Consider the following 144,179-nt stretch of genomic DNA (forward strand, 5'->3'; position numbering starts at 1 on the left):
GTGATATTGGACGTATATTTTTTCTATATAAAGCGCTTAAGTGTAAGTGCTATATAATAACACATTATTATCGTTTGGCCTTGGACGTCTGCTTGCATTCATAGTAATTTGGTAATATGGGCCTATACACACTGATCTTAATGATACATATCGCGATCCATTCTTGTATGAAATGTACATCACATTATAGTGATATCGTAACCATATTTTTCGTAGTGTACAATGCTATGTGATGCCACTTCCTGTTTTGTCAATGGGTGAAAGGTCGTGTTCCATCGCTTTCCGCGATATCACTTCAGGGTGGGGACAAAGGACATCACTTCCTGTGATGTCATCAGGGGGGTCAAGGGTCGTGTGATGTCACTTCCGCTACCCCAGGCATTTTGGTGAAATGACGTCCCTGAGAAATAGGTGCATTCTTTTCAGAAAATACACAAACAGCACCAGTTAGCGACCTACATCTTTTTCCATATGCTTTTAAAAAAAACATATATAACCATAATTACAAACAGGAACAAGAAAATGGTGCACAACAGCGTGACACTACCGCCCTCTGCACACTTTAGTGCTATAAATACAGCTAAATACACCATTTTAAAGACAGTTATATACAAAACATAGACTCTATAGTTCATAAACAAACGATGGAGGACCAACACCCTAGTTCAGAATATAAACTTCGCTATATAGTAATCGCTAAGGGGTGCACGGGACGGAAGTGTCCTGTTCTAGGACACCATTTGCTTGTTCTAGTATTTACGCGACTCCGTTTCAGGGTTGTGGTACATCACACACACCCAAGCTTCCGTATGATCTTTAAGAAAGATTTTTGGATTTACTGTGTGAATATTTGGGGTGTACTGTTACATATAATCATAATTACAAACAGGCCCGCACTCCATCTGACAGCGGAGTCGTTGGGCGCAATGCTCTGTGACTGGGTTTCCTGCGTCACTGGCACAGATACACTCTAACATTTTCTAACCGGAAGCCCGCCCTGAGCTCCAGCACATTCCCAAATACAGCGCCACAGCGCCTCAGAACAAAGAGACGGTCCGGGGACGCTGCTCTTGTCTAGCAGCACTAAGAAAACAATCCTTTTTTGGACTCCGAGCGCTCTTTTTGGCTCACGCTGTTGCTGCCTTTGCCACTTGACATACTTTTATGAAATCCAGTCGCAGGGGATACGGAATATGAGCCAGATACGATTTGGAACTCCGCTCTGAGAGCCTACTTTATTTAGCTCTGCCGTCTGAGTTACAACATGAATCTCAAGGCTGTTCTCGTGCTTTTTGCCCTGGCTTTGGCCACAATCATAGCTCTGGTCTGCGTGCTTTTGTCTGGGGCGGCCAAGGCTAAAAACTGCAGTGCGCAAAGCCAGGATAACTTGGAGAAAGACCCTACTGGCCAACCGCAAAGTCATGTGTTCTCTGACCTCAGCCCTATGGAATTATCTCAGGTGGTGCAGTACCTAAAGGAGAACCTTGGCGTGGACTTGGTTGATGCGGCCGAAGCAAGCCCTTCCGATAATTGTATTTACTTCTTGGATGTCCAGTATCCCAAAAAGCAAGAAGCCCTGAATTACTTGGACAAAAGTGGACCCAGGCCAAAGAGGGAGGCACTAGCAGTGGTTTTTTTCGGCAACCAGCAAGTGCCCAATATCACAGAGTACGTAGTAGGACCTCTGCCTGCCCCAACGTACCACTTGGATATCACGCTGCAGAAGCACAAAAGTCAGCACGCCTACTCCCGCAGATCGGTGATCGGGAATGAGTACATTGAGATGTACTCATTCGTCTACCAAAAAGAGTTTAGGAAGGCGCCAACTTTCATGACAGAGACTTTTGGCTATGACGGTACAAACTTTGGCGCCCTGGCCATAGTCTCCCCAGGTTTACAGTCTGGGGACCGCAGCACGTGGTTAGTCCTGTTCCAGAATGTGAGCGGCAGTGCGTTTTTCCTGCATCCCGTGGGTTTGGAAGTCCTGGTGGACCACAAGAGTCTAGATATCTCCAAGTGGAGGGTGTTGAAAGTATTTTACAGGGGTGAGTACTTCAATGATATGCATCAGCTAGAGGAGGAGTACAAGGCGGGCAAAGTAAGCGTGGTAAGAATGCGGCATCTACCTGCAGAGGACATTGCTTCCATGAAGCCAAGGAGACTTGGCACAGCCAACACACCCTTCCAGTATGAACCTACAGGCCCCCGCTACAGTGTCAAAGACAACCAAGTGACCTTCATGTCATGGAGATTCGCATTTGGGAAAAGTGTCAACTCAGGATTGCGGCTTTTCGATGTAAGGTTTAATGGGGATAGGATTGCCTATGAACTGAGCTCTCAGGAGGCCATTTCAATATATGGTTCCAACGCGCCTGGCGGCATGGCAACCAGGTACATAGACAGCAGTTATGGCATTGGAAGAACGTCTCATGAGCTGGTCAGGGGGGTGGACTGCCCCTATTTTGCTACCTACGTCGACACACACCATTTGATTGATTCCCAGACTCCCGAAACGGTCAAAAACTCAATATGCATTTTTGAGCAAAACTCTGGTAGTCCTTTGAGACGGCACTATTCCAACTTGCACTCCATGTACTACGGTGGACTACCTAGTACCATTCTCGTCATCAGGGCCATCTCCACACTCATTAACTATGACTACGTTTGGGACTTCATCTTTTACCAAAATGGAGCGATCGAAGCCAAAATCTCTGCCACAGGCTACATCAGTTCTTCCTTCCTCTACGGCGATGGTCTAGATTTTGGATCTAGAGTCGGAGAACACACCTTGGGAACACTCCACAGCCATTTTATCAACTATAAAGTAGATTTGGATGTTGGAGGTATGTTCATATCTGGTTTAACATGTTCTCTTTTCTTCTGGTTGCAAATGACGACGAGTTTCAGTTTTGATCTGGAAATTTGGCCGTGGGAAATGCTGTGGGCTATGACATTGTTTGAACAATTCAATTTCACGGTACAGTCATGATTTGAAAGTATTCTGCAAGTTCTGATCATTTCCCTTTCTGGTCTACTCAGAGTACATCAGGTGATGAATGGTCCGTCCAATGTTCGGCTTTTGTCAGCATTGCGTATCCTCTTGTAACACCATTCTGCAGAGTGTTCACCATGATCCACTGATTTGACCCGGGTTTGATTTAATTCCCAGAGGTTTGATCATTGATGGTGTACCACCTACTGAACCCACTGAACCGTTTGGGATAGTTCCAGATGATCCAAAATGAGACTCTGTTCATGTTTTGACCTCCCCCACTTCTGTGGTATATTGCAGCAGGCCGGTTTTACCAAAGCCAAGTTTCCCAGCCTGGCTTTGTCACTGTGGGAATACCTCATTGTCTCCTGCCTCCCCCTTCGCTCCCCCTCTTGTATCCAAGAGATCAGGGCACCCCCCAACCCCCCAGCTCCAAGGTACTCCTGTCCAACATGTTGCCCGCTCCAAATAGGATACAGGGAACACCTCTGCAACCCTCAGTCCACCCCGACATGTACCCTGCCATGTCCCACCCCTTCCTTCAAACCTGGTCCCCCTGATCACCTCTTCCTGTTCCGTGCTGCAGCCAATTCCTTTTCCTGCACAGTGCATGCACGATTGGTGCATGCTGTAATCCTGCCATGCCACCATTCGGCAAAGGCGGCCTGCTGTGGATGTGTTTATGCCAAAGTGGTGCTATCTGCATAGTCAATCATTATTTCTACTCTGCTAGTCATCTCCACTGGCGTCGCCAGGAATCAAATTTAGGAGGGGCACAGAGGGGGCCAAAGACAAAAGTAGGGGGGGCACAGACAAATGTAGGGGGAGAACATGGTCACTGCTCATCTTAGGTGGGGGGGCACAAGGGGGGGGACAGGGTTTCACAGGGGGGGCCCTGCCCCCCCCAGCCCCCCTCCTAGCGACGCCACTGGTCATCTCTATGGTATACACTGAACCTGTGCTCTGTGGCTGCAGAGTTGATCACACTGTTCAAATATCTAAGAGCAGGTTGAGGCGTTGCTAAATGGTGGCGCAGGGAGGGCTTTAGCCTCTGGTCTTTTGGTTGTAGCCCCAGATAGAAGCTCAGGAGCTTAAATCAAAAGGCTAGCTAGCCCCGAGTCCCGACGTCCTGGCATTAGCGTAGCCGCAGATCATTTCCAGACCTAGCAACACCCCTGACTGAGCAGGGCAGGCTTTGCCAACTTGGTTACCTTTTCACCCGGGTTCTGCTTACATTGTGGTAACATTATCAAAGGGTTATTTTTATTGTCCAGCTTTCGGCGCAGAGTTGATGCTACTTGCAGAATTTGCAAAGAGGTTCATGCCATTAACACAACTAATGATGTTTTGTGCCATTCTGAGCAGATCATTAACAGTGCTTTGCATGTTTATGGGGGCCATTTGTGGAAATGGGCAGACTGTATAGGTGCGGCCGGACTATGTAGGACTCCCTTGGCCCCTGATACGGAAGCAGGGCCCAAACTCTAGTTTGTGTGTGAGTGTGGATAACTTACCTGTGTGGTCAGATTACCAGACTTACATCAAGAAAAAACAATGACTTGTCTTTGGTGTTGGAGTGGAGAGCAGCAGGAAGCAGGTCAACACTGTGTTGGATGGCAGATCCAACACAAAGTGTTGGATTAGCCAAGGGTGGTAAATGAGGAAAAGCCAGGATATTCACAATTGTTCCTTCACACAAATTCCCATCACAAAGTACCATCATATCCCACCACCTTCTCCAAGCCGTACAGGGGTCGCCCATCATGAAAATGGCAAGAAAAACAAGGGTTGGCTCTGCCAACAGGTTGGGCATTTGTGTGAGCAAGGGAAAGGGACTTGCCAGGCACAGCCGTTGTGGTATTAACAGGCCATTGATGGTAGCAGGTGAGAAAATGGCGCAAGTACCTGTGCATTTAATAGCAGTGCCTGGCAAATTCCCAATAGATACACACAAGCCAAAACTGTTGGCCTTGTTAATGCTTGTTTTTAACAGGACTTCAGTGAAGAATGTGTATGGTGCTACAGCACGAGTGAATGAAGGCAGACCTGGTTAAGACATTTTTCTTACACAAGTAGTGGGTTTACAACTCCAATTTAGTCATTAGCTCTTAGAAGACTGCTTTGAAGAAACACTGGCCGGCAGTTCAAGGGCAACGTTGTATGGTAATTCTTGATTAAAGCGAGCTCAAAGAGTGCCCATGAGGAGGTGTTTTGGGCAGGGAGTGGCGGGAACTGGGTGGGATAGTGCATAGGGAATATTGTGGCCATGGGCAATCAGTGGGTGGGCAAATAACCAAACCACACCTACAAGCTGTGTGTCCCGCCTCATATGCCATCTCTCCCGATCCGTACTGTAATGCAATAGTTTCAAACTAAAGAGGGTAGGTAGCAATGTGTGGAACTGATGGCCTGAATTGATCTGCCAGTATCTATGAAGAGACGGATAGGCAGTAGGAAGCGTTACTGAGAATAGGGTTGCAGGGGGCTGCTGAGTACATGAGTCCCTGTTGGTGGTATGATGGGCTGCTGGTTGGGAGGGAGTGCTTCTGGCACCAGGTGTGTGGAGGGCTGTCTGGAAGGGAGTATTATTGGCAGCAGGTATATCGGTGCCGCTGTGTGGAATCATGTGTCACTATCAATGGGTACGTTGGGGGCTTCTTGGTGGAAGGATGTATTTCAGTCACTAAGCATGGAGGCAGCTTATGGTTGTGTGGGAGTGCTGCTGGGACTGAGTGTGTGGAGGCCTGAGTCGGAGTGGGAGTGCCGTTGGCAGTAGGTTTGGAGTGATGGAAAGGAATGATGCAGGCAGTTGGCACATAGGAGGCAGCCGGGAGGAAAACACTATAGTTTGTTTTTTTATTTGTAGTGCGCACCAGACCCAAGGGTATCAGGGCATTGGGTACGAAGGGATCAGAGTGATTATGATTATAATTGTTCTTTTATGACGTGCTTAATACCAGAGATTGGTGTCTAAACGCGGGATCGAGATTTGAAACTGTGCTGTGCTGCATTGTCTTGCTTCCAAGACAAATGCGTTGCCCCAGAGCTATCCCCCTAAGCATTATTGCTCAGAGTAGCCTTTTGCATACCTGTCAACTCACCCGCTTTCCGCTGGTGGCACACTGCGATAGAGTTAGTTGTCTCACCCGCCAATCCCCTTGCCAGCCAGTACGTGTCAATGGAGGGGACACCCGCAAAATGAAATCATCTGGTTTCACCTGCATTTTCCTTCCTTCTTTTTATTCCTTATTTTCATTTTCATAAACATACAGCAAATAATCCTTTATTAATTAATTCCTATGTAATTACAATATCTTAAATTCTATCTAATGCCTAAATCAATAAAAAACATTCTTCAACAAACAAGTTATTCCTCCAGCCTATCTTACCACAATTATTATAACCAAAAATCCCCCCCTCCCCCGAATCACCTTACCCACCCTAAATCTTTAGTAGCAGAATGAACAGGGCTAATAAAAATCCAGGAATTTCCCCCCAAATCTTTAAAAATTAAACTAGCTTTTTTTTCTCGACCATCTATTACTTTTTCCATCTCTGCCAATTTCAACATTTCATCTGTCCAAACCCCCACCTCTGGTGACAACCTTGTCTTCCAATGTCTCTGTATCAGTTTCTTTGCAACAAAAGCCCCTCTAAATAACCATTTCTGTTGTGAAGTACATAGATCCTCCAGGAGTTCATCATCCCCTAAAATCAAGGTACTGAAATTATAATCTAAGACTTGACCTAACACATTCCCAAAGATTTCACTGATTTTCCTCAGAGAAATCACTCACTCGCACACACTCCCAAAGCATGCGTTCCAATGTTCCACTCCTATGAACACATCCCCAACAGTCATTCATATCCAACAGTCCTTTCTTTTGTAGTCGTTCAGGAGTCCAATACACTCTATGCAGAATTTTTATCTGACGTGATCTCTCACCCAAACTGATTGAACACAGGCAAACAATCTTGCACATAGTCTCCCATCGCTCTCTCGTAATCTCACACTGTAATCTCCTGCTTCAATCATCCAACAATGATCCGCTGCTCTTCGATCTAGAAACAATCAGCTTATAATATCTACTTGCAAATCCACCTCCACCTTGCTTATTACTAATGAATAAGGCTACGAAATCCGTACCCTTCTCAGAATCTACTTCACCAATAACTTTTTTTAATATCCTGTAATCAATCGTAATGAAATTTTGTATTTCCCACCTGTCCTTCACTTCATTTACGGTTAGCCAATTTCCATCCTGTCTCAGATCCCCAACCCAATTAATTCCACCCAAAAACCAATCCGGCCAAAAACTGTTTTTCCTTTTTCCTTTGTTTTTGGGTTGTACCATATAGAGGTGTCCAGGCTCTTAAATGCGTTCTCCCCTAATAGATTCAGCAGCTCCTTCCATGAATTCCTCAGAAATTGAGTGGTGGGGTTTACCTTACTTCCAGGTCTGGATGTAGTAGACAGAATTGCCCTTGGCGTCAGCGGTCCTAGTAGACAAGCTTCTGCCTTGGCCCACTCATTCGGTTCCTTCTGCATTTTCCCTCCTAGAGGTTGACAGGCATGCATTTGGCTGCAGCCAGTTGTCAGGGAGATGTGCTGGTTATAGGAGTAGGTAAAAGCAGTCTGTATGGCTGTCAGAAACTGTTGCTGCTAGTAAGAAAGGGAGTAGCCTAAGGGAGAAATCTGGCGGGGACCAAGCAGGAATGCTGTAGTGTGTGGAAAAGCCGGGCAAACAAATAGATGGTTCAAAAACCTATGTTCAACAGGTAGAGACTCTTTCCTGAGAGCCTACCCGGCTACTGTTCTAAGGGCATAGGTGTGTCCAGGGAGTGGCCTGGGCTGGCACGTGCTACACCTAGAATCTGATTGGCCACCCCAGGTGCCACCCCATTATCCTAGACTATGATCATGAAACTTTAAACACAGGAATTTAAGACACCAAAGCTATTAATTAAAGTAGATATGGGTAGTGGAGTAAAAGAATGCTAATCAGAGGTGTGTGTGTGCGAGTGTGTGCGCTCGTACTTCATGCCACCCCTGCATAACTCAGTGCCCCCCTTGGGCCACCCCAGTCAAAAGAGTCTAGGCATGCCATTGGCTAAGGATCTTCTGAATCTCTGGGCAAATCCGCCGAGCTTCCTTTGGTGGTTTCCTTTTCAAAACACTAGCCGCCCCCAGAAGTCAACTCCCCTCCCTACCACGCAGAGTTGATTTAGAACTCCTCCCATTCCCATAGGCTGGACAGTCATCTTCGCAAACCCACATCACAGGCTTGTCCCAAAACCTGGTGCCCTTGCAGCTTTCATCGTGCTTCGCTAACCTTTTCATCAATGCCTGTCACCGCTAGTGTGAAGCAAACCATCCAAAATGAATATCACAGTACATGGTCACCATGCTTTGACAGCCCTTCAACTACACATCCTGGTCTCTTGACCCTAACGATGTCACTACATGTGATATCTGGCACACGTTCTTAGTCCTACCTCTCATAATAATCCTTGGCTTTGACTTTTTTCACATCTACCCTCATTCTTAAGGCATCTCTCTCCAGTGGCAGGTACCCAATCCCTTTGCCTTCTTCTAGCAGTTACTTTTGCCTTGCTTTACCACCTATGCTACTCAAAAAGGGAAAACAAGGAAATACTCTGGTGCACCCAAAGAACGTTTTTTACAGAAACACAGTCCTTCAGAATTCTACTGAGCCATTGGCCAGCCATTGATATACCATTACAGGGAAGTGTTTGAGATCATCCTCTTTCAAAATCCTGCACTTTGTTTTGGTCAAACCATCATAGCTCCATTATATGCTATCACATTTTCTGGAATCCTTTTCCTGGAGAATGTGTCTTTCATGTATGTTATCATCTTTAACATGCAAAAATCTAACTTGGAGCCAATAAAAGATTTCCTCTATCATAAAAACAGCAAACCGTGTTTTGCAAATTCCAAAATTTTACATTTGCTTTTTTGTTTAGTCAATGTTGCTACCTGTTTCTAGGCACAGCAGGTGGGTTACTACCTGAAACCCTGAGTTATCTCTTCGATCCCAGTTAATACTATCTCCTCAACTTGGCAGTGGGGGCCAGCATGTATGGGCTCTTGGGCGCCGCTCTCTTGTCTGAGTTGCAGGCAGCACAGTCATATTATTTGCATGGGGGTCTGTGCTGCCTGCCACTAAGCATGGGCACGTACCCCTGCGTCATTTTTAAAGATATATTCACATGGGCTCCACAAAATGCACCAAGCCCAATAATGAGAGGCCAGTGGGTTGTAGAAAGGTCTACCCCACCACCTTTCTTAATTGCACTACTAGAATAGGAATGCGTTGACTGACAAGAAAGGAGTCCTCCTCTCCACTCACATCCACGTGTTCTGCGAGTGGCAGGCCTCCGGCCGGTGTCATGGACAGTGGCATTGTGTTGAAGGTGCGAGGCAAGTGAAAATGTGTTGTGTATGTTGTGTAATTTGTCCGTATGTATGCGTGCATGCAAGTGGCATGTCTGAGTGCGTGTGTGGAAATGTGTGAATGTTTGTTTTTATGTATGGGTGAATAATTGCTGTATGAATGCGCGGGTGAATTAGACAGTTCTGTGAAAGTGTGAATGTGCGGGTAAATGAGACTGTATGTTGTGTAATGATTGAATGCCTATGTGAATAAGTATGTGTTGTGTGAATGATTGAATGCCGGGTGAATCAGAGACTTTATGTTATGTAAATGTGTGAATGCCTGGGTCAATGAGAGAGTATATATTGTATGAATGATTGAATGCCGGGTGAATGAGAGACTGTATGTTGTGTGAATGTATGAATCCCTGGGTGAACGAGACAGTGTATGTTGTGTGAATGTATGAATGCCTGGGTCAATGGGAGAGTGTATGTTGTGTGAATGTATGAATGCATGGGCGAATGAGAGAGTGTTTGTTATGTGAATGAGAGCATGTGTGTGCCTGCCCTGTACAGAGTGTATGAAGGGGAGTGGGCCTCTATTGGGGGTGGGTGGTTGCTACTGGCAGCTTTGACATTAATACTGGGCATCAACGGTACAACGAACATGATGAGTGCTATAACATAGCTAGGCTATTGAGGCGTTCACACAATCCGTTTGGCTGTGGGTGATAAGCACAGAAGAATTTGTGTTGGATGCCCAGCAACGTTGTGATATGCTTGAATATCTTGTTGGCGAAGTGAGGGCAATTGTCAGCCTGCAGAACCTCAGACACTCCCCATTGTGGGAACACTTCCCAGACCAGACATTTTGCTGCTTGGAGGGCTTGAGGATAAGAACAGGGACCTGCCCCAATCCACCAAGAGAATGGGCATGCAACCACTATCATGTAGCGGTATCCTTGCCATACTTGGATCATGTCAACATAGTCAACATGGAGGTGTTGAAATGGACCAACTGGGTCCATCCTCCCTGAGTCTCATCACTGCCGTCCCTGTATGTCTGACCTCATATGTCTGGTCAATTGTTGATGAACCTTCAAAGTAAACCACGTCTCCCCCCTCAAGTGCATCCTCCTGTACCTTGTGAGTGTTACTAAATCCCTGTATGTTCTCAGTGCAGTAATGTGCATAGTCACCTTCTTGTAAGACGTCAGCGATAAAGGTCATCGTACTGACAAGTCTGCACCTCACTAACTTGAGTCAACGGTTTGATAGTAGCACCCCGTACTCTGATGCTCTTGTCAGTGTGCTCTTAGGTCTTTCCAGTATTGCAAAGAGGGCATGCTCCATGTAAAGAGTGGTGCTGCACCTCATTGTAATACTCGCTAACTTGTCCACTGCGAATGCGGCTGCAGCTAAAGCTTGTTCGCACAGATAATGTCCTCTCATTACAGGGTCTAACTTCCCACTGTAGTATGCTAGTGGCTTGGGCCCCAAGCTTGTCTTCTGGGTCAGTACTGCTGTCATCAATACCCCATCGGAGTGTGAGAACAAAAATAATTCCTTTATATAGTCTGGGATCCCTAACAGTGGAGCTGTGCACATCGCTTCCTTCAGCTCATTGAATGCCTCTGTCATTTCTGTTGTCATTCGTATTATATCAGCCCCTTTTTGTGCTTCCTTCAGAGCACTCATCAGAGGCCCGGTGTAAGTGCTGTAGTCAAAGACCCATGCCCTACAGTAATTGAATAACCCTAAAAACTGTCCATCTCTCTGGCTGTTATGGATTTTGCTGTCCTATATATTGCCTCCGCCCTTTCTGGAGTCACCTGTTGACCATTTTGGGAGATCATATGTCCAATGTATAGCACTTCCTATTGACAGTACTGTAGTTTGGCCTTTTCCACCACCTTGTATTCCTTGTCAGCTAACACTGTCAGCATGTGCACTGAGCCTTTTCTACATTGTTCTTCAGTTGTGCTACAAATCAATATGTCATCTACGTACTGTATGACCGTGCTCACCACCTGTATGTTGCCTAGATCCACCTGGAGGACCCTATTGAATATGGAGGGTGACTCACAGTACCCTTGAGGAAGTCTTGTATGTTTCTATACAGAAAGGAAGTCAAGTCTTGAGTCTGGGTGTAGTGGTATAGAGAAGAACGCATTCTTCAAGTCTATGACCTGAAACAGGCAGCTTATGCTGGAATGTTGCACAAAATTGTCACAGGATTTGGAACTAAAGGATATTCTGCTTCTACAATATGATTAAGAGGGTGCAAGATGTGAGCTTAACGGCACCCTTGTTTCCGGACCGGCAAAGCTCTAATGAGGCCCATTGATCGGGTAGAAGTGCCTCGCAACTCTTCTGTTTTCCGGTAATGCCGTTTTCCTGCCAAATTTCCCTTAAACCTCTTGCTGTAGAAATGTTCCAGTGCCAGAACCGCCCAGAGTGGTTGGTGAAGTAGGTTATACCTCAGAGCTTCTCCCCCGTTAGAGACTTTCCCCTATCACTTCTCTGCCCTACCCTGTATTCCTGGCGGCGAGACAGCATGGATCAGGAAAAGGAGTCCCCTTTTATCCAGCAAGCATGGAAGGCGGTAAACCATTAAGTCTACACTGTGACAGGTTGCAATACCAATAACTCTTGGTCCAAGGGAGGGACTAGTTTCAAGTCCAGAAACAAAATTTAAAGCATAGAAAAATCAATTTAACAGCCTCGCTTGAAGCGTTAGGCGAGCATGTGCATTGATTCACTGAGTCGCCTGCATTCTGGGTGTTTTTTTGTTGCCCTGAACTACTTACATATTTGGGGAGATTCAATCGGAAAAGTTCTTGGTCACCCAATGGTAGAAATTAGAGCACTGCAAATGAGGGCAGGGTCCTTCTATCTCTCATAGGGCTTGATAACATGCTCCACTTTTCTACTTGTGCTTAGCCGGCCCCTGCTGGGTAGTGGGAGATCTGAACTATAATAATAATAATAATAATTCTTCTTATTATTTTTCTATTTAAAGGTAGTTTAAACTATTATTTAAATGCTGGGTGGGGGGGAGTGGCTTGTGGGAGAAGAGGGGAATATAGTGGTGATTTTAGGAGCTACAGGGGGCTATGTTTCTCCCCCCAAAAAAGATCCACAAATATTCGTGGGAAGCAGTACTTTTAGCTCTGTGTCCCGCACATATTTGTGGGGCACGTTTGTGGAAGATCGTCTGCCTTTACTTGCTTGTGATGTACCTGAGTGTGGGGGCTGTCCTGGTGTTATATTCTTGGGGGCAAGGGGGGCAAGCAGGGCAAAATAATTTTTGGTTGCTTTCTTAGTCCAGTTTCCTTTTCAACCACATCTTTCCCTTTTCAACCCCTCTAAGATAGGTTGTGTGATTGGGAGCATAGCATGGGCCAGACTATCCTTGGCTGTCCCCTTCACTCTAGCTGGACATCCAATTATGCGTATGAACCCCATCTTCTTGGTGTTTTTTCACCAGGTGTTAGATGTCTGGGTGAGGAACCTCTGCACTAGAGGCCTTAGTTACTGGCAGCGGGGCTCAGTGGATTTTGTGTCCTTCATCACTGGGTTTAGACCTCTGGCTGGGGGACAAGGGCAAAAGGCATATATGTTTATTAGAAGAGTCTTAAAGGATGACATGACAGATGATCTGCATTGAGTGGATCATACCCCAGATTGCAAGGGTTGGCACACTGCAGACTGTATATCCTATGCAGGGACGTAGGCAGGAAGGGCAGAAAAGGGAGAGCTTGGGAAGATCATTTTACCCCACTGTTGTTGTGAGGAAACCAGATTTAGGAGGACTGCCCATGTTGGCTGAGGGTGAAGAACCCATGCTGTCTGTTGGGAACTGCTGGTAAGGAGAGGGGGTGTTGTGAGTGTCTAGGCTTCGGTTTATCTCGCATTAATCGAGCACATTTGGTGAAGGAATATCTCCTGCACCCTGCCCAACCACCACAACATCTGCATGCCTTACGACATAGGAGGGGATCGGTGGCGACATGTGGCGTCTTTGGTGCAAACAGACAAAATGTTCTAGTTCAGTTGGTGGAGGTTTCTTGATCATATTTAAAATCATGCTTGCACTTTTAGTTTTTTTGGAAAGATTTGGAAGGCGTCAGCCCTGTTGGATATTGAGGCGTCGGGTGTGTACAAAGACCTATACTGTGCCAAGGAATGTGCGGTTCTAATTAAATGTAAGTCAGACCTGGATATGGTTCATATGCTGCATAGAAGGTCGTCTGTGCCATAAGGGTCAGAGCGGTGCAACGGGTACATCATAAAAAGGCTCTCTTAATTCATTTGATTGCATTTCTCAGTTATCCCTACATTTTTGGGGTTTTGTGTCTGGAGAGACAGAATTTGGACCTCTCGTTAGTAATTATGGGTCAGTTTTTTAGGGCAATTTCTTTCCTTAGGTGGATATAAAACTCCGTGGATTTTGGGAATCGAAAACAAGACTAGTTGTGTGGCTTCAGCTACACCCTTATTCAGAGGCTATTGCAAGCCAGTATAATTGGTACGTGGATATTATTTCAGGAACCCATTCTGTCTCTCCTAATTGGGAGTTGGATGGGGGAGTTGGATGGTGCAATTAAGTCTTGGGCCGTATTTATCCAGTTGACCTCCTATCAATAATTTCTACTGGATCCAGTTGGAAGCATATGGGCTTTTGGCCATCTCTAGGATTGCAAGGGAGATATCCTAATTGAGTCTAGTGGCATCTTCGAGCTGGTTGTGTCTTTATGTGTCTACTTGTTCCAGTTTGCATTGTTATCAAACAGGTATGAATCCATATGCTGTAACTGGATCCAGTACAGATTATCTTTCACTGGTCAACTGAAATCTCCCAAATATTGTATTGGCTTCCATACCAGCTTGGACTGCTGATTCTCCCAGTCACATTATAAATTGATGTGATAGCCTGAGCTGTATCCCACCAATGGATGTGCTCTGGCTGTTTGGACATTAAGACATCCTCCCCCCACTCATAAATCACATCCATCAATTTGAACCGTGAAGAAAAAATCAATTGCCCTGTGCTTCAGTGGAGAGGGTACTGAATACTATAGTATTTTTTGTGTTTGTTATACTTATTGAACTGGAAAGCAAGCACTTCCATCACAAACACCGCACCCGAGGACGACAAAAGAGCTGTCCGTTTCCTGGGTGCTTTACATCAGGTCACATTAATAATTGAGCAGGTTAGGTAGTGGTCTACGTGGTGGAGGGGGACAAGCCCATTGATAATATACACTGACAACATACCTTTTGTAGATTATATGGATCCAGATTTTATTTGCAATGTACACACTTATTTGCATTTGAGTGCAATGCAGGGGGAGGGGCGGGCAGATCGATTTGAATACCCCTCCACCCACTCCCGCGATATAACAGTGTTCCTCTGTTCCGTTGATGTAGAAAAGGAAGTTTTGTAAGTGGGAGGCTAGCAGCCGGGCTGTGGAAAGAAAGCACTAAAGTCACTGTCTCAGATGATGTGGTCCCCACTCCTCACTATCCTGCCTCTTCTGAAGTGCACACAAAACATCTCATATACTTAAATGCTAAGGATCTCTGTATGATGGGGGCATGGCATGCATATGCGAGTGTTATCACACAGCTCTAAAGACCTTGACGAATATGGTTCCACAAGGAAATAGCCCTTATGGAGAGGGAGTGAGAGCACCAAGATAGACATAGGACTACAGTTTCAGGGGACATAAGCACAAAAGAAGGACTTAACATACGAATAAGACTCCATCGAAACCATGGTCCTACTTGTACATTTGTGGCTTTTCCCGGCGCAATGCGCGGGGTGTATTGCAGGCACAGAGCTCTCATTGAAATAGAATCCATGAATAAAGGGGAGGATATGAGCGAGGCACAGTGGGAGAACGGTGGTGGTGCGATTTTGGGATTTGTTAATCGGTTCCTGGCAAAAACTGGGACGGTAGCCACCACCCCTCAAATCCTGGGATGAGTTTTTAAACAAATACCCAGATATTCCTGGCAAAACCATGATGTCTGGTCACCCTAGAGAGAGGGAGAGAGAAAGAGCAAGAGACAGAGCACACACTTGAGAGGGAGAAAGAAAGAAAAGGGAGACGGTGGACAGAGTGATGGAGCACCCACACAGACAGATCAGGCAGAGAGCACAGGGAGGCAGAAGCACAATCTCAACAAACAGAGCGGACAGATTTTATAGGGAGCAACAGTACAGCGAGACAGAGTACATGTAAGGCCAGAGCACACATTAAGGCAAAGAGCATAGACAGACATAGCACACCGAGACACAAAGCGCACGGAGAGATGGCACAAAGAGAGACAGAGCGCACCGAGAGGCAAAGAAGACAGCGAGAGGCGGAATGCAAAGAGTCAGAGCACACTAAAATAGCACTAGTTTAGCATGTGTTAATTTGAAAAGCAACTATACTGCGTTTATCACCACCATAGAGGTCTTACACTGCTGAAGATTGTCCGTAAAGGTGGCATATTGTGCCCACACTGGGGTGAACCAGACCCTTGGTCTGTGGAAGAAATAGAAAGAATGAGCAGAAGTGCGAGAAAAGGAGAGGACAGAGAAGGACAGCGGCGGACAAATGATAAGAGACAATCGAGTTGTAAGAGAGGGGGTATGGCTTTAACAGTGGGGGAATGCGTGTGTAATCATTGCTGATGGATCACCGCAGAGGCTCGGGAGGATAGCTCAGGGGCAACATGCTCGCCTTGGAAGCAAGACAACGTGGAGCAACACAGGTTCGATCCCTGGGTACGTGCTTAGAAACCTCTGGGTATTAAGCGCTTTATAAATAACCAATCATAAGAGAGACAGGCGATAAAACCACGTATTCAGAGTATTCAGGTGGTGGATACTAGTGCACTGTTCAGTGCTGCGAGGGATTGTGTGATGGACGCTGGATGTGCTCAAGCGTGTCCTTGAAGTAAGGAGGCAGATACGGGTTAGGACATATCCCCCTTTTCTCCCCAGCCACAACTAGTATAGAACTTAAATACAGGGGGCCTGATTACTCAAAAAGTACTGCCTGTGGGCAATTGCCACCACACTAGCTACCCACGGGTTTTCGGGCGCCCTATAAATAAACAAACAAACAAACTAAGGTTACCGCTCCACAGGCCATTACTGACAGCCGTAATGAAATCACACATGACCGCTGATGATATGACATTACCATTGGGTATAAATACCAATCCGGGAATATAGTGCAGTGTTCAATGCAGTTGATGGAACACATATTTCAATGCTTTTCCATCAGCTACACAAATACCTCTGAGTGGTAAAAACTTCTGGTGGTAATTAATCCCGTTCCTAAAAGTAAAGGCAGTAATTTCAGGGGCTGGCTTGTGATCCCTTATGGGCAAACCACACCTACATCATTGCGCGTGTGTACTGCTGACACGTGACATTCTTCAGGCGTCAACAGCTATTTTTGAAATCTTCCCTTTTTAAAATCAGCTAAGATCTAGTCTTGTTTTGGGCAGCATTTTTTGTTCCATAATGGGGATTGCTAGTGGTGACACAATTGAGCTGGCTTTATTTTTACTGCTGGTCGTTACTTCCTTCTTCTGATATTTACCACCAGTGGTAACCCGGCAGTATCAGTTTATCCAGGCAGAACGTATTTTGCCCCTTTTGTAATGGGAATTTCATTATAGCCTCCCAGCGACAGTGGTATTCCTACCACCCCTCATGTATATGGGTCAGAAACTCTTTAAAAGGACCATTTCACACTGATACCTTACATTCTGTGCTTCTACCAGTGCAGCAGGCAGGTGACATGCTGCACACACATTGGTTTGTCCCTCGACACTGAACCCACATCCCAGGCCATTGCATGACTGCGATTTGAAGAAGATAGGACTGCGAACTGCCCTCTTCAAGCCCAGGGCTGAGTCCAATCCCTCAGGATCAGTAGTGTTGTAGATGTGACATCACAGGAAGTATTATTAGATGACCTTCATGTGGAGCAGCATCATAAACAGGAAGTGGATACAGCACCTTAAACCGTTCAACATGTGTGTGGAGTCAATACTTAATCCCAAACGCAGGCGAAGGTCAGCCTTTGGAGTCACAAATTGAGCAGACGGTCACTGCAGTACCCCCACGTGAACTCTTAGGGATGCCCAGTGAATGTCCTTGCCCCTGTCATGAGGATCCGCTTGAAGCCCAAATCCAAGTGCAACTCTTGGTATGATTCCAACATCGCCGCCCTTAAACGTGAGTGTAGCGTGGCATAGAGGAAAGTGGAGGGCCTTGGGCGCACCACCTGAGAAACTGGCCTGCCGCCTTCTCCAAAGGCAGTACAGACTCTCTTTCCTCTCTAAGAAGAGAGCCTACATCCAAGCCTGCATCTCTGTGGCATCTAACAACGCGGCTGAACTTGTCAAATCTGCTAAGAGATGGCCAATCCTGCTGCAGTCTCTACCTCTCCTGTTCCCTCCCAGGCCTTCTGCATGGCCTTGGCGTCTCATTTCACTACTAAGCCTCTTTCTAAATCTTCCTGCCTCTACTCTACAACCTTTACAACTTATCCAGAAAAGGACTGCAGGACTTGTCCTTGGCCTCAAGGCCAGAGATCGTATCTCTCCAGCTCTGAAATCTCTTCTCTGGCTCCCTGTGGCTGGAAGGATCAAGTTCAAGACCCTTTGCATCAACCACAAGGCTTTCTGGGGCCTGGGACCGCTCTGCCTCCAACGTTCTCTTTGAAAACATCTTCCTTCTCGAGCTCTACGCTCATCCACCATCAACTCTCTGAGGGTCAGACGCTTCTCCAAGCAGAGAGTTGGGGGCAAATCTATCTCCTCGGCTGGGGCCTCCCTCTGGAACAGCCTCCCTGCCCCTCTCAAACTTGAGCAGAACCACCTCCGGTTCTGGAAGCAACTCAAGACCTTCCTTTTTGCTTCTGCTTTCTCACTTCCTCTCCCCTGCTGATGCACCTGACTGCTCCACGCTCTGGTCACATGGTCACCATCTGAACTCTGGCCCAGGCTCCTGCATGTCCAGTTGCCCTTGCACTGCCTCCGGGCTCCCCAGCACTTCAGGGTCTGTATCTGCAACCCTACAGTCCCTTCTCTCTGCACTTATGAGCCACCCGCTGGCCGCACTCTTGAGTTAACTGCACTTTCCCCTTCCCTCTTCCGAGCACTTGGGAGATGATGACACAAGACCTAGCAAGATCGTTATTTTGTCCTCCCTTGTTTCCCCCTCCGTGTCTTGTCGTGCCTAGAAACACTTGTGTACACGCACGTTATAAATGCCACATCATATCAGTGCAGGGAATGAGCCACAAACATTTTGAGTTTACTGGCTCTAGGGTAGCAAAATCATTCAGTTTATACAGTATTTCAGAAAGTTTGCTTGAGGTAAATACCTAAATACATAAATGTGTATGGTCGGTAAAAACATGCCACATGCTTTTGAAAATATTGCCATGGTCATAATGGGCCTCTTACCCCTAATCAGTGAGGAATAAAGTGATTTGCTCAAGGGTCACACCAGCGGTAACACAATCTTTTCAAAATGGCACCCTGTGTGATGTAAGAATGCTGGTACTAGAAATCAAGACATCTGGCTCCATGGTAAATGGCATGAAGAGGGACCCTTCCCCCCACACCATTACTCCTAGATGTGGTTCTACAGACCCTCAGCATTGAGCAGCTTTTAAAACAATGGCATGCCCTTAAGATGTGACCAACCCCTAGAAAAGAGCTTGTAAACTTTTGTGTGTGGCTTTCATCTTCTTAAGTGGAGAGACTTGTTATTAAATTTTACTTTCTGAGTTGCAACCCTATCCACTGGAGGGCCTGACTGTGGATCTATGTATTTTGGGTAATTTCCAAAGACTGATGTTCCTGCTCCCCAATGCCCATCCACCAAATCTTTCCCTCCGCTCCTCACTTCTAATGGCGCTTTGTCTGATTCTGCACTGCCACGTCGACTCTTTCGCCGGCAGCTACCGCCGGCAGCTACCGTCCCATAATACTCATATACTCATTCCTTTCCCCAATAATGCAGGGGCCATCCCCATAATCACTGGCACCCCTAGACACCATACTGCCTCTTGCCCCTGACCCATCTCATCATGGGTTCTGTCTTTGAACCCCCATACCATCCATTCAGCTTCTGAGCAAATCTCTGCCTACTTCCTGTTTTCTGTTCCAGCTCCTTGCACACCTGGACATACCGGGCCTGCCATTCTGGCCTGGACTAGAAAGACAGTCCAGCCACATGTGCTACCGTCCTAGAGAGGGATAATGAATAGCCCTGGTGCACATTTTCGGCATCACTGTACACCGCTGCTCATGTCATGGCATTGGGCACTTTCTTGTTCGTACTGCCTGTCATTCTCTGTTCTAAAATCGTACATCAGTCATTCAGTGAGTGAGGATTTGTTTTTTTTTCTTTTATTATTTATAATGCGCGCTAGACCTGGGGGTATCAGGGCACGGAAAGGTAGCAAGGAAATTTGCAGCTTAGGTTACACAGCTGTACAATATGCAATATATACAGAAGAAAGACATTACCGTTTAGGAAGAAATAATGTTGTTGAAAGGTGGTGTACAGAGGAGCAGGGTTTCACTGATGGGCCCATAGATCAGTGCGCACCCTCTAGTACTTATAAAACACGATAGCTGCACCATGTGAGGACTGGGGGTGCAGGATTCACTTACTCCAACACGACTCAATAATTGGACTCAGTAGTTTGGCAAAGGGAAAACTGTTTAATGACAGGTTCATCAAACAGAGAAACAAATGGAAATCAGCAGCATTGCGATCACCTGTCTCGCTCCAACTTCCTCGAACTTCAGTTGAACAGCAATTCTTATAGGCAATGTTCGTCATCATTGACGTCTTATTCTACAAAACTCGACATGCAATATAATTGGTTAGGAAAGGTAACTTAAGTAAAGGTGCTATATCTGTATATGATAATATAGCATGCGGATTGGATAATTCTTATCGGGTGGGCGTCTACACCCTTCCCACTACATCACACGTGATTGACGTCACTACAAGTACGACGTCCTATTGGTTCTACTTTCTATAGGACTCCAGATAACTTGGTCCTTTGTGATTAGGCAGGTTACACCCCTAGACATAAATCCCCATTTTAATTAGCAGCATGCAGCATGGACACCAATGTGCCTGGTGTCCCAAGTTTCACCCTGCCTCCCTTCCATCGATCAGTATTTTAGGGCTATGTGCTAATTAGTTGGCTGGGTATGGCCTCAAAACTGTAGCCTCTTATCAGGAAATGTTATGGCATACTCGTGTGCTGGATGACATCAGGTGGTGGTACCTCTTCGTGCCTGGCTGGTCACATGTCTGTTCAGCATGAATCTGCTTCAGTTTCCAGCTTTTAGGGTATTTAATTCTGTTTTGGCCTCGCAGCCTGCATGGGCCCCCCTTATCTTGACCTTCATGGGGCAGGCTGATATGCTCTGAAGTTTGAGTCTTGTTAGCTGACACTCTCCTCTCTTTCTCTGGTTGACCTCGATTTCCCCGGCATGAGCCGCTCTTTCTTGAGTTTCGATTCCGCTGTCACGACCCTCGCCCAAAACCCCCTTTGGCAAACCCATTGGCCAGGTGGAGTCAGGACTCGGGCCTCTAGAGCCTGGCATCCTCTTCAAAAGCCCTCATGGGGCCAGTCCTGGCGCCTATGGTGCCAGGCTCATACACCATGAATAAACAATGTGCTTGGGAACTACTTTATTATTGTCAGCCAACATGGAGGCATCCACAGAGCTTGGTTCCTAAGAACCAAGCTATGCGGTCTAGTGTTTTGGGTGTGGTAGCCTAGGGACTACTTTTCCTGGACTATTTTATTGGGGCTATTTAAACCACACCGAGCAAGACAACACGCTTCGCGTTACTTTGCAGCTTGCAACGTGACGCTCACCGTGTCCAGCTATTCCCTCGAACCTCGGAGAAGCAGAACCTGCAAGGAGACAAAAGGAACATCATTAGCAGCAGCATCTCACCTGCAGTCTTCATCTTTAAACACTCGCAGCTACTGAGAACAGCTTCCTGGAATCTGCACGCCTCCCGGACAGAACGACCTGAAAGAGGAAGATAGAGGCAACATTAAAGAAAGGAGTAGAGACATTTACAAATTATGAACTGCTCAAAAGGCTTACCTGGCTGGTCGCCTCTCGGCTGGCACCACTCCGGACATTCCACTCACGCTGAAGAACACCGTGACCTACAAGGAAGGAAAACACAGGTTAGCAAAGGCAAGACTTTGCAGCGCTGCGCATAGCGCTTACTTACCACATCATAGTGCTCTTAATGCGCCAACATTTACCATCGGGGCTCAACCAAGCCAGTTCACCGCGCTGAACCTCTGCATACCTAAGGGAGAAAAAAGAGACATTTTATACACAGAAAGGCATGAAGGATAGCAACAAAACTAAAGAACAGCAATAAGACCTACCTGAACAATATCAAACGGGCCGGCGTCAGCGAAGTAACTGGACCGCACTCGCCCATGAAAGACAACGCGCCCCTGCAAAGAAGGCAGGACGGAGAGTTCGCCTAATTCTACCACAAGGTGAGGAGAGGGCGCCAGAGGAACTGAAATCATACGGGGGTGGAGGGAGGATACTTACCCCAGTCGGTCAGTCTTGAACACAGTCCTCCTGTATTTTCAGGCAGAACCTTCCCCGCAGACCACATCAGGGCAAAGCTGAGAAGCATACCAGCGAGTAACCCGGCTGGGTGGCGTCCCTGTGGATACCAGGTGAGCGTAACATCCGCTCCTTCTCTTGACTCTGGCTGGGTTCTGAAACTCGGCCTGTCAGGCCCCTGGTAATCTGGGTACATTTCTGCTTTTACTAAATGGAGTCGCACTTGTATAATGTGCCTTATTGAGGTAGATATATGGTTGGTGCTTGCCGCTCTAATCTTCTACTAAGCATTGCAAGCAGCATCGATATCTTTAGCTTCTTGCGTTCCAAGCCTATTTACACACGTTTAACTGGTTGGTTGCTTCCATTTTGTCTCATAGCAACGTTTCCTCACGTTTTAACATCGTCTCTTTCCTGAGTCCATTACATATATTTTCACAACTGCTTGCATTGGTGTGCTATCTTCGATAGCCATTTTTTTTTTAATTCGCGAGTCTGTTCAGGCTCTTATGTCATTTCCACTGGCCTTCCATTAAGGCTCTTTGGGTCTCTTCATGGACCGTCTGTAGGTACTCTTCATTTCGTCTCAGCGGCTGGTATGGCTGTCTGATAGGGTACCGTGCTGCCCAGGCTTGTCTGATTATGGGTGCTTCAACAGGTATGGATCTTCTGATGTATACTGGGCAGAGTCCCAGTGCAGCTCTTTGTTGGTTCATTTGCTCCTCATACGCCACATACCATGGTGAGTACACTCCTGGTACCCCGAAATGAGGGGATGCAGTGCAGGCCATGTCTGGGACCTCCTCTGCACTCCCCCCTCTGGTCGGTTCACCGACCACTTCTGCAACCTCTTTTGCATTTATTTCTTTTGATTCTTCGGTGTCATGTTCATCGTCTTCAGGGTTTGTACATGATGGTGTGAATGTGTGAGCCTTTGGAGTCCATATTGTTATCACTCCTTTCAAACTCCCTGCTGTTTTCACATGTTCGTCTTTGTTCCATGTCATTAGCTGGCATTGTCCATTTGGGCTGCAGTAGATCCATTTTCCTTCATACTTTCTTCGTTTTTTAGGATATGTGAACTTTGTTCCTTCTGGCGCAAATTTGCTGGCCCTCACAAAGTCTCTTATTTCTTCATCAGTCAGGTCTCTGGGCTTCCACCCTTGCTCAACATCAACCATTATTTTCATCCCTATGGCTTTCTTCGCAGTTTTCTGGCACTATGCGATGATTATCTTGATAACACAGACTCCTAGCAGTACCATTGCTAATAGGTCTCCCAGAAAATTGAATATATCTGCCATCCATTGTGGGACCCACAAGAATAGGTCTCCAAACCAGCTGTCATCGTCCACTTCATCACTTTCATCGATCATCTGTTTTTTTAGGTTTGTCAACATACTTATGGCCTCTGTTAAGGTTCAGTTTTCTTCATCGTGTGATGGTACAACTGTGCAACATGATTCTCTGATTTTTGCACAAACACCTCCATCCATTGCTGTGATCATGTTAAGCACATATCTGTTTTGGAGGGTCATCAGTCTGATTGCTCTCACCTCTTCTTTGATCGTGTTGAATCCTTTTATAGTGGTATTGGTGGTCTGCAATAACTCCCATCTGGTTATCTGCAACCATTTAGCATTCACTCCAATTTTGATGTGTGGCAAGAGCATCGTGGTGAACACTGTTGAGGTGAGGCTGAACAGCCTGTGTTGGTATGGGATTGCCTGGAATGCCTCTTCTGATTTGGTAGAAAAGTAATTTTCTCTCTTCATTCTGGACATCAGTTCCACAGACCTCCTTCTCCTTAGATGAGCATCTGCTTTCGGGAAACTGTCCAACTTCAGGTCATTCTTAGGGATCACCAGCGCGGGAACATGGACGTTCACTATCGTGCATATACCTCCCCAGTTTTTCTGCAGTCTTATGTATGCCTTGGATCCACATGCCCAGTAATGGTCCATTATGACTGTATTTCCTTGTGTCATTCCTGGGGCTTCAAAGATTCGTCCGCAGTTTACATTCTCTCCCTTCTTCCTCGTGCCATTACTTCTGAAGCTTAGTTTTGGGGGCTTTCCAGTGGTACTATCTGCAGGGGTCCTCCTCTGTCTTCGACCCATGTTAGCAGCTTTACCAGTTTTGGCCATAGAGGTTTGCATAACCTCTGCAAATTCTCTACTGCTTCTCTGTAGGCTCCAAGGGCCATTCAATCTCGGCAGATGACTACTCCTTCTTCCCATCCATCTGGGGAAACCACTGTTCCCCAAATCTGTATTTGGCCTCTGTTTTATAGATTTGAGCCTCTTCTACAGTTTTTCCTTGAACGTTCAATCTTGGCTTTATTTCCCATTTTATCTCTGATCCTTTGACGCTAGGGTTCTCGTACCTGATCACGTGATTCCTTGTGTGCGCCCTGTTTCTTGTTTTAATGTCCTGGACATAGCCATCTTCGTCCGGGTAATCATTTTCATTGGCCCATATCAGCGAGGCGTCTCTTCCCATAAATTGTCCTCTGGTGTTGCACATTGCTACGTGTGACATACAGTGTGCTGAAAGGACATCAATTTCTACAGCTACAAAGATCTTTGATTTTCCCATGCTGTAAGGTAGAAGCGCACAGACGAAGCATTCTCCTTCTGACTTGCTTCGTCCTACTTCCTTCATGTGCTGGTACCATATGTTGTTTCCGAGATGGGCTGTGCTGTCCAGGTAATCGTTAAGTTCATTGTTATCTTCATATGGGCTTCTCTTTATTCTCCGTGTTTTTCTGTAAATTGCTATGACTATATCCTTAAAAGCGTCTGTGCTGCTTTTCCACCTTGGCATCTTGGTGGAGCAGGGTCCTTTGGCTGCATCGCTGTGGTAGGAAAAGGTTTTCCGTTTCTCTTCCTATCCTCTTGTAATTTTTCATTGAGGTTCTCTGGCCGCCATTGGCTCACCAACTCCTCAACGTGGGGCTGTGTCGTAGATCTGGTGCTTTTTAGCAGTGTTCGAGCTGGCGTGCTTGTCGTTATAGTCTCTGCAGTTCTATTCTTTAGCTCCTTGTGTAGTTTCTTTGCTCTGACTATAAATGGGAACAAATAATCTATCAGCATTTGTGTTTTCTCTGTGAGTTCCTTTGTGGCTACATCTGTTCTTTCGAGGGATTTTGCTAAGCTCTCTCTCTTGGGTTTCTCACTTGACTTTTCTTGGTTACTTCCACTATTTTCTGGAACTGTTTGTTCGGCAGGCTGTCTCCCATTCTCTGCTGCCTTCGTTGGAGGCCCTGTAGCCATTGACATTTGCCCTTGTCTGTGTGCATCCTGTGTGTGGGTGCGTGCAGTGGTCAGTGCTGCGTTTTCATTCATTACGTGCTGACCCTGCCTCCAGCTTTTCTCTTCATTTGTTACCTCAAATGTGTCTAAATCACTGCTAATTACATTTAATTTTAGTTCGTCAATTTTACCATTAGGTTTTCTTGGGACTCGAATGACTATATAGGGTCTGGGTGCTTTTGTGGGCCCCAGATGTTCATTATCTGGTGGGTGCACTGAGATTGGGACACTTTGTGCACCAATAAGGAACGCAGTTCTGATTGTTAACGAAAGAAAAACAATAATAATAACTATACATATGCACATTATCGTTTGGAAAGACAATTTGCAGCATTTTCTTCCAGGAAAGTGGGGGCGCCCTTCTGTTGGGCGTAAAACTAAGTTACTGTTCTGGGCCCTCATTTCTAATGGGTTAATAGTCTGTTATTTATTCCTTCTCTTGTTCTGATCTCGTAGTTCGAGAGTTCATTACAATTAAAGTGACGTGTGCTTTCCAAATGTCCCCCCTCTTGTGGGTGATGACGGTAGTCTCAGGATATGCAGTACAGTTCCTGTGCTAGACTATGGAAAAGGGTTAGGCTAGCAACTTTGGTACATCACATTCATAATGCATATCTATAGTAGGTGAGGTCCCAGTGCACTCCTCGAATTTGCTTTGGTCCTGAGGACATGCTGGAACCTGTCCAATGTGAAGGAATGAAAAGATGGAACTGCTAAAAATCACACAAAAATAAAATGTTGTAACAATCAAAATAAAAATAAAAATAAAAATAAAAGCGAACATGAAAAATAAAAAAATAAAAATTAAAAAAGTAAAAATAAAAATAAAAATAAAAATAAGGAAAAGTAGGGGAAAAAGTACAAAGAAAAATAGGATGGTGTAGTTCTTGTCTTTGCTCTCCTCGATCTGTCCTGTGACTGAAAATTGAAGACCTGTGTCTCTGTCCTCAGTTTGTTCCACTGAGGAAAGTCTTACTGGAATCTCCTAAGGTATTCTCGCTGGAAATTAGAGAGCTCCACCTGGAGCATTATGCCGTGGAGGAGTGTGCCCATGTGTGGGGCGTTGGCCGGATCTCTAAGGAAGGTGATGACGTCAACATCTGCAGACCTCCCCACCATCTCCGGATAGTCTGTGACCAGTCTAAGTAGGACATTGTGTGCCAGCCGGGTGTCCTCGGGAGATAGGGACATTTGTCCTGTTTTGCTGTGTCCTGGTCATGGGATATTCTTTTGATTTGCACAGTCTCTGCACCTTCCTGTTGCGTAGACTACCACAAGGTGATTTAGTTTAGTCCACAGCTGATTCAATTTAGCTAGATTTCTTGGGTCTCCGATGAAAGTGTGTGTGTCGGTTGTTCTCCCGACAAGTCCTGGGTATTTCTCAATTACTTGAAATACCAAATTAAATGTGAGTTCATCAATGTCTACTGGCATTGGAAGCATTTGTGTCCTCCTCGCTGTGCTCGGGTAGCTCGGCAAAGGCTTCTGTGATGACAGTCAGCAGTCGCCTCATTTTGTTTTTGTTAGCTGGATCTTGAATAAAGTCTGTGACACTGGCTTCTCTCCCTATGAGTGACAGATAAGATACCACCACATGTTGAAAATATGTGAGTACATCCCACTTGAGACTTCTGCGAACAAAGTCTCAATACTGGTTGCTGCAGGGTACTGTTTTACACTTTCAGAAAATATTTTGTTTGCAGTCTATCAGAGCCTTGATTCTTTGTACTACTTGGGCCTGATGTGCTTCTCCAAAAGTTCATTTTATCAATGTTGTTGTGGCTTTGGATGTGCTTTTCTTTACCCTACAACTGGGATGCACAGAGTGTTCATTTTCTGTCCTTTATTATCTTTCACTGGTTTGAGAAAATGTCTTGTTTATAAGCCATAATTTAAATCAGTGTTCCTTTTGCCTTTATTATGCTGCTCATGCCTACTTCTTCCTTGCCATGGATCTTGTCTGCATGTGCTGAGGTTCTTCCCCGTTGTCTGTGGTTTCTTCGCAGTTGGATGCAGTAGGAGGGCTCTCCCCTATATAAGGTTTAATATAATTTATGAAGATCCATGCCCTTCTGCCCTGGAGCTTGATGGCGGAAGGGGTGCAGTCCTCTATGATGAAAGGGCCATTGAATCGTAGCTCATCCCACCTCTTCCTGGTAAAGTTCCTGACGAGCACATTGTCACCAGGGAAGACGAGGGGCACATGTAGACTTTGCGCGGAGTCTGCTTCAGCACTTCCTGATGTGTTTTGTGCTGCACTGTCCCCTTTTTGCCGTCGCTGCAGCTGGCCTGAAATGACAGAGCGCTGGATGTCATACATTTAAGGTACTCCTGCATCTCTGTTCCCAGAACCTCTCTAGTCGGCTGGGTATCACATTTAGCTCTATCTCGGGCGGTGAGAGGGGTCCTCATCCTTCTGCCTGTAACTATCTCGTGCGGCGTCAGATGGTCGGTGCCAGATTGGTTCCGAAGTGGTAGACAGTGCAACCATCCCTTTCTTAATGTGAGCTTCAATTGGCTATCCTCTCCTTTAACAGGCCGTTGAGCCGCTCACATATCCCATTCCCCTCCGGGTGTTACGCCGATGAGAACTTGTGCTTTATACCAAGCAATAAGCTGATATGTTCGAAGACTGCATCAACAAAGTGAGCCCCGTTGTCTGATCTCATTACCTCACACACCCCCATCTAGGGAACACTTCCCTCACTAGAAATTTGGCAGCATAGGTAGCATCTGGGTGTGTACAGGGACCTGATTCTATCCATCTAGAGAATGGACACACCACCACAATTAAATACCTGTACCTGTTACACACTTGAATCATGTCGATGTAGTTGATATGCAAGTGCTGGAATGGGCCATTTGGCTAGGGGATAACTCCTCTCATTACTTTTAATGTGTGCCCAGTGGTGAATTGCTGGCAGATTATGCAGTTCACCATGAAGAATGCAACATGCTCTGCTAAATTCGGTGTAAACCAGTCTTCTGCAAGCTTTGCAGTGATATTTTCTTTAGACATGTGTATAGGGTAGTGTAGTTGTTCCAATGCTACCTTCAGCAGGGACACAGGCATTACTAATTTACCAGTGCTGTCTTGCCTCCACAACCCGTCAGAGGGGTTTAAGGAACACCCTTGATGCTTCCACAAATTTTTCTCCTCCTGAGGTGCATCCCCTTGGAGTTCCATTAGCTGAGTCTGGCCCATGTTACTATAGGCCTCAGGTGTGGCTCGCGCTACCATCATCCTATCATGGGTACGTGCCACCTCCGCGTCCATGATTGTTTCATTTTTGGACGCCATGCTCTTGGCTTCCGTGTCCGCTTCATGGTTTCCACGTGACATGAAATCTGTCCCCTTGGTGTGGGCGGCGCATTTCACGACTGCTATGACCACTGGGAGCTGTAGTGTTTTCATCAACTTGTCCAATAAGGCTGCTTGTTGCACTGGTGTGCCGTCTGCTCGGAGGTAGGCCTTCCTTTTCCAGCGTGCTAAGCCTGCGTGCATGGTAGATGTCACATAGGCAGAGTCACTGTACAACGTTACTTCCTGGTCTGCATGATTCTCAATGGCGAGTATCAGTGCCACTAGTTCTGCAGCTTGAGCTGAATAGTGAGATGGTATTCGCGCACTGACGAGTACCTGAAACTCCCCATTCGCCAGGTGTTTCACTATGGCCACGCCCGTGTACCTTTGTCCGTCCTCTTAGTCGATTCTTGATGAACTTTCAATGAACACGATTTCACCACCCGCCAAGGCGTTTCCTTTACCCTGGGGATTTCATCATAGAATTCCTCATAAATCGCACAGTCATGTATAGGTTCTCCTTCTGTGACTGGCTCAGCTATGAACGCAGCAGGGTTTACAGTTTTACATCCAACTATTTTGATCAATGGGTTGGAGATAATCACCTCATAGGCAGATGCTCTCTGTGATGTCAGCGTGTCCTTTGGCTTCTCTAGTATGGCGAATAACGAGTGCTCGACGTACAATGTCATGGAGCACCCCATCACAAAAGATGGAGCTTTTTCAATGGCGAACGCGGCAGCAGCAAGATTTTGTTCGCATGGGAAGTGGCCCTTCATGACCGGGTCCAGACTCCCGCTGTAATATTACAAGGGGCTTGTAACCCAGCAAGGTTCGCTGCGCGAGCACTGGCGTCATAAAATTGCCATCAGAGTGTGAGAACAGGTACAATTCCTCTGCATAATTAGGAATCCCGAGAGCTGGGGCTTTACAAATTGCCCCCTTAAGTTCTGCAAACCCCTTTTCCATTGCCTCAGTCCATTCGATTTTTTCCCTTGTCGCCTGGGCCTTCCTTAGGGCCTGAAGCAAGGGCTTGGTGTATGAGCTGTAGTCGAAGACCCATGCTCTGACATAGTGGCAAAGGCCTAAGAAGCTTTGCATTTGTTTTATTGTGAGTGGTTTAGCCGTGTTCATGATAGCTTCATGCCCTTTCTGTGGTTACCTTTTTCCCTTTGTGTGAGATTAGCTGGCCTATGTACAGCACCTCTCGCTGACAGTATTGTAACTTTTCCTTATCAACTTTATATCCTTTCTCAGCCAGGATTGTCAGTAGCTGGACAGAGTCGCACCTGCATTGTTCCTCAGTGATGCTGCAGATCAGAATGTCATCCACATACTGGAAAACAACACTGTCTACTGCAATATTGTTTAGGTCCATCTGCAGGACTCTGTTGAAAATGGATGGAGACTCACAGTACCCCTGTGGCAACCTTGTACTTTTCAGGCGCATTTGTCTGAAAGTAAATGAAGTCAGGTCTTGAGAGTCACGGTGCAAGGGGATTGAGAAAAACGCATTTTTCAAGTCTATCACCTTGAAATATTTCGCTTCAGTGGGTATGTATGTTGTATAGAATGGTGGATGGATTAGGGACTAGAGGGAACTTGGCTTCGACTATATCGTTTAATGCTCTTAAATCTTGGATTAAACACCAAGACCCTCCCTTTGATTTCTTGACAGGGTAAATCACTGTGTTGCAAGGTGATTCTGATGTCACTAGAATTCCCTGCTCCATCATGGCGGAAATTGTCTTCGCGATTCCTTCATCTGCCTCTCTGGACATGGGATATTGTCGTGCTCATGGTAGAATTGCTCCTGGTTTCAGTTTAATTTTTACTTCACCTGCCCCCCTTAGGAGGCCTATGTCATAGGGCCCTGTAGTCCATACCGCGGCAGGCACTTGGGACATGTCGTCATCAAAGTATTCTGGATGTATCAGCACCAACATCATTCTCTGTGGCACCTCCCGTCTGATCATTTTGACCCAAAATGTGAGGCTTACTTCCACCCTCATCTCTTCTAGGTCAGGGTGATCTTCGAACAGATCATCATCGGTGACGTCAGTCACTCGATATCCTTCTTCAATGGCGATAATCGCACACCATTGTCTGCCTTCGTCATCATATCCTTCGACCAATACCACTTTCCCTTGCACTGTGGCATATTTTATCATTAAGGGAAATACTTGTCCCTCCTCTTCGTGAATAGGTATTCTGGGTCTGAATAGAAACTCACCAGGTGTCCTCATAGTTCTATCTGTGAGGCCTGGCAATCCCGCCATGAGTACTCGCACCCCATATGCGAAGACTTCTGACTCTAACGGTATAGCTCTCATCGCTATGCACCCTGAGTGTGCTCTGATCATTTCGCACACGTTCGAATAATGCATTCCTGTAGTGGAGCACACTATACTGTTCTCGGTAAATGAGATTGTCATATTCGACTTAGCTATTAAGTCCCGACCCAGGATGTTTACTGGGGTCTGACATGAATATAATAAGGGTACATTAATTTTGCGCTCTCCCACAGAGACTGGGAGTGCGTCTGTAAAGGGAACTCTACTGTGAGCTCCTGTGAAACTCTGAGTATCTATGGCCTCGCCGGACAAGGAAAACTTGCCTTCTCATATGCAAGAGCGTGTCGCACCCATGTCAACTAAGAAGGAATATTATTTACCCCCTATGACGGCATCCACCCTAGGTTCCCTATTAGGGTCTGGTGTCACTGATAGGATAGAACACAGAGTGTCCCATGAGCTGTCCTATTTCATATATAAGTTCGGCCAACTGTATACTTGTTGATTTCCCCCAGCCCCAGGGTTGATTCCCCCTCCGGCGCTAGTGCCCTGTGACATTTGCGGTGGTGCCGGATGGGATTGTCCCTGCGGTACATTCCCCATGTGCTGGGGTTGAACCACTTGCTGTGCACCTTGCTGCAAGCCTGGCGCCTGCTGCTGCAATGTGTGATTTTGTGCACTGCCCTGCTGCGGGACGGCAGGCTGATTCACCATGCCTGCCCCCATCCCTTGGCTATTTTGCCACATGCTTTGGCTTCTGCACACGTGCGCCACATGTCCTGTCATTCCACACAGCCAACACACTGGCGGTGGTCGGGCCATCTGTCCATCTGGCGTAGCTGGACTGCCCATCTGCGCGTTCTGAAAGCCACTTTGATTATTTTGAAAACCTCCCTGGTTACCTCGAAACCCACCCTGATTACTCTGCCATCCTCTTCCCCCAAAACCCCTTCCCCGCGGGTAAAATCCTGCGCTACCTTGGTTATCCTGCACTGGGTTAATCGCCTGCTGTGCGCCTGGTTCAGCTGGGCTTGTCAGCATGGCTCCCTCGAGAGCAGAGAGTTTCTTTTGCACCAGCTTCGCCTCCTCACCCTTACGGGTTGCTTCCTTTTTCCGATTCTTTTCTTGCAGCAATCTACAGTAATGTGCAATTGTCAACTGTATTTCAGCCCATGGTTTAGCTTTCTTGAGCTGTTTTTGCACTGGCTCAGGCAACCCTTGGCATAATATATGGTAGAATACAGGGATAGATTTCGTCCAAGACTCATGCGTTTCGAGCACCCACGCGTCTTGAAAATTCCGGTTATAAATCAACGGATCCTCTGACTCTTTCATTTTCCGAGTTATTATAGCCCCCATATCAGATGTGTCTGGATATAACGTTCGCAGCGCTTTCCAGACTGCTGCTCTACAGTTATTAAATGGTGCTCCGTCATGGGAGGTGTTAGTTCTTGGGTAGCTTGCCCGTTTCCATACATCATCTGCCCTTTCACCAAGTATGGCAATTAAGAGGCCCTTAATGTCCCCTATAGCTAAGGTGACACCCCCCGTCATTTTCTCTAACTCATGTATCCACTTCCCGGCTCCCGATGTCAGCATTGGAAGCTTATTTTTTAAGTTCTCTCGGTCCATGTGTGGCCATGGACTATATTGTGGTCTTGCTCCCCCCTTTTCTAATAGCGGGAATTGGAATATGTAGTCTTCCTTTTCTTTCCCCATAGCTCTCCGGTCTGTCACTGGAGTGGCATTTCCGCATTGCTGTCTCCCTGGCAATGCCCTTAATCTATCAGCATAGGCAGGTGCCGACACCCCCCTCTGACCGTGGGGTGTTTCTTCTTGTCGGCCGGACTGCGTGGCAGCCTTCGGTGTTTTACTTGTGGACCCGCTAGCGTCTGACCATCGTACCCCTCGGCCCCCTGGGAACCGTTTTTCGCACCGTCTCCCTTCCTCTTGTGCCTTATCCTCCATTTCCCCTCCGGAGTCAGACTCCGAATACTCCCAGTTCACACAACTCCTTGCATCTTCTTCATTCTGCCCAATCTCCAGCCTGTCTAGGGATAGTCCCCTGCTCCCACTACTCCGAGTGACCTCCTCATATAGCTGAGTGCTCTCCAAGTGCTCATCTTCCCTTCCCCCATTGGATATCTGTTCTAGCCCCATCTCATTGTACATTTTATCAATCGTTTCCCCGATGCTTCTGGTGTCAAAGTCATCTTCAATATTTGTCCCACTTATACCTTGCACCGAGGTGCTCTCAGGAAAGAATTCTTCTATATCTTCCCATTCTACAACAGGATTGGGTTTTTTAACTTCCCGCTCCAAATATTCAAGATCTCGTGCCCTCTGTCTGCGCTTACATTCTGCTTCTTCATCTATTTCCTTAAGCTTCCTCGCTTCTTCTCTAGCCTTGTCTACTTCCCTCATACTTTATTTTCTACATTCCTTTGCCTTTCTAATTTTCTCCTCTTCTCGTCTCTTCGCTCGCTTCTTACGCACCCTTTGCTCTTCTTCCATCCTTTGCTTAGTCTGTCTGTACTTGTTGTAGGCTGCCTCTTGTTTGCAATCGAGCTGCTTCTCTTGCTCTTCGCGATATAGTTGTTCTCGTTTTAGCCTATCCTTCCATCTTGTCCTTTCATCCCTTACTTTCATCTCTTTCTCTCTCTCTCTCTCCTTTGTGTCTCATCAGACCTCTCTCTTGGCCTTATGTCATCACTTCCTTTTCCATCCAACTTCAGTAATATCTGACCTCCCATCCATTCGTACTTCGCAAATGCTATCTCATCAACTCTACCTTCATTTCCCTTTCATTTATTTCCCTCTTTCTCCTTATCAGGAGGTGCACAACTCCGTGCCCGATCTCTTCCTTCATCTTCGCGTCTCTCCTTGTCCCTTGAGACCGTGGAGGCGGTATTGTTTTCCTGTTCCTTTCCCATATTGTCGTCACTACTGTACGTAGGCGACTCATATGCGGGGTTGCTATACCCCGTGGCTGCCTTAAGTTCTCTTAGCGGGTAAAGCCCCTCTGATTTACTCCCTTCAATGACTGGCTCAGGTGGGGCTGGTGGTGCGGTAGGCGTCTCACCCCCCTCCGTACATACATTTAGTATCCAGTCTGTGGGTGGTTCTTCCACCTTCGTTTCTTCAAACATTTTCCATAATTCTAGAACAGCAAGACGTTTCTCTAGCTTCTTGCATGTATATGTGGCGTGTAGGAAAGTCGTCATATGCTGTAAAACAGCCTTAGAAAGGGACCCATTCTGTGGCCAAGGCATAAACATCTTGTGGGCGGTACCCTTAACCCACTCTGTGCTATACCTTTTGAGTTTTGGTGCATGCTTGGGTAGCTGCTTGCACAAATGTGCAAGTGGAGTAACTTCCTCCATTCTTGATTTTGGCACCAACAATATGTACACAGTTTTTTATCCTCCCAATAGTATGAGTAAGCACCAACTACGCAAGCTCCAATCCAATCTTTCCCCACCAAAATTTTATAATATCAATTTGCTCAGAAAACTATCAATTTGTTGGCGATTCCCTTTTAGTTACAGAATCGCGTAAAGCCAAATTACATTTCACACAATCAATAATACAATTATTTTACATTTGACCTACAACAGACACCAGCTGGTTATACAGATACCTGCCTTCTAATCAATACCCTGTCATGGAGTTTAAACAAACTCCTTTGATGCGTCTTTAACCCTCAACGTAGTCTAATTGTCCCTTATTATATGGGCTATGAGTTCACGTTTCTTCTGACCGCTGTATTAAAGTGCAGGAACAAGGCGAATCCTTAAATTTTTATCTCAGGTGCCCCCAGGTAATCCTTCATTTTTATCTCAGGTGTCCCCCTGGTAATCCTTCGTTTTTATCTCAGGTGTCCCCCTGGCAATCCTTTGTTTTTATCTCAGGTGTCCCCCTGGTACCCCTTGTTTTTCTCTCGGGTGTCCCCCCGGTATCCACTCGTTATCTCTTATGCTCGGGTCGTTACCCCCTATATATATATACAGTCTTCTCTACAGTCTTGACTATTTTAATTTTTTCTCCGCCACCCACCGTTACCTTTCCCTTACTGGCTCTAATGCCTACACGACATTTGCCAAAGTAACAAGTTTGTTGTTTCACTCACCGATCACATCTTTTCCTCTCTGGAGCTTCGGGATCACCCCCCCTTCCTCTTCCAGCCTTTTAAGGGTTTTTTGTCCAATTGGCTGCCCGTGGGAATGAGAAGGGTTATGCTTGGTAAGCAGGTTCCATCAGACCCACTGCAGTTTTTCGAAGTTTTACTCTATCATTGTCCACAGGAAGCTTCTCAGTCTACTCAGCCGGAATGGCGAAAGGACTTGTGATATTGCCGAAGGCCCAGAGTTACTTTGTGCCGTCGGTCTAAAGGTGTCTTGGTATTATATAATCAATAATTAATGGCCAAAACCATCCTCATGCTATCAAGTGTACAGAGGAGCAGGGTTTCACTGACAGGCCCATAGATCAGTGCGCACCCTCTAGTACTTATAAAACAAGATAGCTGCTTATAAAACAAGATAGCTGCACCATGTGAGGACTGGGGGTGCAGGATTCACTTACTCCAACACGACTCAATAATGAGGACTCAGTAGTTTGGCAAAGGGAAGTCCATTTAATGACAGGTTAATCAAACTGAAAACAATTGGAAATCAGCAGCATTGCGATCACCTGTCGCGCTCCAACTTCCTCGAACTTCAGTTGAACAGCAATTCTTATAGGCAATATTCGTCATCATTGATGTCTAATTCTACAAAACTCAACATGCTATATAATTGGTTAGGAAAGGTAACTTAAGTATAGGTGCTATATATGTATTTGATATACAAGTACGACGTCCTATTGGTTCTACTTTCTATAGGACTCCAGATAACTCGGTCCTTTGTGATTGGGTAGGTTACACCCCTAGACATAAATCCCCATTTTAATTAGCAGCATGCAGCATGGACATCCATGTGCCTGGTGTCCCAAGTTTCACCCTGCCTCCCTTCCATCAATCAATATCTTAGGGCTATGTGTCAATTAGTTGGCTGGGTTTGGCCTCGAAACTGTAGCCTCTTATCAGGAAAAGTTATGGCATCCTCGGTTCCTGGATGACATCAGGTGGTGGTACCTCTTCGTGCCTGGCTGGTCACATGTCTGTTCACCGTGAATCTGCTTCAGTATCCAGCTTTTAGTGTATTTAATTCTGTTTCGGCCTCGTTGCCTGCATGGGTCCCCCTTATCTTGACCTTCATGGGGCAGGCTGGTATGCTCTGAAGTTTTAGTCTTCTTTGCTGACACTCTCCTCCCTTTCTCTGGTTGACCTCGATTTCCCTGGCATGAGCCGCTCTTTGTTGAGTTTCGATTCCGCTCCTTCTCTTGACTCTGGCTGGGTTCTGAAACTCGGCCTGTCAGGCCCCTGGCAACCTGGGTACATTTCTGCTTTTACAAAATGGAGTCGCACTTGTATAATGTGCCTTATTGAGGTAGATATATGGTTGGCGCTTGCCGCTCTAATCTTCTACTAAGCATTACAAGCATTATCGATATCTTTAGCTTCTTGCGTTCCAAGCCTATTTACACACGTTTAACTGGTTGGTTGCTTCCATTTTGTCTCGTAGCAACGTTTCCTCACATTTTGACATTGTCTCTTTCCTGCGTCCATTACATATATTTTCATACCTGCTCGCATTGGCGTGCTATCTTCGATAGCCATTTTTGTTCATGCGCGAGTCTGTTCAGGCTCTTATGTCATTTCCCCTGGCCTTCCACTAAGGCTCTTTGGGTCTCTTCATGGACCGTCTGTAGGTACTCTTCATTTCGTCTCAGCGGCTGGTATGGCTGTCTGATAGGGTACCGTGCTGCCCAGGGTTGTCTGGTTATGGGCGCTTCAACAGGTATGGATCTTTTGATGTATACTGGGCAGAGTCCCGGTGCAGCTCTTTGTTGGTTCATTTGCTCCTCATACGTCACATACCTTGGCGAGTACACTCCTGGTACCCCGAAATGAGGGGTTGGGGTGCAGGCCATGTCTGGGACCTCCTCTACAGTGGCAAAAGTCTACCTGCAGCTAATCGCTTTCAGGCACAAATCAGTTTATGATAGTAAAGATCAGTGGTGGCTGGTGAATTGACTTTTATTGGTTGGGTGTAAACATTTCCCAGGTATAGTCATACATGTCCGTGAGTGGTGAAGGAGCCTGAACCAACCAAGGAGGCATCGGAGCTCACTCCCTGAGAAAATATTTAAAATAATGGTTAAAAGGATGCATTTTAAAGCACACTTTCCGTGAAATAAGGGGTGACAACCTATAAAATGTACATTCGGTTTTGTAAGGTAACATTTGAAAAAATGTCCAACGAATGCCAAAATACCAACCGCACAAAGAGGCTTTTTTTTCGGGAGCATTGTCCAACATATTTTCATGATGCTTTTGCTCACAATAAATGGCAGAATGTTTTCAGTGTAAACAAATATTTTCATGCTGGCTGCACCAATATATGCCAGCATTCCCATATAAGAACACATTCGTATTTCCTTTGCCAATAATGCCAATAATACTGTAAATAACATATCCATGCCGTCTCTGCCAATATATGCCAGTATCCCCACATATGAGCATACTCATTTTGGCTCTGCCAATTATGCAGTAGAAAATGCCATGCCACTGAAAGAAAACCTGTCCACACTGGCTGCATCAATGTAGGCCAGTATGGGTATGCAAGAACACTCACTGTGTTGACCTTTCCCCACAATACCAGTAAAAAATGGTATACCCACTGTAAGAAGGCTTGTGCACACTACCAGCACCAATGAACCTGCCCCTACATAAGAATACTCATCATCATATTGGCTTTGCCATTAATACTAGTATAAACACTATGCCCAACGTAAGAAATGAACCCCTCCTCCACCTAAGACCACTCATCATCATCTTGACTTTTCACTGCACATAAGAATATTCATCATGGTGGTTTTGCATAAAATACTAGTAAAAAAAGAGGCCCTGCAACTATCAGAAAACATGTTGATATTGGCCGCACCAATGTAGGCCATTATGGCCACATGAGAACATACTCCTGCTGGCTTTGCTCATAATGCCAGTATAAAATGCCTTGCCACTGTAAGAAAGCATGGTCGTACTGGCTGAATCAATGAAGACTCTTCTGGCCATGTAAGAACACTGATAATGGTGGCTTGTTAAAAAAATGTCATGGCACAGTAAGAAAACTTGTAATTGTAGTGCACCAGTGACCCTAGTTCCCCTAGCACAGGCCTACTCCGGCTGCATGCATGCACATACGTTCATACAAATGTTCATACAACATAAACACGATCTCATTCACACATGCTCTCATACAGTATACTCACACTATGTCCTTCACACTCGCTCCGTGAAACATACACAACAGCTGATTCACACACGCACCCATAAAACATATACTTAATTCCCATTTCACATTTTATGCTCATCTTTAAACACACTCGCATTCATACATACCCCGCCATACATAACTGCATGTCTTTTGAGAGAGCTATGGAGAAACTCCATAATGCTCCATGGTAATGCTTCTTGAAGTCGCGTGTATTGAGGTGTCTGAATCAGACTCATGATGGATGCTGAAAGTGGTGCCAGCGTCCTGGAGGATCACCGGTTCTGGTGACCACATCTGATTTATGCTCTTGTGTCTTAGAATGACCGGCATCAGGACACAATCATCTAGATCCAAGATTTTCTTTAACAAACCATTACAATCTGGCACGTTATTAATTTGGTTTACTTGAAGTAAACCATCATTGGAGCTCTCAGAATGCATGTGACTGGAAGCATGATGTTCGGGTGTCATGGCGTCATCTGGATAGCCTAGGGTGAAGGGTACATTCAATAGCCCTGGAGCCTGGAGTTATTAGATGCCCACATGCCAGGAGGATCAGCATGCCCCCGTACTGTGCTTTCACATCTCCATCAATTGCCTGGTGGAACTTGCCCTGTTGGGTCATTTCAATTGAACAAAATGGAAACAAGTAAAACTATGGTAAATACAAAGCTCAGGAGTGGAGTAGCTATCCCCCAGGACATGAATCTGCTGAAAACCCTACATGGAGTGCTGCTGGGGCCTTGGCCATAAGTAATTGGTTCCCACGTATATTAACGTATTAGTAATCTGAGGCATTTATCATGTGAGAGGGGAGGGACAAGCAATGGTGCGAAAAGCAAAGGAGATTACTGACGCGTAGGGAAAGTGACTAGCTTTAAGGAGAAACGAAGCAGATGTTCGGTGCTGGATTAGGCAGATAGAATTTCCAGGCCCTCCTCGCAAATTATCTCCTAATATGTTTTTAATTTTCTGCACTGTTTTGGTATCTCTTCTTTTCATGCGCTGACATTATGGATCTACAAAAGAGCGACAACAAGCAATATTTATGCTTTGTTCAAGTCTCAGCCAAAAATGAGTAAAAGTGCCTGAACAAGATAGATTCATTTTGTTATGCTCGAAATTAGACGGTGAAGTTAATCAAACTTCTTTATAACTCAGAAAAGCTAACTTAGTAATGCAGACATCGGGTATATACTCATCGGTGTTCTAAAAGCTTCTACTCACGAATATTCTACCAGGGTCTGGGGTCGGTGGAAACTCACGACACACTAACTCGCAGAAAGCTTTGTTTCTGGAGGTTTCTCGTGCGTGACTGTGCACTGCATGCTTTAGTGAGATAACACTGAACTAAGCAGTGTGCACGTCGGCTGCTAGATGGAGATGACCATCACGGTATTCAGTGTTTATAATGAGAAAATAAAATAACGACACACTTTTTAAGCGACACCTAAATAACGACAAAAGTAGAATTTTAAAGTCAATTTATATATGGGGGTGGGCTAAGGTATTAAAAGAGGTGGGGGTAGTTGGGGGAGGGTAAAAAGGTAGGTTTTTGGGAACCCCCCAAATTAAAAACAAAAACAAAATTGTTTTGTTATTCAGTTGTCGCTTTAAAAGTATGTTGTTATTTAGGGTGTCATTGTAAAGACATGGGGCCTCATTACGACCCTGGCGGTAAGGGGTTTACGCCATCGTTAGCTGCGCCGACCCCTTACCGCCAATTACGAGGTCCCTAAGCGCCATGGAGGTCTTAACACCCGCTTTCAGCGGGTGTTAAAATCCATGGCGCTAAGGGACCATGGAGTTAATTACGCCACCGTAATTTACGGTGGCGCAATTAACGCCTTCTCCACTCCCATTATGCCCTATGGGGCAAAAATGGGAATGGGGAAGGGTAAATGGGGATTGGGGACTTACCGCCCCGCCAAGGTCGGAATGGGGCGGTAAGTCCGCCAACCACCATGGCGTAAACGTAGTTTACGCCATGGTGGTAAAGTCACGGCCCAGGCGGTAACTTACCGCCTGGGTCGTAATGAGGCCCATGGAACCAAAAATCACTACTGTACATTACTACATAGTTTGCACCAGATTTTTTAACAAACTGACAGCTGCCAGAAGATGAGCTTTTAAGAGACTAACTGTTATGTGAATCTGATGTCTCTCGTTTATGTACATTAAGTTGTTCATGGGTACATTACATGAATACAGTATTTTCTCTTTAGTCTATGGTCCTTAATGTCACGTTTTCATTCGTTTCTTTGAGTTGATTCCTTTTTGGCTATCTTTTGGAAACAATTTAAGAAAGCTTGATTGTAATTTTCTTTCAAGATCAAATCAATATTATTTTGATCCGTTGTTGCAGGTTCCCTAAAAGGAATGGGGCCCATAGGCCGGTGCCTACTTTGCCTATCTGGTAATCAAGCACTGCAGATGTTTACAGTTACCAAATGTCGCCATTTCACATCCGACACCTTGAGACAGTCCTTGCTTTTCAGCCAATAGCACTTTGCATTGTGGTACTTACAGTTTTGCGTTCCCACTGTAAGCGCAGGTCCACAAGTCCCAGTATGCAAAATGCTTTTGTGTAAGATGCAAATATGTGTTAAAAGTGTCCCACACAAACAAAACGGCAAGGGCTGGGAGTTGTTGGATGGGTCATAACCTCTGGCATTGCTCTCTGCAAAACCCTCCGGATCATGGTTTTTAGCCTGTCGTGCCATTATGGACGGAGAAAGACCATATGCAAATCAGGCTTGGTCCCACCCCATTATAGAGAGTCCAGAAAACGGATGGGTAGCATCCATTCTGCATGAAACCACAAGCCTCTCTAGACATGTTTCAGGTTCATTGGCCATAGCCATAGGGTGAGAGGTTCCCTGTAGATATGCCTCTGCACCTTTCTAAACCTATGCCTGTAAGACGTTCCCTCAACTCTTCTACTCCCTGAAGCTCCTTGACCATTTTTAACCTCTCGTGCAGTTAGCGCCATGAGACCTTCGGGTGAATGCACTCTCCAAAAATAAATTGACGTAATGAAAGACATATTTACCACAGATTTCTCAAGCGCACTGGTGAAAGCTTATAGACTAGAAACCCTTCACATTCCTATGGACCACACGAAATTGATCTGCCAATACTCGTTCTCTGCTCTTCTCTGATTGGACAAGAGTTCATGAGTAGGTCATGCTGGCACAGTTTAACCCTTTTTTATTGACTCTAGACACTGCTTGTATCTTGTAACAAGACACGTGTTACGGGTCACACGCACCTGAAGATCAGCTTCCATCCTCGGCCACCATACATATTATCAGCCATGCTTGGAGCTTTACTCAAAGTGCTTCATCTAAGCCTCCTAAGTGCAACAGTGCTTGCACTTGACACACAGGGCCGGTAAGGGCCCTCTAGGTGCCACACAGTCAGTGCCGGATTATCCAATGGGCCAAGTAGGTACCATCCTATGGGGCCCACTCCTTTTAGGGGCCCTGTGACAACGGATAAAAATAAAGCAGTGCAGAAAATTAAAAACGTATCAGGAGATAATTTAGAAGGGGGCCCCTGACATTTCGACTGCCTTGTGGCTTACCCAGGGTTTAATCTGGCACTGCACACAGTGTGTGGGCACACCCCTTTCATTCATTCTTCACTACAAAAAGGCATTAAGTACATGGGTACAGAACCCAGGGTAATCCAGACATGGACCCCTTGCTTACTGTGTCTTAGAGAGGCTCAGCTTCACCTCACCGATGAGGCCAGACTAGGTCGAAACACGTGTCTGGGGTGGCTGTTGGTACTCTTGTTCAGAGGAAATTTGCCTAGCATTTCAGTGCTGGACTGCCCATGTGGGTGGGACCAGACTCATATGCAAATGAGTATTTCTTCTCTGTGATGGGAAAAGTGAGCTAAAACCTGGTTGCAAACCCTCCTGCTAGAAGAAATTACATAGGACAGGGTATCTGGCCCATGTTCGTTCTCAGTAGATGACTCCCACACTCCTTTGTAATTTTCCTTTCAATAGTACACACCCCCTGACATGCGTGCATGACAGAGAGCGTGTGCAATGGCTCCCTATAGAGTCCGCCTGCTTTATGCTGTTGCATGAAGCAGCCGGACCGCGTAGGGATTTTCAGCATTTGCGCCAGCATAAAAATTCATGCCGGTGCAGCTGCTGGAGCATTTGTATGATGGAGAGGAAGGAGGTGGCCGAAGCGCAAGTTATGTGCAGGCCCTCCTCTCCGCCATACAAATGAATGAAAATGTGCCATGGTGTGAATATAAAGCATTAAAGCCTTTCTTAAGGCTTTTACACCTTTCAATCACGTTATGCCACTGACAAACATAAGCCCCCTAGACTTGTCAGCACTATGAATGTTTCAGGCAACATAACTATTTCTACATGTGAACCTGTCAGCTGGAAAAGTGATGAAGTTTGCAATGTGGACTAATAGTATTAGTGATTACATCACCATCAGTAAGGAAATTATAGAAGCTTTTTGTTTATATAAAAATTGGCTTCTATTTATGAAATGAATTCTAGAGGTTCGTGGTATGAATTGAGTATGAATGAATGAAAGAGAATATATAATAATGTTTTAACAAACTGTTTTTGTATTGTTTTTTATTAAATAAGAATACAAATAAAATAATGTTTGACTAAGATTGCAGTTTTAGTCTCTTCTCCTAGTTATCTCCTCGAATCCACTGGACATCATTTCTGTTTAATGTATAGTCATTTCGTTAGTACCACTTTTCCCGCACTGCCAAACTACAGGTTTGTCGATGGGGGATGCCTGATTTACCTCCCGCCAAGAGCTGGAGGTAAATCAGGCCCCCACCGGCAAAAAACAGATGGTATTACCAGCAACGTAAACCCCCAAGGAATCCACCCACTGGATCTCGAGACGCTGACCCCCTTAGTCAACACTTTCACCCAACAGAGATGATCTCTGAAGTGTGGTGAAAGGGCCGCCTGAGGAGTTTGGCGTTTCTGATTGTGAAACAAAGGAAGACCCAGGTGTAGCAAAAGATATCGCAGTGCACCCGGCTCTCCCAGCTCTCCTTTTGTTTATTAATCAGGGGCGCTTACATCCAGAGGCAGCCCTTTGACCATACTGCACTTTTGGAGTGAAAAGTCTGCCAGTAGGGTTGGCGTCTATGATTTAAGAAACAAAAGGAGAGGCGTAAGGAGCAAAACAACTGATAGAAATGCACCCGCTTCTCCAGACTCGCTCCCAGTGCACATGGGAGCAATATCCAGCGCCCTCCCTCCCATATTTAGGCCACACCATCTTCTTAGGGTCCCCACCTGGATTCCTCATCCAAGTGGGGACACTATAAACATAACTTTTATGCATTTTGTGGCAAACCTCCAGTTGTTCTTTTCCTGACAGTCCAGAGCAGTGGCTCTGAATGCGGTCAAAGATGCACAAGCCCAGCCAGGATGCCATTTGCTTGTTTAGCTCTGGGCAGCTTCCATAACGATTGTTGAACTGATATATTGATTGGACACTTAGACCTTTCTTCTTCACAGCTGTGAAACACAATTGGGGTCATTCCGAGTATGGCAGTAGCCATGGAGCAATTAGCTCCATGGCTGCCTCCCATACCGTGACCGTGTACGGTGTTGTGCAATGGGGACTTACTGGTCTAGTCCAACCCTGGCGGGACCGGTAAGTCCCCATTGCACAAACCATTCCCCATTCCCATTTGAGCCACCATAGGGCTCAATGGGAATGGGGAGGGCGCAAATAACGGGCTTGCGAATGGCAAGCCCGTTATTTGCGCCCTGGTCCCTTTGCGGGACACATAAGGGACATGTGGTCAGACCCCCCGCCGGCGGTAATAGCGCGAATTTTCAGTGGATTTCCCCCCAGCCAAGAGCTGGGGCAAAATCCGCCGAAGCCCTGATTTGGCAGACCCTTAAATCTGGCGGTAATAACGCGACCGCCGGATTTAAGGGTTACCGCCAAACTCGTGATGAGGCCCAGAACCTCAAATCACGTAGTTGCCTAAAATCTACCTATTCTTGGCCCCGTGCACTAGGACCATGTGCAATGCAGAGGGAGGAGTGGAGCGGAACGGGGAAGCCCTGGGGCTGCCACGCTTTACCGTCGCTTGATTGGCGCTTAGCCAGCACCCTGGCAGATCAAATTATCACAGCCACTGGATCAGCTTCCTGGAAGGCAACTACTTCTTAACCCATCCACTGTGCCAACCGTGGCATGTGACACGCGGAGCTGTTGTGTGTCATCCACCCAGAACCTGGGGAAACCCTGAGGGAGGCTTGGGGCAATGGGGAGGCAACCAGGAGAGGAATTCTTCAACGCCCATCTTGAATTGTATATCCTATTTGAATGTCTTAGGAGCAGAGACAGGATATTGTCGTACATGGTAGCTACCACCTCACAGTCAGCAGGACTTTGCTAACATTTTTGTTGCTCTTTGGCAGGGTGTCCAGTTAAAGGCTCGAAAGCAAAAGGGTCGAATGCAAAAGGCAGCTTCTTCGAGTGCATTCGACCGAAAACCAAAGGATCGAAAACATTTTTAAAATATATATATATTTTTTTTCTCTAGTGTAGCTTTAAAAGGGTTTTTTTTATCCCAAATACAGGGGTTTGAGGGAACCCCCCAAAATAAATAAATAATACAATCCTTTTTTGGTCGAATTGACTCGACCCTTTTGTCATTCAGCCCTTTTTTTTCGAGCCTTTGACCTATAACCCTTTGGCAGCCTGATGGCAGCCTCACTGCTAGCCTGCTTATTACATACTTGGAGTTGAAGAGTGAAGAGTAGAGGTGTGCAGGGGGATAACGAGGAAGGGAGGTAGGTTGTGTGATGGTGTGCCCTTCCTTTATCACCCCATATCCCACACCCTCTGACGACCTGGAGTGACACAGGTGCGCCAAGAGCAGCCCACTTCCACCCGCAGAGTTCTCAGGACACCAGTGACTCACATGCTTTTAGGGTTTCATTTATGCTCCGAGTATGATGTCCAAGATGGAGACTGGTGGTGGCTTGGATCAGTGTCTGTAGATGCTCCAGGCATGGACATTATTTGGCCAGAAATGTTCTCCCTCTCTGTACAAAAGCCTAGGTGAGGGTGGATTGGAGGGAATGGCAGGGCAATCAAAGCAGGGTCCACGGTTTGTAATGTAGGCAGGCTACGACCTTTGACTTGGGTTCACCTCCCAAGATGTCCAATCTACCACCATTGTTTCTGCAGCAGGCCTAGCCTCTCCCAAGAGGCCCATTGCCCTCACCAAAACTCATCATCCAGCCTGAAGCCATGGATAGTCTAGGCTCCCTAAACTCTGGGTCTACTCACTGTTTTGGTGTCTGCCCTTTTCCTCTGGACTTTCCCCCGACCCAAACCACAGAGCTGTTTCGCCACGGAACTGTTTTCACTCTTCTGCAGCTGTTGCGAGTCTGTTCCCTTCCCTGTGCTGTCAGCTTGCTGAGCCTGTGCGCTAGACTCCTTTTAGTGTGTTCTCCGTTCTCCTTCTGAGTCTGTGTGACACTCCCTACTGAACCTTTGTACTGACCTTCTCCTAAGGCTATCCTCTGCCCCTCTCTGGAGCCTGTGCTCTGTTCTCCTGAGTCCATATGCTGTCCCCCACTGAGCCTGTGGGACACCCTTCTCCTGAGCCTGTGCCTATCACCCTTTTGTGAACCTATTTAAGGAAACATGCTCTATGATAAATTGGGAACCGAATTTTGAATGTTGCAATGAGTTTTATGTACTGAAGGGGAACTTTACCTACCCGAAAACCAATGAAGTGGGATCGGCTACAAAATGGTGACGATTTATCACAGCTACATGGTTACCCACAGGTGTGTCATGTGACAGATAGATACTTGAAAACACAACGCTATCTGTCACTTTGCCCAGACTGGGAGGCCCGTAAGTTCCGACTACTGATGTGCACAAATCCACTTCCTGTGCGCTCAGTATGTGCTGCCAAATGGAATTTAACCACAGGAAGTAGGGTACTGTAGAATCTGCATGATGCCAGAAAACCTGGAAACTGTTAAACATCTGCTCAGCGAATGCCTTTGTTTAGGGTCACGCTATGTGACTACCTTGGGTAACCTTCTGTACGATTATGATACTATCAAATCGAGTGAATTTTGGACGTATTGTTCCAATACGAATCAGTGGTAACGCACTTGGCACTTTACAGGGTATGGAAAACAGTACCATTGAAATTGATACGAATCAAACATGAATTGAACTATTATGAGTCGTATGGTTGTGTGTGTTTTAAGTTGTTGCTGTATAGTAATATTTAATTTATCTATGTGAAATTTGTTGTGATTGAATTTATATGTGTATATATAAACGCAATTGTAAAAGTTCTTAATGAACTTAATACAATAATAAATAAAATTTCTAGCAAATAATCCTAATTCATGTCCTGAGTAGTGAAACAATCAATTTTAAGTCTTCCATGTCGATGATTTATAAATGTACACAGCCTGACAATATGTCTGTTTGATAAAAGTAGATAAGGTTGAAATGGTGATCCAGATTTTCAAATGTCTGAGTCGAGTTGGCTAAGTATTTTACCAGCCAGGCCCCCTATGAGCATTCACTTACAGCACCGGCTAATGGGAAGGAAAATATGCCTCAGGAGACACTGGATGCCAGAAGTTATGAAGAACTTGAAACTCCTTGACTTTGACATGCAATGAAAACATGGAGAGGAAAAAGAGGCCTATTTCATTATTTTTGGGATTGTGTAGAGCACCATACGAATCCGCTAACCACTTCAGAACGCTACAAGTGGATTGCTAAAAAGTTAAACCTTTATCATCAGATATAGTGCTGAGGATTAAGTCATCGAATTGCAGATGTAAGCATTGTAGATGGCTTACCATTCTCTTTAAAAATGTGTCAAAAGCAGCAAGGTGTCCTAAGCATTTACTGTGATTAAACCAAAGCTGAAATGTTTGAAGGTGAAAGGACAGAGAGTTATTTTAACGAAAATAACTTTCGATTTTCTCTCCCCCAAACATTTCAGACTATCCCCTTGCTCCCCACCCCCTTACTTACCTGTGGGCTTCACACCGCCTTGTGTGCCGCCATCTCCAGCATCCCTCTGCAACGCCAGTACCCTTCACTTGCATGTATGGGAACCAGCGCGGCGGTGTCCGCGTTCCTTTTTTTTGTGTAAACTTTATTGAGAAGGGAGAGGGGACACCTCTGCAACCCCGCTCACATTACAGTGAAGAAGAGTGGGGGGACACGCCTGCGTCCCTTCTTCACTGTAATGCAAATGAACGGGGGACTTGGTCGAGATTTTCAGCTGTATGTCATTTTTGTAGAGCCGAAATTTGATCAACTCTCCCATCCATTTTTTTTCCAGTCTTTTTGGGTCTTTCCATCCTAAGTACACCACAATCCGGATAGAGAAAGACCCAGCAGAATACAAATAGTTTTGAGGCACTGGAAGCAGACTGAAAAAAAAAAAGTTGAGGAGTGGGTGGATAAGGAGGGTAAATTGGTAATGCTTGAGAAAGACTAACTATAAAACTGAAAAGGGGAAATTATGAATAAAAAAAACATCTGACTTCGCGGAGCTAGCTATATGACATGTCATTTTCACAGATGACGCTTGTCAATGGGGGCTGCCACGAAGCAAACACCAGACATGATTGGAGGATGGCCAGCACAGGATAGGGCGCAACTGAAAAGCAAGAAAGAAGGGTAATTCAAATTCTCTGTCGGGCCTAAGCTAGGGAACCTAATGACCAGATCCGTGCTTTACGTTCAAGAAATCTGGTGTGTCTGCCCAGGACAGTGTACTGCAAGCCACCACAGTCACAGGGATTTAATGTATCCCATCCCATTTCTCTAAACAATGGGCCTCATTACGAGTTTGCCAGTAAATCAGCTGTATTACCAACAACTTCGATTACAGTTACTGCCACTTGGTCTGAAGTTTCCACGGAATTACAAGGCCGTGTAATTCCCCATTTTTGGATTCCATAGGTTTTTTGGCAGATTTACCACCAGCAAAATCAAAGCACAGTAAATCCATCAATTTTTAGAGGTAAAGGGGAGAACTTACCTCCAGCAACAAGCCGGGGATGAATCTGCCACTTTTCCTCCAAAATCAGTGGATTTACAATGCAGTAATTCTAAAAGTGGTAAATGCACTAAAACCTAGTCAAAAGTGGTGGCAACAGAATTACTGCCATTTTTTTCCTGCAACACCAATCTTGAAATGAGGCCCATGTATCCTTCTAATGGCTTGTGCCTTGTCCTTGGCTTGTCACACATATTGTATTTGCCTGTCCTGACTTTGGTCTTTGGCCTTTGGCCTGAACTGGAGGATAAGGCAACAGCCTTATGATGGGTGAAAGCCCTTTATCGCACTCCTCTTGCCCTTGGGATTTCTGCAGCACTGATGCTTGTCTGTATTCTCCTCCCTAGCAGGTTCTTGCGGGCAGGATTTACTTCCTCCTCCCTGGGATTCCAAAGGTCTGCAGGACTTATTAATTTAGGCTGGGGTCCTTGCAGCTCCCAACAAGGTCTCTGCTAGAGCCCACAGCTGGTCGTACCACAAATGTTTCTTTAAGTGATGGCCCCTGCCATTCTTTAAGCAAAGATTTTCAGCACGCCTCTTTATCCTAGCCTTACCGCTCAACCAGGCTTCTCTCAATCACTGCCTTAACTAGCCCAGCCTCCCTCGTCTTTCTCTCTTTGATACTGCCTGGCTCTTTGGCTTGGACAACCCAAGTCTGTTCTCCTGTGTCTCCTTCCAGCTTCCCAGCTAGTACTGGGCCTACTTGACTTGTCAAACACAGATTCTGCTTTGCTAACTCACCTTCTCTCTCTCTACTCAGTACCACATCACTCTCTCTCCATGAAATGCCATCCTAACTCCCACCAAGGTTGGAGGCGTGTGCCTCTTTTTCATACAGGTGCTGATGTAGTGACTGTCTGAAAGAGCAATCTGATTTTCTGTCTCCCTATTGTCTTTGTTTCCTTGTGACTGGCCCTGGCATACTGTTTCCAGTTCACCCCCCCTAGGTTTAGCCAGTGAATTGAATTCCTCCACCTGCAAGTGGGATCCACTTTTAGTCATCCCAGATTGGCCCTTGGTGTAGCACCTGTGGCCTGAGATCTTTGCATGGTACACCATACTGGATTCAGATTCCACTCTCATGGCATCTACCTAAATCTGTCATTGAGTTCCCAGAGTTCTTGTGTTGAAGGTGAGCGTCACTGCTGTCTTTCTGCTGCCAAGTGGGTTTCTCCTGGCTTCTGTTCTTGCCGGGACCCGTGGACCCAGCATAGGCTGCTCTGTGGCTCTCTCTCCGGGCACAGAACTGCACCTAGAGTCATAACCTCTCAGAAAAACACCTGATGTGTGTCTTGTACCTGCACAAAAGTGTTGGTGTGGTCAATGTTCTCAGACCTCTCTTCCCATTAGAGGGGCGCTGGACCCATGACATGGATTACACTTTTTCAAATTGTTTATAAAAGATATTGGGCCTCATTACAAGTTTGGTGTTTTCTGGGTGGTAAATCCACCCAGATACCACCAAACTGTATTACCGTTACTGCCACTTGGTCCAGCGATATTACCACCAGATTACAATTGCTGGTCTAAGTCCCAATTTCTTTTATTCCATAGGACTCAATGGGGCGTTTTCAGCATAAGAACTGCTGAGGTAATGCCACCGAAAATGGCCAGGAAGTCGGTGTATTTGCCTCCAGCTCATAGCAGGAGGTGAGTCCTCTAACTTTCCACCCCCCTTATAGTTGGGCGGTGCAGTAATTCGCCGATGTATGGTAATATCACTGCATTTAACCCGCACCCCCCAACTTGTAATGAGGCCCAATATGTAACGCTCACCTGACTCCCACGGGGGCGCTGGCCTGGTTCGCGCGGCTGTGACCTCGTCTAAGGTGATGCGCAGGGTTCGGAAGACGGACTGGACCGGGCCCCAGATCTGGCATGTCTGACTCGCAGAAGTATCCTTCTGTAGGTGAGAATAGGGGGTTAAATGTCTGCGGGGTAATGCAATCGGCCTCCCCCTTACCCCTCTCACCCTCCTCAAAACCCTTCTGTGCTTCCCCGTAGCGTCTCACCTTAGGGTCTGGAAGGACGAGCTCTCCACCCTGCTTCTGATGCAGGGGCGCGTTGGTATCCAGTTATGTCACTGGATTTTCGGATGGGTGAGAACCAAACTTGCTTGGCTTCCAGGTAAGTTTTTCTATAAGTGGTTCCCCTTGTGTCCATGCATTAATGTTCTAATGCTAGTGTCTTTTTCCCCCTTAGGGGCCGGGGTCCAAAAATGCCTGGATGCGGCGCGAACCCGAAATGAAAAGGGAATGACCCAACAGGTAAGTCTTGACATGGAGTTTTAGCTTCCCTTTTCCCTTCTTTCTCTCACCTTTGTTCTTGTCTTTTTCTCCCTAGGCGCAGGGGCGCGACTGCGAACCTGTATGGTCGCTGCTGAACATGGAGGCGCCCTGTAAAGGTGAGTAGAATGCGGCGCTGCAGCGATCGATGCGATGTGCTTTTAAAAATAAATGTCTTCCTTTTCAGGATTGTCGGCGAAATGTCTCTGGGATGCAGATTTAGCAGGTGAGGCCTTTTCCTTCTTCTGTTCTCTTGTTCCCTTCCTTTGCAGGTGATTCTGGATGCTGGCAGGTGTGGCAGAAGTCAAGATGCAGGAGCAGACACGGTGAGCGTCCAGCTGCTAGATGCAGAACAACGCGAAGCACGTGTGGCTGATCGGGTGTGGTTTAAATAGCCTTGGAAGAAGTTCCTAGAATGTGTCCTTCCTCCAATCAGGTATGTATCCTTCCCCGACCACGCCCGGGTGGTAAATGAGTCCCACAGGTAAAGTATTTCCTTTCAGGCCTCAAGGAGGCCGGGGTTCTGCAGCATGGTCTGCATCAGGTAAGTGCACCCAAACACTTTCATAATGAGCCTGGCGCCTATGGCGCCAGGACTGACGTTTTCTATGAGCCTGGCGGCATAGGCGCCAGGACGCTGTCCAAAGGGCCCCTATAAGGGGTTGCTGGGACCTTCCCCGGGGACTGGATGTCCGCTTTCGGGGACACAGGGCCTGAGCCGGCTCCCCGGGAGCAGGCATCGTGACACAATATTGTCCCCTAATTGGGTTTTACTCTCTTCCGGAACGACTGCACATTGGGGTCACTGAAGAAAAGACTCGGGGAGCTCTGGGGAATCATTCTTATAATTGCCTCTGCCCCTCCATTTATCCTTTGTCTTTGCTTCTGAAAAAAGAAGGAATATTTTGTTGTGAAGATTTTCTTTCATTTTCATTAATTGGTTTCCTAAATGGCATTTTTATTAAAAAAACTAAAAAAAGTTATATTTGTTGTTTGCAGGTTTAGTTCTTTCACCCTCTTAAACTGTCCCTAAGCGCTGGGCGTATACAAGAGAGGATCAAGAGAGGGAATGAGGCAACATTGGGGCTCATTATGAGGTTGACGGTAAAGCTCGCTGGTAGGCGGCGGGTTACCGGCAACCCCGTAACACTGTTACTGCTGCCTAACATCCCGGTGCTACCGGGATATCACAGGCAGCAGCGGTACGGTTATTTTCCATTCCCACAGAGTTCGGCTCCTTTGGAATGGGAAACCTGAAGCACCAGCACTGTTGTTAACGGTACCGGCGCTTCAGTGAAATACATGCCGGTAGGGGAACTGAACTCCCCGCAGGTCAGGCCTGCCGGTAGTTCAGTGCACCTATCAGCATACTTATAGTTTGGCGGTCCAGAAAGAGTGCTGGTATGTTGCTTCCGGCACCTTTATTTCCGGACCGCCAACATCGTAATAAGGCCCAATGTTTCATTTTGTTGGTCGGTGGTATAGTGCCTTCACTGCACTGAGGCCGTTTCAAGGTGCTGAGGGAGAAAATGGAGCGAGGGGAAGTAATAGAGGGCAGAGGAGGCAAAAGAGAAGGTACGCTTTCTTACAGTTTCTTCTAAATGCTTAGAGGTCAAATGCCAGAACAAAGACGGGTTCAGGCAGACGCAGGGCAGTGTGAGCCTTAGAGCTTGAAAGGGTGTGCAGAGTGGTGTATGGCCGTGAAGCCCCCAAAGTCCTATAGCTGCAATGGCTGGATAACACTGAGCACTCTAAGAGTGGGCTTCAGCTTCTAGGTTCCCTGGTGGGTTCTGTGCTGTCCCCAAGACCTGCCAGCATCATTCTGCTGTCCCCTGGGGAGGTCCCCAGATTTTGCTACCCCTTGCTACCCTGTGTCCCTCTGCATGTTAACAGCAAGCAGCGGAGTGAGTCCTAATAACACAGGGGCTTCAATCGCACTACACCTGGAGCTGCTCTTCTGCGGGGCCAACAGCGGTTCAAGACTGGTTGGATGAGAACACAATTTAGAATTGGGCAATTGTACATCATTGGTTGTATGTCTGTGCGCGGGGGGAGTGTGGAGCTGGGAGTGTACACGTGCAGGTTCCTAAGACAGCACTCACCATGGGCTCCAGGCATCTTGAGAATGCTGTAGGACAGAGGGGTTGGGGGGATGAAAAGGATGGGGAAAGAGGAGGGTGCGAGGTAGGAAGAGAAATCGGATCTGTGGTATTCCAAAGCACTGGGCATTTCTTTGCATTTTACCTTTTTTTGTGGGGGGTTGGGCGACCCCCAGTCTGCCGGCTATCACCTATTCCCCCCACCTTTCATAGCCACAATTGTAATACTCCCTGACCCGTCCCCTATGAACATACTGCAGTAAAGTTCTGTGAAATGCCCTACGAGGAAAGGGCTGCAGTGGTTTGGGGGGTACCCCGAGAAAACAGGGGGTGAGCGTGAAAAGAAAGAGGATCTGACAATGGGTTTGAGTTGAGTTGGCTGAGCTCCGAGAAAAGGGAACTAGGCCAGAGAGGTCCCCGGCGTGCAGCTGCCCCCCGCTTCTCTCCACACCATCTGCAGAAAGATCCACTCCTTCCGAGGTGATGGCTTGCACCAACAACTATGAAGTAGCAATTCTGACACGGAAATAGTTTTTGTAGCCTTGCAATTGTAGGGCGGAACATTGTGTCCTGCCATAGGCTGGTGAGCGAGAACAAAGCCTTGAAATGCAACTTTTGATTTTATTTTCTAGGAACTGCCAACTCCATCTTGACACAAGATATGAAGTATGAGACATTCAGCGTTCCTTGGCAGCCGGAGATAAAAATTCAAAGACCGAAGGTTGTCCGGGAAGTGCTGGAGAAGGAGAACCAAGCTGCTTATGGACAGAATGATAAAATGCCCAGATATGTCCATTTCGCAAGCAACAAGACCAACAAGTGGGGCCACCAAAGGTCATATAGGATCCAGATTCTCAGCTTCGCCGGGGAGAACCTACCGGAAGCAAGTCCTGTGGAGAACGCGATGAATTGGGCAAGGTACGTGTGGGCATTTTTGGCTATGATTGATAAAGGGATCCTTGTGCACGAATGGAGTTTAGTCATTTTGCCTAACAAGGCACGTCATTGCATGCAGGTCAATTTCTGGAGAAAATAAATACACTCAAACGCTCCCAGTCTCTTGCGTTATGTGGTGAAAAAGTCTCTAGGGGTTAGGAACTGAGAATTAATGAAATTTCTGCCCCATATTATTTGGTTGCCATCGCTGTTGGAGTATTCAACCTAACTAACAAGGTTTACCATAGGGCCTCATCACGAGTTGGGTGCTAACACCGGCAGTATTACCGCCGGGGCTATTAGCCTTACCATCAAACCCCCCGGCGCTATTAGCGTCGGATCATGGGTTTGGTGGAACAGTAAGTCCCCATTCCCCATTGGGCCCATTCGGGAATTTCCCATTCCCCATTGGGCCCAATGGGGAATGTTCGGTGCTATTACCGCCGAAAATCAGCAACATTGTGGCAAATTTGCCCCCAGCTGGGGGTAAATCCGCCAAGCCCACGATTTGGCGGACCCTTAAATACAGCAGTAATAGCGTTACCGCTGCTTTTAAGGGTTACCGCCAAACTCGTGATGAGGCAGAAAATGTATAGAAATTGATTCTCATTTAATGCAAAAAAAGTTTAAAATACATATACAATTAAAACCATAATTAAGTGACTTGTGCTTTATAAAGTGACCAGTGCATACCACCTTATCTGTGACTTTGTGTACAAATATAGTAAAATACTAAATTGCCAGTCAATTATACACCAAAGTTATATCGCATACTGAGAGTTGTAAAGCACTAATTCAATGTTACAGATCACCATTGTTGTTTGAATGAATAACGCAGGTTCAAGATGTCATCATGAATACCTAGAAGGGCTTGATTTCAATAAGCCTATTGGCTAATCATGCTGTACATTGGATGCACCCTACAGCCAGACTCACTCTTTTTACCCCGTATTGCAAAGAGCCATTTGCATTTCATCTAGAGGGTTTAGAAAAGGGCAGTGGGCAGTGGTTCTTGGGGGGGGGGTTGGTTTGCGGTGTCACTGGCATTTAGTGGAAGTTGGCATGCGGAAGGGGGGAGAAAGTACACTGGCTGGGTGTAATTGTTGCTGGTGGCATGGGAAAGAGAAAGGGGGATGGCAGAGAATAAGGGAAAGGGGATGGTGGCCCGTGCGGGGGACAATGCAGGTGTTTGGGGATGGCATGGGGGACTGTGGCAGGCACTTGGGGGGTGGTGAGGTGCTTGTGTTTTTGGGATGAGGAGGGGCTCAGGTACAGGGAAAAAGAGAATGGTCGCACTTGAGGGGCGGGACGAAGGCAGGGACAGCTCCAGTGTTTTTTGAATGGGGAGAGGAGGGGGCATGGTTGATGGCAAGTGGAGCGGGCGATGGAGAACAAAAAGGTGGTAGGCACTACCTACCACCTCTTTGTGCTCACTTATCTTTAAGTTCGCTGCCAGCTGCTGCACACAGTCACACCAGGCAGTGTTCATGCCATTTAATAAGTGGCTGGGGGACAGGAAGTCAGGCAGCCAGTACAGGAAGTCAGGCAAATGCGCCCCTGAAAGAGCCGCTGGCACGTCAATAGCCTGTTTTTTAAAAAACATATTTGTTTCATTAGGAGAGGTAGGCTGCAGGTAGGGCTCATGGCTGCATCCTGCTTCGGGCAGCCACTGGCCCAAGTGGAGGGTCAGGCAAGAGCCTTAGCTTTGACCCGGACTGGCCCAATCCCTGCCGGGCTCGCCCAGCTCTAACAAATAGTACTAAATCTGCATCCAATTAGATTCAGATTTAACATGCCAAGATTATAGCTATCATCCCACATTTGGGGATGGACATGGCTGGTATAACACTGCCAACCCAAGTCTGATGAACGCCTGAGTGTAGGAAGGGCAAAGCGAGGACTGAGGACTGTTAAGGGCACTGTCTGCCCAGAACAAGGGGGTGATAGCTATATGCACCCTGGGCCTTTGCCTGGGTTGCTAATAACATTTTTGGAAGGGGGATGGAGGGTAAATCATGGCCACGAAAAACGCACATCCCCAATTTACACAAGAAAAGAAAACAAAGATGGCTGGGCAAGGAAATAGTAAAGGGACATAGTTGCACTGCTCCAAAGCTGGCTACTAAGTGCGCTGGAGTGGGGTGACAATGCAGCAAGGTAATTATGGGTGAGGAGGAATGGGTGTTGTTGCGGGTGGGCAGTACTGACGTGCCAGACAGTGGTGGGCACATGAATGGGATGGAGGCTGCAGAGAAAGCGGGGGCTGGTTGTCACATTCAACCCGTACTGTGCACCTTCCGATCGGGGTGCTGATAAAGGATCAGAAACACTAATTTCAATATGGAGATATAACGCAAGGCGGCAAGCCCATGGGCCGAGCCAATGGCCCGCCACCCAATTTAAGGGCCTGAGTGAATCACATGTGCCGTTATGGTGTGGTCGGCCCGTCGCAGAGTTGTATATCACCATTAGTACCCACAAGTAACCACACACAGGTGCTAAACCCAAAGTAAAAATAACAAAATAAAAAATCATAAATTTCTTTAGTCCTGTGACGCCATTTTGGTAACCAGGGTTGGTTTTCAGTGTTGATTATGAATCAACAATGGAAACGGATTCTTGCTTCAGACGTGGCTCGCAGTACTGAAGAAAGGTACATTTATTTATTTTTTATTTGTTATTTCACCTTTAACACAGCCTGAGTTTACTCGCAGGTGCTAAAGCTGGGGGAGAGGGATGGGAGGGAAACAGAGGCACAGGACGAGGGACCACACAGCTGTGCGGGCGCTGGGAATGCGGGCTTATACTAGAGTATACACCCTGTGTTCCGAGCTCCTTGATTGGCTAGCGTCCCAATCCCAGGAGGTAATTTGAAGAAATATCCCCAAAAAGGGGGCTCAGCTTCACTGCTCTGAGGAGGCCCGTCAAGGCCCAAACACGTGTCTGGGCTTGCTGGTGGTACTCTTGTTCAGAGGAGAACTATCTAGCATTTTGGGGCTGGACTGCACATGTCGGTGGGACCAGACTGATGTGCAAATGGATATCCATTGTGTGAAGAGTGCAGTGAGCTAAAACCTGGTTGCAGACCCTCTGGAGTGGAAGAAATTCCATAGATCTGGGTACTTGATAAGGGTATTTGACCCATGTTCGTTCTCACTAGAGGGGCCCCCACACCCTTCTACAGTACTGTTGCTGACTGCTCTCAATAATAAACTTTGATAAAGTCAATATGTGTGCCATTGTATCCTGTGGGTTATCTTGTGTAAATGATTGTGAGGGGGATTGTATTTTGTTATTATTTTTATATGTAAAAGTTAAAGACTCGTAGTAACATATTATTGGGTTTCATAAAAAAAGGTAAATGCTATTGTTAGCATATTGTATTTGTATTTGTATTTATTAATTTGTATAGTGCTACCAAAACCCTGGGGCATCTGGGCGCTGAAACTTACATGAGAATGCATACATAAAAGTACAAAATAGTAGCAGTATACTTAGCTGCTCCATCAAAAATATACAAAGAAGTGGCAGATAATATACAGTAGTGACAAAAAAGCATATTACTCAATCAAAATATATACAAAACGTGGCAGATGATATACAGTAATGACATTAAGGGACATAAACACAAACAATCTAGTGTAGAGTTGGATTCTATGATAAGTTTATGAGGTTGGTCAGATCTGGTCCTGATCCGTGAACCAGGCTTTGATCTTAGTACGGCAGATCGGAAAGGATGGTTCTTCTCTTATGGAAATTGGGAGGGCATTCCATTTTTTTGCAGCAAGGACTGGGAAGCTAATTCCACCCGCTCGTTGTTGGTTGAATCGTGGGATGGCAACTCAATGCGATTGTGCTGTTCTAGTAGGCTGCAGAGATGTATGTCGTGAGTGTCGGGGTCTGCAACCTTTGGATCTCCAGATGGTTTGGACTACAACCTCCATCGATCATTGACAGCAGAATCAATGAGGAGGGATCACGGGAGTTGTAGTTCAAAACACCCAGAGAAGCACAGGGCGCAACCCCCTGCACTAGGATGCTGGATTTGAAATCTCTTTAGCCTTACATTGGAAACCTGGAATTGGATGCTGGGTGGCAACAGCTGTTATCAATGCTGCGAGAAAAATGCTTTTAGAAGACTTGTTTTTATCAGACTATCATGAATGGTGTGCTCTTGTTTATCAGGAGAGCTGCCTTATTAAGTAGCCCCTGTTTGTTCTTTTTAGTTACATTCGAAAAAGTTGGCGGACGCCGTCCAGCCGCGCGGACCCTCGACTTGAGCCCCGCCTATCCCAATATGTCAGTGCCAAGGAAGCAGGTTTGAGTCTGGGAATGGGCGCCTTTTGCCACATGGGGTTTCTTTGGTGCTGGTGCTGCAACGACCTCTGCAGGTCATTATACAACAGCAGGCCCTGGAGATCGAAATTGGCAATTAATAGAGGCTGCATGGTTTTGCAATCTGCTGGGTCCACCTGGGACTTCATTTACATCACCTGCAGCCTTTACCTCCAGCTCGAAGCTGGAGGTAAATGCACACTTTTTAAATATGCATTAGCGCCTTTTTTTGACGGTATTTTACTGGTTTTCCTACATGCAACATGGTGGAATTACCATGCATAATTCCTCAATCAGTAAATCCTTCAGTGGAATTAGCGATGGAGGAATTAACATCACTTTTTTATACACCTAATTTGGCGGAGCAATTAAAGTGACAGTAATTCCATTTCAGGCATTTTTTCCGGTTACCTCAATACTCCTAACAAGGGATGCATGTGATTATTTCGATTACAAAAATTACAAATTAGAAATGTCCGAAATCGCAATAATCTCGAACATCACCACGCAGCAAAATACCATGCTTTTAACCTGCTCCCCCTCGATCTCCCTTACTTACATTTTGGCGGCACACTTCGATGTGTGCTGCCGACTCCTCTTCTCCCTGCAATGCCAGTTCCCTTCACTTACTTGGACGCCATTTTCGTTGACTCTTTTTTTCCCGAAATTTTATACAGCTACCTGTAACGAGTCCCTTGGCGTATGTCATTTTCAAAATGTTCACAATTATGTGCTAATAATAGCTTCTCAAATCATAAGAAGGGTCCATAGGAGAGGCCTTTATCGCCTGAGATAGTTGACCTTCTACAAGTTATGGCCCTCTGTTTCGCCTTACACTATAACTTGGGAGCATGCGATTATACTTTAATAATTGCCCCTACCATGATCCACATCCCTTAAAATACTTCGGGCCTCATTACACGGACAGCGGTAACCATGGCGCTAATAGGGCCATGGTTGCCACCGGTATTTTACTGATTCCGTCTTGGTGAATTTGGGAATTACCGCCCCATTCCAAGGTTGGCGGGGTGGTAATTCCCCATTCACCAAGGCCCTTCCCCATTCCCATTTGATCCCCCATAGGGCTCAATGGGAATGGGGAAGGCAGCAATTGCGGTACCGTAATTGCCCCCAAGGTCCCTTTGCGGGCCCGTTCCTTAACGGCTGGTAAAACCAGCCGTTGAGGTCGGGTCCCGCAAAGGGACCTCGTAGTAAGGCGGTAAGGGTTTACCGGTACCGGTACCCTTACCGGTAACGGTAAACCCTTACTGCATTCCGTGTAATGAGGCCCTGATTCTTTTCATAATGTTATCATTCATCAGGGGCCAGATTATCAGAGCTTTGCACTAGTAACCCACCGGTGACACTGGTGGGTTGCCGCTGACCCGGAAACACAGAATCCGCCACACGGACATTACAAGTGCCAGCTGCGTGGGAAGTCAGGCGGCAGATTTGGTAACTCCCTTTTCCCATTCAGTCCCATAGGACTCCATGGGAGTGGGGAGACGGAAGCACTGGCACCGTTGCTAACGGTGTCAGTGCTTCCGTGAAAAGTCTGCCTACAGGGGCCGTTGTGTAGGCTGGTCTGACCTTACCGGGCGCTACGGCCCCTGCAGGCAGACTCGTAGTGTGGTGGTCCGGAAACAAGGATGCCGATAAGCTTACTGGCACCCTTTTTTCCGGACCGCCACACTCGTAATGAGGCCCAGAATGTTTTCTTTACGTTTGATGAGTAACATGAAAAGAAATGTAGCAAACAGATTCCTTGTTGTTATGCAGCAAACATAGCACAAAAAACAGTATGATTCATTTTATGCCCCAGTTCAATTTCTTTTCAGCTAATACCGGCTGTGGCAAAACGTTTGCTCCATGCTATATTATCAAAGCACTTGCTCACTGTTTAGAACAGGTGCAAAAGTTTGAGAATCTGGTCCTGCAATATCCAAGAGATGCAATATAAAATGTTGCTATCACCCACCTCTTGTACTCATTTTAACAACATCAGAAGCATGAAAGGCTGAGTTTGCCCAGTAGATTAAAACGTGTGCTGTGAATGATACACTGTAAACAGTAAAAGGGTCATGTTTGATAGCCAAAGTATAACATGCGGGTGCCAGTCTGGCCTTATCTCTGGATAGGGGAGCAGAGAAAGTTTAATGTGGAGGCATGGGGTGCAGTCATGGGGCCAGCCTTGTTTTTTGGCCCGTCTCCATCGGTTAAAACAGATTTGATGGAACAATATCTTTATTTGGGCACATACAGTTACAACCCCGGCGTTAAGGGTTAACGACGGCGTTAACCCTCAACGCCGGATTCCCACTTTAACGCCTGCTTTTGGCAGGCGTTAAAGTCCATGGCGCTAACCCGCCATGGTGCTAATTACGCCGCCGTAATTTACGGCGGCGTAATTAGCGCCTTCCGCACTCCCATTATGCCCTATGGGGCAAAAATGGGAATGGGGAAGGGAAAATGGGAAATGGGGATTTACCGCCCCACTCACCTTGGAATGGGGTGGTAAATCCGCCATCCACCATGGTGTAAACGTAGTTTACACCATGGTGGTAAAGTTGGTGCACTTAGCACCAAGGTTGTAATGACCTCCAGGGGCCTCATTATGACCCAGGCTCTAAGTGTTTAACGGCGCCGTAAATGGCTGCGGCGCCGTTAAACACTTAGCACCTAATTACGATGTCCCTTTGCGGGACCCGACCTTAACAGCTGGTTTTACCAGCCGTTAAAGTAGGGACCCGCAAAGGGACCTTGGTGCTAATTACGGTACCGCAATTTGCGGTACCGTAATTAGCGCCTTCCCCATTCCCATTCAGCCCTATGGGGCAAAAATGGGAATGGGGAAGGGCCATGGCGGCATGGGGAATTACCGCCCCACCAACCTCGGAATGGGGTGGTAATTCCCCATTCCGCCATGGGGGACTCCGGCATGGACCATGGTGCTAATAGCACCATGGTTTAGTGCTGGAGTCCTAGGACTCCAGCCCCGGGGATAGGCAGCTGTTGACACTGCATCGCACGAATGGGGGAGGGAGGAAAGAGGAGGGGTCCATTACACATCTCACACTGATCCTGCTAGAAGTCCTGAGTGGGATGCATTTCAGAACAGCCATAACACCACTGTTCAAGCTTAGGTCTGTACTGCACTTTAGTGCCACAGGAACCTTCCAGCCCACTGTCAGCATGCTGCACGGCATGTCATTACCAACATTCCCGAAAATGCTAGGGCAGTTTCTTAATGCACTCCTGGAAGCATGTGCACCAGCACATATCCCTGCCCACTGCCCCAACGGAGGTGTACACCACAAAGGCAGGGTTCTATGGCACTGCCCATTTTTGTGGCACTGGATTGTACGCAAGTACCTTGATGGCTTCAGAGCATGTGTAACACAACAGACAACAGTGCCATTCAATGAAAGTGCCGGTGGCTTGCCACACAAACCTCTGCTAGCTTTGGCCACTTACCAGGGCTAGCACATGATGTCCATGTACTAAGAAACAACACCCTTTCAGGCAACATGGAACCCCACAGAGAACAGCATATCTGGACATAAGGTACACAGGGAAAGTCACAATAAAATGTCTACATCAACTACATAAAGGGAAGAGAACACAGCTCTGCATCACACCAGTGATGAGTGCACAGCCACAGTGTATCCTGTGCATGATTCAAACGCTCACTTTGTGTCATGCTGCAAAACAAAAGAGTTGATTTAAAGATAGGTACTCTGCCTTTCCTCTCCTTCCCCCAGAAGCTCATGGTATCCCAAGCTCTGGTTCTCTCTAGGATGGACTATTGTAAGAGCCTCTTTCTAAATCTACCTGCCTTTACTCTCCTCCCACTGCATCTAATCCAGAACAGGACTGCGAGACTTGTCCTTGGCCTCAAGCCCTGGGATCATATCTCTCCAGCTCTGAAATCTCTCCATTGGCTCCCAGTGGATGCAAGGTTTAAATTCAAAACCCTCTGCATTGTCCACAAGGCTTTCTGGGGCCTGGGTCCAAATTACCTTCAGCTATCCCTCCGCAAATACCTCCCCTCTTGAGCTCTTCGCTCCTCTACCTCTAACTCCCTCAGGGTCAGTCGTTTTTCAAAGAAACGAGCTTGGGGTAGGTATCTGTCTTCGGCTGGGGCCTCCCTCTGGAACAGCCTCCTTGCCACTCTAAAACTTGAAGAGAACCATCTCCGGTTCCGGAAGCACCTCAAGACCTTCCTCTTTTCTTCTGCCTTTGCTCCCCCTCTCCCCTGCTGATCTGTTCTCTCTTGGCACCGTGCACCTGGCCACCCTCTGTCCTTCGGGCTCAGGTACCTGCTCACCCTGCCACCCTCCTGCATTGCCTCCCGACCACCCCTTGCACTGGGGTCTGTATCTGTACCCATACAGCCCCCCCTTTTTCTTCCTGGACTTATCAGACCTACCCTGTCTGCTGCCTTAAACCTAGCACTTGTAAATTGCTGGCTGCATTACCACTGTTTGCTGCCTTTATTATTTATTTGTTTATTGTTATTTATCTGTTTTTCCTCTGCTTCGCACTTTCCACTTCTCCCCCCCTTCCATGCACTTTTCCCCTCCTCCTCTCCCATGCACTTGCGCGTTCTCAATGTCACTGGGCCTAGTAAGATCTCTGTTTTGTTCTCCCTGGTTCCCCTCCCTGTGTACGAGCGCAATAGAAATAAAATATCAATATCAATATCAATGCCTGGAAGGTTTAGAATTAATCTTAAACTGCCATTGCTCTGGGCAACCCTCCAGACCATCGTTCTTCGCTTGCCAAGCCATTACAAACGGGGAAAACTATATGCAAATCAGGCTTGGTCCAACCCCGAAAGGGTCAGTCGCGCCCAAACTGCTTGGTCACATCCCGTCTGCACGAGGCGACAAGCATCCCCCTTTGTGTCATGCTGCACATCATCTCACCATCCCATAGGCCACCACAGCTGCAGTAACCCCCAGACCCATATGCACATTGTGCATGACAGATCCATAAGTACCAGAATGCATTGGGAGGCTAGTATGAAAATTGAAATAGTCCATACTCCACCGCATGTAACCTTCGTTCATGCCGCAGGCAGCTCGCCTTGAACACAGGGAAAAACAGACTCCATTAGTACCTAAGCATTGGATCTGTGTGGAAGTACAGAAGGCACAATACATATACAAGAACATAAACATCATTACACTCAATGATAATATCCTAAGTGAACCAGGTCAGCAAATAGGCAATGTCTATGTGGAATGTGGTAACTGCAACAGTGATGCTGTGCAGAAGGTTGTCCACAGATGCCATAATATAGGCCTACAGGCCACTCCCGAAATATACATACATTGATGCACCGGTGATCTGAAAGGTTCTGCCCATGTGTACATCATGATGGACTGCACATTCAAAATAAGTGGTCACCGCCCCCAGAGTTAATACAACTTCCTAAATCTGTTTTATTGCAAGAGACTAAGGGCCTCATCACGAGTTGGCGGTAACGCCGGCGCTAATAGCGCTGGCGCTATCTGCCCTACCGCTAGACCCACCGGTGCTATTAGCGCCGGATCACCGTTTTGGCGGATTTGGAAATCCCCATTCCCCATTGAGCCCATTCGGGAATGCCCCATTCCCCATTGGGCTCAATGGGGAAATTTTGCGCTCATACTGCCGGCGGATTTCCCGCCGGCGGTATGAACGCGAATTTTTGGCGGATTTCCCCCCAGCTCAGAGCTGGGGAGAAAATCCGCCGAAGCCCTGATTTGACGGACCCTTAAATCCGGCGGTAATAGTGCTACCGCTGGATTTAAAGGTTACCGCCAAACTCGTGATGAGGCCCAAAGGCTGCTCACACATTCCCTGGCTCATGCCACCAAACCGGAACCCCCAGATGCCACAGAAGGTGGCTTTCCACAAGGCACATGTCTGTACCAGGGTCTTCTTAGGATGCACGCTCAGGCTGCTGAAGGGATGCTTCAGCTGCCTCCACCAGATAAGGGTTGTGCTCACATTGTGCAATGTCACGCAACATCTGCATGCACAGTTTTGCCCCATTGCCCCCTGAGAAAGTGCTCCAGGCTCCGAGGATGAGGATGACCATGCAAGTGTGGACATCACACAACAGAATGGCCATGGTGAATGGAGGGCGGGGTGGCGGATCTACCAGCGCTATATAAGAATTACCTTCAGTGACATCCTGGCATGGGTTACACTGTACATATGTCACTAAAAGAAATACAATGACACAATCAAATGAATATGTGGCTCGTGGTATGTGCAGGTAACATCCCTCTGGTCCCCCCACTTCTGCCCTCCTAAATGCCACAAGTCCCCAACACCCCGGATCTCCGATATTCATCAAGTCACGTGGAAGTCCTACAGACTCCATAGGGCAGATTATCAAAGATATGCACTGGTGCTAAAAAGTGAGCAAATGCTTTGATAATACAAAATAGAGCAAACAGAAGTTGTCACAATCCATATTATCTAAAAAACGTTTGCACACGGGCAAAAAGGATTCAGGCTGTTTTTTGTACTATGTTTGCTGCATAACATACAACAAAAGGTGTCTACTGCATTTCTTTTTATGTCATGCGGTGCACAACATAGATAAAACAGCCTGCTCCTGTTTAGCCCCAGGTGAAATGTTTTTAGATAAAACCTTTTTGCACCATTCGCTATTAACAAATGTGATGAATACTACAGACCCCTCACTAAACTCCTGCCTAAAGTCTTCTCCCAGGTGGCCATGGGAGGGCAGACGCTGCCTGATCCTAACCTTGAGGGTGGTGTTCTGCGGGAGGATCACCTGGGAGGAGAAAAGGCCCAGGGGCGTTAGAGGACTCCCTGGGATGAGACACAGCATTTGTCTTGCTCTAGAGAGGATGTCTCCTTAATGCCAAACTATATAATGGAGTGTTGTAGTAATCGTCCTTTCGTTCCACAAGATACACATATAAATAGAGGTGAATAGAATCAACTCCTAGACCTTCTGAGAAATAAACAGTCATCCAAAATCCTAGAGACTCGTAAAGTTAATAACCTCTATAAAATCAAAGGTATAGTGAAAGGAAATTTGTGAACAGCAGCCAAAAATAACTGCCTTCCTCTTTTCAATCAGGCTTGATAACTAATCCCTGTGATATTCCTTTTAAAAGTATTGGAAAGAACAGACTGGGTCTTAAAAATAAAAATCAAACTCGGAAAACTGACTATGACATTGGGGACTTCAAGTCTCATTATTCCCTAGGTACTGGGATGAAGAAGAGGGCTGAAAAGGTACAATGTTGCAGGAGTGGCCAGTTCATTAATATAAATGACCCATACCTGAAGGAAAAAGCATAGAGGAAGCAGGAAAGCAGAGGAGCAGAGAACGCAAACTGCAGAAGCAGCGTGGTACTTTGCTTGCAGCCTAAGCAGAAGCTGGGAGCGCAAGAAGACTCTGGGATACCTGGGTGGCAGAATATGGCTGCCGGTCCTGAGAGAGGCAGGAACTCTGGAAACCTGAAGTGCAGAGGCTGCGCAGTGGGAAGCGAAGGCAAGGCAAGCTTTAGTTCCCAGGAGGCTATCTCAGATGACTGGCATGTACCGGAGGGCCTCGAGGCTCTCTATGTTGGCTGGCGTTCACAGAGGGCCTCAGAAGCAACAGGGAACATGTCTCTGGTGGATATCATGCACCAGAGGGTCTCTGGAGTGACAGGGTCTCCCGTTGCAGGTGGCGTGGGTGAAGGTGGACTCCAAGAAGCAGTTTGATGGTTAGCAAGGAGCCACAGAGGAAGAACACCTGTGAGCGACGAAGGGACAGGAGATGCAAGGCTTAGGCAATGAATCTACATGCTGCTAGTAGCTCCCGGAGCGCTCCTTACCTGTTTGTGTGTCCCAGACAGACATTCAGTTGAAGAGCAGCATTCTCGTATGAGTGAAAGACAAACTGAAGTTAATTGTTTGGTCTTTGGACAGAAGTGAGAGAGATGCAGCGAGATTGGATGTTGGCTTGGAGGCCATTAGTAGACTGACTAAATCTATGTTAAATATGCCAGCTATGGGTAGTATGCCCAAAAGAGCCTTAGTGAAAGCCCTGTCAGAAGTCCTGGGGGTGACGGATATCTCATTCAATCTGTTCCCCACTATCAGAATCCTTTCAAATTGTATGTTTTGCAAAGGGTGCAACGTTCGCTTCAGTTTTGCAAACCCTAATTTTCGGCTCTGCTTCCTGAATTTTCATGATGCACTAGCAATAAGGGGGATTGAGGTGTTCGAGAATGTTAAAGCAGAGGTTTGCCATTTGCATGACTCATGGTATCCGGGGTATGCAGATATGGCTGAGAGGTGACCATAGCTGAGGGTGGTACGTCCATGGCGGGTTGCGAGCCAAATGGAAATATGGATGCAAATGTTGACCCCAATTGTTTAATAACTGACTTGACAAGAACTGAATTAGAGTTGAGATTGAGGCCGGTTGAGCTTGGTTGTTATTGAACCCTTCAAGCAGGCATTGGAGAAAGTACTTACATGTGCCACTCAGGCATCTCCTTTGGAGCAGCTTTGAGGGGCCAATTCGAAAGGAACAAGGGGTGGGCGGCGGCCCGGCAAGATCATGTTAAAGACACCAACTCCAAATGGATTGGTGGAGGCCAATACCATTACAAGGAGGTTATCTGGTCTCCACGCCTGGGCACCAACTGATCATGGTTGTGTTGAAGAACAAAGTATCCTTCTGCCAGAGGGGAGTGGTGGGGTGTGGGGAAACACAAATCCAACTGGGTTGACGCAATATTCAACATGAGTGGAAGCGAATGCAGGAACATTAACCATGTTATCATGGAATATTGCCGGGTTTAAAACGAAAACAGCTGAACCTGCTGTTGAGGATAAGTTGAAAATGTATGACATTATTTATTTTTTTATTTATTTATTTAATGTGATACAGTCTATTTAATAAACTTTACACATATTAATAAGTAAGGACCATGTATAGATTAAACTTCCGTAAGCAGAATAATAACAATATAACAATATGATAATAATGAACTATTTACACATATAAAATCAATCTCAAAGCTCAAAGCTCAGATAGCATGTGAAATAAAAAGGTACAAAGAAGAAGAAGAAAAAAGGGCCGGGGCAGTGACTGTTTTAGGTTACGAGTACTAATTTCAGATCTGAATATTCAATATTTCTTCTATCTTAATCCAGATATTGAAGAGAGCTATCATTTCTCGCATGCTCTCAGAATTCATGCAGTGATGCCAGAATAATGACCTTCCGATTGATGCTGGATTATGGGAAAACTTCCCCAGATGACAATGGATTACGTCAATCATAGTGTCACATTCTGTCAAAACATGTCTCGCTGACTCTAATACTTTGTTTCCTTCACACAACCGACAGGTGCGTTGTTCCAATGGCAACTGCTGACTTCTGCCCGTGACCAACAGAATAGGCAGTTGGTCCATCCTTAATAAAAGGATAAATCGTCGCAGTTTTTTTGAGGGGCATAGATTGAGATACCCTTGGGGTTGCAAGAATGAGTACAACCTGTATTGTACAAATGCGTAGCTTTTCAACGCGCTAAGGTGAGCGAAATTCTCTAGCCAATCCCACATTTCTACCCTCTTATCAAGTGCATTTTGAACTTGCTTGGAATATGGGCCATCTCGCCAGGTCCATCCAATTGTAGCAAGAAGTTTTATCATCGTCACAGATGGAGACTGAGGATTTTGTTTCTTGCACAATTCTTGGAAGATGGTAAGCAGGAGAGGGTTAGCTGTTGTACTGCGCATTTTCAAAAAGTGCCCCAATCTCCTTTTCATGACGATAGCCTTCATAGAGGGTAGCCCTAATTCTAATCGAATAATTGCCATCGGGACTCCCGGGCCCAGGCCAAGTATGCGACGCCAGAACTTCCCCTCGATGATTTGGAGCCAGCTAAGATCTAAGTCTAGAAGTGAATCTAGACCATAAGTCATCATAGGGATAAATACCTGCATGTATAATTGGCGCGTACCCCAAAGCGAAAATCCTCCTTGCTGATTGGTAAAGTTGGCTATTAAAGATGTTACTTGTGCTGCTCGCATTGTACGTGAGAGCTTAAGAGCCACATAGTCCCCATTGGGCTCAAAATCAATACCTAAATAACGGTAGAGTGGGGCGTATAAAATCAAGTTGTTATTCACCGTGAGGTTCACACGGGATACTTTTTTGCTAGTAAATCTCAATACCTTAGTTTTGTCTAGGTTAATAATGAGACCGTTAGATTCGGCGTACTCCCATAATGCAGTGGCTGATCTACGTAAGCCACTAATAGTGTGGTCAAAGATGACCAAATCATCAGCATATGCCATGACGGTACAGGCGGAGTCCCCGATTTTGGGGGGGCAATTACGGGTAGAAGTTAGAGCAAGCGGGATATCATGCACATAAAGATTGTACACTAGGGGGGCAGTCACACAGCCCTGTTTGACCCCCCTATTTTGATATACCTTGCTGGTCAGATGTCCCTCCTGGTCCAATTTTAACCTGACTGAGGTATTCTGATGTAACAATCTGAGAAAATATAGTACACCAGCAGGGCAGCCTAGGGCAGCAAGTTTAGACCATAAGCGTTCTCTAGGTACCAGATCAAAAGCTGCTTTAAAGTCGATGTATAGTGCATACAGCGGCGGCTCATCTCTTTTACGGGCTCTTGCTCTTAATAGGTTCATTACCATCAAATTATACCCGGTGGAGTAGCCTTTTCTGAAACCAAATTGGAATTTAGATAATATATGGGCCCGTCTACCCATGTCTGAAGGTCCTTGAGCAACAGAGCGGCAAACAGTTTGCCTGTCGTGTCCAGCATAGAGAGGAGTCTGTAATTATTCGGGTCTAGCCGGTTTCCCTTTTTAAATACCGGGATCAACACGGCTGTTTGCCACGACTTAGGTATCACCCCTTGGCTCAAAATTTTCTCAAACATGATTGCCAACAATCCTGCCCAAAACTCAGGTTGGGCTTTGATAACTATATTGGCTAGGCCATTAGGGCCGGGAGCTCTAGAGGATTTTAGAGTTTTTATCTTACAGAGTATCGCTGTGTATGACATATCAAATGATATACTAGATCTTGGAGGAAGCGGTGGAAGACTCTCCTCTGGCTGCACGATGGCATTACGATTCAGCAGGAAATCCTCCCATTCCTTTGCACCGATAGGGTTTGCAAGTCGCCCCTTAGCAGTTTCCCTAGCTTCACCCAGAAGTGCCCAGATGCTACGAGTGTTTTTCGAGCAGGTGGTGTGTATCAATTTCTGATATGCCAGAGTTCTCTCGGTAAGCCGTAGCTTTTTGATATTGGTTCTGTATTTATTCTTACATTTCCTAACAGCCACCCTGAGATTTTCTAAAGGTTCGTATGACATTATCCTCCTCCAGGAGACATGGCTAGAGTGGGATATAGTGCTAGATGGTTATAGGGCCTATCATGTAAAGGCCAAGAGGGAATGAAGTAGTGCTGATATGTGGGGGGTAAGGGGTGGGGACGGGAACCTTAAATGGGAAACAGTCCCCCAGAGGGGTTGTATGATCGTGAAGAAGATAGATTGCAGGATATTCCTGTACCAAGGATGAAGGATCCTAGATTCTGTGCAGAGGGCTTGAAACATTGGCACTGGTTAGACAAAATGGGCATGAGATCATTAAATGGTAGGTAAGCAATGATATTCCAGGTCTAGCAACCTTTAGAAGCACTAGAGGGAGTACAGCCATTGACTAGTTTATGGTGACAGTAAATCTGTGGTAACAGAGAGTGGATTTTAGTACACAGTCAACCCTTTTTAGTGATCATTGTGGCTTGACCTTGGAGGGCCAGTTAAATGCAATAGCACCACGCAGGAATACAATTAAATAACTTGAAGGGCTTACTTGCAAGGCCATTGTTACTAAACACATGAGATGGGAGTTGGCAGGTAAGCCCTGGATAGGGGGACAAACCTTGAATTTAAATATTCAAAAATGTATGTTGTTGCTGGATGAGCTGGTGAAGCCAGAGTCAATCACTTCAAACTATGAGAACCATACAAGGGAGATCTAGGAGTTGTTCTTACTAAAAAGGACATTGGGAAGGAAGAAAGGAGCATCCAAAGGCTGGTTTGATGAGCAGTGTAGAGCAGCAAGAAGGGTGCTCTTCTCGTTACTGAAGGGCAAGTTTGCACAGAGGTGTCAAATTGTACGGGCAAGGTCCTGTTACAAAAGAGCCGTGGAAAATCGGAAGCTACAAATTGATATTAGTGCTTGGGAAGCACTGGAGGCAGCTAGTTTGATAAATAATTTGAAAACTTTTGGGCAGCAGTGAATAAGAGCCCCATACATTCAGTGCAACTCTCTGTTCTAGAGACTATGATCTCGGATAGTAGTTGGGTTGCACATTTTTCTAAGCTTTATAACAATAACGCAATGAGGGGAAGTAGGGAGGTCTTGGCTACTAAGGTCAATATGCAGAGATTATTGAGTAAAAATCCCATGAAATTTGAATATTTAAATGTAGTAAAAGCAATCAAGATGTGAAAAAGAAATTGAGCTCTAGGCTGGGACCGAATTCCTGTTGATTATTATCAAGACTTTATTGAGATTTGGGGCCATTCTAGCGGGGCTGTTCAATGCAATAATGGTGATGGCCATTGATCCGGAAGAATTGAAGAAGGCAATTATTGTCCATCTATTCAAGAAGGGGCATATAGATTCTCCTCAATCTTATTGCCCTATTTCACTTTTAAACTTGAGTTGCAAAATGTTCAGGAGATGTCTTCTGAATATAATAAGCAAATGGGCGTCAGCCAATACCATTTTATCCCCAATTCAATCTGGGTTCCATCCGCCACTGGGTTCTTTTGACCAATGCCTTAACCTCTACCTGATTATTGCACACTCACCACATAAAGAGCCAGTGTACCTTGCATTTATGGACCTCAGTACTGCTTTTGACAAGGTCAATAGAAGTAAGTTATGGCAGGTGCTGAGTTCCTATGATTTTCCATCAGGGGTCTTGGCTCTCCTTATTTCTCTACCTGAGAAGAATGTTTCATGTGTACAATCAGGGTCAGAGGATCATTGCATGTCTTGGTTTCCAATTCAGGCCAGGGTCAGGCAAGCCCTGGTCCTATTTTCCTTGTATATTGATAAGTTGTGCAAGGCTTTAGTGGATTTTCAAGTGGATGTCCCAAAGATAGGGGGATAGTATTGTGGATGACTTAGTTTATGTGGATAGCCCAGACCCCAAGAGCCTTGCAATGCTTGATTAACAGCTATGCAGCATTTATGGGAGAACTAGATCTACAGGTTCATTTAAAAAAAATCTGCAGTCATGTTCTGTGAACCAACTAGGAAGAAGGAGATGTTTAGGGCCATGGGGTTTGGGCGGATCCGATTCCACGGGTCGACTCATTCAACTATTTCTTCTTTTTTTCGGGGGCTTTTTCTCCTGAGGCTCATTTAAAAAAAAATATTATGTAAGTATGAGGCAGTCAATGGGGGGCATTTTTTATAGGTAGCAGCTGGTGACGATAGTTAGAGCGATTTATACTGCTAGGGCTAAAAGAATCGTAAAATATGGTGCTGCTGTATGGGGCTATGTGAAATAAAAGGCTTTCCAATACGAAGAAAATGCCTTTTGAATAAGCTGTTGCCTTACCACTATCAGCCCCGAACTTCGCTGTCCACAATGAGTTCGGCTTGAGTTTTATGGCGGATGAGATAGTAAAAGAACCAATCTCACTGTAGCTCAGGATCTGGGCAAATCCTAATGCTTCCTTATCTCAGCATTTAATAAGAAACATTGTAAGGCATGATGGTGCAAAACACATTAAATGGCTCTTTTATAAAACATATGTTACAGAATTTAAATTGTGAGGGGCATTTTGACCAGCCAAGCCTATTCACCAGGATGCTCTCTTTCAGGCTCCCCTCAGCCTCCTCTCCTCTCTCACTTATTCATGACTGTTTATCTGTGATTCAGGATTGGTGCGCCTCCAACGATCTCTGCCTTACTGCCAGTTTATTTTTTATTTATTTTCATTTGTATGATCGCACCAAGCATGGGGGTGTCTAGGCGCTGTAAGATGGAGATCCTTCTCATTGGTACCCCTGCTCCCGCTTTCCCTCTCTCACTCTGGCTGCCTTCCTTGGGCCCTCTTCCATTGCCTTCCAGTGAGCCAAAAAACCTTGGTGTCATCTTCGATTCCACTCTCTTCTTCTCTCCTCACATCACAGACCTTGCAGAGAAGGTCCACTATCGGCTGCACCTCCTCAAATGTATTCTTCCTTTTCTTACTTTCCTCCAGAAGCTCACTGTCTCCAGAGCACTTGTTCTCTCTAGGCCAGATTACTGCAACAGCTTCTTTCTCAATCTGCCTTCCTCTACTCTCCGCCCTCTGCAACTAATCCACAACAGGACTGTGAGATTTACCCTTGTCGTCAAGCCCAGGGACCGTAGCTCTCCAGCCATGAAATCTTTGGGTCCATTGGCTTCAAGGATCAAGTTCAAGACCCGCTGCATCGTCCACAAGGCTTTCTATGCCCAGGGCCCGCACTACATCCAACTCTCTCTTTCAAAATACCTTCCTTCTCGAGCCCTTCGCTCAACTACCTCCAACTCTCTGAGGTTCAGACACTTCTCCGGACAGAGAGTGGGAGTAGATCTCTCTCCTCGGCAGGTGCCTCCTTCTGAAAGAGTCTCCCTGCCTCTCTCAAACTTGAGTCGCATCTCCTGAAGTTCCAGAAGCTGCTCAAGATCTTTCTTTTCTCTTCTGCTTTCTCTCTCGCTCTCCCCTGCTGACCTACCTGCTTGCTGCGCTGACTGGTTGCTTGGCTATCCCCAGAGTCTCCCTGATGCGGAGGGGGATACTGGTTAAAATAGTGGCAGTGTGCATGGAATGCTGACATGGACTACCTGCACGGGAGCCTTTTCTGGGGGTGACAGAGGGGGAGATGATTATATCCAGCCCACAGATACGATGCACTGTCAGTAGGGAGTTCTGCACACTTTGCCCACCCAGACTGTTGGGTGCGGTGGCATCTAGAAGCTGTTGACTACCTCATACATTCTCCCTTGCTACTCTGTATGAGGCAGCCTGCACAGAACAGCATCCTGCTTTGTCTATGCCTGTTATAGTTGGAGGTCGCGCTCTGAGGGTGCGCTATAAATAAAATATCATATCATATATCATATCAGGTCCATTCTTTCATGCCATGTCCCGATTCTCATCATCCTCTTCCATATGGTATCCAGAGTGATTGGAGTCAGGGTGTTCTGTGATTGGGCAGGTGAGGGTGTGTTTCCCTGATGTCTCCTCCCCATGTAATGCCACCACTGATCGCAAGGCACAGGCTGCATCGCAGGAGATGCTACTGGATGTGATAGATTCAGCTACGGAAGGATGGACACTGGGTGTCTGGGGTGCTGACACTGGCACTGGGAAGGCACTGTTAGGTGGGTCAGATTTGACTACCGGCAGTGGTTGTGACTTGAGGTTCGCTAGGCAGGGCCACAGCCTGACTTACACTGGCTGTTGCCAGGTTCAATGCTGCTGTCGAGAGTGCAGGTAGGCTGGAGATGCCACTGGCTGATGGCACAATCATAAATGGCTGCCCGGCTGGAGTCTTGCAAAGGAGGTCTCCACTACCGGCTACAGGGGTCACAGTGGTACTACTTATGGTAATGGAGGGTAGAGAAGAAGTCGAGGCCCTAGCTCGCCGAGGTGCAGCTGGAATTGCATTAACATCTTCTCCCTGGCAGCCTTGTGTACCTGTTGTTAGAGAACAGACATGGTTTTATTTGCCTGCTTGTCAAATGCACGGTTTAGCTGCACACACATGCAATTTAGGGTTGCCAGAGTGTTGTTCTGGGATTGGGAGCTATGCATGTGGAACCAGTTGGGTGTCAGGTGGACATGATTGCTGCGTGTGTATACAGGTGCAGAGTTATATTTTAGGGCCCTGTAGCAAGTATGATTTGCTCAAGGTGTATACCTGCTTCTTACCTGGGCATGGATTTGGCGCGCCAAGTCTTCCTATGAAGCATGTACCACTTTTCTGGTTGCTTGTGAATGTATATGTGGATGTGCCCCCTTGTATGTGTATCGGCAATGGCAGGGTGAAAGATTTGCACTAGTCACTTGCCATTGTCTACTGATAATGGCTTACTGCCTTTATGTATAAAATGGAGTTGGCCAGTGACTTTTATGGCTGGTTAGTCGCTTGCCATTTGAATTTTTTCCCTTGCTCAGTGGGCTTCAGGATGTTCACATTGGCTTCTTGTGTTTAGGTTATTTGTGAAGAGCAGTGTAAGGCAATGTAACCGGTTCCTATGGATCTGCATGCCTGTCAATATATCCATAACATATGGCATGTCCAAATCGGCATGCCAGATGTCATGGCTGCATGGGCATGGCCATGATAGCAACTTGGCTCAGGGAATTGCATGAGGTAACTTTTAAATTGATGTTTGGAGCCATTGAATGCATACCATGGTGTCATCAGCTGCACAGCATCTGCGCCTCTTTTTCCTCTTGTTCTAGCAGGAGATTTAGCTGAATGTTTTGCAGGGTCATTGCGAGCTGCAATGCCAGCTGCGCCCTCATGAGCTGATCGGTTCCCTCTCATGCGTTGCGTTCACATGTGGTACACGCCAGGGAGCACATATACCCTGACCTGTGGAGGCTTGACTGCCTGCATTAGTCTCCGCTGATCCCACTTCCCTGATTCCTGTTATGTTTATGATGCTGCACACCTTTTCCTCCCAGGATGTGAAGCTCAGCGGCTCTACAGTGCCTCCTCCGGTGCCAGACATCTTGCAGCAGTGGATTGCAAGTAGGTTGCGTACATGCTCCTTTAAGTCGTGCCAGCACTTCTTGAAATCTTCAGCATCTCACAGCAGCATCTCCCCTGCCATGAAGTTGCCTCAGATTTCCTGTTTGTGGTGAATACCTGTCTTCCTCTAGTATCTGCCAAACAGCGCCTCAGCAATTGCAACCACGTCCTATCCCAGCACTTGGAGTTCCGTCTCAGTGGATTTTGCCGTCTGCACGCACACTTCAGGCATGTTTGTCTTTGCCTTGTCACCTGGCATCTTGTTCCAGAGCTTATGGCCCCGATGGCACATGGAATAGTACCATTTTTAAGTTACATGTTTCAAAATGTCGCCCAGCCGCTTGGTCTTTCCACAGTGATGTTATTTCCAGGTGACCTTTCATGGAATTACCGTACAGAAATACCTCCATTTTTCTGACAGTAAGGTTAATTCTGCATTAAATTGGAGGTCTTTCTGATCGGTAATGGATTTTGGTGCTAATTCCACAGGGCAGGAGTATGGGTATGCCCCACTTTTGCCGACTTACACTTTCACCAAATTACTTTTTAGAGTGTAAGGGGAGCCTCAGGGGGTTGCCTCCTCCATTTTGCTGTTACAAAAGTGGTAAAATCGATAAATAAAAATTTGGCAAATTTGTAGGCGGATAAAATTTGGCAAACCTTCATAGGACCAGAGTTAAAGGTAACCATGAGGATACATCTGCAAATTCGTGGACTTATGGAACGGGATGACGGTAACAGTAATTCTGGCCTGTGAAAAAAGCTCAATTTCTGAGGCGGTGTGTGTAATGAGGCACTGCCTGCCAATCGCATAAAGAGCAAATTCAGTTTTTATAAACCAAACGTAAATGAGTGCGGAGCAAGAGAAAAAACGTACATTTATTCATTTTTTCATTTTTGTTACACTTTTCACCATGATTATGATCCCAACTCGCTGTTGGTTGAAGGCCCCCGAAGGAACCAGAGTCCAAGAATTTGGAGGTGCTATTATGCATGTGTGCATTTCAGCCATTAAAGTTAAGTGAGGGTGACCAAGGCCCTGCTAGATACCCATGTCTGAATGGAATGTGCATGTGCACAGCTGAGGTATACTAAGAGCTAAAATGGGGGTTGTGCTTAAGGAGATAAAGAGTTATGTGGGAAGCTACAGCTTGAATTGTCATTAAAAGTACCATCATTCTTATGGCAGAGGTGTTGTGCAAAAGTGTTTGTGTTACATGTGAGTGCAGGGTGTGAGGAGTGAGCCTGTGCCTTCCGCTAAGTTGCGACGGTGCAGTGTGAGAGGGGAGAAATGAGTTAGCTGTGCAAAGAACATCTACATCTTGGGTTACCATCTATATACTTGGAGGACTGCTTCGTTTCACAGATGATCTAAGTGCTAGATGAGCACCTGAGTAACGTAGCAGTTATGATTAAGGAGTTGAGTAATGTGTGACATAAAAGGGAAAGAGTATGGGGTGGAAAATACGTTCAAAAGGGAATGTGTATGTTTAATGAGAAGAAAATAAAGTGAAAATGGACCTGGTGCACACTAGAGGTGTACCAAAATTCGGCTTCGACTAAGTATTTTGCTGAATTCCGGCAGAAAATGAGCTATTACTCGAAGCTGAATAGTTTCCCTGACAAAATACATTATGTGATGATTTGACTGTGTGCCTGGAATCATTCAGGCATGTCATGTTTATCCTTTAAAAGGCTCATAAAACAAATGCTGCTGTTACTAATTTGATTGAGTGCAGGCAGCGCAGAGGTGGGAAAGTGTAAACCAACTGGTGGTTTACTGGGGAGGGGTGAGCAGAAGCAATACTATCAATATCTTTTATGTATCTCTGGTCTGCCCTGTGTTTTGCAGTTTAAAACCATTGCGCTGGAACAATAGTTTATGAAGTCGCTATTGGGAAATGGTATTTTCTTTAGGTGCTTATCGATTTGTTAATGACCTGTGTAAAATCTGAAAGATACAGGTTGCAATCCCACCAAATACAAATAATATAATTAAGTGGATTAATATAACTGTTGCAGAGATCCCAGTAATTTCACAAATGCTTAGTAAAATAGCCCAGGAGGTAGTGTGCCTGCAGCAAATAACTGTATTCAGCCTGCAGGCCAAGACTATAAAGCAAGTAAGATGGTGCAGTGGGAAGTGTGCCTGCGGCAGAGATTTGTTTGCAATATTAAAATATAGGTTTCAATTCCCGCCCGCCAACTTTTTCATGTTGCCAAAATGAGTCCCTTTGAATTGAGTAAAAGTGACAGATGTTACTAAAGAGTGTGGCTGTATGTATGTAACCAAAATGCCCTAGTGTCATGATGCCCGCTCCCGGGGAGCCGGTTCAAGCCCTGCGTCCCCGAAAGCGGACATCCAGTCCCCAAGGAAAGACCCAGCAACCCCATGTAGGGGCCCTTTAGACAGTATCCTGGTGCCTATGGCGCCAGGCTCATAAAAGACATCAGTCCTGGTGCCATAGGCGCCAGGCTCATTATGGGAGTGCTTGGGTGCACTTACCTGATACAGACCATGCTGCAGGATCCCGGCCCCCTTGAGGCCTGAAGGGAACTACTTTACCTGTGGGACTAATTTACCATCCGGGCGTGGTCGGGGAAGGATACATACCTGATTGGAGGAAGGATACATACCTGGAACTTCTTCCAAGGCTATTTAAACCCCATCCGAACAGCCACACGTGCTTCGCGTTGTTCTGCATCTAGCAGCTGGACGCTCACCGTGTCTGCTCCTGCATCCTGACTTCTGCCACGCCTGCCAGCATCCTGGATCACCTGCAAAGGAAGAGAAGAAGAGAACAGAAGAAGGAAAAGTCCTTAGCTGCTAAATCCGCATCCCGGAGACATCTCGCCGACAATCCTGAAAAGGAAGACTTTTATTTAAAAGCTCATTACTACGATCGCTGCAGCGCCGCTTTCCACTCACCTTTACAGGGCGCCTCCATGTTCAGCAGCGACCATCCGGATTCGCAGTCACGCCCCAGCACCTAGGGAGAAAAAGGCAAGACAGAAAGGTGAGAGAGAGAAGGGAATAAGGAAAGCTAAATCTCCATGTTAAGACTTACCTGTTGATTCATTCCCTCTTCATTTCGGGTCCGCGCCGCATCCTGGCATCTCCGGACCCCGGCCCCTAAGGGGAAAAAGGAAATCGGCGTTAATGAACGAATAAAACAACATTACCAAAAAAACGCTCATTAAAGACTTACCTGATTTCTACAAGGATTTCACCTCTCATCTCGGGTCGGTGCCTGTTCCCCGGCATTCCGTACCCCGGCCCCTATGGGGAAAAAGACACTAGCATTAGTAAATTAATGCATGGACACAAGGGGAACCTCTTATCAAAAAACTTACCTGGAAGCCAAGCAAGTTTGGTTCTCACCAATCTGAAAATCCAGTGAAGTAACTGGATATCAACGCGCCCCTGCATCAGAAGCAGGATGGAGAGCTCGTCCTTCCAGACCCTAAGGTGAGACGCTACGGGGAATCACAGAAGGGTTTCGAGGAGGGTGAGAGGGGAAAGTGAGAGGCCGATTGCATTACCCCGCAGACAGTTAATCCCCTATTTTCGCCTCAGAAGGATACTTCTGCGAGCCAGACAAGCCAGATTTGGGGGCCCGGTCCAGACCGTCTTCCGAACCCTGCGCATCACCTTAGAAGAGGTCACAGCAACCCAGACTAGACCAGCGCCTCCGTGGGAGCCAGGTGAGCATTACAGAACGCGAAGCCTTCCTACAAATTCCCACCCAGGCGCTATGGAAACTTCTGAGACTGATCAGTTGGCCCAATTACTGGGGGAATTACGGGCCGAAGTACATGCCGCTCGTCAAGAGACTAATGCCCTCAGGAAGGAATTAATAATATCAAAGGAAAGAACTGATGACCTGGCCAGACAGCTTCTGCAAGGTCAAGCTGGGCAAACTCCTCTACCCGGTTCCGGAGGGAACCCCGCTCCTGTGGTTTCCAGTAACCCTGTGCAGATTAATCTACCCGGAAACATGCCGCTGGCCCCACCCGAACGCTTTGCTGGGGACCCCAAACGATTCACCGTATTCATGAATCAGTGTCGTTTGCACTTCCTATGCAGACCTGGGGCCTTCCCTAATGATCAGACCAAGGTAGCCTTTGTATTGTCATATCTCAGCGGCTGCGCTGCCGATTGGTCAGTTCCACTGGTTACTCAAGATGACCCGATTCTCCGTGATTTTCAAGGGTTTCAAGCGAGCATGGAAAGGTTATTTGCTCGACACTCTCAGGGGCAGGCTCTGGATGACGAACTTCTATCCCTGCGACAGGGCAATCAGGACCTCCTATCCTATATTGCAACCTTTAATAGACTAAGGGCCTCATTACGACCCAGGCGTTAAGGGTTAACGCCGTCGTTAACCCTTAACGCCTGATTCTGATTTTAACGGCTGCTTGTAGCAGCCGTTAAAATCCATGGCGCTAACCTGCCATGATGCTAATTACGCCACCGTAATTTACGGTGGCGTAATTAGCGCCTTCCCCACTCCCATTATGCCCTATGGGGCAAAAATGGGAATGGGGAAGGGAAAATGGGAAATGGGGATTTACCGCCCCACTCACCTTGAAATGGGGCGGTAAATCCGCCATTCACCATGGTATAAACGTAGTTTACACCATGGTGGTAATGTTGGCACAATTAGCGCCTGGGTCGTAATGACCCCCTAATTGTGGAAACGGGTTGGCCAGAGGATAAAAGAGTCACGTTGTTTTATCAAGGCCTACACGGAGAACTTAAAGATGTCTTGGCCCAAGTTGTAAATCCGCCCCAAGAATGCACAGAGTATATAGACTTAGTGGTCCAATTGGATCACAGACTTCAAAACAGAAAAGCAGATCGGTCCAGGTTTGAGACCCGGGTGTTGGTCAAGACCCATGCTAATCCCAAGGGAGTTGATGTCTCTGAGCCTATGCAAATTGGAGGGGTTAAAGGACCCTTAACTCAAAAGGAACGTGAAAGGAGACGGCAGTTAAAATTATGTCTTTATTGTGGGAATTCTGGACACTTTCTACGAGATTGCCCGGCAAAACCGCCCCGAAAGGCGGTAGGAGCCGCTGATAAAAACCATGAAGACTCTGTTTCGGGAAACGATTCCGCCCGACAAGCGTAGGGGTCTGCTTGCCAAGCTTGAAAACTAACTCTCAGACCTCGCATTTCATTGTGCCAATGGTTCTCGTAGATCCAGAACAGCCTAAGCGGTTGCATGCAATAAAGGCATACATCGATAGTGGGGCTATTGGAAACTATGTGGATCGTGAATTGGTCTCTAGGATTAACCTCCCTCTCCGTCCTAAAACCAGCAAAGATGTCATCACCACAGTCGATGGAACTGAAATTGCCTCTGGACCGGTAACACATTCCACTACTGAGGTGACTCTTATTGGTCCCGACGGCCCTCGGGAGGGTGTTGTGTTTGATGTAATCAAGGCTCCACAGTGTCAGGTTATTCTTGGAATTCCTTGGTTAGAGACACATAATCCTCACAGATCGTACGATTGCCAAATCGATCTGGTGCCCGGTGCACAACCCCCTTGTAGCAGGATTTATGCCCTTACCGAACCTGAGAACCTGCATTTGAGACAATATTTGGATCAATACCTAGCTAATGGTTTTATTCGCCCGTCAAAGTCCCCGGCATCCTCGGCTTTGTTCATCGTGCCCAAAAAAGGAGGCGACCTTAGAACTTGTATCGATTACCGCGCATTGAATCAGATAACGGTTAAAAACCGTTATCCTCTGCCTCTGATCCCTGAACTCCTTGACCAGGTGAAGGACGCTTGCATATACACCAAGTTAGATCTCCGGGGGGCTTATCATCTGGTACGAGCTAAAGAAGGCGACGAATGGAAAACTGCCTTCTGTACTAAATACGGATTATTTGAGTACCAGGTGATGCCTTTCGGATTGTGTAACGCGCCGGCTGCCTTCCAATACTTCATGAATGATGTCCTTCGGGAACTCATCGATGTTTATGTTGTCGTATATATCGATGACATTCTGGTGTACTCCTCTTCGGAATCTGATCACAGAAAACACGTCAGAGCAGTACTTGAAAAACTACGCCAACACAAACTATTTGCTAAATTGGAGAAATGTGTTTTCCATACCACAGAAGTCGAGTTTCTAGGTTTCATCCTGACACCTAAAGGAGTCCGAATGGACTCAAGAAAAGTGGATGCCATCCTCAAATGGCCATCACCTAGCTCTGTAAAAGGGGTTCAAAGTATGCTCGGCTTTGCCAATTTCTATCGCAGGTTTATCCCGGAATTTTCACGCGTGGTACAACCCATTACTGCACTCTTGAGGAAAAATAAACATTTTGAATGGTCTGAAGAAGCCGAGCAGGCCTTTCAGGATTTAAAAGCTAAGTTTACCTCCGCACATATTTTGAAACACCCGCGTCCAGATCTCCCTTATGTCGTCGAGACTGACTCATCCAGCCTAGCCATGGGAGCTGTCCTGTCCCAAAAAGATCCCAAAACCAACCAACTGCATCCCGTAGCCTTTTGGTCCAGAAAATTTTCGCCACCCGAGGTTAATTATGCAATCACTGACAAAGAACTGTTAGCCATTAAGTCCGCTTTTAAAGCCTAGCGGCATTATCTGCTTGGCGCTCGACATACCATAACAGTGATCACTGATCACCGAAATTTACAGTATTTGAAAACCGGCAAGGCTCAGTCATCACGGCAGCTCCGATGGGCTTTGTTTTTCGCTGAATTTGATTTTGTGATTACCTATCGACCTGGCTGCAAGAATGGCAAAGCAGATGCTTTATCCTGAATTGGAATGGGAGAATCTGATACAAACTCAGAACCAGTACCAATAATTCCCGAAAAGAGGATTCTAGGCATGACTTTGTTACAGACGCTAGAAGACATTCAAGCCAGAGTGAAACAACTCCTGGACCCTACAACCTTACAGGATTGGATACAAAAGGGATCAGACTTTACCATAGATAATGGTTTACCTTATTTCCGAGGACGCTTATTCCTGCCACATAAGGAATTACACGAACAAGTTATTTCCAGTTATCATGATACATTAATAGAGGGACACCCTGGTATTGCCAAGACAGAGGAAAAGGTGAAACGACAATTTTGGGGGCCCTCTTGGCGAAAAGATGTTAAATCTTTTGTGATGTCCTGTGGTGTTTGCGCCCAAAATAAAAGTCAAAAGAAAAGACCAGCCGGTCTCCTTCAACCTCTAGACATACCGCCAGCACCCTGGCACACCCTATCAATGGATTTTATTACGGACCTGCCTCCTTGTTCGTGGTACAATACTATTCTGGTAATTGTGGATTTGTTTTCCAAAATGGCCCACTTTATTCCTTTGAAAGGTTTACCTTCAGCTTCTGTCCTAGCCAAAGCATTCCTCGAAAATATTGTTCGGCTACATGGATTCCCATCTTTACTAATCTCTGACCGGGGAAGCCAATTCATTTCCCACTTCTGGCGCAAATGTTGTCAAATGGCGCAGATCGACGTAAGATTATCGACCAGTCACCACCCTCAGACCGATGGTCAGACCGAGAGGACAAATCAGACCCTTGAGCAGTACTTACGGTGTATGTTACAGCAATCTGAAAGCAACTGGAAAGACATTCTTTGGATAGCCGAATAAGCATATAATAATTCGGTACACTCTGGAACTGGCCACAGTCCTTTTTATACTTTGTTTGGGCATCACCCTCGAACCTCAAACCTTGACTCACCTCAGAACCTCGGAATGCCTGCAGTAGAACATCTGCATTCTACAATTACCCAAGCCTTCAAAGAGGCAACTACGCATTTACAACAAGCCAAGAGAAAATACAAGGAGAATGCTGATCTACATCAGAATGAAGCACCACAGTATCAGATTGGGGATCAAGTGTGGTTAGCTACCAGACATTTACCACTCAAAGGGCCTCGAACTTTTAACCCGAAATATCCTGGACCTTATTCTATTACGGCAATAATGAACCCAGTGGCTGTTAAACTTGATTTACCAGCTAGTATGCGAATTCACCCTGTTTTTCATGTGTCACTTCTGAAACCAGTGGTACCCGGAACCCGACTACTCAAACCTCCAGAACCTATTCTAATAGATGGGGAGCCCGAATTCGAAGTGAAGAACATTTTAGACTCAAAAATGTTTGGGTCAAAACTGTTCTACCTAATTGATTGGAAGGGGTACGGACCCCAGGAGAGGTCGTGGGAACCCAGCGACCATGTGCATGCACCTCGATTAGTCAGGAAATTCCACCGACTCTTCCCAGACAAACCAAAACCCCCGGAGGGAACAATCTTGGGAGGGGCCTTGGGGGGGAGTGCTGTCATGATGCCCGCTCCCGGGGAGCCGGTTCAAGTCCTGCGTCCCCGAAAGCGAACATCCAGTCCCCAAGGAAAGACCCAGCAACCCCATGTAGGGGCCCTTTGGACAGTATCCTGGCACCTATGGCGCCAGGCTCATAAAAGACATCATTCCTGGTGCCAAAGGCGCTAGGCTCATTATGGGAGTGCTTGGGTGCACTTACCTGATACAGACCATGCTGCAGGATCCCGGCCTCCTTGAGGCCTGAAGGGAACTACTTTACCTGTGGGACTAATTTACCATCCGGGCGTGGTCGGGGAAGGATACATACCTGATTGGAGGAAGGATACATACCTGGAACTTCTTCCAAGGCTATTTAAACCCCATCCGAACAGCCACACGTGCTTCGCGTTGTTCTGCATCTAGCAGCTGGACGCTCACCGTGTCTGCTCCTGCATCCTGACTTCTGCCACGCCTGCCAGCATCCCGGATCACCTGCAAAGGAAGAGAAGAAGAGAACAGAAGAAGGAAAAGTCCTTAGCTGCTAAATCCGCATCCCGGAGACATCTCGCCGACAATCCTGAAAAGGAAGACTTTTATTTAAAAGCTTATTGCGACGATCGCTGCAGCGCCGCTTTCCACTCACCTTTACAGGGCGCCTCCATGTTCAGCAGCGACCATCTGGATTCGCAGTCACGCCCCAGCACCTAGGGAGAAAAAGGCAAGAACAAAAGGTGAGAGAGAGAAGGGAATAAGGAAAGCTAAATCTCCATGTTAAGACTTACCTGTTGATTCATTCCCTCTTCATTTCGGGTCCGCGCCACATCCTGGCATTTCCGGGCCGCGGCCCCTAAGGGGAAAAAGGAAATCAGCGTTAATGAACGAATGAAAAGACATTACCAAAAAAACGCTCATTAAAGACTTACCTGATTTCTACAAGGATTTCACCTCTCATCTCGGGTCGGTGCCTGTTCCCCGGCATTCCGTACCCCGGCCCCTATGGGGAAAAAGACACTAGCATTAGTACATTAATGAATGGACACAAGGGGAACCTCTTATCAAAAAACTTATCTGGAAGCCAAGCAAGTTTGGTTCTCACCAATCCGAAAATCCAGTGAAGTAACTGGACACCAACGCGCCCCTGCATCAGAAGCAGGATGGAGAGCTCGTCCTTCCAGACCCTAAGGTGAGACGCTACGGGGAATCACAGAAGGGTTTCGAGGAGGGTGAGAGGGGAAGTGGGAGGCCGATTGCATTACCCCGCAGACAGTAAATCCCCTATTTTCACCTACAGAAGGATACTTCTGCAAGCCAGACAAGCCAGATTTGGGGGCCCGGTCCAGACCGTCTTCCGAACCCTGTGCATCACCTTAGAAGAGGTCACAGCAACCCAGACTAGACCAGCGCCTCCGTGGGAGCCAGGTGAGCGTTACACCTAGTCTGTAGCAGTAGAAATATTCCTCCCAACATTAGAGTTTGAAAGAGGGATATTTGTGTAATAAAGACCAGGAGATAAAAGTTTAAGATTTTGAAACATTGGACCAAACGGATGTACACGTGAAACAAATAAGTACAATAAACGTGCACATGCCAATTAAAGATCTGAAAATGAGCACTGTCCCTTCCCTATAGGTCAGCCGAGAACCATAGAGAACTCAGCATTCCCTATATGTTTTTGTCTGTCGTTTAGCATGGCCCAAAAGACTACCAACATACCCCACCCAAAAAAGAAAGAAAAATACTATGAGTAAAGAGACATTTGTCAAATGCCTCATTTAGCATCCCTAGGGCCTCATCACGAGTTCGGCTGTAGCCCTTAAATGCGGTCTTAACGGTATTACTGCCACATTTAAGGGCTGGCCCTATAATGAGTTGGGCGCTAAATCGGCTGTTTTACCTCCAGCTTTTTTCTGGAGGTGAGAATCCCTGTTTTCCGCTGTATTACAGCCGGCTGTATAAGCCCGCAGTATAAGCACCAAAAATTCCCCATTGGATCCAATGGACCGAATCAGGAATGGGGATTTACCGTTAAGGCCCAAACCCGTGATCCGGTGGTAATACCACCGGGCCGGTCGGTGCTAGGGCTATTACAGTCGGCAGTATTACAGCTGGGAATACAGCCCAACTCGTGAGAGGCCCAAATGTTTACTATTCGGTACACCCCTAGAACACAGAGATCATGATGTGGAAAATGTTTCTTCTTTTCCTGGCTGCTGCTGTCAGAATAATAAGAACATGGTCTAAACCAGGACTTAATGACCACATCTTAAGAGTTCTGGTTGGTAAAAAGTCACTAATTGAAATTGTGTGTCATTTATATCATCGCACCACCGCAATGTCTGATTTTCCAGGCGGATAATCGGTCCTGTTCTTTTTTTAAATTTATTTTTAGATACAAGCTGGCAGTGACAAAACATAAAGATGACGAACCGCAGAGCAGCTCCATATTTAATCAGAATGATCCTTGGTCACCAACCGTGAAGTTCACCGATTTTATAAATGACGAAAACATAAAGGATGAGGTGAGTATGGAAAAGGGGGACGTCTACGGGTGGGTGGGGACCATTAACCTATTGCAGGCCTGTTAAGGAGAGAAGCCATAACCCTCAACTCAAACTCAATTGGCAATTGCCATCCAACCTACACTCGAGAAACCCTATACTGCTCCCTAGACTTCAACGGTCTCTCACTGCCAAAAACATTGGATTTCACCTGCCTTGCAGTCACAATAGGTTGGTGGGTATGGCAAGCGGTGGGAGGACTTGGATATAGTTTTCTACATTATAGTGACAGGGCACTGCGTATAACCTGAGACACCTGGGTTCCATGTAATAATGTCCCCGCAAAAATCTCTCCTGACAAAAATGTCAATGTTTTTTGCAGACGTTATTGCATTGAACATGCGGGGGACCCCCCCGCAACCCCTGATTTTTCTTTTTTTTTTACAAGTGGAGCAGGGGACATCCTCGCAGCCATCCCCATACATAATGTCACCATATATAATGCCGCCAATGGCTTTTCCCGGCGACGTTATGTATGGGGACATTATTACCTGATACCGACACCACCGCCATAACATCTAGGAAGGACCCGTTTGCATTGAAGTGGTGCGTCTGTAATCCACAGTTTACCCCAGCCTACCACCAGCCAGGTCATACCAGCTGACTCCACTCACCCACCTTAGTTCACCCAATGTCGCTGTTAACGACAACAAAAAACCACTAGTGACATTGCGTTTCTTACTCTTTCTAAATTCAGACTGGAGATCTTTCTTAGGGAGAACCATTGAAAACAATTATGAAAAGGAGCATAATTCGGTTAACTTTAGGGAATAGCTGAAGCTGTGTCAGCCTGCTGTTTGTTTGTGTTGAGCGGGCATCCCTCTTCACATTACCTTGGCATTTCCTTTTAGCTGGCCCCTCTCAGATGTCAGCTAGTCATTACCTATGAGCAGGCCATTTCACTTTGTAGCCTCTTTTGAGAAGGCCTCTCGGCATCATCTCCACACTTACCGTGAGGCGATGACTCCCCTTTATGCATGCTTATCACTTACTGTGACCCAGTCTCTCCTCTTTGTGCCAGCTAGCCACTTCCTATGAGGATGCCATTCCCCTTCATGCCAGCGTGTCAATTCCTGTAAGGAGGTCATAGTTTTTCGTGCAAGCGGCTCATTTTCTGTGAATTGGTCTCTCCCCTTCATGCCAGACGGCCTCTTTCCGAGAGGAGGCTACTTCCCTACATGACAAGGGGGACACTCCCATTCATGTCAATTTGGCACTCCCTGTGAGCAAGCTACTCCTCTAGAATAAAGTTACAAAGGAGTGTGGGAGCCCCTCTACTGAGAATGACCATGGGCCAAATACCCTATTCTTTGAAATTTCTTCCACTCAGGAGAGTCTACAACCAGGTTTTAGCTCACTGCACCCTTCACAGAGGAGAAATATCAATTTTCATATCAGTCTTTCCCACTAGTGCAGTCCAGCACCGAAATTCTCAGCAAATCTCCTCTGAACAAGAGTACCATCAGCAACCCCAGACACGTGTTTCGGCCTAGTCGGGTCTCATCAGTGAGGTAGAGCTGAGCCTCTCTACGACACAGTGAGCAAGGGGTCCACGTCTGGATTACTCAGGGTTACTTAGGGTGAAAACCCAAGTTTTACAAAGTTAAAAAGGAGCATGGGAGCCCCTCTACTGAGAATGAACGTGGGTCAAATACCCTGTCCTATGGATTTCCTTCCACTCAGGAGGGTCTAGACCAGGTAGAGATTGCTCGCACAAGCCCTGTGCAATTCTCCAGCACACCTCGCTTTTTCCTTCATCCCTGCTCATGAAGATAACCTACTGACATTCACCAGGCAGAAACGGTAGAGTAGCTCAAGGGAGAGCTACTGCCGGAGAAGAGCACTGCACCCCCTGGCTGTAACAACACTTCTGCCTGACTTTAAAATGGTGAACCTGATTTTGAAAACCTTGGCCGCCTAAGAGAAGAGGTTTATTAAAGAGTCAAAGCCTGACTAAGAGAGACTTCAATTCAGACTCTGAGAGTAGGACACTGAGAAACTCAGATTGAGAGACCACGGCAGATAGATTTAGAGGCTGTGAGTCTCAGACTGTGAGACTGGGTGGCAGATGCTCAGTGAGACAGAGGCCCAGACACACATTTATTTATTTATTTAAATTCTTGGGAAAGCGCCAAATCGCATGCTGGCCTCACGGCACACATAAAACAAAACAGGACAGACAATCAGACAAAACAGGACAGACAATCAGACCAAGACTCAGATTCAAAGTGTGAGACTGAGAGAAGGAGGCTAAGATGACGTCGAGACTTAGACTGAGACTGTGAGAGTGAGCAGGAGATTGCGACAATGAGAATGAGACAAAGAAGGAGATTGAGACTGGGAGGCTGAGTCTCGTAGAGTGTGACTGTGAAACCAATACTTGGACTCAGTCATTTACAGTGAAACATGAGTCTTTGCGCTCTGCCCAATGAGTACCCAGGGAGTGGGAAACAGGCTCACCAGGGCATACCCTACAGTCCTCTGGCCCGTGGACAGCTTTCTTCCTTATTCGTTTCTATGGTGAAAAGCACACAAAATAACAACTGGTTCACCAGTCAATAAATGCCACACGCTTTGCCAGTTGGCATGCCAACTTAATATTTTTCTCACAACACCCCTTACTTTCTGTCTTCTTTGCAAAGTTGTTTTAGTCACAGGGTGATGCTAATGTGCCACCATGTGTGGCAAACCCAAAAAAGGCCATGTCAGTAAAGAAGCATATGACCTCTCCAGAGCAAGCTGTGCAAAGGCTGGCTGCTCAGAGCTGCATGTGAACAGGAAGGGAGAGTCATTGTAGAGCAGGAAGAGTAGCTGTGTAGGGAGAGTTACTGCATTTCTTCAATGTATGTTAGTATGTTTTGTGAAGTTTTACATTTGCCATTGGTATCCCCTCTTGGCTCTATGGCATTTCTGGCATGGTTCAATATGGTGGCTGGTTGCTCTGCTGATGATTGGATGCAATGATGCTTCAGCTGAGCAGTGAGTAGTGGACTGATTAGCAGGCCCCGGGAGCAAGGGATATGGCAGAGATGTTGTCTGAAGAGCTGCAGGCAAAGACAGAACACAATCAGAGAGGATTGTGGCTGAAGTAGGGTGACCAGATTTAAAATGTAAAAAACTGTGACAGGGCAACTAACATAAAAGTAGGACTAACTCTTGAAAGTGGCTGTCAAGGCATTGCACTTCAGTAGAGGTTGGAGGAGAAGGGGGTTACGTGTTACTGTTCAAGGAAACACATAATATAATTAATCTATCACAAACTAACTCTATCTTAGGTTGTGAAATACAGCATTTCTTCTGTGTCAGGCTGTGCATTCATGACTGTTAACTATCAAGACCGACTACCAAAAACCGGGAACAATGCAGTTTCCAATGGAAACATAATCTTGAGAAAGGGGGACAGAGCATCAAAAACCGGGACAGTCCAAGCAAAACCAGGACGTCTGGTCACCCTAGGCTGAAGGCAGTTGGGGCAGGCTTCAGCACCAGCTGGGTTTTAAAGGCTTTGGTGAAGGCCAAGGCATCTGTAATTAAATAAATGTTCCTGGGAGCACTATTCCAGAAGATGGTGGCCGTAACAGAGAGGTATCGTCCGCTTACAGACGCTTTGCAGTGATGGGAGATGAACATTATAATTATAAGTGCTTATTTGTAATGCACTAAATACTGCAGAGGTTTCTAAGCGCGGACCCAGGATTCAAACCTGTGTTCCTATGTGTCATTTTGGGTCACAGACGAGTACGTTGCCACTGAGCTACACTACCCGTGTACAGTGGGAAAAAGCTAGTGGACAGCAGAGGCGCATTGGGATAGGAAATGCCTTAAAACCCACATGTCGAAGAAGAATTATTTCTCGAGGGTGCTGTCATTTTTCCATACAAATCCCAAAGTTTTGCTATGTCATGTTGGAGGCTTTCAAATGCCCAAGAGAGAGTACACTTGGCAGCCAAAAGGATAGTTCTGGGATAACCATTTAAAAAATGCTGCACTTCCTTCAATCAATAGGGGTCCTTCACCTCTGATGAACATATGGACGCCTACACAGGGCAAATGCAGTAACACAGACATCTTTGATACATACACTATCTTGGCCATAACAACATAGTGAAGCTAGTAGATTAGCACCACTCATGGGAGTCTGATGACTACAAAGCTTTGACAAAACCTTTGACCACCTTTTCACTGCAAGGTGTTGCAAATGAAATTCCTCCTCCAAAGTATAAGAACAAACCTAGAATCCACACACCAACCGCCAACAAGCACTATTGGAGAATGAACCCATTTGGGCCATGTTCCTAAAATCTAGCGCATACCTTCTCAACATCCAACCACCCCTAATCCTCCTTCAGGATAGAGCTTATCTACTTCATGGATGAGTGGTGCCCAACACTCTTTGTTCCCCAACTACATCTACCCCTAGTACATCCACACACCCCCTCTCTCACTAACCACATCTCCTTCTAAAATCCCCCACCACCATACACTACATATAACCCCACCACCCCAACAGGGCAACTTCAGGCCCATCATCTTTATCAATTGAACTACGATGAAGCCCACCTCTCTAGCTCTATTGGACCACCCCCCCACATCAGCGACTAACCCAGACCCAGAGGGCTAGAAGTTGTAATTTGACCTTGGACTCTCCCCTCTGGATATACACTGGCGCAATCCTCATCGCCAAACCCAGGGAACCATATTGGCATCCAGGATTTGGGTACTTCTGGCCTGCACTCATCAGTGCCCCAGAGTTCGCATCTGCCCCTCCTCTATCATTCTATCTCCTCTACCCCACTGCCAGCATTCTCTGACTTTTCTTACAGGGGGGCCATGCTTAGCAGGTCCATACAAGACCACTTCATATTACATTACACATTGCATTTCTTTTTGTGCGGTATCTGTGGTGGTCCATCTAAAAAGTCAGTGTCTATGTGGTCAGGAGGGTATCAGGTAATAATGTCCCTACATAATCTCCCCACACATAATGTCGCAGGGAAAAGCCATTGGCAACATTATATATGGTGACATTATGTATGGGGATGGGTTGCGGGGATGTCCCCTGCATGTTCAATATAATAATATCTCAGCAAAAAACAGTGACTTTTTTGTCAGGGGACATTTATGCAGGGACAATATTACATGGAACCGTCAGGAGTTAGTAAGGCTCTTTAAGGGGTGTATTACAGGTAATAAAAAGGAGACAGATATTCTATATAAGGGCATCACTCTTGTGTAGAAGGCTCCCTGTTAACTGTATATAACCACAGTCCCCATAGGCCTTTGCCACTTATAATCACCACTGGTGCCCCAGCACTTAAAACTTAGGATCTGCACCCAGAAACTGCTAGACGTCTTCATCACACTCTGTGTGCACAGGCTCGGATGTCCCAAGCCTCCCAATGCACGCTCTCCTTGCTGCCTCATTTCCTGTGCCTAATGTGAGCAAGACACTGCATGTCACCAGGACCACCATTTTGCAGCCATTTTACGCTCAGGTCAATTCAACGAACACTACATATTTCGACATGCACTGTTTTGGTGAAGGGAAGCCCAGGACTGGAAACGTGTTGCCACAATGAAATGTACAAGCACCTCCCAAATGGTATCCATGAAGAGCTACAGAGAGTGCATCATAATGCGCTTGGAGGTGGTTGTCAGACCATGTAGCTGTCCAAATGATTAGAGTTGTTATGGAGCAGCAGCTTTGGCGTGAGTAGCCTGGAACCAAGCGCTACGTAAACCTAAAAGTCAGTCTTTGGAGATTCACCCCATGACATGCGCTCCATGCTCAAATATATTTTCTTAACATTTTACAGGTTTATTGACAACGTAAACTAGTAACAAGTGTCCCAATTTACATAGGCACAAAAACTTTAGGTTTTGGTGTTAGTAAGTGACTTGAGGTAAATTACATGTCATTCACTAAGTCATTCATAATTGCCATACAACTGTCGTTATTGACAGACTAGAGAAAATAAAAAAGAATTCCAACTGCATTGCCGCGCGTTTCGCCCATTTGGGCTTTATCAAGGCAACTGTTCTGAAACCTTGATGGTCGTGCAGATTATGTGATACCTCCGTCCCCAAGTACCCCACAGGCAGAATGTAATCACTGCCTGTGAAGTCTTTGCGGCCACAGGTGAGTGGTAGGTCGTCAAGGTGGAACCAGGAACTGCCGAAGAGACCCCTTGAACGCTGCAAGGCAATAGGCAAGTAATCAAGCAGTGCAAAATGGCAAACTGAATATACAGGTGATATAAACACTGCTTACCTAAGGGTGCGTATGAACTGGCAACGAAGGAGTTGGGGGGACTTGGCACCAGGTAGGAAATATGAAAGGGGTCTTAAATGACAACCAGTGGACAGGTGTTATGTTGCACTCTGGTAGAAGCCAATCGAGTGGCGAACCATGGAAACACACACACCAGGATCAACGGGAGTCAATCCTCGTGGTATGCGTTGAAGCAAAATCCGTAGGGAAAAACCATAAGCAAAGTCCGAGGTCAGCAGGGGGAAGGCAATCGAAAGGTCCAAGGCGACGTAACAGTTCAGGGGCAGAGTCCAGAAACAAATCCAAAAGAGGTCCGTAGTCGTAGGTTCCGAAAATCCAGTAGAATTCAAAGCGCCATGTAGTACTTGAATAAGCAGCTGAGAAGCACCGTTTCCGAGTTCTCAGCGGGCTTTAAGCAAAACAGCAGCAGTCCCATGACAGATCCATGAAGCCACGGTCGACGTGCAGGAGAGTCACGTGATACTGGCTGCTGATCACGTGACAACTAGTCCGTCTTGCCGTGATGATTGCGCCGATAGCAGTGCCAGAGGAAAGGGTACCTCCATTTCAGTTGCCAGAGGAGGGAGGGTCGATAAACGCCTGAACTACCAAGCGTACTGGTAGGGAACCGTTGCCTTTGCCTGTGGAATCGTGTGTGAGCATGTGAGTGTTTGAGGTTCTGTTGGGTTGCGAGTGACTGCGGGTTGTTCCTTGCATCAGTGTGAACCCTGGTGGACATGACAGAGCCCCCCCTCAAAGGCCCACGACCCCGTGGACTGGAGGGATTGTCCCTATGAAAACGGGAAATCAGCAGAGGAGCTTGGACATCACAGGAAGGGACCCAGGAGCGATCCTCAGGACCGTAACCCAACCAATCCACTAGATACATGAGCCTACCCCTGTGCAAACGGGAACCCAGAATAGCACTGATCTCGTAGACATCCGGGGAAGACACAGAGACAGGGGCAGGCGGTACAAGGAGACGGGTAGGAGCAGGGCAAGGCTTGAGTAAGGAAGTGTGGAAAACAGGGTGGATTGCGCCAGGAGGGAGGAATAGAGAGGCAATAAGCCACGGGGTTTAGAACCTTGGCGACCCGGTAAGGGCCAACAAAACGAGGCAGTAGTTTGCGACAGCCGGGAATACGAAGATGACGTGTCGACAGCCAGACACGGTCGCCCACACGGTAAGTAGGGGCTTCCGACCGTTTGTTGTCTGCCTTGGTTTTCATTGCTGTCTGGGCCTCACGTAAATGGACAAGGGTCTGGGCATGTATGGTAACTAGATCCCGGGCACATGCGTTGGCAGCAGGGGTTTGCGGAGGCAAACTCGGGAAGAGGTAATGTACGCGGATGTTGGCCGTACAATGAGTAGAATGGGGAAAAGCCAGTAGATGAATGCTGTGAATTGTTGTAGGCAAATTCTGCAAGATGGAGTAAACGAAGCCAGGAGTCCTGATATTGGAGGGTCAAGCATCGTAAATATTGTTCGAGGGCCTGGTTTACTCTTTCGGTCTGACCATCACTCTCTGGGTGGTAAGCTGAGGAGTAGTGTGAATCAATACCCAGGAGTTTAGTAAGTGCCTGCCAAAACCGGGACGTGAATTGTGTGCCGCGGTCTGAGATTATGACCTGCGGTAGGCCAAACAGACAAAAAACGGACTCAAAAAACAACAGGGCTAGGGTTGGAGCCGACGGTATCCCGGTACAGGGTATAAAACGGGCCATTTTTGTAAAGGAATCAACTACAACCCAGATTGTATCATAACCTCGTCTGCGGGGCAGGTCTGTGATGAGGTCCATCGTAACTGTATGCCAGGGCTTGGGAGGAATCGGCAAAGGGTGGTGTAAGCCTAACGGACGACCCCTACGTGATTTACTTTGTGCACATATCGAACATGTGTTTACATAGTGTTCAACGTCACGCCTCATTGACGGCCACCAACACCAACGTTGCAATAGTTCTAAGGTACGATGTTGTCCCGGGTGACCGTTGATGGCGGCGTCATGGGACCATGCAAGCGCCTGGTTTCGTACCTCCCAAGAGGGAAGAAACAGTTTCCCTTGGATGAAAGGCAATCCCGCATGCAGTACCACATCCCATTCTGTCAAAGCATTCGGGTGATCGGAAACCCATTGTTTAATGATGGAGATCATGGGAGGGGACGGGGTACACACACAAATGACATGGCCTGTGTCTAGTATGGTATCAGGAAACTGAGACAGGGAATCCCCCACAGGAGAGCGAGAGAGAGCATCCGCTTTACCATGGGTAATGCCAGGTCTGTGCTTCACCACGAAATCGTAGGCGGCAAAGAACAAGTGCCAATGGACCTGTCTACTGTTTGAACATTTTAGGCTGGCCAGATCCTGCAGGTTCTTGTGGTCCGTGTAGACCACTGTCTGATGCTTAGCCCCCATAAGATGGTGTCGCCATATTTGAAGTGCGTACTTGATGGCTAGTAATTCTTTTTCAGTGACAGTGTAATGGGACTCTGCTGATGTCCATTTTGTGAATGGTATGCCACCGGATGCAGGCGACCGGTGGTCGGGCAAGGCTGTGATAGAACGGCCCACATGGCAAAGGAGGATGCATCAGCTTCTAGGATAAACGGGAGGTCCGGATTAGGGTGTTGTAGGACAGGGGCCGTGGTGAACCTGGCTTTAAGTGTTTCAAAGGCGTGTTGTTGCTCATGCGACCAAGAAAACGGAACAAGAGGACTAGTCAAGGCTGTAAGCGGGGATACAATTGATGAAAAACGGGCGATAAATCGTCGGTAAAGGTTGGCGAAACCAAGAAAGGTTTGAAGCTGTTTTAGGGTAGATGGGACGGGCCATTCAGTGATCGCACGGACCTTGGACCGGTTCATGGACAGGCCACCAGGTGTTATGTGGAAGCCCAGAAAATCCACCTCATTGGTATGAAAGATGCATTTTTCTGGTTTGGCAAACAGGTGGTTATTTTTTAGGCGGGATAACACTTCCTTGACATGGAGTATATGGTCCTCCAGAGATGACGAAAAGACCAAGATGTCATCCAAATAGATCACTACATAAACATCAAGGAAATCTGTGAATATTTCGTTGACAAAACGCTGGAATGTCGCAGGGGCGTTACAAAGCCCGAAGGGCATTACCAGGTATTCGAATAAACCCTGTCGGGAACAGAATGCCGTCTTCCACTCGTCTCCATGACGTATACGGACCAGGTTGTAAGCACCCCGCAGATCTAGTTTGGTGAAGACGGTAGCCCGTGACAACCCGTCCAGCAGCGCGGAGATGAGTGGAATCGGATATCTGTTCTTAATGGTAATGGTATTCAATCGTCTATAATCGACACAAGGGCGTAAATCCCCTTCTCTTTTAGGCACAAAGAAGATAGGGCTAGCAGCAGGGGAACAAGAGGGTCTGATATGACCTAACTTTAGTGCTTGCTGGATGTATTCCTTCAAAACCTTCTCCTCGGACTGTGACAAGGAATAAACCCTACCCTTTGGAATCATAGCATTCGGTACCAAATCTATGGGGCAATCATAAGGTCTGTGTGGTGGCAAACCTTCGGATGTGGCTTTATCGAAGACCGTTAAGTATTCGTGATATTCGATGGGAATGCTGGTTATCACTGCCCCCACGGTGTGTGCTGTGGGGACGTCAGGTGCACTGTCAGCAATATGGGAAGCGGCCATAGCGCCGAGGAGAATGGCGGGAGAGGTGGTCGAGTCGGGTTCCGATAAACAGAAATGTTGGCAAATGTCCGATTCGAAAACCACCTGTCCTGTTCCCCAATTGATTAAAGGATTGTGTTGCCTCAACCAGGTAATCGCCAATATTATACCAAACTGTGGAGTAGTAATGAGGTCAAAGGACATGGTTTCTTTGTGGATATCTTGGATTACTACTTCTAATGGTGCGGTTTGGTGGATGATTGGACCAGAAGCAAGAGTGGTCCCATCCACCGCTTGGACGGGTTCTGGATGCGTCTTCTTAATCAGTGGTAGATTGAGCTGTTGTGCTAGTGAGATGTCAATGAAGCACCCAGAGGCTCCGGAGTCAATCACTAAATGTACTGGGTGGGTGATTTCCTTGGTGGGTTTTAGTACTGCTTGGACTACTATGGGTCTAATGGGACCAAAAGCTGGTTCAACGGGGGTTGTTGAAGTGCTCGTCCGTACCCCCGATGTTAAGGGCGAGCCTTCTGAAAACCTGTAGTTTTATTTTTAGGTCGGCGGGGGCATTCTTTCACGTAATGCCCATTTATCCCGCAGTAAAACAGGCGTTGTCCGTCCTCCTGCGTTCCCGTTCGACCTGAGTTATGGGACTCCGAATCCCGCCTATTTGCATGGGTTCTGAAGTAGTGGTTGCAGGTGCCAGGCTTAGAGAGGATTGATTGAAATGACCAGCCTCGGTCTTGCGCTCGGTCTTACGGGCGTCCACCTGAAGGGTTAGATTGACTAGGTCCGAAAAGACAGAGGGAAGGGATGGTACCACAGACAATGCGTCTTTCATTGCATTACTAAGACCTCTGTAAAACACTACCGCCTTTTTTTCTTCAGGCCATGAGGTTTCCGCGGAAAGTTGATTGAGGCGAGTGATGTATTCAATCAGTGATTGTCTACCTTGCGTAAGGTCCAGGAGTTCTAGATCTCGAGATTGGGCTTTATACTTGGTGTCGAACACCTTTGCCATCTCTGTGACTAGGAGATCGAAATCATACAAAGCAGGATGATTGTTTTCCATGAACGGGTTTGCCCAGGTCGCTGCCACACCAGACAAATGGGAGAGAAGAAAGGCGGCCTTAGTCACTGAATCAGGGAAAGCCTGAGGTTTACATAAGAAGTGTAGCTTGCACTGGTTAATGAAAGTGCAATATTTCCAGGGGTCACCCTGGTATCGTTCAGGAGCCGCAAGTGGAAATGAGGTCGAAAGGAAGACTGGGGTAGGTGTTGTGGGAGGCGTGGGTGGTGGCAGGACTTGAGGGCCAGGGTCACCTAATTCCGCATCTGCGGGTAACGGGTGGTGTGCACTTTGCAGAGTGTCAAGACGATGGTGAATCGCGGCTGTGGCTGCGGCCATGTCTGTCCTAAGAGCCGTAACCGCCTGCATTAGAGCGGTCACAGGGTCCCCGGCAGAGGGATCCATAATCTGGATGACGAAGAGGCTTCTCAGTCTGTTCTGAAACCTTTATGGTCGTGCAGATTATGTGATACCTCCGTCCCCAAGTACCCCACAGGCAGAATGTAATCACTGCCTGTGAAGTCTTTGCGGCCACATGTGAGTGGTAGGTCGTCAAGGTGGAACCAGGAACTGCCGAAGAGACCCCTTGAACGCTGCAAGGCAATAGGCAAGTAATCAAGCAGTGCAAAATGGCAAACTGAATATACAGGTGATATTTTCGCGCCTTGAAACACTTGTGTATAGGCGCGTTACAAATGCCTTATCATATCATATCATATCATATCATTATATAAACACTGCTTACCTAAGGATGCGTATGAACTGGCAACAAAGGAGTTGGGGGGACTTGGCACCAGGTAGGAAATATGAAAGGGGTCTTAAATGACAACCAGTGGACAGGTATTATGTTGCAGTCTGGTAGGAGCCAATCGAGTGGCGAACCATGGAAACACACACACCAGGATCAACGGGAGTCAATCCACGTGGTATCCGTTGAAGCAAAATACGTAGGGAAAAACCATAAGCAAAGTTTGAGGTCAGTAGGGGGAAGGCAATCGAAAGGTTCAAGGTGACGTAACAGTTCAGGGGCAGAGTCCAGAAACAAATCCAAAAGAGATCCGTAGTCGTAGGTTCCGAAAATCCAGTAGAATTCAAAGCGCCACGCAGTACTTGAATAAGCAGCTGAGAAGCACCGTTTCCGAGTTCTCAGCGGGCTTTAAGCAAAACAGCAGCAGTCACATGACAGATCTATGAAGCCACGGTCGACGTGCAGGAGAGTCACGTGATACTGGCTGCTGATCACGTGACAACTAGTACGTCTTGTCGTGACGATTGCGCCGATAGCGGCGCCAGAGGAAAGGGTACCTCCATTTCAGTTGCCAGAGGAGGGAGGGTCGATAAACGCCTGAACTACCAAGCGTACTGGTAGGGAACCGTTGCCTTTGCCTGTGGAATCGTGTGTGAGCATGTGAGTGTTTGAGGTTCTGTTGGGTTGCGAGTGACTGCGGGTTATTCCTTGCATCAGTGTGAACCGTGGTGGACATGACAGCAACACATTGAAATCAAAAATGATATTCAAAGTAGGCTGATTGTTCACACAGGTTGTAGAGTGCTATCAAGGGTCTTTTCCAATCATGTCTTTAATACAAAAGGGTCTGGTTGCTGCACAAATACGAGATTGAAGTCGTTCCATTCACGACCTATCAGGTGGGCTGGTCCCCATGAGTCCTTGATATGTATCATAATGGGCAGGCACACCAAATATAAACCACCTAATGAAAGAAAAAAACTCCTGATCCCTCCCCCCTCCGATTTTACCATAACACAATTCAGGATGGATGGGGTCCAACGGTGGTGCCTTATTGGGCATAAAGCCATCTGGTCTGTACACATTGCATGGTGGAGGGAGACAACACGTCAAGGTACCTGACTTCAAAACCTGTCAAACTCTCGTTCTCTTTTGTGTATGCTCAATGTACCACATGTCTTGTGGTTGTTATGCATTTTTTGATTAATATGTTTACCATTGCAATTACAAATGCTTGTGGAACTCCATACATGCCAAAATGGCCCATTCGGGAAATGCTGGTCCAACCCTATGTTCTTCTTTGTAATCTGTGATGTGTAGTCGAGGATTCATAGTGGGAAAAGCCATGGCTACAAGTTCCAGAATGCAAAGCAACAGCCAGGATTGGCCTTGCATCTCCTGAATGGATTGGGGCATGTTGCCCTGTTTGGACTACCCATGAGACTACATCAAGAAGAGAATTGTGTGCCTGAAAATGTAATATAGATCTGTTTTGGTCCAGGTTTATAAATCAATCAATTCTTTTGGTTTCCCTTTTCTCCAGGATCTGGTCGCCTGGATCACTACTGGTTTCCTTCACATCCCTCACGCCGAGGACATACCCAACACGGTGACAGCAGGGAACTCTGTCGGCTTCTACCTGAGACCTTACAATTATTTTGACCAGGACCCCAGCATCTTCTCTACCGATGGAGTCTACTTTCGAGGTGACCAGGACTATACCTCCTGCGAAGTCAACCAGGCTGCGTGCATGTCAAAGGAGTCCGTATGTCGCCCAGAGATCCCTAAATTCACGTACGATGGGTTCCAGCACCTTGTAACTACATGAAGGCACTTAACGGAATCAGCTGGAGAGGAGATCGAAAACACGTGTAGCAGGACTGTCTTCGAGCGGAGCAAACCATCTCTAGCCTTTCCAATGTTCATCCAAAGGGCCATCTCCCATTCTTATGCCATCAAACCCCAACGCTCCCCTTCTCTCAACTCATCAGACCCTTTACTTTGCCTTCAAACCATTGGTATTTGGACTTGGCTTAAATGTATCCCGATTGCGTTGCCATGTATGAAAGTACAAAGTTGGACTCCTGTCCCCCCAAGGGTGTTCAACCAAAAGCGCACTGGGACCATAATTATGGCGAAAGGCGCTATACAAATGACAAAATGAATGAATGAATGAAATTCTGCAAAAATTCGGCAGATCCCATTTTTTAGTCTTCAATTTTTAGCCCAGTGAATTTAAAGTTTGTGCTCTGTTCACCAAGCTAGTGAATATTCAAATCCAGTGCAGTTCTTTTTTTAGATTGCAGCAAATTAACTCCTACTAAACACATTTTATGCATTTTTTCTTGGTCTGTATATGCAACAAAAAAGAAATGTATGCTTCCACTATACAGTGAATGATTAACGAACCCAGTGCTGGTTTAAAGTCCTAGTTTAACTACAAACACAAATTAAGCCCTAACTTGAAAAATATAGAGCATGACTGCAGATAAGACTTGGCTGGCCAATGAATGATTTCAACGCACCACCTGCCCTTTACAAACAGGCGCTTTGTGGTCTCCGGCATTATCTTTGTTTAATCGATATCAATAGAAACAAATACATTTGCATCAGATATTGTCCTATGTGCTTCTTAAAAAAATGCACTTCGATTTAGTGGGCAGTAACAATGCTGCATACGCCTACAAAGCCCATCATGCAAAGCGTGGTTGACGAAAAATGCAGGATTGGGTAAAGGCAATTATGATGACCCGGGGGAAACCTGGCAGCTAAGCAATCAGAATGAATACATGGGCTATCCTAAATATGTTCTGTGATGTTGTCGTACACTAAATTGGCATACAACCTCACCATGTGGTGCCAAGTTCCTGATTGTATAATGTTCTGAAGCTTCTGTGACACCAAACCACTCCCATACGTATGACCTCCCCCTCTCCAAGTATGCGTTAATAACCGGGCCAGAAATGTTTCAGTCGCAGGATTTTATTAAACAAACAAATGCACTATGGAGTTGCAGTTTGGTTAAACTTTAGTTTGTAAATTGGACATATGCACCTGACACTGACTATTAGTAAAAGCAACACCATGCACTGGAAAATGTATAGCATGCCTTTGTGCTGCGGGTTACCTCAGAAAGCACCAATAAAATTACAAAAGTAATCCAAAAGAAAGGAGTGTACACCAGGCAAGAGGTAACGCAATTTATTGTGGGCCCATGCGCAGCTGGTAAAGAACAATTCAGACGGACAGCGGAACGGTGCTGCATGGAAGATGCTGTCAAAACACGCCCCTAAAACGAACGTTTTTATAACCATACAAACTAATTAGCATCAAAGCACATTGCAATATTGAGATAATCCTCCATGTGGAGCTGATTGGTAGAGTCACATCATTCCCTTATGGAAAAACATACATTACACCATCATGGTTGGGTCCTGCACACCTCACCACACCACCCTCGACCACCTCTGTGAGGTCACAGACCAACCACCAATTCCCACATCAATAGTGCCAAAACATTGAGACAATTGAGATGACCAGCGGATCTTTATTCATCTGCCGCCAGTCCTCTCCCTCAGTTTCTCATGAGAATATAGTGAATCATGACACTGGACGGGCCCTGAACCACTGACAAATTACCATATTGATGGTGCATCTTAAGAACTCTTTGAACCTTTTCTCAGTCTCACATGTGCCAAGGGACAGTTTGAAGCTTCTGTGGGATACTTTGAAACTGCCAGTAGACCAGTTTCATAAATTAATTTGACGAATTATGAAATGTTTGTGTGCCCACTGCCTTTCTTTGGCACCCATGAGCTTAGCTCCCTGACCTTGAAAGTATCAAGAGCTATTCCTTTCTTACTGTACGATCCTGGGAAAGTGTCATTTGCAATGTACTGTCATCCTCTACTGCTACTAAGCGCTAATTTGTTTCTAATGAAAAGCATGCTCTCAGGCCTGTTTACAGGCCTGCCTTGGTCTAATGTTAAGCCACATAAACTAACTTACAGTCTATTTGTATTGCCTATATGGCACTTGCCTTGAAACACAATAATTTAGGGCATTCTCCATCCTATTGCATGGAATAAAATGTAGTGGCTATCAATGACGCCCCCTCCCATATCAGCAGGCTACTCCCGCGGCTGGTAAGTTTGTTCCTTTTTACCGTGCTGAACTTGCATTTTTACTACACCTTCCTTAACCGTGTGCAGGACTTTCACTGCTTAGTAATTACCATTTACACCAACATACTAGTAATAACTGATCTAACGAAGATGCACAATCGTGGAGGCCATGGGCTCATTTCTGTCCAAGAAACATTTGAGCAGCATTCACGCCTTACCAGTGCGGGCCTGCAAGATTCATGCTGAATAACAGATTTTAGGTTCTACGCCTGCCTCAAAATCTCCTAAAAAGAGCACGCAAAGGTTCTGAAATATTAGAAATGCCACACATAGAGCCATACGCAGGCTTAGTGGGTGGCTGGTTCGGCATAACGGAGTAGCTTTCTCATAGACTACTTCACAGTTCCTGCATTTAGAATCAAACCCCCTTGCAAAATCTCCATGCAGCCTTTCATGCTTTCTTCACCTTCCCTCGCACCATTTTCTCCTTAGCCCGGCGCCACACTCCCCAATGAGAGGGAGGGAAATTAAGAGAAAGAGTGCAAGCAAGAGAGAAAGAGACAGAGAGTGTGTGGGTTTGGGAGAGAGAGGGACATATGAAGTGGAAAATATGGAAAATGTGTATCCTGCCTTCATTAAGTATGACAAATGCGGCTGGCAGCGGGAGATGCAGGACATTCTGTCTCCGCTCCAACGGAGACGATGGGCCTCATTACGAGTATGCCGGTCCGGAAACAACCGTATCGGTAAGCTTTCCGGTATCGTTGTTTCCGGACTGGCATACTCCGAGTTCTGCGTGCGGGTGCCCTCCCACCCACCAGGTCTAACCTGGCAGGTGGAACGGCACCCGCCCGCAGACCCTGATGGTAGCACCGGCACCATTCTGAATGGTGCCGGTGCATCTGTCCTCCCATTTGCCCATTGCCAGGTGCCGGAAAAAAAATGGCACCGCTACCGCCTAAGTCATAATGAGGCCCTACGGCTTCTTTAGTGACTGTTTTTTGTTTTTTAAGCACAGTTCAGTAACTTTGTTACATTGCAGAGGCATGTCTTTTTTCTCTTGTCAGAAAGTCCTTACTCAAAAGGCAAGAAGGGATGTTAAATGCGGAGGCTTGCTTTTCAAGGGTTCACCTTAGGTACACGTCTGTCACTCAAAATACCCAACTTTTTACCGAATGCATTTGTGACTCAATGGAGGAATCACAACATGACACACTTTTCCCCACTATCTCCCCATGAGAAATAGGGGCGTGTCGATGCCTGGATCCAAACGCGCATGCTCCCTAGACCCCGCCCACTCCTGTGATAGCTGACAATGTCATCAGCCTGATCCACTGCAGACTTTTCTGCTGGATTTCAGGGTGAGGGTTATGGCTCATACCCTCGACTCCAGGATTCCTCAGCTCACTGTCAGCTCACAGGGAACATGGACATGGCATAGAACTGGAGTGTTATAGGCTGCACAGCCAGTGTCGTCATGAGTGGGTGGGGTAGAGAGGGCAATTTGCCCCAGGCTTCACAATATAAATGCGTCAGGGAGAATTATGTTTTGTTTTCATTTGGTGCTCAGGCAGCAGGCAGGCCCTGTCTTGGTGGTTCCCCAAGCTGCCGAATCTGAAAGTACACCTGGGGCTGCTCTCCCCGCCACCACCACTGCCTTCAATGGATTGTTGATTGCTTTAAACACTTGAAGGCCCTAACACTGAGCCCTTCTGCTGACCATTCGCACCTCCTGAACATCAGCTGGGGGTGCCTAATTCAATCAGGCGAAGCTGCAAGTGCCAGCAGCTGTCTCCGGCTATCGAAGCTGAGGCCAAGCTTGTGCACGAGTGGTCTCCCTAGTAGCAGTTCATTTCCACTGCTACTATGAAGAAGTAGATTTTACTTCATCAAGTGTGTCACCTTCTCAAATCTTAACTCTCAGTGCGTTTCCTTCCTTTATTTGCCATTCCACTTTGTAGAATAACATTATTATTTTATAATTGTGTTTTATTTTATAACGCGCTCAATACCCGAGTTCGTTTTTTAAGCGCCGATCCGGGATTCGAACCTCTGTTGCTCTGCGTGGTCAGTGGTCGAAGTGTACGAAAAGAAGGAGTGGAACTGTGGTCCCTACTGGCCTGCACCGCTCCTCACAAACCCCATCGCCGTGCACCCACCCACACACAATACAAACCCCAAGACACATGCCCCTGCTGTTTACGGGAATGTTCAGTGCAGTGCACTGAAAGTGAAAGTTTCAACTGCTTCCTACACTTTTATTTTAAAAACGAAACCATTCCGGAACGGTTTCTTCTTAAAATAAAAGTATAGGAACTGTAAAACTTAATTAAAAGAAGTAGAGGAGCACCGCTCCCGACCGCTCACTTCTACTTCGACCACTGTGCGTGGTCATCCTTCCAAGACCAGCACGTTGCCCCTGTGCTATCCTCCGTTCATATTAACATTTCTAATGTATTAATCCACCTATATTGCTACATTGCATTTGCAAAATATATAGCCTCAGGTTGGAATGTTTCTCCTCTTAAAGTGAACCATGATTGTTTTGCCCACCATGTTTCTATCTAAGCAATAAACCCCAGAGGGCGGGGGTTGTACAGGGCCAGGTAATGCCAGGACCAGTTAGAAGGAAGCGAAATGGGGGCTTAGCGTTAGCCCCAGAGAAGCCGCCCGCCTGCAGGATTTTATTGCTATTAGCATTCTTGCATTTTTACCTGGACACTAATAGTTGGGTTTTTTTTGTTGACAAATGGCCGATTTGCCGTTTCTCAATGTAACAAAGACTACAATGATTGCTGCAATGGATTAGGGGTGAGTGAACTACTTGTAGTCCCTTTTCCCTTTCCATGGCAGCCGTTGTCATGTCAGATATGCACCAGTTCCTGCCGCCGATGCGAAACGAAGGACTGCAAGGTAAGTGGGGTGGGTGTGAGTGAGGAATTTTGAAATTGGGATCAGAGGCTGGGGGGGGGAGGGGTAGGAGAGCATGAGGCTGAGGGCGCACTTGCCTGATTCTCAGGAAAGATGGAAGCCTCCCACTTATGAGAAGGCTCGGAGCAGGGTCTTTACCATGAGTTTATGACCCCATTCTGAGCCTCTTGATTGGCTGGGGGGCCACAACCCTCTCCTCCCCCACGCTGGGTGCTAATACCTCTTATCTACTGTGAGGTTCACTCATTAGCTCCAGTTGTCTTACAGCATTAAGGGTCTATTCAGAGTGAAGGAATGAGGGGCAGTGAGGAGTAGGGGTAAGAGGGGGCAAGGAAAAGAGGTGTTTGAGAGAAAGAACTGTGAAGAGGAGTGAGGGGAAGTGATTAGCAAGGAAGAGTGGAGCTTTCAGGGCGCTGTCTGCAGGTGTATGGTCGTGGAGAAGAAGGGTGGTGCAGTGCACAGGATACACACACATCACCACTAAAACGTTCTTCAAAGCATTTTGCATGATGTACAAAAACCCATATGTCAACAACTGGATACAGTAAAAGCTGTTTTTAACAGAAAAGTGGAACTTCCAACAGGACACTCTGCCTTTAAATAAAAAAATAAAAAAACATAGCAGAGGCTACTTAGGGGTGGTCTGAAATACCACAAGTCTTCAATGTCATTTGCGGTTAGCGTATGCTAGCAAACTTCCAATTGCCGTCAGAGAAATCTTTCCATGCAGCCCATGGGTTGTAATAATGGAAATCACCAGATGAAATAAAATAACTCCCTTCCTACCTTCATAGCAAATCAGGAGATGCACAGGCTCCATTCTATAGGCAACTAGATCCATTACAAACCCTATAGAAATAGCTAACTGGAATTAATTTCAGGGCACCATGCATTCAGGTGAAAGGCATGAGACAGAAGAGTCCATTTCCTTCTAGGTTGGGTTAATCCTATTGGCTTCTGCGGGTTCCAGATGCTGACACATACTTTATTTGATAATCTGCTAACCTATAGAAATGGCAGAACATAAATAGGCACCTTTTTATGCACCATGACAAACTGTTTTGTGTGCAAAATGTACCATTCATACTTTGTTAATGAAACAGAGATCCGACATACGGTTATATCCATACGCTTCCACTACACAGGTTTACTTTTCCTATGCTTAATAGCCATAAGTATATGTTGAATTTCCATACACTATGAAAATGCATTTTATGAACGGCATAACATTTTACCTACGTGTTCTTTGTTATCATCTTTGCAATTGTTGTCCTATTTTAATAAATGTTTCTTGCTTGAAATCTAAAGCTTAAGTGTACACAAAAATGCAGCATGGGGGCGGGGGGCCGAGACAGACAAATCAAGGATTGTCATGTTGCCATAAAGTGTTGAATTGATATGTGTGTGCTTGTTTCAGTTTGTATCGTTTAATAAGTAGAGTTCCTCTTGATTGTTTTTTGTTTTGGTCCAATGTCAAAACTGGACATGCTGCAACAGGATCCAGTAAAAAAACGATTTGCAGTTGAGCAACTGAATCGTTCCCCAAGGTTAGTTCACATTCAGGGAGGTGTCTCTATGGAACCGTTTCTGGGCGACTGGGGTCAAAAGACAGCATTGTAGGGAAGTATGGCTACAACACTACGATCAGAGAGATTGTTAGACTATCAGGGAGCCCCCCTCGAATTATGGCAGACTTGTGTGCCCTGCACACAGCAGGTTTTCTGTTATTCATGCATTTCCAGGTCATAAACAGAAACCCGTCTTCCATTTTTCACCTATCCTCCCTAATGGTAGAACTGCCTCAGTCGCCTGGTGAATTCCTCAGACTTCTTCTACAAACCAATGTGTGGAGGGACCACCGTCGTCATTTACTTCTACAGCATGTTGTTTGAAATGCCTTTTTTCTCTGGTGTTATGCCTGAGTGGCGCACGCGCGCACACACACATAGACGCGTTTTTTCTATGACGCCTGTTTTGTATGAGATAGTTGTTTCCATTTTAAGAAATGACAGGCCTCATCTGAGGATTTAAGCCATGTCCGCGAGCTGCTCTGGCCAAAACAAGGACGACATTAATTGTGTTAAATCACAGCTTTATTTAGCACCAAAACGATCTGCCAAAGAAAAGCAGCTTCAGGATGTTAGTAGTCCAGCACTTCACAAGGTCAGAGTGCTCCCCAGGTTTCCATCCCTTTACAGAATCTGAGCGCTCCCCAGGATTCCAGTACTTCACAAGCTTAGAGTGCTCCCCAGGATTTCATCCCTTTACAGAGACTGAGCACTCCCCAGGATTCCATCATTTAATAGGGTCTGAGTGCTCCCCATGATACCAGCAATTCACAAGGTCAGAGCGCTCCCCAGGATTTCATCCCTTTACATAGTCTGAGCACTCCCCAGGATTCCAGCTTTTAATAGGGCCCGAGTGCTCCCCAGGATACCAGCACTTCACAAGGTCAGAGTGCTCCCCAGGATTACATCCCTTTACAGAGTCTGAGCACTCCCCAGTATTCCAGCATTTCATAGGGTCTGAGCACTCCTCAGAATACCAGCACTTAACAAGCTCAGAGCGCTCCCCAGGATTCCAGCATTTCAAAGGATCTGAGCGCTTGCCAGGATACTAGCACTTCACAAGGTTAGAGTGCTCCCAAGGATTTCATCCCTTTACAGAGTCTGAGCACTCCCCAGGATTCCAGCATTTAATAGGGTCTGAGCGCGCCCCAGGATACCAGCACTTCACAAGGTCAGAGTGCTCCCCAGGATTCTATCCCTTTGCAGAACCGGAGCTCTCACCAGGATTCCAGCATTTCATAGGGTCTGAGTGCTCCCCAGGATACCAGCACTTCACAAGATCAGAGCGCTCCCCAGGATTCCAGCATTTCATAGGGTCTGAGCGCTCCCCAGGAAACCAGCACTTTACAAAATCAGATTGCTCCCCGGGATTCCAGAATTTCAGAGGGTCTGAGCGCTCCCCAGGATACCAGCACTTCACAAGATCCGAGTGCTCCCCAGTATTCTAGCATTTCATAGGGTCTGAGCGTTAACCAGGATACCTGCACTTCACAAGGTCAGAGCGCTCCCCAGGATTCCAACACTTCACAAAGTCAAAGCGCTCCGAAGGATTCCAGCATTTCATAGAGTCAGAGCTCTCCCCGGTATACCATCAATTCACAAGGTCAGAGCGCTCCCCAAGATTCCAGCTTATCACAAGATCAGAGTACTCCCCAGGATTCTTAACAGTTCACAGGGTCAAAGCGCTTCCCAGGATTCCAGCAGTTCACAGGGGTAGAGATCACCCCATGATTGAAGTACATCACAGGGCCAGAGCACTCTGCAGCATTCCTGCACATTGCAGAATCAGTACGGTCCCTTAGATTAGAGCACTTTGCAGGGTCTGAGCATGCTCCAGGATTCTAGTGGTTCAAAGGGAAAGAGAGCTCCCTAGGATTCATGCACTTCACAGGGTCGGAGTGCTCTGAGGATTACAGCACATTGCTAGGTCAGAGAGCTCCCGTGAAATAGAGCACTTTGCAGCATCTGAGCGCTCCCCAGGATTATTGCATTTCACATGGTCAGAGCACTCCACAGGATACAAGCACTTCATAGGGTCAGAGCAGTCCCCAGGATGCCAGCAGTTCACAGGGTTTGAACGCTCCTCAGGATTGCTGCACCTCCTAGGATCATAGCGCTCCCTAGGAATCCAGTGGTTCATAGGGTCAGAGAACTCCCCTGGATTCTAGAACTTCACATGGTCAAACCGGTCCTTTGGATTCAAGTGGTTCACTGGATCAGAGTGCTCCCAAGGATTACACTTCACAAGTTTTGAGCGCTCCCTAGGACTCCCATTCCTCGGGTCAGAGTGCTCCCCAGGATTCCAGTGGTTTACAGGATTGGAGTGCTCCACAGGATTCTAGCACTTATTCTGGGGTTTCACAAGATCATAGGGCTCCCCAGTATTGCAGCACTTCAGAGGATCAGAGCAGTCCCCATGGTTCCAGTGGTTTACAGGATTGGAGTGCTCCACAGGATTCTAGCACTACACAGAATCACATAATTCCACAGGATTCTAGAGTTTCAGAGGGCTTCCCAGGATTGCAGCACTTCACAAGATCAGAGCAGGCCCCATGGTTCCAGTGGTTCATAGGGGCAGAGCACTCCTCAGGATTCCCGCAGTTCAAAGCAAAGATTCAGAGCACTCTTTGGGATTCGATTGGCTCACAGGGTCAAAGCACTCCACAGGATTACATCAGTTTACAGAGTCAGAAGAATTCCCAGGATTCCAGTGGTTTACAGGGTTAGAGCTCTCCCCAGGATTCCAGCACTTCACAGGATTAGCTCATGCCACAGGGTTCCACTTCTTCACATGGTCAGAGTGCTCCCCAGGATTTAAGCATTTTGCATTGTCAGAAAACTCCACAGGATTCCTGAACTTCACATAGTTAGAGCACTCACCAGGATTACAGCACTTCACAGGGACAGAGTACTCACCAGGATCCCAGTGGTTCACAGGGTCAGGAGTTTTACCAAGATTCCAACACTTGACATGGCTATCACACTTCCCATGGTTTCACTAGTTTACAGGATCAGAATACTCCCCAGGATCCCAGGACTTCGGAACCAGAGCACTCACCAGGAACTAGCAGTTCACAGGGTCAAAGTGCACTCAGAGATCCTGGGACTTGACAGGGTCAGAGCTCTCTGCAGGATTCTAGCACTTGACAGTGTCAGAGTATTGCCCAGGATTCCAACACTTCACAGGGTCAGAGCGCTAGACAAGGTTGGAGCAATTCATGGGGCAGAGGGCTCCCCAGGTTTACATGGGTTCACAGAGTCAGAGCAGTTACCAGGATTTCTGCACTTCACAGGGTCAGAGCACACCCCAGAGTTGCAGCACTTCACAGGGTCAGACCACTCTTCAGGATTCCAGTACTTCACAGGGTCAGTGCAATTGCCAGGATTCCAACAGCTCACTGGGTGTTGAGCAGAAAAGAAACAGGGGCTCATGACAAGTATGCCGGTCCATAAACAATGGTGCCGGTAAGCTTACCAGCACCGTTGTTTCCGAACTGGCATACTACAGGTCTGCCCGCGGAAGTTGCCATGCCCAACAGGTCTAACTCTGTCGGGCACAGAGTCCCCACTCACACAGTGTCCTATGGGACTTTATGGGAATGGGGACTTACAATTTACCGGCACCTGACTTTCCGGGCCGCAGTGTGGTATTTGTTAATACTGCCTGTGGTAATACCGCCTGCAGTAATGCTTTTGTGGGTAGGTAATTACCTCCTCACACAAGCAGGTGGTGATGCAGGGTTTCGGTACCAAATCCCTTAGTAACAGGGCCTTCTCTGACCATTCAAATGGATTGGTAGAATGAGTTAATCTAGTCAGAGGGACATCTATTGGTAACACAGAGTGGTAAATATGCCTGGAAAAGTTGATGTAAGCAAGATGTTATTGCAACTTTTTAAGAGAGGATGCCATGTAAGGATTGGGCCTCATTACAGGTTTGGTGGTATCCCACTGGTCAATCCAGCAGGATACCGCCAAACAGTGTTATTGTTACCGGCACTTGGTCTGACGGAATTGCCGGCAGATAGCAAGAGCTGGTAAGGGATGTCAATCCCCATTCCATGGAGTCCCATAGATCTAAATGGGGGGATTTGCCAGTATTACCGCAGTGGTAATACCGGTGCCGGTAATAATGGCAGTGTTTGTCAGTAAGGCACCTGTTTTACCTCTGCTCTTGGCTGAAGTAAAATCAGGCACCCCACCAGCAAACCTGGAGTATGCCGGTGCAGAATCATGCCGGTAAATGGGATTACTGACACATGAATTCCCAACCGGCATGCTTGTAATGAGGCCCCATCCCGAGGTGCAGCAGGCCAAAGGGCATGACCAAGTATTCGACCAATCCATAATCAGTGATGAAGGCCCTTTTCCCCTCATCACCTTCACATGTACCAACCAAACTGTACGGTCCAATTTAGTGTGAACAGCACTGCCAGTTTCAGCTGATAGAACAGTACTTATATCAGTATTATTTGATAGTGGTACTTGTTTGTGATATTAAGGACTCTGCAATCAATGCAGGCACATAGGTCCTCTTCCTTCTTTGAGACAAAGAAGAGCATGAAAGCCACAGGTGAGCAGTAGTGCCTGATAAATATGTTCCGAAGGACAAAGGTCAAATCATTTTGTAATACCATGCCTTAAAATAAAAGCCCACACGGAATGTGTACCCTATCGACTTAAGTATTTTGGGCACTCATAGGATCTGTGCAGAAGAAAATATTCAGTCTGCTTCTTGCTGAACACATCTGCGTGGTGGTACTAATTCATGAGGATAGGGGCAGTGCCTCCAACCTCATGATAACTGGAAAGAAGAGCTTGACCCGGGGCTCCAGCAATAGTTTGTCAGACCAACAATGTTTACTACAAAAGGAAGAAAATAAGCAGACCTCCTTTATTTATTAAGCAGTTTATAGCTGAATTATGCAGTTGTAATAAGGCCTCCTTGAGGATGATACCTTTATGGGGGACCACCCGATCCACTGCTTACACTGGTTCAGGTAAGGATTTCCTCACTATGGTAATACCCATAGGATATGTCCATGTAGTTACCAGTGCCACCAACGTAATAGCGAGGCCAATAGTGGATCCAGATCCAGAGCAGACAGAGACACCTGAAGATCAACACAAGTGCAGAGTCTTGGAGTACACAATATAGACCCTTCATATATCCAAATAATCCAGGTAGTCCACTCTGGACGAGATTTGGCGTTTCCCACTTTTCAGGAGGGAGATTTGGGTCATGGCCTAAAATATTCTGCCATCTTGCAGATAAGACAAAAATTGGTGGACATCCCTTGTTCTCTTTCTTCACAGTTCAAAGGACCCCAGACTCTCTTGTTTTGCCTGAACTCCGAGATATCCCTTCCCTCGGAAAGTGATTGAGTCTTAGGGCCTCATTACGAGTTTGGAGGCAGCCATGCCCTTAATAAGGGCATGGCTGCCTCAAAACTTGGGTCCGGGCCCCGGGTCCCTGAATGGGGAAATACAGGGCCATTCCGACTTTGGAGGGCCTAGTATTTCCCCATTCAGGGAACCCGGACCCAGACCATCCCCATTCCCATTGGAGCCCCCATAGGGCTCAATGGGAATGGGGAGCATGCTAACAACTGGCCCGTTAATGACGGGCCCGTTGTTAGCATGCTTGTCCCCTCGCAGGACCCTCAAAGGAAGTCTGGTAAAACCAGACGTCCAGAGCGGGTCCCCCAAGGGGACCTCGTAATGCGGCAGTATGGGTTTAACTGCACCAGCAGCTCTACCGGCGCTGTTAAACCCATACCGCCAGGCTCCTAATGAGGCCCTTAATCTTTAGAGGTGAATGTAGGTCAACACAGCAAAGCACCATCTCTGCCGCACCTTGTTTCAGACATACAGCCATTTCCTTGTAACTCCAAAAGTTCTGGATAGGAGTTGGAAATTGACAGAACCACTTTTGTAAGACATTGGGCTCATTCTAAGTTGGCTGTTGTGATAACATGCCGGTATTAACGCATACTGGTACATTACTACACCAGCCAACGACAAGTTTGCCGATGGGGCACCTGAGTTACCCCCAGCTAAGAAATTGAGGTAAGTCAGGCACCTTACTGGCAAAAATCCCCGGTATTACTGCCAACGGTATTATTGATGCCGGTAATACTGGCAAATATCCCATGAATTCCAATTGTACTCCATGATATGGGGATTTACAAGCACTGCTGGAACTCGTAATCTGGCAGTAATACTGCTGGATCCAGTACCATTAACAGTAATACAGTTTGTCTGTATCCTGGCGGTTTTACCACCTACCGGTAAACTTGTAATAAGGCCCATTTCTTAGCTCATCAGGCATCCCTATGTAAAATAAAAATTGCCCACCTTATCTTCGAGCCAGGATGACTCTTTGGCTAATGGGTTAAATGAGGCAATGCATGCCAAGCACCAAGTCATTGGCCTGTTCCTCGTATCACTGTGCTGAATGGGTGGAAATTCCCAATGGATGGCATATAATCACTGATTGATAGCAGCGTGTGCTGTGGTCCTGTTAGTACATATGGCAGCAGTATCCCGAATGAGCATGGGTATGAGACTAGCAGCTGCCTCCTTCTTGATATCTTAGTGGGGAAATGGGGCTTCGTAGCCTGCCGGGCCAGTGTTGCCAAGTGAAGAGACCACTGGGAAGGCAGCCAAACTTTCCTCCTGACAGCAGAGTACAAGACATGCAACCACTCTCACGATGAGCGATCAGGCAGAACGGCAGGAGGAATGCCGCATAGCTCTCTCTGACCCCGGCTGTAAGGAGAAAACAATAAATGAGTATGGTTCAATGAATAGCTCTTTCTCAAAATGTATGACTAGTGCCCCCTCAAAACAATGCCATACCTTTTCAGAGGGCACTAGAAAACAGTTACCCTAAGTGAGCACTTACTTGTAGGATGTTAAGCCTGAGTCGATAGGTCCAAAGGCCCCACTCACGGATAGTAGCCTAAACGGTACAACCAGAAAGCATAATGTCTGACCCATGTGGCATGAGGATGGTAGTTAAGGGAATGAAATAAAGTTCCATGGTCACCAGCTTTACCTCCAAAGGTATGAAGACACAAGAAGAAATCCCAAAAACAAATTCACTTCATCCAAGCAAAAAGCTGGGAGTCATTATGAGTTTGGTGGTAACTCGGTTGTAAATCGGCAGAATTAACCCCAAACTCGATTACCATTACTGCCACTTAGTCCCGTGGAGTTACCACAGTATTACAAGTGGTGGTAGGGTGGTGTAATTCCCTATTTTTGGACCCCATCGGACTCCATGGGAATTTTTGCCGGATTTACTGCCAAAGGAACCTATAAATTGGCGGTGTAGGAAACATAGTGGTAGTTCTGTTACCACCAAAAAATAGATTAGGAAGCAAAGTAGCAGCAGAGAAACAGGGAGAACAGGTGAGCAAAGCTGGGTGGGTGTTCTTGGTCTAAATCAGGTGTAAAGGGCCATGAACAGGACTTTAAGCCGTAGCCTACGAGACAACTATCCGGCCGGTAATTCGGGCAGGATACACCAAATGGTATTACCGTTCCCACCGCCTGATATCCCAGAATTATCGGGATATTACAGGTGGCGGGAATAGCAGTAAATCCCCATTCCATGATGTCCCATAGAACTCCATAGGGAGATGTTCAGTATTACCGGCACAGTAATTCCGGTGCGGGCAATACCGTCTGTATTTTTCTGGTGGGGGCCTGCTTTACTTCCAGTTCTTGTCTGGAGGTAAATAAGGCAACCCTACCGGCAAACTTGTAGTTTGGTGGTGTGGAAAAAGTGGTGTTAACGGAATTACCAACACTTTTCCCGTGACTTTTTCGAGCACCACCAAACTGATAATGAAGCCCAATAAACGAACAGTCAGCAAATAGCAGTAACCAAGTGGACATATATCTGAGTCAAACCCAGCAAGAGAGATTCAAACAAGATGATGTGCCAAAGGACGTCGCCTTACTAAAGCATGGGATGATAGAATTCAGCAAGCGGGTCGGTGGAAAAAGCACAGGTCAGTCTGGGAAATCAGTGGAAGAAATCAGGCCAACCAGGGATGCAATGGCAAACAGAACACGAATCGAAAACACAGCCATGGGCGTAATTTTAGGGGTGGGGGGCAGGGGTGTTTATCCCCCCCCAACTTTCATGGCATACCATTTTGTCCCCATTCATTTGGCTGGGGCACGTTTTCTTCGGATGTCATGTCACCCCCAAGGTTTTCAGCAAAGTTACTCCACTGAACACAGCTAATGGAGCACGGCTTCTCGTACTTCAATGATCATGAACTTTCTTCTTCTTCTTCTTAATTATCGGAGGCGTGGGCGGAGCCACGCAGGCGCTTCGCCAATCATGAACTTTCGTGACGATGGATGCAGGTCATTCATTGGACGTTCTTTCAGCATTGTGATGTCACAGAGCTCCGGGGAATCTGGGAGCTGGAATATGTGGCTGAACCAGAACTGTTTAGTCGCTGCGGCTGGTGCCAGGAGGAATACAAGGGATGAGGGTGCTTGCCCACAGCAAAAGGTAAGGCCATGCATGACACATACACATAGAACCAAGCCAACAGACTTCAAAAAAAGGTCTTCTGTCCACTGCAGCCGAAGAAAAAAAAACGATCTTAGAATTGTTTATTTTACGTTTTTTGGACCCTGGAAATGATTACTATGTATATAGGCCCTATATCGGTAACTATGATGGCTTGACAGGGTTTTTGAGATGTCAGTGTCAGTATCTCAAACCCAGCTGCCAAGTCTTCATAATTACTCCTCTCTCCTCGTGCCTTGCCTCCCTTCCCACACTGTTCACAAAACTGCCACTGCTCCTTCTGGCAAAGCTGAAAATTCTACGGCCCGATGATACCTGGACCTAGTGACCTAGAAATACAGTGGCTGTGAGGCCCAGAGTACCTCCTGCTTGCTTGGGGTAAATAACCCTCCTCCCCCATTCCAGGGTCGATTACGTGAACAAGGAAGGGTAAGGTGGGAGGACGGTCGGGACTCTCCTGTGTTTATGGTCATTGACACTCCCCAGTTGGCATTGGGTACTGCAGGGTAAGCCATGGATGCCCAAGCTTTCTCCGTGTCTTTCCATGGGGCACCTGCAATTGCCACCAGGATTGAGAATAGCGCACATTTCAAAGTTCGACATTAGTTTTAGATTAAGTTCATGCTACTGCATATAGCGTGTCCACAGACCGTCTTCGGGTGGCATGTGCTACCACTGGAATCTGATTGGCCACCCCAGGTGCAAACCCATTTTCCTAAACTATGATCATTACAAATTTAAACAAAGGAAAGTAAGACACTAATGTTAGTAATTAAAGTAGGTATGGGTAGTGGAGACAAATAGCAAAGTAATGCTATTCAGACGTTTGTGTGCACGCTCATTCTGCATGCCACGACTGCATAAGTCATGCCCCACTTGGACCACCCCAGTCAAAAGTGTCTGGACACGTCACTGTGCTACTGCTACATTTTGTTATGTTATGTTAGATAAGTGGGGCATATATAGCACAACCTGTGCCTTTTACATGATCTCTTGGTTCAAATATGGAAGCATAGTTGCATCATGATGCCTGCACTTCTAGAAACGCAACCAGCCAAGCTATACCATCGACTGATCCTTAATGTATTTTCAGTCGGTTTGGTCGTTTCTAGTAGGCATTTTAGATTTAAGTAGCAGGACCTTACAAGAATTACGTGTTTTGTATATTCAGCTCAATCCGCGCACCTCAGAAAGCCCGTTTTCAGACAACCAAATTGCATGTTGTGTAGTGATGTGATGTCAAATGGTCTTGTAAATTGCACCCTCTGACATTTTGGAGGCTTCATGGTGCTAGAGCGGAACAAAGAACTCCAAATCTTGACACCATAGGAATCTGTTGGGTTTACACCAGCATGAAAATGACATGCCGGCGTAAATAAAACAGGTGCTTTTTGTTGGCGGAGCAGGAATGAAAGGCAGAAATGGGACATCCGCTCCATGGGCACACTCTGTCTTCCAAAACCTTAAAAAGTCCCCAGAGCATAACACAAGGGGCTAAAACAGGTGCACCGCCTTTACGCCTGTCTTTAGCATCTTGTTATGCTCCGAGGGACTGAAAAATGAGGCCAAGAAGTTTATATAAATTACAAAGTGTTGAAAATATGTGGGACCTAGAGCATCAGAATTCATCTTAGGCCTGCTGATGACATTTATATTGTCCTACAGCATCTCCCAAAGCCCCTCCCAACATTCCCAGGGCCAGAGTGGCACTTATGCAAATCTGTCTGCTAGTTTGTCTTCCATTTTATTAGGAGACTCACTAAACAGGTGGCAGGAGAATTCAAACTTTCATCCTAACAATTATATGATAAGTTATTTATAACGCGCTTGATTGATACCCAGAGGTTTCGAACCTGTGTTGCTCCGTGTCGTCTTGCTTCCAAGGCGAGCACATTGCCCCTGAGCTATCCTCCCGAAACAATTGACTTTTTCTTCAGGTTAGATGTCTCCTTCTGAAACCTTAAGCCTGGAAGTCTATTGACTTCCAAAAACATCGGAAGACTTGTGCATTTTTAGGTTTGGAATGTTATAACTTCTTCTCGCAAAAGGTAACTAAAGCACTGTTAATGCCTGTGGTTTCAGCTATCAGCAGCCTGGCCTTTTCGTGTTGCTTTTACTAACTAGTTCTACCATTTTGAAGTTTAACAGAGGCATCTTTTGGTGAAATTGTGAGACCATTCTTAGTGCTTTCAAACGCTTTAAACTCTAAAGAGTTGAAAGAGAAAACACAGATATAAATCGTGAGGGAGGCAGTTGGAAGGCCATGCCAAATATAGTTTGCCTTGGCGGCACATCCTTTACTTCCAATTAAGCAAAACTATTGTTCGCCCCACTGCGCAATGCAGGATTGAGGACCACACTTGTGCTGCCTTTAACCATAATGACAGTAATGCAACTGTGGCAAAACATACATTTACTAGCAACTCACAATGTTCACTATTTCCATGTAAGAACAAACAAATGTAGGTTTTCCCATAATGCCACTCTAAAAACATGTCCATCCTGACTGTGCCAACATATGCCAGGATTCCCATGTGAGAATACCTGCATATTGACTTTGCCCAAAATGACAGCAATGCAACCGTAAAAAAAATGTCCAAGCCACTATGAGAAAACAGGTAAATGCTGGTTGTGCTAATATATGCCAGTATTCCCATATGAGCCAATATTTCCATACAAGAACATACTAATGTTATTTTTGCCTAGAATGGCAGTAATACAACCGCAGGGAACCACGCCCATGCTGGATATGCCCATACATGCCTGTGTCCTCATGATATAACAATCAAATTGGCTTCACCGATAATGCCAGTAGTAATGCCATGCCACTGCAAGAAAACATGCCAATGTCTGGTGAGCCCAGGACGTTCAGCATCCTTACATAAGAACACTCACTTTGACTTTCCCATAATGCCAGTGATAATGATATGCCACTGAAAGAAATCATGTCCATGCTGGTGCTTTTCCAATATAGGCCTGCATTTCCAGGTAAGACACTCACTTTGGCATTTCCCAGAATGGCAGTAAAAAATGCCATGCCACTGCAAAAAAACATGGCCATGTTGGCTGGCTATAGATGTGGGTGACTTGCTCAGTGCCCCATAGAGAACCAAGCTGCGCCCTCACTGATGAGGCCCAAAAATGCTGAAATACCTCTGAAGTTGCTTTTGTTTCAGTGCAGAGGGGACCTGCCCTAGAAGTTCAGGCTGGACTGATCCCATTGGTGGCAGTACCTGACTGATTTGCATATGGCTGGGCCCCTTTTGCAATGGCGCAGACGGGTTAACAAACGGTGGTGTACAAGGTCGTCCAGAGCAATGCCAGTGGTTCAGATTCATTAAAAACCTTCCACTCATCATTTTTTTGGGTTACAAGGCCAGATTTTAACCCATTATTTTAAAAAGATGCTTGTGGGGGGAACCCATATCTGCGTCGGTTGATGGATGCTAGCTCCCTACAACTGGTCGCTTGCAAACATTTTTGGCAGATATTTAGGCCCCTTCAATAAGAAGAAAACTCGACAATGGTACAGTGTCTGTCAGTTACAATAATAACAAGGTAAATATAAGTCAGAGCACTCAGGAAAGTTAAAACCTAAACCCATATACAATACAAAAGAGAGATGAAGCTGTAGATTCCTCTACAAACAGCATTTAGGTGGGATGCCTAATTTATTAAGATTAGTTTTTTTCCACAAAATGTATTGAAGAGGGAGCCCTAAATGTGGCCTGCGTCGCACCTATCCAACTCTCATCTTGGCGACAAAGAAACGAGAGTTGTACATCATTCTTGGGCCCTTCCTCCCCATCATCGATGTGTTGCAGGTGTGATAAACGCGACTCATTCAGAGAACCGTTCAGACCCTGTCCTGATGATGGTGTTGAAGGATTAAGACTGCAATCAATTGAACAAGTCGACTGACTGTAACCTCAAAGAAAGCTGGTGATGGCACAATTGACACTATGACATAGATGCATTAGAAATGAAGCACATAGGCATCCCTGCATGAAGCTACACAGACATTTAGATGTATTGCTGGCAGACATGAAGAACATGCTTATGACTCACAGAGAGGACTGACACGTGTACACCTTTGCAACGCAAAAGTGCAAGAAGCACAGCAATGCATATGAGCTGCTTGATAGTGCTTAAACGCAACTAAAATGGCTGGCCATGTAAAGAAAGATGGAAGCCACAAGTACATTGGAGTGAATGGATGAAGCAGAAATGACTCAAGGATACAGAGAAGAGCGGACAGGCTGAGCCTGCTGAAGCATGCAGACCAGGCTCCCAGTGCAGCCATAGTGCACAGCCTTGCCAAGGACACAGAGAGAGGGGAACGTTTCAAGTTAACAGAAGAGATAGGACACCTGCAGGGAATACAAGCTGAGAACCCTCTAATTGCAAGCAGGAAAAATCTGTTTTGAGTTCCCTACACACGTGATCTGAACTTGCAAGACAATGCCTATTAATTCGAGCCAGACTGAGGTGGCTGTTTCCATAGAACCGAAGGCAGAACTATACAAAAGTAATATCAGGTTTAAAGCTGAATGTTCTGTCTCAAGGCCTAGGAGATGGTAACTTGTTGAGAACATGCAACACCTTCGGGGATGTTCTCACTATCTTAAAGAGTGGCACTTGGCCTGGTAACCTTCCAAGGCTCCAAGGCTCAGAAGACCCTTTTCCCCAATCCCTCACCACCTACCACGTTAAGCTTACACTTTGTTGCACCGGCCAATCACAAACCTGTACATTTGTACTCACAACATTTAGAGGTAGTCTCAGGAGGAGCCACCAGATATGCTTTAACCATTTGCCACACTAACCCCTTATAGAATGTGTATATAGTTTACCTTATCAACCAACCCTGACTCTTGATAGGTTTTTTAGGATGAAACTTCATTTTGTGATGTCTAACAAAACTGGACGACAGGCTCAAAACCGATGAGAGCATGTGTGGAGAATGGTGCATTGTTCATGCTGCAATCCATGTCACTGAAACATTTTTCCATGGCTGGGTCTTCCATTTTTTGGGGCAGGGGATTTCCTCCTCGGCCGAGTTCCTCTAGCGTGTAATTGGGGAGATTGATAATAGTTGCCCTGCCCTGTAATTCATTATGTTGGTTTTTCTCTCATAGATTTACAGGTCGACAGGGCATGTTGCCACTGGAGGCGTACCTAGGCAATGTGTCAGTTTTCTACGCGTTCTCCTTGCAAAAGGCTATGCTCTCTGCTTGTATGTTTCAACCTTGCACCTGCTACTGCTGGTGACCTGGCATTACCTTGCCCAAGAACCCAACCAGGCACAACACTTTTGTGAGCAGACAGTATATGGAATGCATATGAAATGTATGTAACCCAGTGTTGGATACTCCAGCAGTCTCCCAAAGATGTGTTTGAGGCGGGGTGCTGCCGATGCAGCTGCTAGAGGCTAAGGTCTTTTTTTCTAAATCCTAAAGCTCACGTGCGAGAGCTTCTGGCTTTAGAAAAAGATACCTTTTCTTCCATAACTGTTGCGCCGGCCCTCGAGCTTCCTGGGACCAGCGCCACAATTATGGAAGAAAATGCAAGGTTGCTAGAAGACCAGCATTTTATCCTGATCCATTTGAAGCTCTCCCTCATGCACAACAGTTTCAAAGACTTCAGAAAAAAAGGGCTTGACCTCTAGTCGTTTGCCTTTTCTTCCTAATTGGTGTCACTGGCGTCTGTCAGGCAATCCCTTTTACTAAAAGATACATCGATCACTGGAGGAGAGGGCGGGGGCAGCAAGAAAGATCACTGAAACTCTTAGTTAAAGGGATGCCTGGCAGGGATCATCACCACCATTAAGGAAGAAAAGGGGTGGTGCCGACTCCCGTCAGGCGTCCCTTTCGCTTAGATATGCAGGGATCAGCTCCCCCAACCCCTGTGCAGAACTGTTCACTGTATACTCCGGGCAAACAATTGCTTACTTTTCAGGGCTGTCTCTGGCTGCTGTCTGTGTAATGTGTGAAGATGCAGAGGGGAGCTTGGCTTGGCATCCTACAACGGCAACCTTAGCATAGTGGAAATGGATGCTGTTAGATGGATTAGGTGGACTCCGGATGTTGTGAAAATCCTGGAGGCTTAAGGACCCTTCAGGCGCAACGCGTTTTAAAAGAATCTTCAAGACCAACTAGGCCTGAGAAGGTCTTGGGATGAATAAAAAACAGATGGAGGGGTAATTAAATGCGGCTCAAGAGTCTACAGAGAAAATGCTTTGGGGGCTTGAAACAGGAAGCTAATTTCCATTTTCTGGCTTTGTTTTTAATGCAATACCACTGTACCAGAGATGGTCACATTTCTGCATGCTCGCCAAGCTTCGTCCATGGAAAACACGTGTCAAGCACCAAGGCAAGCATAACTGCTTCCTTAAACTATAACAGCTGCACTGTGTGGAGGAGGCAATTATGTGCCCTTGATGTTTAAAGCAGGGAAAATGCCTGCCCATGATCCTTGATGTTGTGTTGTATTATGTTACGCTAAGACAGCTATCATACCGAAGGTGGTCGCCTCAAATCTAGGGCGCAACTAGACCCTAACTTTGGGGTGACTAGAACTACAAATAGTGAGTGGTGGTGCTCAGCTCCTAACCGTCATTGGGGGCTTCTTCCCCAAGGAGTGGTTAAATCCTCTTCACTGTCCAATCTCTTTTTGGCCCTTAGCCCATCCCGTCCCTTCTTATCCCCACTATGTGCCTCTCCAACCCACTGTTCACAGCTCACCCACTCTGTCCTCAGTGCACTGACCCCACCCTACAACTTGGTGACCTCTTCAACACCAGTCAGTGTGTGCCTGCTCACCCCCTTGGTAGCAACCACATTCATCTGTGCCTCTTAAACACTCTAACTGCCCACTTCGTCCACTGTGTCCTGTTTAGTCACTCTATGCTCCCTGCACTCACAGGCACACCCATCCTCGACTCTGTGTTCACTTCATCGCACTATCCACCTCACCCCCTCTTTGCCATCCCCTTCTTTGTGCCGCCATGCACTATATTCCGGGCACAAGTATAACTGGCCTCTTGCTAGGTTGCCTGCAACCCATATCTTTTGCTATTCCAGAGGACTTCTAACATGGTCAGGCTAGGAAATGAACAATGTGTCCAGTAGACATTGCATTGCCCTTTCCTTACAGCTGAACACCTTCTAAGAAGGGACTGAAACTGACATAAGAGCCCTCTAGATTTCCCAGCACATCAACTAATCTCCGCCATTGCTCTATATTGTTTTACCAAATAAATAGACCCAGCTTTAACCCACTTATGACCATGGCTCTTGAGGGAAACGGGTAGGGTGGTGAAGCCCTTTTAGTCCTATGGGTGTAGTGTCACTGCTGCAGCTGATATTTCCCTGTAGTGCTCTCGGCTGTTTCGATTTTGAGTGCGGCATGGTTCACGTTTACTTATTTTATTTATTGAACATTTGTATGGCGCCTATACAGCAGAAAGTGTTTCCAGGCGCAGAAGACTAAGAGGAAGTGGGGAACAGAGGAGGTTAAAAACAATGGCGGTCCTACTAGGCCTTGTGACATTCGGATCGTGCAAGTGCAGCAAACAGGAATTGCAGGTGGGGAGGGGCAGGTCAGGGCAAAGGGAAGGTAAGGGCGAAGGGAAGGATAAGTGCTAAGGGGAGCCAGGAAGGGAAGTGTGCTGGGGACGGGATAAGGATAAGCTAGTGCTAGGAGGGGGGTCAACCAGACTCAGTAGTCTAGTCAGGGAAGGGTGCCCCAAGGCATGTGCTACTAAGGAGGTGCTGAGGCAGACTGGTTGAGGGAGGACCTGGCCCCTGTATGACTCAGAGGGGACCAGGTGGCTAGCCAGTTGCAGATTCAGGGGGGTATTAGCAAGGAATGGGGAGATGGGAGGAGGGAATTTCAGCTACAAGTGGTGGACAGCCAAGATGCCAATGATTTAGAACACTGCCCAACAATCCGCTTGCTCCTGATCGGCTTGTGGGGCACCCAACTCCTTAGGGATATTTGTTGTGCCAGTACCTGTATGTAGAATTATCCCTCATACATTAAAGTATAACGTACGATGTAAGCAGTAGAACTAAATTCCTTGTTCTAACTAATCACAGTTCAATGTGAAAAAGAAAAAGAATATGTAAAATTATTGCTGTGATGCACAAGGTCTAACTGCACTGTAAATTATGGTCTAGGGCACCTAGGTTGGAAAACGGGTGTGGATGGGGTGGCAAAGTGGTTGGAGGGGCGGGGAAGGTGCCAGAGAACGGGTATGTAGTGGCCAGGAGAACATCTGGAAGGAGCGGAAGGCAGCCCAGGGACAATGCTGACTCAGGTATATGTGTTGGGGCAGGGAAGAGAAAGAACCAGACAGGGGAGTGAAGACGGGACCACTCTTCAAGAGAAGGATGCAGCGAGGCGGGCAGGGAGAAAAGGGGGCACCCCTTTGAGGTAGAGAAAGGGGGCACAGCACAGCAAATGGAAGCCGGTAAGGATCGTGAGATTTATGAAGTACACACATTGTAGTGAGCTGAAGACATGTAAAACCCTTTCTAAATAAGACACTCTGAATTTTGGCCATTTGTTTTCTAGAGTAAAGTGCCACATGGATTACTATTGATTTTGTAGGGGAACACAAATCCAATAGATGTCAAGTAACAAATAGTGCACAGTAGCATTTTTCAAAGCATTTTCATGATGCCCATGATGCCTTTTCCCACAGTATATACCAAGATGCCCCTAGTGTAAAAAACATGTTCACGCCAGCTGTGCTGATATATACTGGCTGCAACAATGCACTAATATAGGCCAGTATTCTCACATAAGAAAACAAGAACATAGTCACGCTTGCTCTGCCCATAATTCCAGTAGTGTAAGAACATGTGTCCATAATGGCCAGTCCAATGTATGCAAGAATGCCCATAATGCCAGTACATAATGCCATGCCAGAGGCACAGAACATATCCATACAGGCTGCCCCAATGTAGGCCAGCCTAGCCACATAAAAACATTGACCATGTTGGCTTTGCCCATAATGCCATTGAACAAATGCAATACCACTATGGGAGAACAAGTCCATATTGGTTGCACCAATGAAGTCCAGTATGGCCACAAAAAACACTGATTGTGTTGGCTTTGTATTCCATGTAAGAGCACTCATTAAGTTATATTCGCCCAAAATTCCAGTAAAGCAAGCCCTGCCATTATAAGAACATGTGCTTATTGGTTGCACGAATGTTGGCCAGTACTCCACATAGGAACACTCATCAAGTTGGCTTTTCCCATACAAACAGTAATACATGGCATCCCATCATGGGAAAACATCCATCTAAGCTTCTCCCATTATGCCCCGACCCATATGTAAAACACTCATCAAGTTGATCTTGCAGATAATGTCAGTAAAACAAGCCATGCCACTCTAAGAAATAATCTATACTGGTTGCTCCAGTTTAGACCAGTATTCCACGGAAGAACATTTATCAGAAGCTTTTGCTATAATTCCAGTAATATATGACAGTTACTATAAGAACATGTTCATGCTGTCTTGCAGGCCCTCCCCCCCACATAAGAGCACTCATCAAGTTGGTCCATAGTGCCAGTAATACATGCCATGCCACTGTAAGAAAAAAAATCCATACTGGCTGCTCCAATGTCCTCCGTCCCGCTACCACACAGAGCCTTGCTCCTCAGCGCGCGTGCACACACACACGCACACACACACACACACACACACACACACACACACACACACACACACACACACACACACACACACACACACACACACACACACACACACACACACACACACACACACACACACACACACACACACACACACACACACACACACACACACCCATTCAAATATGCATTAATCTAACCATACATCACAAACACCTCTTCCTCATTCAAATGCTCCCCCATTTAAAATATTCACAATGCACTCTTATTCAAACATGCAAATATTCACACCCATACTCAACATTCACACAGTATGCTCATTTGCACATGCACGCACACACATACAAAACCCCTGGCATGCATGCATACATATATACAAAAATGTATTTTTCTTACCCACACCAGCTCTGGACATGATACCACCTCCAAGCTACTCTCCAGGCCCTCCAGCTGCCATGCACCATGTGTACAGGAACCAAGAAACAGGGGAGGCACTAACTGGTTCCTGACTTGCACAGTGGAGCTGGAGCACCAGAAACCACTGCCCAGGCCTTCTAAGTGTGTGGTGATGCAGGAACACCCCATACATACACTTGGCCATGATGTTCCCCTTTCTGCTTGCCCAATGGGCCATGAAAGGAAGGGGAAGCAAAACACCCTGGCTTTGCATGACCCATTGGGCATGTATGCTGGGGAACTTCAAAACATAAAGGGAAACCACAATTTCCTTTTTTACGGCTATATGATGCTTCCATAATGTGCGGTGAGTCAGCACCCTATCATTGATTAAGGAATAGCCACCACTTGTAGTATGCCCATATATGAACACTGATCATGATAGCTTTGCCCATAATGCTGAAAGAATATGCAATACAACTTTAAGAAAACATGTCCATAATGACTGCAACAATGTAGGCTAGTATGCCCAAGTAGTAGCATTCATGTTAGTTTTGTTCAAATTGACAGTAATAAAATGCCATGCCATAGTAACAAAACATGTCCATATTGGCTGAAGCAATGTAGGCTGGTATGGCCTCATAAAATAACTCAGCATGTTGGCTTTGTCCATAATATGAGTAAAAAATGCAATACCAGTGTTCATGCCAGCTACACCAATGTAGGCCAGTATTCCACAGTAGAACTATTTGATCATGTCATTAAAACAAGCCATACCAATATTAATACGGCTGCATCCAATGTAGGCCAGTATTCCACGTAAGAACATTAATCACATTGGCTTTGTCCATAATTCTTGTAAACGATGTCATGCCACCATAAGAAACCATCCATGCTAGCTGCCCTAATCTAGCCCACCACCCCTATTAAGAACACTTGCCAGTTCGGTAATGTCCATGCTGGCTTATCCAGTGTAGGCCATTATTCCACATAACAACATTCACCATGTTGACTGTGACCATAATGCTAGAAATACTAGCAATTTATTTATTTTTATTTATTGTATAATTATTTATTGATTTATACTGCGCTGGGAACTTATCAACATCAGAGCGCCAACATAAACACAGAAGAAGAACAAAAAAGCACAGGACGTACGTGAATCATGCAAGGCTAAGCAACTGTATCACTCCAGTTGGAGGACAAAGCCTTCCTTTGAAGTGCAAGCTTTTCAGGGAGGCATGGAAAGTGTTCACATTTTTGTCCAGATGGAGGGAACTTGAAAGGGAGTTCCATACCTGCTCGACCTGCATTGGGAAGAACCTACCTAGGCCTCCGGCCCTTTTGAATCTATGAGAGCTAATTGTTCCCAGATTGACAGAATGGAGGGCACGCATGGGTATATAAAGAGAGATGAAGGTCTTCAGGTATGCCGAGGCATTTCCATAGAGATATTTATGCACTACAGTGGCTGTTTTAAAGTGAATCAGGGTAGTGATAGGGAGCCAATCTAGTTATGCCCTTCCCTATGATATATGTTCCTGCATTGGAATGCATTTGATGATACAGACTGCATCTTTTTGGAGCGTTTGAAGATGATGAAAGCATTTATTTATGGCCCCAATGAATAGTGAGTTACAATAATCAAGACATGAGAGAATAATGGCTCAACAGTAGTAGCACAATTCACCTCTGAGATGAATGGCTTGATGTTCTTAAGGAGTCTAAGTAGTAATTACAGTTTTTTGACAAATAGCCGGTCTGTCAGTACCAAGGGAGGCATTAAGAAAGACCCCCAAGGTCTTAACTTTTCCGGCCACTACAATAGGATAATCCTTAATGCAGAAGCTGTGATATTCGTTCCCCAGTTTTGCACTTGCCCTAGAGCTACCAAATAATTATAATTCGGTTTTTGTGTCGTTGAAGCAGGGCCAAATTTCCATCATCCACTGTTCAATGACCCCTTAGATTGCATTAAAATTCCTGGTATCTATTTCATGATTCCGGCAGATTTCCAAAATCAGCTGGGTGTCACCTGATTAATTTGTAAAAGAGACCCTGCAGGTATCTAACAGATGGGAAAGAGGTCAAACATACAAGTTGAAGAGCTTAGGTGAAATACAAGCTCCCTGTGGGACTCCGCAGTAAATGGGGGCCAGATTTGAGGAGGCACTTTCTACAGAGACCGAGGATTGTCTACCTGACAGAAAAGATGTAATCCAACTTGTGACATGTGGACATCCCTATGTCAGATACCGTGACAAACAGGTGATCATGGTGCAGCAGATCAAAAGCCGCAGACAATCCAGGAGGACCAGAAGTCCATTTTTTCCAGGTTCACCATCTCTAGCATATTCGTCTGTAGATCGAGAAGGACTGTCTCTATAGCATGTCCGACCTAAACTCTGATTGCTTACAGTGGAAGATAGATGATGATTCAAGATAGGCCTGCAATTGATTAGTAGCTACTTTATCCAGGATCTTCAGAAAAAGAATTGTGTTGGTGATAGGTCTTAAGTTTTTTACATCTTTAGGGTCCACACCACCTTTCTTCACCAAAGGGGTGATAGTGCCAACTTTTATAATTTCCGGAACTGAGATGTGATCAAAGGAGGGGTTAACGAGCCTAGAGAAGACAGGAGCAAAACCATTTCTGATATCCAGCGTAAGTTTCAAAGGAATTATGTTCTCTCGACAAGAAGTGGAATGCATTGAAGACATCATGGAATTAATCTCGAGGATGGTCACATGTTTAAAGACAAAATTCGATTGTCCTTCCAGTTGTTTACAAATGGAGGTCGGCCGGGCCTGGTTACCTGATCCGTATCCTAGATCTTTCTGTCATGAACCGTCGCCTGTGTCCCTTTTGGACCTCCAGGTCCCTGACCCATAGAGCTCTGAATGCAGTAACCCTCCCAACATGGCCATCGTATACGAAATGTAGCTTGCCAGCCTTTACGTTCGCTCTTCATACACTATTAAACAGACACACCTCTGCGGCGCTGCGCGTCTCAACGCTGCTGTTCGCCGTAGCTGGACGTGTGCTGCCAGAATTCATTCGGGGCTATCTTCCTGAAATTCCCCTTTCCCGGTTCCTTGATTCCTCCTCCTTTCCTTACATCCTCTAAACGTACCCAACTTCCTGGATTTTCACTGCGCTCGAGTCACGGCTTCCGTGCCTCCGTGCGCGGACTTTGTTCCTTCCTGGTTCCATACCGGACAGTCTGAACAAAGCACGCTGGAATCCGAAGACCCGCGCACAGCTCTATACAAATCTCGGACTGTGCGGAAGACGTCACGAAAGAAGGTCGCAAGCCAACAGGAAAGACAGGTGAGAAGGGGAGAGTCTTGCAACACTTTCTCAGTTTTGTCTCGGGCTATTCTGAATTTATTCACAAAGGCTTGCTGGATTTCATCACATTCTTGATTTTGTGGGATGGATCAGTTGGGCTAATACTTTAGGCTTCTCCAGAAGCTTCAAAATCTCAAAGAGCTTCTTGGAATTGTTTTTGGCTCCCAAAATGTCTTCATTGAACAAATTATTTTTTCCTGCAATGATTTTGGATTTGTAGGCTGCTTCAAGTGCCTTCCATTTTTCGCTATTCAGGTCAATGGGATGTTTTAGCCACACTTGTTCAGCACTTCTCTTCTGCTTTTTCAAGATTGAGAGGCTGGGGGTGAACTATTTTTTATGGCTGCTGTTTTCTCTCACCAGTTTTCGTCGTCATAGGGGCGACTGTATCCAGCATTTTAATCGGGGCGTTGTTGTATGTTCCAACAAGTAGCTCTGGGGTATCTGAACTGTCCGTGGAGAACATGATATCCCACAAGCAGCTCTGTAGATGATGAGGTTTCACCTTCTTAAAGTTGCAGTTATATACAGCCATGACTGGGTTAGAGGGTGCTTTGGGTATGTCTTCTAGACATATAGTAAACAGAATTATACAGTGATCGGACCATATGCATGGGGCAGTACTCTTCATAACCACATTAAGCTTTCTAGGAATCACCCAATCCAGAGATTGCTGTTGGTTAATTGTTCTCAACCTTAAAATCAATTTCAAGGAGTGCCTCTTCTAGAGTAACACCACAATAAGGTTAAGACTGCTACAAGGAGAAGCAATATGTATCATGCCACTGTAAGAGCATGTCTATGATGGCTTCCCCTGTATAGTTCCCCCTACCACACCCAATAACACCCATCAGGTTGGCTTTGCCCATAGTGATATTAAAACAAGCCTTGCCACTGTAAGAAAACAGCCATACTCTCCATACTGCTCTAATATCTTCATCCCCCATGATTCCCCTAGCCTGTGTATCTCCAGACTGTACACACACATTCATACTCATTCACATATGTGTTGGGTAGAAGTGGATCCCCAGGAAGGTTTAGGGCTTCTGGGGGCCCCTGGGACCAGAACTCCTGGGAGGCCCAACACCTCCCTTCTTTGCCAAAATGAATGCAGCAGGAGACCAGGCAAACAGCAAGTTTCAAACTGTGGTTTATTGGCTAAAAACACACAGGGATTTGCGCAGGGACAGACATCCAAGCACTCTCTCTCCCAGGGACTGGCTTGCAAGCCAGTTTTGTAACACACCGGCATCATGCTGACATCACACAATTGGGCCAGCTCCCAGAAACCTATCTCATCCTGAGATTGGCTGCTGAGTTATTGGCCACATAAAGTTCCCTTATTGAAACCCTGTTAATTGGTCCTAAATTGTCAGGGGACTGACTTGGCTGTTCTTCTCTATTAGCTAATTCTAAAAATGTCGCTTTGTGAATGTTTTCCCATCGGTTCAGTGTTACAAAAGCTAGCCACCTCGGGGGCCTCGGATGGTGATTGGCTACAGCTGAGGTCTCCAGGCTTGAGTCAAAATCTGCTCCCAGTTCGAAATTTTGTGTGTTCCCCACGTAAAAGTAGCTGTCTCTTCTTTGTCATAAGTATGTGTGAATAACCACTGCTTTTGAATGCACTTGCTTTCAAATGCAACATGCCGATATTCTTGTTACACATTGTTGCAAATCATGTCTGGATTTTGTGAGCTTGTTTTTTTATTCTCAAAGAAGAGTCCTCGGCTGGCTGATGGATCCACTGAGTCACGTGTCTTGTCTCCATACTCTGGGTTGAATTAGCTGTATTTTATAAGCATTATTGTTGCTGTCTGCACTTAGTTCACTGCCGTTCAAAGGAGAAAAATGTTATCTTGTTACAAGAAAAGAGTTTTATCTTGTTACACAACCTTGGCTGAGCTGGACTTTGCAAGATGCATTCCTGTGTCTCGCGCCGTCCCAGCGCCACTGGACTTCATCGAGACAAGTGTATTTAGTTGTAATGTCCTGAAGCCGGGCATTGCTTACACTGTGCCATTTGATAATGCATGAATTAATGAGTTATAGCGCTGTTAGGTGGTCCACATACTTTTGCTTTTCCATAGAGTTAATTCATGTGAACATCTGCAAGCCTTTAAACAGGAATTCTTGTGTTTTGTAGATTCTGCATGGTGTATTGCTGCATTGAGGCTAATGTGGCATGTCTTCTTAGCGCTTTTAGTCAGCACTGTCAATTCAATTGTATCTGCTGATACCCAGAAGCTCTTCATCCACTCTGGGCAAGGTTTGTGTTCCCTTTAGGTTGCAATGTGGTGAAGTGAATATCTTTCAGCATATTTGTCACCCATGGGCGCAGTGGGGACTGGTGCAAAATGGTGAGTGCGCTCATTATTCTTTCTGCTCTTTTTCCCAGTTCATGCATCTATGGGGAGAGGGGCAGGAGTAGATTTCGGCACTTCCTCTACACATGCAGTCATGTATCCATACAATAAAGACACTTATAATTCAATCAAACACGCACTCATTCTGAACACTCATGCTGCACTCTCATACCGCCGCACACACATTCATAACCATATGCAGCATTCACATTGCACTCTCATTCACACGCACACTTACACAGACACTAGCCCTCACATGCATGCATAATTTCATTGAAACTATCACACACACACAAACATGCACACATACATACATAAAATTATGTATTTGTAATACCTGCTCTGGAATCAATACCACCTCTAAGTTGAACTCCAGGCCCTCCAGCTGTGTGCGCCAGGCATATACAGGAACAATGAAACTAGGGGAGGCGCTGCCTGGTTTGTGACACATGTGGTGGAGCCAGAGCACCAGAAACCACTGCCTCAGGCCATCTGAATGTATGTATGTGGTGAAGAAGTGCTCCCTACACACATCTGGCTATGCAGTTCCCAGCCAGCTTGTCCAATGGGCCATGAAAGACTGAAAAGTGAGAGAAACCTGGCTTTGCATGCCCTATTGGGCAAGTGCACAGAGGAATTAAGTTTTCCTGTTTTGTCTGGCTCTGTGGCTCTTCCCTAATGGGTGGAAGATTGGTGCTCTGCTGCTCTTTATTGATGAGCAGCCATGGCTGTCAGCACCAGTGTAAGCCAGAATGGGCACGTAAGACCACTCATCATGTTGTTTTTGCTCATAATAACAAAACAAATGCCACAGCACAGTAACAACATGCCCAAACCTTGCCATCATACTTTTTCTCACCAACACATAATTTTGTACAAAGTTGGATGAGGGAGGTCTACAAGACTCTTAGCAATGCGGATATTTCCATTGAAATACTAACTACTAATCCGGACAAAGCGAAGAAAATGCTATATAGATGTGACTGGATTGAAACCCGTTCCAAAAGTCTTGAATACAAACATAATTGTGATCTCCTTTTCCAGCCCAAACATATTAGAACAATGGAACCTTACTTGTTAAGATATCCTTCACCGGCGACAGATTCTGATATATTGCGAGTGCGGTTTAATTTATGGCCCTCCAGAGAGAAACAAGCAAGGCGCAAACTAATACCCAAGGAGATGAATTTATGTTGCTTTTGCTTAAATCCAAATGTAACTGAATCATTAGAGCATTTAATATCGCTTTGTCCAAAGCTTGTGGGCCGTAGAATGATTAATTTTAATCACCAATGTAATTATTTAGGTTCTCTTGATGATACTTAGCGATGGTCGTACATTATATGTGCTACCAGCATTTCAATACTCATAGCCACTGTTAATTATTTAAACAGCCTAAAGTTAGGATTGCAAATTGATGATTTTTATTGAAGAATTTTATGGGAAACTATGAGATATTTTGAATACTATGTTTTTTTTCTTTGATTATATTTCTTTGTGTTCTAACTATGATAGTGTTACCTTTGTAAAATGGTGTTTACTGTATTAATATTGAAAAGCTGGTGTAAACCTGTTAAATCAATAAAAAATTAAAAACATGCCCATACTGGTTGCACCAATGTAGAACAGTATAGCCATGTAACCACACTCATCAAATTGGCATTGCAAACAAGTCTATATTGACTGTGCCAATGTAGGCTTGTAGGCCCATTTAAGAACACTCATGTTGGGTTTGCCCATGTGAAAAACTCAATTCCATTGTACATACACATTCATACTGGCGGTACTAATGTAGGCTACAACGGCCACGTAAAAACACTCCTTATGTTGGCTTTGCCCAGAATTCCAAAAGCCATGCCACAGAAAGAAAACCATCCCACACTGGCTGCACCAATGTAGGTCAATGTGGCCATGTAAAAAAACTCATCATGTTGGCTTTGCCCAGAATATCAGCAAAAAGTGCCATGCCACCGTAAGAAAACTTGTCCATATGGACTGCTTCATTGTAGCACAGTATGCCCATGTAAGATCACTCAAATTGGCTTTGCCCATAAGAGCAGTAAGAAATGCAATTCCATTATAGGAAAACATGTCAATGCTGGCTACACTAATGTAGCCCGATGTCCATGCTGACAGTCCTGATGTAGCCCTCTCCCAACTCCACGTATAACACTTGTCAAGTTGGTTTATCCATAATGCTAGTGAAACATGCCATACCACTGTAAGAAAACCTCCTTACTGGCTGCACTAAGTGCAGGCCAACATTCCACATAAGAACACTCTAGTTGGTTTTGCCCATAATGCCACTAAAACAAGCCATACCACGGTAAGGAAATGTTCATGCTGGCTGGCCCAATGTAGCCCCCTCCAACCTCAATGTATAGCAATCATCAAGTTGGCTTTACTCATAATGCCAGTAAAACATGGCCTGCTCCTCTGTAAGAAAACATCCTTACTGGCTGCACCAACCTAGGGCAGTATTCCATGTAAGAACCTGAATAGAAAATGTCTTTGTCTATAATAGCAGTAAAATATGAATACCACTATGCAAACATTTCCAGGCTGAGTCCACCAATGTAGTCTCCTCCCACCTCTACGTATAACACTAATCAAGTTGGTTTTGCCCATAATGCCAGCAAAACATACCATGGCACTGTAAAAAAAAATGTATGCTGCTACCACCAATGTGGCCTCCCCAACATAAGAACACTACGCAAATTGTCTTTAACCATAGTGCCAGTAAAGAAAACCATGGCACCCTAATAAATCTCTGTTCCAATGTTCTCCACTGGCCTTGCATGGGTCATTGGGCATGTGCCTGGGGGATTTCAAAACATAAAGGGAAAACACGTCCCCTGATTTTGCTGACTGGCTGCTCCTCTATAATGGTATTACCCAAATTGACCTTTTACAATTGACCTTTTGTCCTAATTGATCTGATAATAGTGGTCCTAATTGTCCTTTTGCACAATTGACCTTTACCTTTATTTTACTTTTATATATATGTGTGGGGTGGGTTTGGGGTAATAAATAATATAATGGGAATTGGTAGGGGGTTGCAAGGGTTTTTGGATTGAGTGGGGGGTTGCGCATATATGTCCTAATTGACCTTCATTTCACTATCAATTGTGAAAAGGTCAATTCTACCACGATCAATTGTGAAAAGGTCAATTCGGATACAGCCTCTATAATTGGTGACCTGTCATCCATTATGGACAATCTGCCACTGAGACACACACACACATACACACATTCATCTCATAGACACAGTGACTACATTTTAAGTAAGGTAGATATAGTTTTCACTTTGATTCACTCCATGATTAGTATTCGATTCTGGTGCAGTGACATTTGTTAGTAGTGTGCAATGGGGCACTGTGTGATAAAAAAAAAAAGTTAGTCTCTCAGCAGAGATGCTATTCACTGTCTGAAATGCATTCAAACTCTTACTTTGATATGTTTGGCAGCCCATCTCCATCTTGGAAGGACAACGTTGATTGAAGTTGGGGTGCCACTAATCCCAACTGTTGGTTAGTATTGCAGCAAGCACAGCATTCCTTCCTCCCTACTTTCCTCTCATAACCTGTGTGCTTTTTCTGCATAACATAATACATTCTACCAACATTTGGTTCAGTTAACTCCCACTCAAACAGCTGCTTAAACATTATCATCATTTATAGACCACCCTTGTAGGTCTCAGACTTTAATGATGAACTCACACTACTGCTGAATAATCTTAAATCACCCAATACAGGAACAATACTCCTTGGTGACCTAAATAAATGGCAAGGCAACACCAAAGACCCAGGAGCCATGAATCTAGAAGAGGGCTTACAGAATTGCTCTTACTCATTAATAAACAATGAGCCTACCTCTATCACAGGAAACTAACTTGACTGGATAATTAGCCACAATGTTGAGATAACAACTCCAGCAACTTATCCATGTATTTGGTCCGACCACTACAAAATTGAAGCCATACTTACACCCAAACAAAAAATTGATAAACCTAAAAACTCCCCTAATAAAATTCAAGGGAGCAACCTAAAGAAAATGACCACCGCCATACTTACTCAAGGAATTGCGCACATCATGAGCACCACGACAGATAGTGATACATGTGATAAGGTCATACAAACTTACAATAACCACTTTCAGGAACTATTAGATACTTATGCTCCTGTAAAAGACAAACAGGTTAGGCCCAACATAAACCACCAAAAATGGTTCAATGAAGAATCCACTGCGCTTAAACAAGAAAAAGAAAACTTGAAAGGAAATGGATAAAAGACCCCACTGAAGCAAATAAAACCAATTGGAAGAACGCAGACACTAAATACAAGAACAAGCTGACCATACTAAAAATAAATCACTACAACAAAAAAATCGATTCTGCCACAAATTCTACAGGAAAACGCTTTCAAATTTTAAAAACCATAGAGAAGCCTAAAGCCCTTTCTCCACCATTTCAACCCACCAAGACAGATTGCGATAAATTACAAATAGCTTTTCAAAATAAAATTCTCAAAGCTAGAGAGACTATAACAAAGTGCAAGACAATCAGCCTTCCCCACCATAACTACATTAGCAAAGAAATCCAAAAGACTCACAGTCCTAAATTTCAGTTCACACCAATAACCATGGACAGTATGAGGAAAACTCTTTCCAAAATAAATTGCACATCGTGTACAGAAAATGTACTACCACCTAAACTGATACTTGACATCCTAGAAACATTCATCCTATTCCTTAGACGAATGGTAAATGCATTCATTTAGAGACCACACTGTACCTGCAACAATAAAAACAGTTACACCTCTGCCCAAAAAAACAGAACTAAACCAACAAGATCCCTCAAATTTCTGACCCATCATCAACTGTAATTTTTTACTGAAAATACTAAATAAGATCGCTACAGAACAGCTACAAGAGTATGTAGATAGCAATAATCTCTTCCATCCACAACAGTCAGGATTTAGAAAAGCCTGCAGCACTGCATCGGCTCTGCTTGACCTACAGACAGAAATGCTGGGACTCCTAGACCAAGGCAAAGCAGGCTTACTGATTTTACTGGACCTCTCGGCAGCTTTCGATTTGTTAAATCACCGGAAGCTCCGAGAGGCACTAGACCTTGTCGGAAACTGCTCCCAGGGAGCCATTGACTGGATATCTTCTTTCCTTCAAGACAGACAAAATCTAAGATCATTTGGGGAAACCACGCATCAACAACCAAACCTGTGGATTGTGGCGTCCCACAAGGAGCCACCTTCTCTCCACAGTTGTTTAATCTATATCTGCGGTGCCTATGCACATTGTTAACCCATCTTGGCATATTTTTCATGAACTTTGCCGATGATACACAGTTGGTGTTCGAACTCAGTGGAGACTATAATCAGTACAGTAAAAAACTAACATCTATCTACAACACCATCGAAGTCTGGATGAAGGCCAACTGGATGTGCCTCAATGGCACCAAAACGGAGCTTATGATCTTTGGCTCACCCCACGCCAGAAAATAACTCAGTCCAGCTTACTCTACATTTATCATAAAACAAACACCAATTCTGGTGTCATAAAAGGGCAAAACGCTAGGAATCTACATGCAGGCATCGCTGGGAGCTGAAGCCCAGATAGCCTATTGAAAAAGAAATTGCCAATACTACCAAAAACTCCTGAGGAAAATCAAACCCCTACTAAATAAGCAAAATAGCACAACTATAGCTAGGGCCACTATACTCTCACAGTTAGATTATGGAAATGCTCTAATGCTGGAAGCCAGTAAAAACTGCCTTAAACAGTGCCAGGTGATTCAGAACAACGCGGTAAGAACCATAACCGGCAAAACAAAAAGAGAACACTTCACAGGAGAAAGGAGAGACCTACACTGGCTAGCCGTAGATGAACAAATCACATTCAAATCTTTGACCTTGGATCACCCTGTCTAAATGGAAATGCCCCAATATACCTCAAGAAACAATTCAAGAGATACAAACCAATTTGAAATCTCAGATCCACGAATAAAGGACTTTAACAGGCCACACTATCTAAAAAAAACTAACGTCCTAGGTAGGGCGTTCCCAACCAAAGCTATAGCAAAATGGACAAACTACCTGAGACCTTAAGAACTGAATTAAACTTGCTATGTTTTAAAAAAAAATGGAAAACTTTGTTATTCAAATAAACCCCTAATAAACCAAACACACGAACATCTGAACCACACACACATATTTGTTGTCCCGTTACTATGTCCCTGTCTATATGGAACGCGTTCTGATGCCTGTGGACGGCAGCGCTATACAAATAAATAAAAAACATTTTTTAAAAAAAGTTAAGGAGACGCTAATCCAGTACTGATTTTAACTTTGAATTCTGGGACCAGAGGTCCTACAACACACAATTAAAACGAGGTCTGGGCTAATATCTGCTGAATTGAATGGGGAATATTGCCAAGTATGTGATTATGAGAAGGGTTTGCTCAGCCATTTAATATGTATATTTTTACTCTACCAGAAATTCCTCTTGTAAGATGTTATAAGTTCAGAAAAAACGAACACATCAGCAGAATAAGAGCTGTCATGTCATAGACATCCATTGATTGCACCTTGTTTAGAATATGACTTCCAGTTGTGAAATTGTAATGTATTTTCAACCCCACTAATGATCAGCTCTTGTCATTGAATGTCTCCCTGAGTCTCTTCCTCCAATCCAGGGGGCAGAGTTAGATTATTACAGATCCCATTGGCTGCTCCGATTTACTTATTTTCTTAGACTTGCAAAACAGTAGTCAGGAGGGTTCTACCTTGTTCCTTGCAAAACTTACATTCCATCAATGTCATTTACAAACAAACCTTTAAACACGGAAGTGTTTTGAATGCCAAAATAAATCGATTTTCAGATTTTTAAGTCTTGCAACTGTATGACATCCTCTTCTAACCCAAAGCTATCTGAGTGCATGTTTACATGTTACACTTACAAAGTACATATTTGACAAGGTTACAGGTCAAAACTACAGGTGTATTACATAGCAGTATGAGTGGTACATCAGTTGCTATTGTATATATTTTACAGATTACAGATACAGTGTCGGTGTATTATATTACAATAAGTGAGATGCATCAGTTCACGTTATAATTAAAATGAGCATATAGACAGAGTGGTTGTATACCTAAATATCAATGCATGTTGTCAGTCATCAAGATCAGTAGTGAGTGCGTAGGCATGATGGTTATGTGGGAGTAATCGGGAAGTTATGAGCTAGTGTGATCCTGCAAAATCCTAGATTATTCTTGGGACACTAGCCAATTTTTTTTTACTGGACCTTTGGACCATCACAACAGCTTTAGAACATCACCTGTGTATGACTGTGAAGCACCACACCCTCCGAAGCTTTCAGAGTACCAGAAAAACAGTGCGACTGAATGTCGCAAACACCTAGCTAGAAAGCAATGGAGCACTGTGCAGTAGAGGGAGTGGTACTTAGGTGGGGGAGGGTGTCTCCTTGTCAGTCTATGTTGCTCATTTGTCGGTAAAGTGTTCAGTGAAGAGCATGGTCTGGTCTTCAGTTCTTGCCTGAATCATAGCAGGGAGCCAGCCAGTATGATCTTAGCAGGTAAGTTGCTCCAGAGCATGGGAGCATAGTCAGAGAATGTGTTTTTTCCGGTCTTCTGTGTCTTTCACTTCTTGGATTCCAGTCTGGTGGCATCTTGGCCCCTGGTATTGTGCTGACCTCCTGAGATGGTGGTCTTTTCAGCTAAGTTTGATGGCATCTTGGACAAAAGAGCTTTGTAGGTGATACAGGCTATCTCAAAGGTGATTCGAGCTTGAAGAGGTAGCCAGTGCGATTCCTTTAGAGGGGGGGGGGGTGCAGAGACATAACCTGGATTGTCTAACAAATGGGATCGGAAGCTAATGTAGTTGGGCCCATCAGAGTGACATTAACATCTGTACACGCCCACAGAGAACTTCTGAGTGGGCATTTACAGATTGTGGGTGGGACTTGCCCGCTCAGGCCCTACCATGTCTACGCCTCTGGGGAGATGTGGATGAATTTCTTCAGTCCTGCAATGTGGCATGCTGCAGCATGCTGGACAGCTTTTAGAGGAGCTAGAGTTGTGTTTCGGACCTGTGCCAGGAGTGCGTTACCACAATTTAGACAGGAGAGCACCAGGGCCTGGACAATGGATTGTTCACGAATAGTCATTTGTTTGTGCCAGTAATCATCCTCACCTAATAGGTCATTATTATGGTATTTATTGAGTGCAGACCTAGCTTTGGGAAGAAACAGAGCACTTTACAAATCATAGGGGGAAGGACACAGTGAGGGAAGAAGAGATACAAGGGAGCGGGTAGCTAACCATGGAGGCTGGGAGGGCAGGCAATTTGGCAGCAAGGGATCTACAAGCTACCAGTGGAGGAAACAGGGGAGCATATCACCCAGTCTTAGGTTAGGTGGGGACTGGAGGATGTATTGTATATGTATAGGCTCAGAATAGGACATCAGCATCCCTTTATTGTGTTGTACAACAAAGCAACATACATGTATTGCTATTTTGCCAGTAATCAGGCATGCAATGCAAACAATGTACCTGGAGTCAGTCTCGCAGTAAAGGCACTGTGTGAATGGCCAGCTGACTAGTGCATGTATTGTGCCAATAGGCACAATAGGCCTTACACAATAGGCCTTACAGATACTTGTACTTTCTTTTTTTAATTACATTTATACCGCGCACCATTGGCATTAGTGTCTTTCCAATGAGCCAGCTCCGGCCGGTCCCTAGATTATGTTGAGCACTCGCCTCAGGAGATTGCTTGTCAGAATTTAGACCAAATGTAGGGTCTGATACCAGGAGAGTGGAATGCGGTTTCTGGGTTTGCCTGCTAAGTTCACATTCCGGTAGGTTGACAGTATCGTTGGTGCATAGGGTTGCCCCAAAAAGACCTGAAGGATCAACCCCCGACAGTATGGATTGTGAAGCTTAGTCCGCCTTTTCCCCTTGGAAGGAGACTTGACAGGCCTGGACAATTTTTACGTGTTGATACGGTGCAGCTGGAGCAAGTTGTACATTTGTCTGGGTCGCAATATCCACTTTAGAGGGTCGCGGATCAGGAGAACCAGCATCTAGCCGGTGCACCATTAGGCGAAAATCGGAAAGAGTGTAGCATGATGGAAGCTCTTTAAGTATACACGCCTTAAAGGAAGACCACTGTGTATGAGCAGTACAATCTACTGAAGCGCTATTAGGCCCAGTACTCTGATGAAAAGCAGAAGGAGGTACAGTTTTAGAGTCAGCGTCGTTCTCTTTCACTCCCAACAGTACAATAGCTGCAGGGGAAGGACTCATTGCAGTGATATCCAGTCCATGGATGGATTTCTCTCAGACTTGAGTGGGTTTGAGGCCTATGGATCCTATGCCCCAACATTTGGAGACTGGCAATCCAGATCATTGATTGGACACTTGCGTGGGGTATCAGGTTCACTGATCTTATCCAAATCAGGGGGAGGTATCAGGTTCACTGATCTTATCCAAATCAGGGGGAGTATTTAAGCACTCTCCTAGCAACCTCTGTCTCCTGCGCACAGTCTAAGCCAGGACCTCAGGTACACGATTTCTGTTAAGAGAGGGAGACATAGCCGCCGACACAGCTTCAACTGAAATCATGTCAGCCATTATGCTTGATCCAGGCGATACGTTTTTATCATCGCAATTCCTGGGAGTAAAACACTTGGTTAAACATTATCTTCTTGCGGGCATAATGTGGAATCAATGCAATGCGGTGGAACAAATAAAACACTATATAAAGTTGTAAGCCATGGTCCGGTCAGCGTGTAATTCAGTTCTTCACCCTCCTGCCTGAAATCCTCTTACACCGACTCACTGATAGCGCAGGCGGAGCCTGTCCTTATCCCTCTGGATGGCGAATGTGCTGCCGAACAGGACCAATAATGGGGCCAAAACTTCCCCCTGTCTAGCTGATCCGCCGTACCCTGCCATGCCAAGCCTCCTACTCAGGCTCCTAAGCACACCGTCTGGAGTTCTGTAGCCATGTTTGGGCACCAGCTAAGGTCGGCCATAGTCGGCACAGTTCAAAAGTCAGTTTGAGAGCAGCTCCCGACTCAGGAAGATGCGGACTGCGAACTGCGACGGAAAGATCTGAGGAAAGGACCCGCTAAAGATTCAAGCCGCACTGCAACAGAGGTTTGCAGCTGCTTTCCACACCAGGATAGTATGCCAATCAGCATTTAGTCTTGCTAAATATTACCTAGATCATGTATAGATTTTCCACCAGTAAACTCTCATCTATTCCCCATGATAAAATTCGGTCTAGCTGCACACATAATGTTTCTCCTACATCACATACTTTTCTCAACAGCGCTGCCATTAGAATGCAGCTATCCCCATGATTAAAGTTCGGCCCAGCTGCAATATCTCTCTCGCGTGCTCTGCAGGCTACTTATATGCACCCACCCAGAAGCCTGCTCAACATGGGTGACTACCAGGGACTTGGCCACCTCTACCTATTTTCGTATTGGCTAAAATGCACACACGCATTCTATAGCTCTCTGATGAATTTCCCATACTTGGACTTCGGCCCTCAAGGGAGCGTTCAACCTACAGCGTGTTGAGACCATACCAGTGGCGAAAGACGTTATGCAAATGCCCATTGCATTACATGAGTTAGTCTCATTATGTTGTCAGTATTGAGCTGCCCCCTGTGATATTTTGTTAATACTGAAGTAATCAGCTTCATAGGTGTTGCAAAAGTGTGCAGAATAGGCATTGTGGCAGCAGTCATATTCCAATACATGTGTTGCAACCCCTGCATCTTATAATTTCTTTTTGGGCTTCTTTTCAGTCCAGAAAAAAAGAAAGTAAATAAAAAAAGAATATGCAGCAGGAAGTCAAACTATCATAAATTGCACAGCATTACAAATGCATTTTCGAACCTGAGAAGTATTCTGTGTAACCACCATCTGATGAAGAAGTCTATGGTACTTCAAAAGCTAATGCATTTTCCAGCTCAGCATAACGCTTTCAGTAACTCCAACAACATGCATCAAGTCTTGGATTTCATTTAATTGCAATAGGTAACATTCTGAAGGCATTTCTTTTAAACACATTATCACAAAGTAGAATTATCAGATAGAACCCGCCCTGTGCTTTTCGGCTCCATCCTGTCCCTAGTTTCAGGGTTCTTGAATTGTCAACTTAGGAGAAAACCCTGCCACAAAATGTGAAGCTGAAATAGCCGTCACTGCATTGATGGGGGTTTGATGCACGGTGAGGTGATCCTCTTTGCATTGTAGGAGTGGGTTTGCATGTGTATTGAGGAGAGGAGGAAGGGGGTGGGCCTCTAGAGTGCATTCACAAATCCTTAGACCAGATGACACCACCGGCCAGTGCCAACCCACAGCATGCGCAAGGATTTTGAGAATGTGTAGGTTTTTCAAAGCCACACCTTTCTCCACATTACCAGTGCAAAATGTGGTTTGTATAGGGCACAGCTGTCACTGGTTTGACTTTGCTGAGCTGTAGCATTATGGTAAAGAGGCGTCGCTGCACTGCTCAGGTAACTGACAGAACGGAGTTTGGTGCTTGGATGCATGGTGCCTTGGCTGCAGCTTGCCGACATGCTGTGGCTAGCAGACATAGCCTAGGGCTACAGTGTGCTGAGAGAGGCTGTGCGGCGATGAATGCATGCAGAGACTTTTGCAATGCAGTCTCGGGAGGATAGCTCTTGGGCAATGCGCTCACCTTGGAAGCAAGACGACGTGGTGCAACAGAGGTTCAATCCCCGGGTCCGCGCTTAGAAACCTCTGGGTATTAAGCGTGTTATAAATAATCAATTACACTGAAAGCCTAGGGTGCTGTTTTGAGGGTTCTCACATCCCATGCACAATCACTCCAACAGAGTCCAGCCCGAGTGCAAGAGTCACGTGGGTGTATTTGTGGGTTGAACGTCGTGCAGATGTGTGGCTGGGACGCTACATTATTTTACTTTGCACTCCCAATGAGGTCTGCTCCAGGAAGCAGTTACCCACACCTGGCAAGCCCAAGCACATGTATTTCCGCTTCTAATTTTCTCTACTCTGACCTCTTGCACACTGGCTCCTTGATTACCCATCTTCCCACAAAGTTTTCGAATTTTTGGAAGTGGATGAAATGAGGCCTGTTGCTCTTTGTGAAATATGGGAATAGGCTTAGAAAGTGAGAGAAGGGGGGGGCAGACGCTGTAATCGAGGCACTTTTGGGCCTACTGGGAGAGTTTCAATTGCCCTCAAGGAAGAACCCATTTTTTTATTTTTATTAGAATTCTCCTATTTCCTAAGTGCTTTCATGGTTTTCGCACCGGAAGTGACTATTTCCGCAGCTAAGAGGTGATTTGAGAGCCTCTTTTTCGGGGAATCAGTGGACAGCTACTGGGCTGCCTCACTCACATTCCAGAGACCAGAACCCCGGAGAAGCCTTAACATCGCCAGGCCTGACAATAGGAATTGCAAGAACATAAGAAACATGTCTACTGTGGTGCAGTCTGAGGGGGCTGATTCTGAGCTCATGCTAAAACGTGCGTAGAAATAGGACAGTCTCCCCTCCAGTTTCTAGCACCACCATTCTGAAGTGGGTGGAAGAATTGGAGGGGAGATGCCGTGTTTCCCAGCAGAAAAAGCTGCTAAAATCTGCTGCTGTGGAGGAAACATGTGCTCCAGTGCCATTACAAGCAGTTCTTTAAAGACTGACACTTTTCAAATTTAAGAACGTTTTCATAAACCCTCATTAAACTAGAAAAGTGGTGCTGCAGTCTAGGAAATGCTATGTTTATAAAGGGAAATGTGTGCAGTGGAGGTGTGGTATTTCCACTAATTTTATTGACTGCTAAACCAGTGCTGCTGGGAGGGGAGTCCCCTCCATGTGGCTGCCCTGCATTCATCATGGTTGCTAGGGCTGTTGCCAAGCCGTAAATCGAACTTCTGCAGAAGCGGAGGCTTTCCTGTCCCTGCACCACATCCTTTCCCTGTCAGAATATGGTGCATTTAAGAAATGTGTTGTTCTGGCTTGGAACAACTCCCTGACACTGTCAGGTGTGCCTTTTTTCACTGGGTGGGCGGTGATGCGCCGCCTATCTAATAGGGATAGCGGAAGAAAATACTGTCCCTCTTCCCTGTTATTCTCGTTAGTTGTATTCAAAAGTAAAAAAGAATGTAGTAAAAATCCAAAGGGAACCAATCAATCAATGTGAGGACAAGACTGTATATTAGATCTTGTAGACTTTACGCATTGTACCAAGCATGCTTCCCGGGGATTTGATCTCAGTGTTTTTTATTCACCCTCTGGGCCAGAGGCTCCAGACAAGAGGATGGTCTCTTTGGATTGGTTAATATAAAGAGCCCTGCTCTCTCAGGACACCATAAAACTGTTCTCACAGAAAGTGAGTCTGACTATTCGTATATCGTATCCTGTCTCTCATTCATAGGATATCGTGTTGGTCATGAGAACCTTCATGGCAAAATGGGTGGACCGGTTACAATTGCAATCATGGATCCTCTTGGGAGGATAGCTCAGGGGCAACGTGCTCGCCTTGGAAGCAAGACGACATGGAACAACACAGGTTTGAACCCCGGGTCTGTGCTTAGCAACCTCTGGGTATTAAGCGCGTTATAAAAAACCAATCATATCTTCTT

General features: G+C 46.1%; 1 protein-coding gene across 1 annotated transcript; it reads left to right on the top strand.

Moving 5' to 3' along the window:
• Window positions 1–1,022: 1,022 nt before the first annotated feature.
• Window positions 1,023–105,897, top strand: LOC138521389 (amine oxidase [copper-containing] 3-like). Its single transcript, XM_069634178.1, has 4 exons — window positions 1,023–2,843; window positions 53,443–53,728; window positions 85,623–85,752; window positions 99,085–105,897. The coding sequence occupies exons 1-4, from the start codon at window positions 1,265–1,267 to the stop codon at window positions 99,367–99,369; spliced, it is 2,280 nt and encodes a 759-aa protein (XP_069490279.1). The 5' UTR covers window positions 1,023–1,264; the 3' UTR covers window positions 99,370–105,897.
• Window positions 105,898–144,179: the final 38,282 nt, after the last annotated feature.

This window comes from Ambystoma mexicanum, chromosome 13 (assembly GCF_040938575.1).
Source record: "Ambystoma mexicanum isolate Mex_15411 chromosome 13, UKY_AmexF1_1, whole genome shotgun sequence".
NCBI classification, from domain to species: Eukaryota; Metazoa; Chordata; class Amphibia; order Caudata; family Ambystomatidae; genus Ambystoma; species Ambystoma mexicanum.

What these genes read in the sequence shown, in the direction of transcription:
- LOC138521389 (XM_069634178.1), top strand. Translation starts at nt 1,265, where the DNA reads ATGAATCTCAAGGCTGTTCTCGTGCTTTTTGCCCTGGCTTTGGCCACA. An exon ending in AACGCGATGAATTGGGCAAG is followed by an intron (nt 53,729 to 85,622) that starts GTACGTGTGGGC and finishes ATTTATTTTTAG; the next exon opens with ATACAAGCTGGCAGTGACAA. An exon ending in ACGAAAACATAAAGGATGAG is followed by an intron (nt 85,753 to 99,084) that starts GTGAGTATGGAA and finishes CCTTTTCTCCAG; the next exon opens with GATCTGGTCGCCTGGATCAC.